Below are 144,179 nucleotides of genomic sequence, written 5' to 3'. Positions count from 1 at the left end.
TGTTGGATGTTTATGTTAAACATGGTCAGAGTTCCAAAACTTGAGATGAACATAAGTAAAAAATGCTCCCTGTAAGTCAAAAGCCAGGGCTTCAACCTGCCCTGAACACTTTGTCTGCATAGTTAACTCTACTTCCTCCTCATGATGAGGTCAGACTTGCCCACAAATGGCTGTCTGTTCTGTAGCCTTGGTTGCTAAGGTTACTGCTAAGGTCTTTTCATGTGTTGTTTATGTTGTCCTCTCTCATATTTTGGAATCACATTCCAGCTCAAACAAGTATGGATGTAATTGAGAAGTTTCCATTTTGAGTAAAGAACGAGAAAAAGAAGTGAAATCCTACTACTACCACAGTATGTGTATAACCTCTTGAGCCACATGAAGTCAGTCATGGCACAGCTAACCAATCAGAACAGAGTGGGCTCATTTGGAGGGGACCTTAAAGAGACAGAAGCTAAAACAGCCTGTTTCAGACAGAGGCTGAAGTGAGGGGCTGCATAAAGGGTCAGTATAAGATAAATTTTAAAAAAAGAATATGTACAAAAAAGAATATGTACAAATGCTTCCAAAAAAGGGTCAGTGTAAGACCTTTTTAAACTGTAAATCATGCAAAGATATTCCAGGAGAGCCCTAGAATATAAATATAGTATGTAGTAATATGTCCCCTTTTAAAAAAAGAAAAAAAAAGAATATCAATTTGTGTGGCAGAACCTTTTTTTCTTTCTTTTTTCCTCTCCCATTAATCATGCCAAGACCGCTCAGATTTATCTGATGACCTATTGGAGGGGCCCGACCCCTAAGTTTGGAACCACAAGAATAAAATACTTAAATGTGTATAAAGTAGGTAAAATTAACTGCTTACACATTGATGTGTAAACATTGATGACAATGATTTTAATGTGAACTGGAAACTAAAAATGATCACAGAGAAATTCCAACTACAACAACTAGTAAAAGGCTCAACTAGGATTGCAAAATGCTCCAGTACAATAAGTACTACAGACCAATAAGTATACTGCCAGTACTCTCAAAGGTTGCTGAGAAAGATGTCATTAAACAACTGACAACATTTCTTAATACAAGCAATTTTGGTCTACATTGTATGCAATTTGGCTTTAGAGCAAATCATTCCACCAAAACTGCTACCCTGCAATTAATAGAGCAAATTAAATCAAGACTTGATAAAGGAGGAGTAGTTGGTGCTGTATTTTTAGATCTGCATAAAGCATTCGGCACAGTCAATCATGATGTTTTAATATCGAAGCTCTCTAACTTTAACTTCTCATCTAGAGCACTGGCATGGATGTTTTAATATTTATCTGATAGGATACAATGTGTTAAAGTTTGTGATGCACTGTCCAGTAACATGAAGTGCACAATAGGTGTTCCACAAAGGTCAGTGTTAGATCCCCTATTATTTAGTCTACATATTAATGATCTCCCTCAACAGTGTCATGATGTAGAAACTACAAATGTATGCAGATGACACCATTGTGTACACACATGCAAAAACAGCTGAGTTGGCTGCTGCTAAGCTAACAATTGCATTGAAAAGGATCACACATTGGCTTGATCAATCATGTCTGAGTATGTTTTTCTCTAAAGCCATGGTACAAACCTCCTAACACTGATATTCTCAACAAAGGTGAAAAGATTGACATAGTCATTGATTTTAAATATCTCCGTGTGACACTGGATCCAAATTTGAACTTTAAGAAACATGTTTAAAAAATGGTTAAAAAAATAATAAAGTACAACTTACTGGACTGGACAGTCCACTTTCTCCGTGAAAGCCACAACTCAGTGGAATGTCCTGCCTGATGATATGAAGAGCTGCAGTTCAATTGGTGCATTCAGAACCGGGTTGAAGAATCTGCTGAAGGCTGCTCAGCTCTGTGGCCACTGAGTCTGGATTTGATCTCATGGTCTAAATAATCTTGCTTTTGGTTCGACATGCTTGCATTATTGATTTCTGGTTGACATTGTGGTTGTATGTGATGTGCTGTTGTGTGTGCCTTTTTATTTTGTGTAGTTTGTCCTTTGTGTTTTTTTGCTTTGTTCTGTTTGTTATTGTGCTGTTACATGTTTTAAATGTAGGGGACTGCAGATGAAAATTTGCTTTAAAGCTAACTCTGGTGTAGTGTATCAAATGTTAACATTTATGTTCAAATCTGTACATTGTCCCAATAAATGCAATACAATACAATGCAGCCGTATAACAATCTAATAATACAATATACAGAATATATCAGTGCACAAGCAATACTTTTAAATAATACTTTAAGTACATGTACTACTTGTTTAGTTTCACTGAAGTTGGATTTTCAATGCAGGACTTTCAAATTTATATATTTTTATTGCCATGGTATATAACAAGTAAAAGACCATGACTCTGACTCCCCCAGTCAGAATTTGTTAAGAGGCTGATATATAATAAATTTGGTGACAAATACAATGTGTTTCATTTTGGCTTTCATTGTGGAGCTTCAGAATTATAGCTACCCAGTGTTTGGCCACTTGCGTACTTTTCGTGTGAAGTAGTAGGAAATATTTGGTTTGCATTAGCAGTAACTAAATACAGCTCTGATACAGGGTTAAGAGACTGAACAGTAAATGGTGAGGCTGACAGAAAATTAAAAACAGTAACGCTGGATTACATGTATGCATTGCTTCATGTCAATCCCTGAAATCTAGGCACGCAATTTCAATCCAGCACAGGAATGGTGGAGTCCGCCACAAACAATAAAAACAACATATTAAGAGACAATTACATACATTGAGTGGATACTACTGAAAATATGATTCTGACTGGATACAAGCAGCACTTTTGTTTGGTTAGAGACTACTGTTGAAGGAATGAAAAAAATATCAACTTTCCTCTAAATGTAAATGGTAGCAGCTAGTTTCCCCCTAGTAGAGACTCTCATGTTATATAATCTAATTAGCATTTGACATCAGACAAAATGACACAAAACTTAAAACTCAAACTCAAAAAATGGTTACTCTACATATAAATCTATAAATATGGTTGTATTTTGTTATTAAAGTTTAAACTCTTTTCTGGCACCATGACCATCTGCTGTCTGTGAATTTGTTTCCCTTTCTCACACATTTTGTTATGTCTAAATTATGTATGGGTACTTCTCTCAGCTGTATGACAACAGCAACTAGTGGCTCTGAGAACTGGCTGTCAGAGACTCTTCGTAAAACTGGGTTGGGGTGTTAAATGCCCACAAGTTCCTCTTCATTTTCTTCAAAGTACCTCCACAGTGTGCATACTTCTCTCTGTCAATGCTAAATCTCCTCTGAGGGTTGTGATGTTTTGACAAGTTGAAATATAATACACAAATGGCCTGTTACAAGTTTTCAAAGATAGTAAATACATGGTCTATAATAAGGTTGAAGGACAGGCTCTCAAGTTTTCAAGTGTGTCTTAAAACAACAGTCAGGTGTCCATATGATCAGTGAAAGAGGTTTTCCTCACTGCAATCATTCCTCCTGTTCATACTGGCTATTAAAAGATCTCCTTTAAATGTGCTTTCAATGTAAGTGATGGGGGCTAAAATCCACAGTGTGTCCACACAGTTATTTAGTGCAAAAATGCATTTAAAAGTTGATGTGAAGCTTATATGAGGCTTCAGCAGTCTGAGTTAGTCATATCAAGTGGATATCTGCCACATTTACAGTCTTTTGAGCATCAAATCCCCTCTTTGTGTTTCCTCGGACTTTGTGTTTCCTTCCCTGTTGAGCTGTGGTGGAAGTATAGTAAGAAAAAGAGGGACTTTGGCACTAAAAAGACTGTAACATTGAAAGATATCTACTTGATTTGACTCATTAAGCTTAATATTAGCCTCAGATAAACTTTTAAATACATTTTTGCACAGGAGGACTGTGGATTTGGGCCCCATCATTTACATTGTAAGTGCATTATGAAGGGTGTAATGGTTTCTGCCTACAGATGACCGATACCCCCTGCTGATGTGGATAAGGCACCATCAGATGGCTGTCCTCTACCTCTGACCTAGGTATCAAACAGGGTTCCCAAAATCTACACGCAAGACCACCCAAGCCTTGCTTAGGGAACTAGATTCAGCCTGGCTTCTATAATCGCCAGCTGTCGTTGAACCACTACCAACAGCCCTATTTAGGAATTCCTAACAGCCTGGGTCACAATGAAGTGTATTGGTGCAAATAGGTGTTGCAGGTTTGAAAGTACTCCAAGACGGCCTTCTAACAGGTCATCTCTGGAGGAAGCCCACTCTGATGGTTAAGGACACTCTCCTGGTTTTATAGGGTAGTTTCGGAGCCCTGGCCCTAACAATGTAGCCAATAAAACCCCAAATAATAAATCTTTCAACCTAATTCTATTCTGAAATCAAACATCTACCACATGTACAGCAGCATGTTGACCTCAGTCATTAAATCTGCCATCCTGTTATTCAATAAACACTACTAATTTATCCTTAACAAATTTCATCATCATTTTTAATCTAAATAAATTTAAAACTAATGTCAGTCTATCCCAAGAGATGAGCACAAGTCAGGAACTTTGGTTGGAATGTATGAAAATACAAACCAGTTTTATTTGGTTTTACAAAATAAGAAGTAATATAAGGTGCAAAAAGTACAATACAAAAACTAAACTACAACTACAATACAAAAAGCTAAAACGACCAAAGAGTCTCAAAGAGATCTCTCTTAAAGCCCTATGGAAAAAAGAGGTCCTGCAAAAAGAAAAGGGACCCTGAGTCTCTCTTGGCTTTTCTTTTTATAACTCTACAACTTCCTCTTATTTGTATTACCACCTATCATCTATCACTACCAAGACATCTATCAGTCACATGCTGATATTACACACACACACTTGACACAAAATAGTGGCCTTTTCTTCATCTGTCGCTTACAACAGACTACATGGAACTTTTCAACTTCTTCTTTTTTACATTTGAGATTAAAATTTAGGGATGTCTTCTGCTAGATGCAGAAACACAGCCTCTCCGTTGCCTCAGGTTATCTGACTTTTGTCTATGTTTTTGATGTTTGTTTGTGTTTGTTTAGTCATTCTTGTCGGTTCAGATCTAGTTTAGTACAAGTTTCACAAATTGTGTAAATTCTCCACAAATGGTGCAACGGTAAAAAAGACCATACAGTTATGAGAAACAATTTGGAAGATGTGTTTAAAACCATAAAAATTGTTTGAAGACAGTAAAAACGCAGTGTGTTAAAAAGCGTTGAAATGCTAAAAAGTCTTTCATTGTAAAGACTTATTGAATGAGTTCATTTCATGAATTCATTCTTTATTGTTAAGGTAAAGCCATAATTTTATTATTAGTGATCCACAAAGTAGACTTCATCTGCTAATCTGAGATTAATTTGCTTCTGTCTCCACCTTCATACCTTGGAGAAACTGCAATATTTTCCACATTTCAGTAAACGCTCCATGGATGTATTAAGGTGAAGACCCGCAGTAGGTGAACAAATCACACAGTATAGTTTGCACCACTTCTCACTCATCACTATGGGTGAGTCGACACCACTGGCAAGTACGCGCAGATATTTACGTCACAATATCAACAAGGTTTTAGCCTGTACATTTCTTAGCAAGTGCTGTGTAAATAAAAAACTCCCTGCTTTGTGCTACTTTGTGCCAAGCCGCATGTCTTTTGTTTATGTCATCTGGAGGGGAAGGGTTGTATAAAAGTGGAATTAAGGACAGTAACAACAAACAGCAACAATTCTTTTCACCTCCATGTACATCTTCCCATAGCTTCCCTCATTGCCTGGAATCCCACAATGCCTTGCAATGCAATTTGCTTGTGTCACATATAAAATGAATGGGGGCGAACTTTGTGTCACTCCCCTGCAGCCCAAAAGCCTATGGGAAAAAGGCTTTTGGGCTGCAGGGGAGTGACACAAAGTTATAGCATATTAGATCCCATATTTTAATAAGACTGTCTGTAAAACAATTAGTAGGACACCTCCAACTGCAAACTGCAGTAATTTCTCTTTGTATCATGAATGTTTAATTCATGAAAGTTTTATATAAAAATTCAGAAAGAGTCCAGAAAAATGATTTTAAAGTCTGTGATGTCATCCCAATGTAAAGCAAAGATATGTAAAGTCTATGGTCCAGTGAGAGAAATATTACTGCACACATTCAGTGGGCCGCACAATGTGGGAGCAAACAGGTAACGTACAAAAACTTTATTGAGAAATAGTTTTTTTTTTCAAATTTTAAGTTTTTTTTTTTTTTTTAGCAAAGGCAAATAACTCCACCAGTCTTTTGTTGGTTGTTCTTGCAAAAACAAATAACTAAACATATAAACAAATAATAACATGAATGGCAAATATTACATATTTACAAGGTCATACCTTAGAAATCCCGGCCAGACTACAAAACCCCAGAGCATGAATGTGCCAGTGTTTTAACCTGTAAAGTATTATTAAAGATCACAGCTGTCTTTTTTTTTAGAGCCACCACAGTGGTGACCAGACCATCTCATTGCAGAGCTGACTCATTGAGCCTAACGTTTGCCAACAATCAGCTCTTTGGGAACTGAACTAAACAACTGTTTTACAGTTTTCCATTTAGTATTCAGTGTAACTCCATATTCCATGTTACTTATTATTACTTAGTGCTTCACAGTATTCAGTTTAACTCAGTCCTCCATGTTACTCTGTGTAACTCAGTATCCAGTGTGTCACTGTATTCAGTATCAAACCAGCATTCAGTGTGACTCAGTGTTTCAGTTTTTAATATTTCACAGTATTCAGTGTATTTCACATTTTTTAGTGTTTCAGTGTTAAACATTTCAGTATTTTCTGGATCCAGAATAACTCTGTTTTACTTAACTTCTTTTTATGCTTTGAAGGAGACAACATGACAGCCTCTTCAGTTTTGTCCAAATTATCTATCTTTAAAGATGACTTTGAGCCAAAGTTACACTGAAATTCGCTTTCAAACAGCACATCTGCTGAACATAGTCACTGCCATATTGCGTCACCTGATCTGAATACTGTGCACTGATTCGCTGAATGGATTTATCGATTTCTGTTCAAGAACAGTAACAACTTTCTCTGCTGTAAAACATGACAGTTGTGTGATGTATTCAGGGTTCAGAATGTGCTATTGTAACATTTACCTCTTGCATGTTACATTAAATACATCATTTGAGCTTTAAATGGTCACTATGTCTAATAGCAAAATCTTGTAATATAGAATATAATTTTGTCAGTAATTTTACCTTTATTGAATAGTTGTAAGGTGTACATATTTGTGTTATTTTCATATTTTTATGCTGTTATCTTATATTTCATATTTAATACTTGGCTACACTGTATCCAAGGTAACGATGCAGCTATAAAGCCCATCACTGTGGGAACAAGTCAGACCGGGCTTGTATCCCCCAGGTGAGTGTGTGACTAATAAATTTAAATTTTCTTTTCCAAGATCTATTTTTACGTAGATTTTTATCCAAATTCTGTGTAATCTCAATGGCTTTTAAAGTGCAAGACTGATTCATAAAATCTGAGCGTATTATAGAATGTGAGGTTCACCCTTGGATGCTTTTGGGGTTGACGTGTTCAAGTAGAAAAGATTATCATCGACCAATTACAGTGTTTGAAAATACATACTGAGTTAGCATGAGTTATAGTTCCACCCAGCACATAACCATTCACACACCAGTCACAGTTTATATAACATTACATTAAATATACATTTCCAAACATGATATCGCAAAAGCACAGTTTTGCATCTAATTTTTTTTAAAGCACAGAATGGCATATTTGATAGATCAGATTGGCTGATTTGTCTAAACTACTGAGTTTCAACCATCCACAACAGGCTCTTACTGCATTTTCTGCAAACAGCACCTCCAACATAACTTATTTTACTTTGTTGTGCCGTGGAAAAAAAATTTGTGTTAGCCCTGTGATTGTCTGGCGACCAAGGTGTTCCCCTCCTTGTGCTCAATGTCAGCTGGGATCAGCTCCAGCCCTCCCATGACCCTTTAAAATAATTAGCAGTATAGCTAATCTACAGCTCTTCATCTAACATCTCACTGTGGCTGTTTATGCCATTGATTAAGCTCTTCTAAAACAGTGATTCAGAACACATTTCCTATATCTTCTTCATAATAAAAGGCTCCTGTTAGTTTGTCAATTGGAAAGCTTTTAATATGACACAGCAATAGCAAGAAATTATGGGTTTTTATCAGCAGTAACTTAACATGGCTCCAATAAGGCTGAGATTGTTGAGGAAGATAAGGTAGATATCTGAAAGTGCAAAAAATCATTTAGAAGCTACAAAAGTACTGAGAGCTGAACAAACAGAGCTTTTAAATATAGCTTTCTCTCGTAACACACCACTTGTGTGTGGGGGGTGGAGATTAGGGGGGTTGTCACAGGTTACTGCGGTTGGCCCTGCCAGCAAGCAGGACGACAGCAATGCGGCTCGCCACTGCTAATCCCTGCTGTGAGGCTGAAGTGGAAACACATTACATCGCAGGTTGGTTTGGCACAGCGTGGCTAAAGGGGACCAACCCAGGCCAATGGAAAGCATTCACACCTATGGGTGATTTACAGTCGCCAATTAACCTAACCTGCATGTTTTTGATTGGTGGGAGGAAGCCAGAGAACCCAGAGGGAACCTACACAGAGGAAAGGGAGAACATGCAAACTCCACATAGAAAGGCTCCATAGACTGTTTATAAAGATAGATAGAGTGAGGTGTGATGTCACCTATTGGTTTGCATTAGAGCCAGTTTGAAATCCAGAGTTGCTGCTTATGGTCGGTACTATTTTTTCTGTTTGAAGCCAGGACCTTCCAAATAAGGAGTCCAGGGTGTTGCCTTTCATGATGTGGAAACATACCCTGCTACCTGGAACCCAAGCTAAGGCTAGCTTACTGGGAAAACTGAGAGGAGTATGTGCATTAATGTTAGCTACTTAAGCTAAATTGTGCTAACAGGGCAGGTGTCATAATCAAGTAACATTAAACTTACTGAAATATTGCAACTCACTGAGTCCTGGAGCCAGGGAGAGCAGCAGGTGAGCGAATTGTCAATCACTGCTTTCAATCAACACCCACATGACAGACATTAAAGCTACTGTAAGTCTTCAAATCTTGTTAATGGAGCAATAATTTCCAAAATGACTGTGAGCACACTTATTAGAGGGCCCAAATTCAGTGAATGAGACAATAATCATTGAAAAAAAAAGGCTGACTTAGTATTTCTAGAGAAAAGTTGAATGGTTTGAATGGCAGTCATTGGAGCATCTAGGGGCCGTCGGTGGTATTGTACTTTAAAGTATTTCCACACTGGCTTCACTCTCATGTCATGGTAGTTGCCGCTTTGTTGGTACCCAGAACCTTCTTGCTATGAGGCGACAGTGCTAACCACTGCACCACCCTCTATTGAGTTTCATTTGAAAAAAAACAAGAAAAAGGGAAGTGTTTTGGGGAAAAAAACAGCAGTGTGAAATGTTTCTGTTCACAGCTTTTAGTTCAGTTTTCTATCATCTATTCTGCCACCAATGCCATGGGGAGTACTCAGAGAAACTGGTTCTATTTGGCCATAGGTGAGATTTTTTGTATATAGATAATGATTTAAAACAAGACAAGTTACTGTATATTTCAGCATGTTTTCACTGATATAATGACCCATGTCATTTAAAAAAAAATCTCCTATAGTATCTCTCCTCTTGACCTCATCTTCACCTGCTGCAGGTCAGTCCATTCTCCTTTTCGAGGCATACAATACTTGTAGTTTTACATTTGCATTCTGTGTAAATTGTCTTTTGTACCTGATGGGTGTCCTGATCAGTTTAGCTGGGCTTTAACATCTTGATTAAACTTTTTGGTCATTGTGGAGGATGCGGTTTGTGGTGCTGTATATATATATATATATATATATATATATATATATATATATATATATATATATATATGTATACACATATACATATACATATATGTGTGTGTGTCATACTGAGGTGTTTCAAATATTTTGTCCAATGCAAAGTAATGTTAATGATAATTTCTGCCTAATGCGTCTTGCAACAATATAGACAAGACACTATCATGAATTAATGACAACCAACAAAACACATGGTCTATTCATGAATTGTTTGTTTTCTGTTCTGTGCCCAGGTGTCACAGTCAGATTATCGGCATCTACTTGGTGCTCTGGAAGAGTTGAAATCTATTACAACAACACCTGGGGAACAGTATGTGATGATTACTGGGACTTAAATAATGCTAAGGTGGTCTGCAAACAGCTGGACTGTGGGGCGGCTCTGAGTGCCCCTAAAGAGGCCATCTTTGGTAGAAGAACTGGCCAAATCTGGCTTGATGATGTGCGTTGTTCAGGAAGTGAGGCGTCTCTAGCTGAGTGTCAGCACAGAGGATTTGGGACACACAACTGTAAACACAGTGAGGACGCTGGTGTTGTCTGTTCAGGTGAGAATAATTTTGGATCACTATCTTTTTAATTTGTAGTAAGTTAAATGAATCTGTGTTGGCACCATTGCCCAAAGTCAAAGAAAACCATGAACAACTCACACATTAAGGCGACAATATATCAACTGCTCGTCAGAACAGCTTGGGAAACCCCAACCCACCTGACTTTTGCTGTGAATCAGGATCTATTGTTAATGTGTGTGGAGAAAGTCAAAGCAGGCCTATAGCTCCATCTTGGACTTGTTGGTCCATCTCTTCACAGTTTTAACCCCAGCCTTTGCAGATTTTAAATTTCTGCCTATGAGTCAGGGGAAAAAGAACGAGACAGTGATTTATGTATGTAATGCCTCACGAACACAGGCCTGAGGTGGGATGTAAACGCCGACCAGAATAAAGGAGGAAAACTCACATGGTTTGCAGTTCATGGAAAGAGTCTCTAGATTTGGACCATTTTACCAACTTTCATTAATGGGAAATGGGAAAGCAGATTGCAACTCCCCCTGTTTTCCTCAATAACTCTGTTACATGGTCCACTTGGAGGAAATGGAAGCCAGGCAGCTGTAATGAACTGTCCTGTTGATGAGCAGCAGCATCCATTTTGTTGGCTAGGGAACAGAGAACGGTGTTCAAAATCCCTGCTGTTTTCACTTAAACAGCACACCGGCGTGCTTTTACCACCTGCAGCTCTCCCTCAGCCCAACGGAGAGCTGCTGCTCCTCTGACCAAAATCTCCATAAAACTTTCTGCATTTATGAAGATTGGAGAAAAACTGTTTGGAGCAAACTGCCAAATGTTCAGCAGTTCCTCCCTGGTAAAAGCAATTTTATGAGGGTTACAAAAGGCAGAACAAATAAACAAAAACAATGAAAGCATGAGAGAACGAACAACCAAGTCAGCCATCCACAGTGCCATCGTGCTAGCACAATTGTAGTACTAAAGTATTATTTGCAATATCAACTGGTGTTCTCTGTAAACTTGCTTATTTTACACTAATGGTACACTGGCAAACACACCCTCTGTCACGGGTGTGGGTACAAGGTAGCTGGAGGAGAACCCAATTGCTGACACCAAGGCAGACATGTAGAATGAAAAGGGGCTTTAAAGATCAAAAATCCCAAAATGCAGGCTTACAGGTCAGTAATAGGAAGGCAAATCAAAACAGGCAAACAAGGTCAAAACAATAGGCGGTGGGAAATCAGGCAGGGAAAATCAGGAACAGGGAAACAGGTAACAGGTAACATAATGGCTGGAAGTCTACAAGAAAATAACTGACAAATTGGCTGGGAATGGATGGCAGAGGACCGGTATATAAGCTTCTAGGGCTGATGAGACAATGAGCAGCAGGTGGAGATAATTGATGAGTGGCAACAGGTTAATAGGTGGGTGTGGGAACCAGGCAGGAAAGTCTGGGGAAATCTGGTGGACAGGTCGAGAATGGAAAAGCCAAGAGAAGAGAGTGTGGGACTGAAAGCTAGGACAGCAGAAATGGCGCGAATATATCAGCATCTCTCTGCCAAAATCTGCAAGCGCAAATGAGATCCCCACATGTGAATGTAGAAGAGCTGCACACGCCACCCAAACAACAGTCCACGTATATTATTTTCGCAAGCAATTTTACAGCAGTAATGCGCAGAATATCTCTGCTTACGTGAGCAATATTGTAGGCTGCAAGGAGAAAAGCATGCTTTGAGTGCACGCAGAATCTGAATGCTCTCCTGCTCACAAAACTTTCACCTGCTTGCTGGATGGAAGAAACAAAAGGCAGAGCGCAGACAAACATGTACATTACTGAATGAGTACAGTTTTGCATTTTGCTGAAGAATTTGAAAATCAACCAAACATTTTTATGTAATAACTCACATGCTGTGAAAATGTCATACAATACAATTAGAATGCTGAAAACAGTTGAAGAGTTCCATGAGGGAAACAACAACAAAACAGAACAGAGGCAGGTATTGTGACACCCTCAGTGTTTATGCACACAAACGTGCACATGCACACACGCAACACAGAGAGACAAAGAAAACTATAATGTAAACTTCCCTTAACGAGGAAACTTTGAGGTCTTGCATTTATGTCACCATCTTAGTGCTTTGTGACATTCTAAAGGGAGGGAGAAATGCACTGGGTTCATAAGCAATCATTTTTTCAACCAGTTGTTAAATGGGGCAACAACCAACCACTGACCACCTATCTCACCTGAGCTCTTAAGAGCTCGAGAGAGACAGTGAAAAGAAAAGGGGATTACATGTATTTGGAGCACATTTGAACAGATAAACAAAGCTGTTCTGGTGCATTACAATTCTTTACCCAGTTCTGCAAACTATAAAGAATTCTTGGCAGCTCTGGGTCACCTTCATCAACAATTAAGCCTCCTTAAGACCTCTAAGGTCCCTATACTGCCTTTACTTGCCTGCAAGCGGTATCTAGGTAGCTTCTGGGCAACTTGTACCAATACAACATCTGTTTCCCTTTCCAACATTTCCTCCCAGGTTGCAGAGGTAAATGAAGACGAAATAAAATCTCAGTTATAGATATGAATACAGTCACTGATGTTACCACATCTCTTGTCCAAATCACTATGAGTTCAGATTCATCCTACACAGTAAGCCCCGTCTGTTTTTTAATATGACTACTGTATCCTGCTGCGTGCTTCATTTAACCATAGCCTGGCTTATTTGACAAACACAAAGGCTAAACATGTTTTGCTGCTGTGATGCACTTGTATGGGGATAAATGATGATATATAGACTATTCATTTATTCTATTTTATTAAAGAGGTGGGCAACATAAAAAGCCCAAATTAAGTGGCTTTTGACTGTGTATTTGATATTCACTAGCTGCTCCATCAGTCATATTTCTGATTCTGCTTCACCAGTACATGTTTATTGAGTCTTGAAATAGAAAGAATTCAAACAATGTAAAAACAATCCAAATCAAAGATACAGTACATTTAACATCTTATTATTTTGTTCTTTCTCCAGAAGGCCTAACAAAGCCCAACATCTCCATGAATCCTGTCGGTGAGGTGACCTGGGGTCAGAACGTTGACATCACTTGTTCTATTTCAACACAAATTCAACATTCTTTACCTGGAAACTTCATATTGACAAAGACTTCAAGCTCATTCAGACAGAACCAAACACCAAGTACCAACCTTGCTGCCTTCAGCATCAATAAAGTGGATTTTGATTATGAGGGATTGTACCAGTGTCAGTTTCAAACAAGTGTTTCAGGTCGAGACTTTAGCTCTCCCATTAGTGACTCCGTCAAGCTCTCTGTTACTGGTAAGTAAATTAAAGGTGGAAATAAAACAGGAAAAAAACAAGAAAGAAAAAAAAAAACCAAGAAACGCACAAAAGTGTAATTACACCACGGTCTTAAGTTTTTTGTGCTAATGCTGTGTTAAATTGTGGGAAAATGTGGTTTATTAAGGAACTGAGGTGTGAATCCATTTGATACTGGTTTCTTAGGTGTTAGATTCCATTCAGAATCAATTCTTGATTCAAAACCGATTCTCGATTGAATGAATATAAAAGGGGGCACTATTTTCACTCTCTTGCTCCAGTATACTGTGTGCTGAACCATTCACTGGTGTCATCAGTCCACTGAAGTACAATATGAAATATAACTGGCGATTAAGATAAATGGTCCGCAGCCTTTTTATTTTAAAAAGTTAACTGTATTAGTTAATGAATTAATTAATTTGAAAGCATCTTACAGTCTCCTGCCTGTATGAGAATGACAAAATGTTCTCCGCTGTGTTGTTATTAACATCATGCCTCTAGTAGTGGAGAGCAGCCTTTCTGATGCACCGTTAGCTCTGGGGAAAGACATTGATGTCCAAGACGTTGAGTGGGCACACGGTTTTTGAGGTGAAACAGACTGAGCACCAAGTTATTTTCTTCACCTCAGAGTTGGTTTAAATTCTTTAATGCTGCAGTGTGTGTTGGTCTGCTAGTCTCATTTGTTACTACTGATCGCTGCTCCGCTCTGCTAACGTGAATCTCTGAGTGATGGCACAGAAAGTTCACAATATACTTCATGTTCGTCTCGCAACAGTAATTATTTAATCATTAAATCAAAAAATGCTTGCAACCGCTGCCTTTTTTGAAGATGACCTACAAGATATATTAAGCATGTGTGCGCTGTAGACTGCCCAGGTGCTGCATTGCCCAGTTGAGTTCCGCCTTGTTCGTTCCGTCAACATCACGTAATTAACTAACATTTAGAAAATTGATTTTTGAAATTTGTGAATGCAGAATAATCCACGTCCACATCATGATGCATCTTAGAATCGAGAAATTTCCACACCTCCAAAACACACTAATAATTATGTAATTCAGTTCAGTTATAATAATAATAATAATAATAATAATAATAATAATAATAACCAGTGTTGGAATGCTCAAATTGGCATTATTGTTCTGAGAAGTTGCGGGAAGGAGTATTGCATTTTTTGCAGGATACAACAAAAATATAGATATAGCTGGGGAGGATCATGCATTTTTTAATAAAGCGAAATATAAGATTCACCCGTCCCAACCCAAATAACTTTCGTACTGTCCATTAGAGCTTGGGCTTCCCAAACAGTGCCAAATGTGAATTAATGTCTTGGGCTGTCGGGTTAAACATTGCAGCTGTTCTGGAAACATAAAACAAATTCCAAACTCTAAAATCTATTTAAATCAGTAACAGAGCTGACAAACTCCATTATCCACGCTTTCAATGCAGAGATAGTTCTGAGATGTTCTTAATTAGTTATTTTAAAGATTATTTTAAAATATTACTTTTGATTTGGTATAGATTGTATAATTAGATTAGATTATAGGCTAATTATAATTTATGTTATGTGGAGTGGACCCAAATGCAGGCTGAGCGAGGCTGAAGATTAACTTTATTTTAGGCTCATGCAGGCAAAAACAAAAGTGGCAGATCAGAGCGAACAGAATACAGAACAAAAGATCCAACAAAACTGAACTGAAAAACAGGACTTAAATAAAAACTAATCTAATGAAACAATTAGGAACAGGTGGTAATATACAAGGGTAGGCTGGGAGCTGATTGGCTGGGGAGGACACAGGGAGCAGGGCAGGGCTATTATATCATATGTTGTATATTTTTTCTCTATATGCTTTAAAAATTAAATACTTTTCTTTAATTTTACAGATGCAACATATTTGTATAAAGATCAGTCTTGTTGTGCATTGCTTTTCAGAACAGTATAGCCTTAGTATGTTTAGAATAAATCATGATCTCATAGTTTCTGGTTTGGAAGTAAGGAATTGTATATTGCCTTTATACTGTTGTATCTTGTACCCTTTTGTACCTAGTGAGACTGCAGCAGCCCAGCATCTCAGTGACATCCAACACAGGGGTGGTCTTGCGTCCAGAAGGCGTAGAGGTCACTAGGGGTTATGACTTTCTCATCACCTGCTCCATTTCCTCCCACTGCCCCACTGGTGTTTTCTTTCTCAATCTCTCTGGCTCCAACATCATTGAAACCAAGCCAGCCATTAACCACTCAGCCACCTTTAACTTCCCTGTAGCTGAGTATGAACACCAGGGACACTACAGTTGTGTCTATGAAGTCACATGGTCCACACGGAAGTACACTTCTACACAGTCTACACTGATTAGTGTCAGCATTAAATGTGAGTACACTGTAGAATTGAAGCTAAGCATTGTTGTATTTTATGAATAACAACTCAATGGTACTGTTCTTAACAACCAGACATCTGATGCTAATTACTAATGTACTGATGTATTGTGAACACAGCTGAGCTGAATGTTATATCAGATCAGTAAAGTTTTAGTTCACCACTGAGATTCTTCAGCCTCCAGATTTGACATTTATCTGAGCATACAGCTCCCACACAGTACTCAGAGAGGAACTCTTGTTACCTGAGTGAAAAAACATCACTGCCGTTATCAGCTGTCAGTTTCACTTCAGAATCAGCTGGCCCTCGTCTAAATGAATGAATGAATTTTGTCACTTTTAAATAACAGTAGGGAATAGAAGGAGTGAAAACTGATTTTTTAAAGTAGGCCTATACTTATTACAAAAAATTCTACCTTTCTGACAAGATGATGTCAGCTCATCATGCATGCCCATAAATGACCATCCATTCTGTAGTCTCGAGGTTGTTCATGTTGTCCACTCACATATTCCTCTTTTGATTCAGGCTTGAACATGTACTGAGAAGTTGACATTTCGAGTAAAGAACAAGAAAAAGATGTGAAACCTTACTACTATTATTTGTTTACATAGCTGGCAGAAGTCTGCCATGCGGCGGCTTCCAGAAGCCGACCAATCAGAACAGAGTGGGCTCATCGGTAGGGGGGGCCTTAAAGAGACAGGAGCCTGTTTCGGACAGAGGCTGGACTGAAGGGCTGCATAAAGGGCCAGTGTAAGATAAATAAGGAGATTTATGAACTGCACATCATGGAAAGATATTCCAGTAAAGTCTCGAAATATAAATATAGTGCTGAAAATGTGGATCTCCCCTTTAAAACTGGTGCTGGAGGTGGAGTATTAATATTCATCACCTGAGTTTTGAAAGTGTTGAGGAGACGCTCAGAGCTGGTGGCATTATAATACACAGACATCATGCACAGCCTGCTGGAATCAGCACAACTTATTCTCTCCAGTGAGAGCAGTGTCCTAGTCATCATATTTAGTGATATGATGATTGTAGTTTGTATATCCATGGTTACAGTGCAAACAGGAAGTGCTAATAGCTCATGCAGCATCATTTTCTATGGTGCAGATGTGCCAAAATTAAAAGGTGTAAAACTAGCAGCTCAGGTGTGGCCCACACCTACGTCACCTGCTCCATTGCACTTCCTGTTTACATCATCTGAAGCATGACGGGTTAACGGATGTTATTATAGATAAACTGTCAAATGTTCTTCCTCCTACAGTGCCGTTGTTGCTGCTGGTGTCCTTAGTAGCTGCTTGGGGTCTGCTGCTGCTCTTGCTGGTCTTGTTGGTGGATTGTCTGACCCGCTGGAGAAGACAACGAGCCAGACAGCCCAGAGCACTCATCATGACTCCAGGTCTGTGCTCACATTGACACAGTGCATTACATAAAAGTGTGGCTGTTTGTTTTTCATATTTTTAAGACACACTTTTCATCTAAGTGCTCGTTTTTCACAGTATGTAAGGAGTTGCTGGATATTTGGAGAAGTGATTTGATACTTTGGTTTGATGCTTGTGTTTCAGTGACTGTCAGGAACCATTGTGAAGATGAGGAAGACAAGGACGAGGGAGTCTGTGAGAATATTGAGCCTGCGGACACCAGGAGGAAGCAGAAAGAGCAAGCAGGAAGAGTAGAGGAAGAGGAGAGTGAGAATAATTATGTAGAAGCTGAGGAGGCTTTTGTTACTGTAGACGGCAACAGACCAGAAGAAAATGATGAAAGTGACTATGTAAATGTTACCCAGCCTTTAGCTGAACAAACTGTGGATATGTTTGGAGAACATCAGAATATTTATCAAAAGACTTAGGTGTCTTCATGTCAGGCTACGTCCTTTCTACACTGTTATCTATTTACATTCTTTGGTCATATCAGCAACTAAGCAAGTACATAGTGTTCAATGAATGAAAACCTTTTAATATAATCTGGAAATATACCAAGACAAAGGAAATAAGTGACAACTAACCAGTCAAACGAATCAGGCAGATTTCTGTGTTTTTAAAATGCTGAATGATGTTGAAGACAAGACAAGGTGCAACATGAGTACAAAGTTTTGTGAGTTTTTGTGTATCCTAAAGGCCTCAAACGTGTTCCTAAGATGAAAATTGACACACAAAATCCAAAATGGCTGACTTCCTGTTTGGCAAAAAAATTAAAAAAAATATGTATCATGTCCAAAAATGATGAGAGCAATGATCGCACTGAATTTCATGAACATCCAAAGAACTTTATCCCAACATGACCCTGCTTTCTGGGGGCACTATTGAGTCCCTGGCTATGCCCTGAGTCCAATCACTACAGAACTTTGCTTATTTCATCAGTTCTGACATGTGTGCCAATTTTCATGAGTTTTCAAGCATCCCAAGCCCCTAAAAATGCAATGACGTAGAGGAATAATAATAATCTTACCAAAAACAATAGGTTCCTCACTCTATCAGTATCAGGGACAGTTGGGCCCTTGCTAAAAGCAGGTGAATAGTGATTCACCTGCTAGCACGTTTCACTAACCACACATTCCTGACGACATCAGACATTAACACTTTTCATTATTAACGCCTGGTCACATGCTTTTACGCAATCATCCATTTATAGCAAATAGTGATCCTGGTGGCGTTCCATACAAAACACAGAAGCACACCTGCACTCAAACAGAAAACAGAAGAATATCATTTTACATGAGATCAGAGAGTTGTGTTAGATCTCAGGTCTTCAGGCTTGTCATTAGGTTTGCTACAGAAAAGCAAAATAACAAAAAGGATCCTCACCAGATGTGAATCTTATACAGTGTGTACAGTTAGAAGACCATCACTTAATGAATTGTACTCTGTAAGCTGGTAGGAAATGTACTGAGGAAGAAAAAATTAAGTGCCAGAGACTATTATTAGAAGTTTGAACTGAATTAATTTATTGCACTCTGAGCCAGTGTTGTAGTGCTCCAGTCTAATTTTCAGGACTCGTGACTCAACTCGGACTTGTGCACTGATGACTCGGACTCGGACTTGTTAATTGATAAAGAAGTAAAAGTTTTTTTTGTTTGTTTGTTGTTGTTAGTTTTTTGTAATAGGCCCTTCTAATTTGGCATAAGATATTAGCTATATTAATTAGAGGCGCACTGATCAAACATCCACTGATCTAAAACAGTCTGTTTTCAGCTGATCAGCCATCGGTGACTGGCAGATCTGTCTGTTTTTTGCCAGTCAAATTTTCTGCACATAGCTGGTATATGATATGGTTTATATCATGCACACAGCTGCAGCTGTGGCAGAGGCAGCTACAGCTACACACACACACAAACACACATAGAGTTTTACAATAGTCAAACCTGTTTTACTTGAATACAGGAGCCTGTTTCTCTGAATCGTCTTGATATTTAAATCTTCTAACTTTTGATATTTTTGCAAGTGATAGAAAACCCTCCAAGATATGTTACTGACTTTAAAAGTTAATTTTCAGTTAGTTCTTCCTCTTGTTGCTTCACTTTGTAGAATGATGTACTGTATGTGCAGAGTTATAAAGCTGTTTTCACCTTTGCCTACTGAAGGAGGAGTAGAGCATGATTTATGACGAGTATGGAGACAATCGTGATCTAATATGCAAATACAAGTGTGATATTGAAACTTGAAGCCTCCAGTGCACATACACACTGACTCTTCAGTGAAGTAGGAGACATCTTGTGTCCATCAGTTAAACTTTTGATATTAAACAATTTCTATATTCATAGATTCTGAACTTTTCAATGAGGCAAAAGGAATAAATGTCGTTTTAAGGCATTTTAAGACATTTTCCAAGAATTTTAAACTAGGTAATTGAACTTTTTGTGAAAAAAACACGAGATACAAGTAATAATTTAAACAAGTATTTTTATTTGCCTTAAAACATGTCTGGAGGGGGATCTTGAAACCTGCAATAACTGATTTCTCTGACCACTTGGGGGCAGCGGAAAAAAACTCTTCCAAACTTACCTCTTCACACCACATCAGTACACATGCTGGTAGGGCAGTTAATGACATGAGTCTCAATTAACCTCACATTAAAAGTCTCAATGTGGTTTGAAACAAGCCATTAAATGGAGGTTTGTTTTAAAACTACATATATATAATGACAAAAATAGCTACAACATAAACAGAAAGTCTATACTGATCTATACATTACTAAAAAGAAAACATCGAACATTGAAAATGTTTTATTGCCCTCATGTATGTTAATGGGGTGGACAAAATATTAGGAACACATTTCAATATAATGCATTCCAGTACACCATCACCACCAACTACAACCTCAATAATAAACATAAAATACAATAATCACCATTCTGACAATGTCAAAGCAGAATTTATGGCAGAGCTGTCATATTGGAAGTCTTTAGATTCTATTGGTGTTCCTAATAAATTGCTCTGTGAGTGTATATGTATACATATATTATTAATCTCTTCATATTAACAATGGAGAAATGAAAATGCATCATGTGAAATGGTTTGCTCCTTGACAAACCCACTGAGAAAGATCAAGACTGTCCTCCCAAACGAAATGACAAGAGTTGCCTAAAAATGACATGTAGTTAAATTTATGTGACAGATGCCATCTAGCGTGGCATGCATGGAGGTATTAACCCAACTGTGGGCTTTACCAAAAGAGACAACTCTTCCTTTACCTTTTCCAACCACGATTGTCACATGTCCAACCGTGAGTTGGGAAAGTTTTTAAAAAAAACCTAACTACGATTGTCCCCTAACCTTAAACCCGTGGTTATTATGGTTGGCATGACAACGAAGGTAACTTTGATTCACATTTCTCTACCCTTAACAATATGATCATTTTAACCCAAAACATTAAAAAAAATCCTCAATAAAAAGTAAAAACTATAACAAGTGGTTTTTGTGCCTAAACCTAATAAGAACTTAACCATAGTATTGTCACATCATAAAACATTATTTTTTAACAATGAGTAGTTACAATTTTTGAACGCACAGACAAATGTTGTCCTGCCGATTACTGCCGATAGGGGTGCCAGATTAGAAAACGCCCATATGTGTAGTCCTGGAGTGCATGGAAAAATGACTTATTTGGTCAACTTGTTAGAATGATCACAATGACAGTTTTTCCATTATACTGGGTTGGTTCACTTTAGCAAACCAAACTAAGCCAAGCCAACCCACGATGAAACACATCTCCACTGCATCCTCACTCAGTGGATAACTTTAGTGAGCTGCACTGCAGACACAGCCACAGTGAGATATTTGAACAGCACATCCCCAGCAGGTAAACAACTTCTTTTACCTGCCATGCTGTGTAATAGAACACTTGCAGCTTGCCAGCTTGACCTGAGTGCTCCCGGCATGGCTTGGCGTGACTACCCCAAAAACAATGAAAAAATGCCCAAACTCTACAGTTTCCCTCAGCGCTATGGAGACTTTTAGCACCTTTTAGCTAATTTTTTTGGTTTCATGGCCTGTAACTTCACTCTCATCAACCATGTCTCCAGACACAGCAGGCAAAAAACTCTTACTATTCTACAACAATTAATCTAAAACAGAGCTAAAAGGAGCGTGAACATTGAACAATTCCCAGGTTGCCAGAATCATGACTCCAAATAATTGCTAGTGTTGCTCTGTGTCTGTTGGATGTGAAAATAGGCAACTCATTACACATTAGCCAAATCAATTTTATAAGATGATAATATCTTAACTGTTATATTTTCAACTTGTTCTGCTGTCAAAAACCACAATTAATGGAGCCAAAGTAAAAAATGTCATCCATCTCACAAATGCATATGAATATACACATCCATTTACACATATGCATACATATGTGGGTGCATAATTAGATTTTCAGATATCATGTCTTCTGAAATGAAAAAATGAAAGAGAGAGAGAGAGAGAGAGAGAGAGAGAGAGAGAGAGAGAGAGAGAGAGAGAGAGAGAGAGAGAGAGAGAGAGAGAGAGCAGCAGTTATTTGCTGGCACAGGGTTACACAGGGCCAGCTGTAGCCATTTTGGTGCCCTAGGTGAGATCAGGATTTGCATTACTAAAATAAAAGCTTGCACCACGGAGATAAGTTCCAACATTACTCTGAGTAACAACTAAATAGTTACACACATGCTCCTAGGGTAGGTGTCAATCATAAAATGTCACAGAACTCACTGATGGTAAAACAGCATCATTTTTTTCATTAATTGCTGCCATTTTACAACACAGTAATCCAGTATAAACCTAATTTATTGATATAATATGTCAATATCAATCTAGTTTATTACAATGTGCAACAATGCCAAGTGCCTCATGCCAGCTTATACATAGCTGGTGCAACCCAGTGCAGAATTCTATGTTTTTATGGATATAGCGTTGGTCAGTGAAATTTCAGAACAATGTCTTACGTTCTAGGAAGGAACAGTTTCCAGGTTCCAGATAACTAGCTACTGGCTTGCCATTCAGTCTCATATCCTTCAATCTGTAACATTATCTGAGTATAGCAGCTATCGTAGTATCATTATCTAGCACTAGCTTTATTGCTACTTAGCTAGCAGGCTACTACAAATGAAACGTCTAACGTTAACATAACACAATATACTTCTATATTGGGCTTTATTTTCCTGCTCCTCTTTTCTCTGTTTTCTTCCTTGCGTACCTGAAGGTTTGGACCTTTTCATTATGAAATAAAATGTGAATATCTGCTTCTTGACATCTCCTCACGGACTTGAGCTGTGATGCACATCAGCAGTGTCCCACTACTCTCTTTCAGTGCTCATAGTTCAGGTGGAGGGCAGATGAAAAATTGTGAGGAACAGAGGAGCAAAATTTCTTCTTTTCTTTATTTGTTCATTTGTTACCTCAGGAAAGAAAATGAGGAAGGGCGTCCACTAATGAAGTTTTATTCATTTATTTATTTATTTGTTTATTTATTTATTTATTTTTCTTTGAGGGTGACCAGTGCCCACCAGACAAGGTGGCACCCAAGGTGAATGCCTATATGGCCTATGGCTTTAGCCAGCCCTGGGGCTACAAACTGGGAGCTACACACAAACTAATAAGAAAGTAAATAATTCTAAAGAAGTAATACTCCTCCAGGTCCACAGTCTTTGAGGAGCTGAATTTTGTGTTAATGATAAGTTTGTAATATCTGAGCAGGAACTAGTGCTGGTTTCAGTCTGACTTTCCCAGCTGTAGGAGAGAAGCAACTGCTGTCTTTGTGGCCTCGAAAAAAATGTCAGTGTTAAAAACATGGGGATGGGCTGTGAAATGCTAGCCCACAATTCCTCTTAATTTGCTTCAGTGCAGCAAATGAAAGTGAAATGTGTCAGTGAGAGAGATCCTATCACTGCTAACACAAGCAGTACACTGTAGTGCTGCCTTTCTGTGTCTGTACCAGCCCTCCTGAGCCCAGATGCTTCTCTGCACTATTCGCATGAACCAGGATGTTGAAACTAACACCTAGACTGGTTTGTGGTGAGTAAAACGTGCTTAAAGGTGAACTGCTGTTACTGGCTGTGTGTGGCTATGTGACCTCTACTTCTATTTTGGCTATTTCATAGCTACAGTATATCAAGGGCACAATTACTAACCTCAGTCTGTTCCACCTCTGATGGTCTTAAACAATAAACTATCAGATTATGCTACTGTGAAGGTTCTTAAATAGTGCTAAATGATTTGTTACAACCTGTAGGAACCAGCTGGAAAGTTTATAATTTCTTAAAATGTTAACTTGTGCGTAAAAGTTGTGTATGTGTATTTAATCATACATATTCAGCCTTTCAGATAGTTTGCTGCTGAGATATTCAGGTTGTAGCTGCAGGTTTCCAACAATACTGATTAAAATATCTGTACATTTGCTGGTTCAGAAAACAGAAAACAGATTTCACAGCACCTGTAGAAAGAGGTAGACAAGAGCAGACTTCTCAGTGTGGTATGAAATGGCCGTGGCCTTGTTAGTAACGCTGGGTTTCTACTGTACATAAGCCAGTTAGCCAGATATGTTAACATTTGCAGTTTATGTTAGAGCAGACAAACAAACTCTTACATTCCTCTTTCAGTTTTTGCCTTTGGAAAGGATGAAAAAAGAAACCTGTGGTGGCTCTGAGAGCTGCAACATAGAAAACATGCAAATAGACAAAACAAAAAGCAAATGAAGAAAACATCTTCACCAATTTGACAACACACATAACATTCTGAAAAAAAAAGAAAAACAAACAAAAAAATGCTGCAAATTGAGAAAACACAGCCAAAAACAGAAAAGTGTTACAAATACAGAAAATTATCTGAATGACAAAAATGCCTAAAATGACTTCTTTTTTTGTAGTTCTCTTTTGATGAACAATCGCTGTGAGTGCTAACTGTGGTAACAAACACATTATTATCGTTACTATATTAAAATAGCTCTGATATGAGACATACACAATAATGCTGTTATTAATGAGATGAACTTGTGCTTACATACATGCATTTTTTACTGTGAATCCCTCATGATATTGCCTCTGAATCCAGCGCTGCCATGGCAGACTCCACCACTACCAATAAAAGCCACTATATAGAGAGAAAATCTCTGAATATATTGAATGACTGTTGCAGAAAAAATGCAGTCCACAAATAGTATCAAAAATGAGGTTTGACTTCATTACAAAAATCTTAAGCATTAAAACTTTAAATAAATATACTGTTTAGTAAAAATGTGGAAGAAAACATACACAAGACATAGGTAATAACTGAGAAGTACAGGGCTTGCTTAAAAGTGAGTTTTGTACACAAATGTGTTGTTTGAGTGCTGCAACTTTTGTTCCTCGCACATTATGGTTTCAGAATATTTAATGTGAGAAGAAGAAAAAAAAGAAGCAAATTACCAGAAAGAGAAAGAGGAAGTGATCCAGGAAGGACGAGCAGTGTGAATGTTTCTGTACAAGGCGGTTTTTAGTTCAGTTTTCTGTCGTCGGCTCTGACTTTGTACAGAGAAACCGTTGCTATTTGAGCCTGATGCATTTTCTAAAATGTCGTTCTAAACAACTGTTTTTCTGTATACAGATTTTAGAGGACCGAGAACTTTTGGAATTCACTTTTGAAGATTCTTGACTTTGTTTTATTAAAATAGGAACCTAAATCAGAAAAAGGGCAATTTTCATCTCAGCACTTTTCAGCTTATATAATGAGCCATGTCGTGTTTTTTCTTTCCGATAGTCTATCTTCTCCTCACCTCAACTTCAACTGCTTCAGGTCAGTACATTCCTCTGTGTGATGCATAAAATCCTTTTTTAAGTGTTTACTTCATTTGTAAAATTTTGTGTGTTACGTCTTTTGTGCCTTAAAGGTGATCAGATCAGATTAGCTGGGTCCACTCGGTGCTCTGGAAGAGTTGAAATCTATCACAACAACACCTGGGGAACAGTCTGTGATGATGACTGGGACTTAAATGATGCTAAGGTGGTTTGCAGGCAGCTGGGCTGTGGGACGTCACTGGAGGCCCTTCAATCAGCCCACTTTGGTCAAGGAACAGGACAAATCTGGCTTGATGATGTGAGCTGTTCAGGCAGTGAATGGTCTCTAACTGAGTGTCAACACAGAGGATTTGGGACACACAACTGTGGACATGGTGAGGACGCTGGTGTCGTCTGTTCAGGTGAGAAAACATTTTAATCACTTACATGATATACTGTATGTTATAATAATATAAAAACAGACTGATTGGCAGTCTGAGGGGCCATGTGACACAATACTGATCACTTTAATCTCAAAGTGTTACATACAAGGAGACACATAGTTGCAAAATGACTCTTTTCTAATTTAGCAGAAAAGACTGACAAGATTTTTATAAAGTCTGTCGTCTGTTCAGGTGAGAAAACTTTTGAATAAAGTATTTAGAATAAATGTAAACATTGATTTATAACAGTTCTGTCATCCAGTCAGTGTGGCTTGTGATGTGTGTCAACACCATTCAGTGGTGAAAAACAGCTGGTAACCACTTTCTGCAGCATGTTTTCAGCATTGAATAGCAGAGTAGCAAGTGTGAAATGTTTCTTAATCCACTGTTAATCAAACTGTGATGTAAGTGTGGATCGAGCATTTGATAACTGTGAAAAGCATTATATCTTACTGGCAGTTGTGACTATAGTAGTTTGTTTCTTCAACAGTCTGTTTGAGTGATACCAAGCAGGAATATTAATGACAACACAAAATGTTTTGCACCAAAATATTTTCAGTCATGTATGTAGTACATACAGCCTGCCTCTGTCCTTTCCCACCAAACCAGACCTCAGGCCTCTTCTTCTCTTCCGCTTTCTTCATACATCAAGGCTGTAGCACAAGATGTGAGTGTGTGTGAAAAGAACATCTGATAGCACAAACAGGACTAGATAAGGAAACTCCCTTGCTGCTTGTCTACTAATCTGTGGCTCTGGTCCCAAATACTGTTCAACTCTGACATGCTTGTGCCATATGAGCCTCCGCACATCTGGGGCTGGCCTACTGGCTGTCTCACGTGTTAAAACAAAACACAGTGATCTTTCTATTTCACTTGATTTGAACTGCACTGGTTTTTAAGTACTTTGTCTTTTTTTGCTTTATCTTTTATACTTTTTAAGTATTTTATCTTTTGTATCTCTTGTATGTGCATTTCCACATTTTAATTGTAAATCTTTTACCTTTACTGTATTTCTCTTACTCTGTAAAGCACTTTGACTTGTCCCAGTGTATGAAACGTACCATACAAATAAAGTTGCCTTGCCTTGCTTTTCATTAGAGCCTCTTTTCAAAGCCCTGCTGGTTCAAGGCTTCTGACATAAAAAAAACAAGTAACAGAAACTCTGACACTGTTTCCCTCCAAGATTCACCAAACTCTGCCACAAGTCTCAGAAAACCTACTTGTGAAATGGATAATATAATATCATGTATTGGAATCGTTTGTGCAGGTTCATATTACTAGTGGTTGGTTTAGTGTTGATGATATATGTTGATAATATCTGCATGTATCACCCTTTTTACTGCTAATAATGTTTGCTGTCATTTAATAGAATCAATAATAATGGTTTTGGTAAAACTGCTCCAAGATACACACACAAGAGATACTTGTTCTATCCATTAATAGTTTGTCTTCTGTGTTCTGTGCCTGATAGGTGATCAGATCAGATTAGCTGGGCCTGGGTCCACTCAGTGCTCTGGAAGAGTTGAAATCTATCACAGCTATACCTGGGGAACAGTCTGTGATGACGACTGGGACATAAATGATGCTAAGGTGGTTTGCAGGCAGCTGGGCTGTGGGACGTCACTGGAGGCCCCTCAATCAGCCCACTTTGGTCAAGGAACAGGAGAAATCTGGCTTGATGATGTGAGCTGTTCAGGCAGTGAAAGGTCTCTAACTGCGTGTCGACACAGAGGATTTGGGACACACAACTGTGGACACAGTGAGGACGCTGGTGTCGTCTGTTCAGGTGAGAAAACATTTTAATCACTTACATGATATACTGCATGTTATAATAATATAAAAACAGACTGATTGGCAGTCTGAGGGGCCATGTGACACAATGTTGATCACCTTAAACTCAAAGTGTTACATACAAGGAGAAACCCAGTTGCAAAATGACTCTTTTCTAATTTAGCAGAAAAGCTACACTGACAAGATTTTTATTCAGAACAGCACAATGTTAAGCTGACGTTTGGGAAACCAAGCAGTTTCCCGAAGTGGACCAATATAGAAAGTGTTTTTCATTGTTACTGTTAAGAGACACTGTTAAAGGAATTCTCCACTGATAGTCTATCTTTGAATTATCACCCAAAGAACATTTTCTCCAGTGCTGCAATTTCATTAAAATAAAGTAATAAACAGTTTGAGACTCAAAGAGGAAAATTTCACAAAAAAGCAAACATTTGATAAAAGTTCAAAGGTACATATTCTGCTTTTTGTGGTTTTCTGTTATTTATATACTGCTGTCGGATGTTTATGTTAAACATGGTCAAAGTTCCAAAACTTGAGGTGAACATAAGTAAAAAATGCTCCCTGCAAGTCAAACACCAGGGCTTCAACCTGCCCTGAACACTTCGTCTGCATAGTTAACTCTACTTCCTCCTCATGATGAGGTCAGACTTGCCCACAAATGGCTGTCTGTTCTGTAGCCTTGGTTGCTAAGGTTACTGCTAGGGTCTTTTCATGTGTTGTTTACGTTGTCCTCTCTCATATTTTGGAATCACATTCCAGCTCAAACAAGTATGGATGTAATTGAGAAGTTTCCATTACTAGTAAAGAGGGAGAAAAAGAAGTGAAATCCAACTACTACTACTGCAGTATGTGTATAACCTCTTGAACCACATGAAGTCAGTCAAGACACAGTTTTGGGGAGCTAACCAATCAGAACAGAGTGGGCTCATTTGGAGGGGATCTTAAAGAGACAGAAGCTAAAACAGCCTGTTTCAGACAGAGGCTGAAGTGAGGGGCTGCATAAAGGGTCAGTATGAGATAAATAAATCATGCAAAGATATTCTAGGAGAGCCCCAGAATATAATTATGGTATGTAGTAATATGTCCCCTTTTAAAAAAAGAAAGAAAAGAATATCAATTTGTGTGGCAGAACTTTGTTTTGTCCTCTTTCCTCTCCCGTTGATCATGTCACGACCCCTCAGATTTATCTGATGACCTATTGGAGGGGCCTGACCCCTAAGTTTGGAACCACAAGAATAAATGACTTAAAGTAGGTCAAATAAACTGCTTCCACATTGATGCAACCGTATTACCATCTAATAATACAATATACAGAATATATTAGTACAGAAGCAATACTTTTTTATAATACTTTAAGTACATGTACTACTTGTTTAGTTTCACTGAAGTTGGATTTTCAATGCAGAACATTTATGTTTTATATGTTTTTATTGTCACTGTATATAAAAAGTAAATGATCACGACTCCCCCAGTCAGAACTTGTTAAGAGGCTGAAATATAATAAAGCCAAAAGAGAAGGGAGTGCCTTATACATATGTATTTTTTTTATTATTTTTATCATTTATCATGAATCCAATTTAAGGATTGGATAAACAAAGCTTGTGACTTGGTGATTATTTGATAGTTGATGTGTGTCAAATTCTGCCCACAATAGTTGCCTCAGATGGTTGTTTCACCACTACATGCTCACTGAGCTCTGAAATAAAAGGAAAAGCAAATGTGAATCAATGATATAACACTGAATGCTGTGACTCACATTGATTACTGTGCTATTTTTTTCAGTGGATGTCCCAAAGCCCAGCATCTCCATGAATCCTACTGGTGAGGTTAACTGGGGTCAGAACGTCGGCATCACTTGTTCAGTCTCAACTCAAGTTTCAGGTGGAACATTTATTCTGAAGAAGACCTCAGGTTCATACAGACAAACTCAAACATCAAGTAGAAACCCTGCAACCTTCAACATCCCTAATGTGAACTTTGATAATGAGGGATCGTACCAGTGTCAGTATGAGAAAAGCATTTCAAGTCAATCATTCAGCTCCTCCCCGAGTGACTCTGTCACACTCTCTGTTACTGGTAAGATCTAAGTCTTGATGTTTTATTCACTTGTGTTTATAATCAATGGAAATTAAGCAACTTCATAAGAGTGCAGAATATAAAGCTCAGCTCAAAGGCAACACATTTAATACTCTTATATTGTGTTGCTTTTTCAGTGAGCTTCCCAAAGCCCAGCATCTCCATGAATCCTGCTGGTGAGGTTAACTGGGGTCAGAACGTTGGCATCACTTGTTTGATCTCTTAAAACTACAAGAGACACTGACAAGCTAAATCTTGTTTTTATCTCAATATATTGAATGCAAAAGGCGTTAGTAAATTGATCTGGAAAAATATTGATAGTCTCACAAGGAGGGACCCAAAATTTTTAGGCAATTTTAAACTCAAAGCACAGGGTTAAAAGCACAAGTTAAAAAGCTCCCCCCATTGAAAGAAATTAAAGTGACATGTCATTAAAAATACAAAAACCTAAAGAACAAGAGGAAACAGCCATGTTTTATTATAAAGTGAGAAGTCAAACTGCAACTGGAATGTTGCTTTAGTTTCAAAATAGAAATCTTAACAAATAACCAGTCAAATGGTTTCCAAGACGGTTCATTGCTATTCTTCATTGCTTTGTTTTCTGAGGTGACCCCAGAGATTTCACTGTTTTCCATTGATAAGTGGCTCCCTTTCTGTTGCACATAACAATATGGAACAATAACGTCCATAAACACCACACACACAAAATCGTCTTTGTCTGCATTCTGGCAACAATTTTGCTTGCTTAGCCTCCTTTAACTTCCCTGAGGCTGAGTATGAACACCAGGGCAACTACAGCTGTGTGTATGAAGTCACTCTGTCTGGGCAGAAGTTCAATTCAACAGAGACAGCACCGATTACTGTCATCATTAAATGTAAGTAGACTGTAAAATTTAAGCTACGCATTGTTATATTTTATGAAAAAGAGCTGAATGATATAACTAGATGTTAATTTAATGAAGCTCTATCCTGGATTAAATCTAATTTCATTAACAGCAGCCAAATGGTCCACCTTGGGGACTGCCTCTCTCAATCCCTCCTGTACAACATTGGGATCCACCAATTTACCATTTTCTTACATAATCTGTTTATGGTCTGTATAGAGCAGTGGTTCTCAAAGTGGGGTCTGGGGACCCCCAGGGGTCCTTAAGAGGGTACCAGGGGGACCCTAGCAAAAAGGGGAATAATTTATTTTCACTATAATTCCATCCATAAGTAACACAATGACAGAATGTCTGGGACTCAGTTAGGAGTAGGTGTGGTTATTAGAAATAGTTCATAATTATTGAAGATAATTATGTACTTATGAATTATTAAAGGTCAATAAAATTATTAATATGAATTACTAATAACAGGGCACCACCCTGAGATCAGGGACAAATAACCAAACAGTGAATATTGTCTCAAGAAGGGGTGTTCATCCAAGAATGTCAACATCTGTGAGATATTAACATTATAGGATGAACAGTGAAGGTCTGAATTTGAGCACTGACCCCGTCACCATGCTGTTATCACAGTATGTATACAAACAATAACAGTAAACAGAGTTTACTGTTAGAGTTTACAACAGAGTTTATTAACATTAGCAATATCAATTATAAGTCAATAACGCTTCAATTAACAAACATCTATCATACAACTACGCTAAAGCAAGCAATCATAAACAACTGTGGTTATAAACAGCAAAACAACAAATATCACTAACAGAGATGTGTGTGTGTGGGCCGGGGGCCGTCCTCGCACTCTCTCAGCAGGTTCATGGCAGCTCGTCTGGTTCGGAAACATGCATCCAAAGCATAGACTGTATATAAAAATGGACGTCATGACAGCTCCCCAAAAGAGAAGCTAAAACATCTTGTTCGCCCCCTGGTGGCTGGCTGCAGTATAGGTCATAAGTCCCACCCTCTCCATGTTAGTGGATGGGACATGAGCCAAACTAAAAAGTACAGGTCAAACAAATTTTCCCCAAAGATGGTTTCTGTCATTTTAAGTAGTTCTTATCATGCTGATGTTTGTCCAAGTGCTCATTTTTCTGATAAGTTTGTTTGTAATTAGTTATTTGATGATATAGAAAGGGGGTCTGATGTCATGATTGACAGCTGTGACAGCCGCTCTCAAACCTCCATCATGCAGCGGAACAACTGAGGGGGTGTGTTCTGCCGTCATCCCGTCGCCCGACTCTACTGGGCAGACTCTGGCTCCAAATGACGTCACACAAGCAAGATGGCAGCTCCTGGAAATGAGATATTTTGGCTTCACTTTTGCATAGCGGTAGGAAGTGGTGACAAGTCGTCCATATTTATATACAGTCTATGACCCAAAGACATATCAAGAAAGTGTAAATTATAAGACACTTGGTGTCTACTCTGCAGGCGCTGGCTGCCACCTCCGGCTTCAGCTTCAGCACCGGCTGTTCGGCTGGGAGGTCCCCGGGGCAGAGGGAGAGCATTTGCCAGGCAGCACTTTACATGAGAGGTTTTTGCTGCCTTCAGCAGAGAACCATTAACAGTGAACTCCACTGAGAAAAACTGAAATAAGTCCACATTTACCTACAAAATAGGTGCCAAATTAAACAGTGACTCCTAACTTTACTTTATTGTTAAATGTTGTCATCCATGTCGCTTGTCATACACCTACAAACAAGGCCCATTTTGAACTGTGTATTTTTATATGGGAGTTCAGCATGAGTGTTGTTAAGTTGTTGAGGCTCAGAGTCTGTTCAGTTGGGGTGTGCTTTCAGTGACTTCAGCAGGCACGCCTCCAGCGTTTATGAGGATCCTCATTGGCTATTCAGGAGGAAGTGTCAAATGCGGGAGAAAAGTATTTGATCCATTTGATCCATAGATGTGAACTTGGGATTCACACATAAAACTGATTTCTGTATGAACTTTTTTCACCTACAAACAGATAGATGTGTAACTGCAAACCGTTTTTGTAGTTGCAAACCTTTTTTGGAAATCTTTATGCACTCACACATTGGAAATTATTTGTGCAAATCTTTTTCATGTGTTCACAGAATGTCATGCACAGCTGTAGATCTCTGTGGATTCAAAAATTAAATCTGTTTGTTCAGATACTTTTTACACATTCAAACATTTGAATTCATTTGATCAAAACATTTTTACACATTCACACATTTGAATGTATTCATACGAAATGTTTTCACATGTTCATATATGGTGATACATGGCTACAATACTTATGACTCTAATTAAAGCCCATACCAGAGTGGGAAAAACATGAATGTATTAAGGAGAACTGGGCCACATTGAAAGATGGCGCCCATTCACTCCTATGAAAGTTGCTCAGTTACGCATGAAGCCAATGTGCACTTGAGTCCTTCTCCAGCCGAGCCAGCTGACTTCCACTTGGCTCCTCTCTCACTTGAACAGGATAAAATGATTTAATCATGTGGCTCTTTTAGACTTTCCAAATGTTATAGGGCCCAGAAGTTTTTCACAGCCTGGCACTGTTCCAGGAGGTTGGGGCAGAAGTATGCTGAGGGCCAGCTTCTGAAAGCTAACCAATCAGAACACATTAGGTTCATCAGGATGGGGGTCTTAAAGAGACAGGAGCTAAACAGCCTGTTTCAGAAAGAGGCTGAACTGAGGGGCTGCCAGAAGAGTCAGCATTTTTTGAATTGTACATCATGCAAAGATATTCCAGTAGAGCCTCAGAATATAAACATAGAACTGAAAATGTGAATGTCCCCTTTCAAAACTCAGGTGATGAGCATTAATACACTGCCTCCAGCACCAGTTTTAAAGTGTTGATGGAGATGCTCAGTCTGAGCTGGTGACATTATAATAAGATTTGTGGTGCATACTTAACTCACCCACTCCATGGCATGACATCAGCCAAAGCATGATGGTATATTAAAGCAAGACTGGGTAACTTCAGCTGAGCAGCAGCAACAGCAGCTACTGGAGCAACAAGTGGTAATTACAGGACACCGGTGCATATTTTATGATCGCAACAGGAGAGACCGAGGGCTGTTGATAGTATTCATATTCATGCTGGAACTACAATGAAGCTGCAGTAGCATCACTAATACTAGTATTACAGTAATGCTAAGTGTATCTGTGGATCAGAATGGTTGTATTAGCCTTGGCTTGACTTTACACACTCTGCCCAGCAGGCCACTACAGAATTATGGTCTGAGCAAGTTAGCTGCTGGGTGCTAATCAAAGTTACACAGTGTTGCCAAGTGAAGGAATTCCTGCAGTTTGAACATTTGTTTTTCACATGTGTACCACGAGTCTATCAGGTAAATTTACATACGGCAGCAACAGACACACATACCGGTGAGGATCACGGAGCAGAGGGGGCTTTTGTGTAACAACAAAGAAATAGTTACCACCATCAAACCTACTACTGTTGTTATTTAGTTGGCTTCAATCCTCAATATTATTTCAACATTATTAGTTCAAAATCACTAGCTATATTAGCCATGCAACATGGTAATGCCGAGTTAAACAGACTAACCTGCTAAATAAACAGTAAAATGAAAGAATCCTGCTTTGTACTGGCCCTCATTCAGGAACCAGTCTGAAGTAAGGGCTGTACACCTTCTCTGGAACTGGAGTTACATCCAGGTAACTACTATTTATGCACTTCCCCCTCAACCAAATTACATAGTGCAAGAACAGGGGGCGCAGAATGGGAATGAAAGAGACGCCATGCATTCTCCCCGTTACAAGTCAGTGTACCATTAAAATGATTTTGAAAATAGTTTAAATAGTTGCATTATGTTGCTTTAAAGGGGACATATTAGGCACATTTCCAAGTCTTTATTTTTGATCTGGGGCGGTACTGGAATATCTTTGCATGATTTACAGTTAAAAAAAACGTATTTAACTTATACAGGCCCTTTATGCAGCCACCCTCCTGAGTAGCCCACTGTGTTCTGATTGGCCAGCTCTTGGAAGCTGCCCTTCAGGAGACTTCCACCGGCTCTGAAGGCTACATCAACAAACCATGCAACAAACTACAGTGGTGGGATTTCAATATTTCTCATTCTTTACTCAAAATGTCAACTTCTCAAATACATCCGTACATGTTTGAGCCGAAATCCGATCTGAAATATGGTCAATGTGAACAACACATGGAAAAACCTGAGCAACAATTGTAGCAAACAAGGCTACAGAACAGAGAGCCATTCTACATACGTTCACCTCAGGTTTTGGAACTTTGACCATGTTTAGCATAGATATCCAACATCATAACAATATATGAATAACAATCACAAAAAGCATAATATGTCCCCTTTAAGGATAAACTGTCAATGTTTTTTCTTCTTATAGTGCCTTTGTTGCCGCTGGTGTCCTTAGCTAGAAGGCTGCTGCTGCTCCTGCTGGTTTTGTCGGGTGTCTGTCTGGTCTGCTGGAGCAGACGACGAGCCCAGAGCTGTCGTCCTGACTCAAGCTCTGTGCTCACACAGACACACAGTACTTTACAAGAAGCTGTGGCTCTAGTGACTGTCAGGACCAGTTGTGAAGATGAGGAAGACAAGGAGGAGAAGCAAGACTATGTGAATACGGACACCAAGAGGAAACAGAAAGAGCAAGCAGGAAGAGTAGAAGAAGAGGAGGGTGAGTATAATTATGTAGAAGCTGCAGAGGTTTTTGTTACTGTAAACGACAATGGACTGGAAGAGAATGATGAAAGTGATGAAAGTGGAACCCAGCTTTTTGCTGAACAAACTGTGGACATTTATGGAGAATGTGAAAATATTTAACAAAACTTTTAGGTGTCCACATGTCAGGGTTATCTATTTAAATTCACCTGTAATCAAATGGTTTTGATTAAATGTAAATTAGGTCATATTAGCAAGTAAATAGTGTTCAGAAAGTGACAACATTTTGATACAATTTGGAAATATATCACTCATTATCGTCAGTGACAACTGACAAGTCAAATGACTCAGGCAGATTTCTGTTTTTAAAATGTTGAATGATGTTGAAAACAAGGCAAGGCAACGCCATTTTATTTATATAGTAATACTAACTACTAGTAATACTATATGCTTTACATTCAAATGCACACAGAAACAAATAACATATGTAGTACATTCAGAAAGTATTCAGACTCCTTCACTTTTTTCAGTCTGTGTTCTTAGGAACCTTCAGTGCGGCAGATTTTTTTGTAGCCTTCCCCAGATCTGTGCCTCGACAGAATCCTGCCTCTGAGCTCTGCAGGCAGTTCCTTCGACCTCATAGCTTGGTTTTTTGCTCTGATATGCATTGTCAGCTGTGAGACCTTATATAGACAGGTGTGTTCCTTTCCAAATCATGCCCAATCAATTGAATTTACCACAGATGGACTCCAATCAAGGTGTAGAAACATCTCAAAGATGATCAAGAGAAATCAAAGGCACCTGAGCTAAATTTCAAGTGTCATATCAAAGGGTCTGAGTATTCATGTCAGTGTGATATCCCAGTTTTTCCTTTTTAATATGTTTGCTAAAAAGTTCACACACACAAAACACAGAAGCACACATGCACACATACAATAACCAATTATAAGCAAGAGAAAACTGAAAGATGTCATGTTACATGAGATATATATTACAGTAATAGTTTTGGAGAGCCAAAACATTAAATATAACAGAGGATTTCTTATGTTAAAGTGATGTTGGCCTGTACATGGAAGGACTCGTTTTGATTAAACTGGAACCTATTGCTTGTTTAAGTAATCCAGCAAACAGAGTTTTACAGTAGTCTAACCTGTTTTACCTAAAGAACTCACTTAATTCAATTTATGACAATTTGTTTTTTAAGATTAGATGCACACTAGTAATGTTACATTTGATACCGAGGCTCCGAAGCAAGGCTTGTATCATTTCCAGAGAATCATGTATCCAATGACAAACAAGGCCTCGGTTTTGGAAGAATCGTGTGACGTTTCGGTTTGAGATTATATAATATGATATAACGACCGTGAAACCTGAACCTTTTGTTTCAGGTGGGGTTGGCTGGTTGCTTTGCGGAAATGCTGTGAGTTTTAGAGTTTCAGTTTGGCTAAATTCAAATATTGAGGTAGAGGTTTTGGTGGAGTTTTTCAATCATGTTTATTATTCATCATGTTGATTATTTTCAGTGTATGTCTTGCAAAAATGGAGCCTGCAAGAAACAGGAAAAATTCTCCTGCTTGGGACCATTTTGAATTAATATCTCCCAGTAAGGTAAAGAGTATATGGCATATAATATAATGTAATATATGCACTGATACATGGGTTTAACTCTGCACGTTTAATATTCCAAACAACAGAAAGCCAGTAGTACATGTGTAATTAGTTATGGGTTACTGAAACATTATTTTTGAGAATCATTATGATTTGTTTTTTCTTCTTCTTCTTATTATTATTATTATTGTTGTTGTTGTTGTTGTTGTTATTTATACTATTTTATTTTGAAGGTGAAGTGCTTGCTGTGTCTCAGAGAGTTCACACACAGCCAATATAGCATATTGAGCTCTTCATGAGACTGCAAAGGTTGATAATACCCTTCCCCTTGTGAGAGTCTTCTCCACAGTAGGGGAGGTAATATCAAAAAAGACAATTCATTGAGCCCAAACACAGCGAAGAAAAACTGTGTTAAATGAGGTTTTGAGTAATTAATCTTTTGGTGACACAATTGGCTGCGAGGCTTCATTGCTTCAGGAAAGCCTAGTTACGCCTTTATTCTCTTACTGAGCCCCTCTGGCAGAAGACCTGAAAGCTGGGAAAGATGGCCTTTTAAGCACAGCCCACAGGAACTGGAGGAGGCCAATAGTGAAATGCAAGGGGGGGACTTAATTTTGGATTCTTCTTAAAAATCCCTCTTTGTTGGCTTTGTTATTATGTTTGTTGAAAATAATTCCTGATCTGTAAATGATTTCTTTATTTTGATAGGTTGTTTATTCTTGGGTATCTTTTGGTTTGTTAGATGTTTAATGTTCTTTGTGTAAATTTCCCCCTGTGTCTGTCTAAGGCTAGCCTGTGTGTGTGTATATATACCCTCTGCTACGTTTTCTAGTTCCTATGTTATATTAACTGCAACTGTTGTCATTTGTTATCAATTTTTCAACTTTATTAAAAGAAGTATTTCCTTTTTACACGTTTGTCCTTGTGCCTTTTTGCTTGGTCCATGACAGGCCACTAGCAACAAACAAAAAAAGAACAAAATTCTTTTTTTTGTGACTTTGTGGTTCCAGTCAAATCTATCCATATAAACCACACCCATTTGTGCCTACATATATTTTCCGCCATTCTGAAGTTAAAAAATAAAATAAATAAAAAATAAATCACCTGTACATCCTAGAGAGCTGAACATTTTCAGCACATCCACTGATGTGTGACAAAAGTTTGCCTCACTGCAACCTATGGTCAATTCAGAAATCTGTCACTCTATATTTTTCAAAATATGCAAAATCAATTAACATTTACACTCACTGGCCACTTCATTAGGTACATCTGTGCAATCTAAAGCAATCAAATATCTCTTCCATAAATTCTACATTTATGAAACGTATATGTTTTCAGTTTTTGTTTACTTTATGTTTATTATTGAGGTCATACTGAGTGGTGGTGGTGGTGTACTGGGGTGCCTTAAATGGTGCTTCTAATATTTTGTCCACTCCATTAACATACATGAGGGGGGCAAAATATTAGGAGGATTTTCTGCATCAAATTTGTCAGTTTTGCACCTATTTACACTATACTCTGACATTATTCTGGTGATGTTAATCACTTGTATATTTCTTTTTGCCAAACTTAATTTTCTTTTCCTTGTACTGTTCATCATTCTCATATTTCTTTATAATGAAGAAAAAACTCTCTGTTTCACCTGTGAGAAATTACTGTTCAGACCCACAAGATTATTAAATTATCTTTTACACCTGCGAGAATTAGTTCTTCAGACCCACAAGATTATCAAATAATCTTTTTCATCTGCGAGAATTCATTATTCAAACTAAGAAGATGGACGCTATAAAGAAAGCATTGACATTTTGTAAGATAGTACATAGTAAAATTCCTCATTAGAAGTTTGATTTACTACTTTGAAAAGTGTGTGGTCAGTCTTAGTGACATATATATCAGTTGTGTCCATGAATTTGGTTGGAGTTGAGTCCAATCTTGTGAGCTAACTTTCAACTTGCCTGTGAAACCAAAACTCCACTGAAACTGAAATCAAATCACTAAGTTATACCAGTAAGCAAATAATTTGCTTTGCTAATTTTCATGATATAAAATGAATGAAAGAGAATGACTTTTCTGCTGATACAGCTTGATTTATAAAACAATGAGAAGAAAAAATAACTGAGACATGGGTGATGTTTTATTGTAGCTGCTAAGATGTTTTACAGCTGTCCCACTTTTGAAATAATATTTATAGAGGAGTTTTAACATTGGAGTTTATGGCACAACCACATGTAATTGACACTGATGTGAATAACGCTAAATAAATAGATCTACCAACATCAGTATACTCCAATTATAAAATTTCCATGTAGCTTATATTTTAGTTTATTTAATAGTGAGTTTTTGCCTTGTCAGTAACTGACTTAACTACAAACTAAAATTCATTTGAATCTCATGACTTTTTATTACAGTACAATTAGCCCATTTTACATCCTAATTAGTGATTTTAACTTCAATCTTCATTTCACTGTTCCATACACTATTACAATGCTTAATTTGATTGAATACAATCATTTTTGCCTGATTGATAGAAATCACACTTTCTTTAATGTTTATATATATATATATATATATATATATATATATATATATATATATATATATATATAAACATATTCTTAATGCTTGAACAATACACATACTCTATCATCTATAACATTGTAAAATACTGTATATTGATAAATGAGCATATTAACCTGCATCTAAATATTTCACTATAATATCCAATTTGTCACAAAATCACAAGACCATTAAGTGATCCTAAGTATTTATGACAAAGAGGCAAGTGGCAAGTACAGAGGCAAGTGAAGTATAGTAAGCATTTACAATATCCAGTGATACAACTTAGAATATGAATGAAAAGGCTAAATTATATTTCCTTATAATGGCACCATGTATAGTATAATTAAAAAGCAAAGGTGCAAGGAATGACCCTTGTGGAATTTTTATTTCAACGTATTAAAACTACCTGAAATAATAGAAGCTTATCCTTCAAACAGGAAGGAAACCAGTAAAGACCACGGCCTGACTCACAATTAAAAACAGTTGTAGACTATTGCTAGTGGTGTAACGGAACTTAGTTGATCCGTGATCCATACGGATCACCCCCACAGTTCAGCACTCATGTGAACCGCGGATTAACTGCAAAATTTAATGTCTCATTGGAGACAAAGTAAACAAACTGCTGTAAATACAAGTCATGGACAGACAGTGTGTTGCTAACAGGAATTTTGAAGAACAACGACCAAACCAGCATCTAACGGGTCTGAAGTGATATCTGCAGGTATGTTTACATGCTGTTTAATGTGCTGCAGCTGAGCAGCTAATTAGCTATCCAGCTGCTAACTGATGTTAGCGGTGCACTTTTCCCCGGTTCAAGTTTGTTTGGTGGCTTGTTCAACAAGGTAAGCTGCAGGACAAGATGTGTTAATGTTTGTAAGTTACCATCAAGCCTGTCTCTGACATCCCCCGTTATATGGAACTTGGCCTATTGTTTCATTCACTACCATGTTTAAAGTAGGAAGGTATCATTCCTTATATTGCATCTGTTGCACCCCTAACTATTGCCCAGTATTGCACAAACTCTTCACATTGCATCAGCACACATGCTTGAAGGGTAATTAATGACACAGGTCTCACATTAACCCCACATTAAATGTCTCAATGTGGTTTGAGACAAGCTATTAGATGGAGGTTCATTTTAAAACGGCACAAAATGGCAGAATTATCTGCAACATAAACAGAAGGTCCAGCAAATCATCTTCAATATGTAGCAAAATGGCTCCAACTGAGTCATAAATCATAATACCATCTTTGGCTGGACGAATAACATAATTGCTGCAGAAATATATTCATTGCAGGAATTTAAGCAAAATACCAGACACTCCCCTTACCCAAATAAATTCACACCAATGAGGCATAACCCAGACTTTCAGGTATAAAATATATCACTACTGTTCAACTCATGGGAAACATTAGGTATCACTCATCTACAGCACACATTTGAGGACAGTTCACTGACATCTAACACTGTGCCAGAGGTATGGTATCATGAGTGGAAAGCCCAAACCCAAATGAACAGGTCCCCTCCAGTAGGGGTAAGGACCATTTTCGAGGGATCTGTCCTGCAACTTTCACGGCTATTTCATGGTTATCTTGTCATTAGTTTTCAAGATATTTTACTCAAATCCAAAACTGCCAACCTCATGGTGGCGCTTGAGGAAATGTTAGAGGATCACCAAAGTCAGTAGGCTTTATACTTTAGGATCCACTAATGTCTATACAAAATTTTATGGAAATTCATCAATAATTGCTGAAATAGTTCAATCTGGACAGATGGGCATGCCACTAGAGCCCTGCCACTGGTAGGGCTAATAATTCTGGCATGTGAGTCAGTTTGATTGGGGTGGCTGGTCACTTTGTTCAGCTAAAGGTCAATAAATACTAAGATGAGTCGGTTTGAGTGAATGGAAGGTCAATGATATTGACCTGTAAGCTGGTTTGATCAGGAAGAAGGTCAATAATACTGACTCGTGAGTTGGTTTGATTATGCAGTATGACATTATGGCAGGTCAGTTTTGCAATACTGCTCTGAGTCACACCAGGTGGGAAGTCTTACCTTGATAACATTTTATATTGTGGTGTGATGACAATTTTATTATTTAATCTTAATCTGAAAAAACATAATAAACATAACTACCATTATGTACCTAGGACATATGTGTTTAATAATGTCCACCAAAAGCAAATGAGACAAGACAAATAACCAACACTCGGACATCGATTTTATTGCTCCTTACTGTACTGTTGCATGCTGGGAAATCTTGAGGAGGATAAACCAGGTACTTTATAATAACATTTATAATAAATGGCCTGAGTCATTATGTTTTTGACATACAACATTCATATTTTAGTTTTGTCAGAATGTGGCTTTTTCTGATGTCATATCCAACTGATCCCTGTGCCATTATGCTGGGTACTTTTCTGGAAAAATAAAAAACTTATATCTGAATACATAACAATGAAAATCATTGGCTGAGTAAAACCATATGTGAGTTTAAAAAAGCAGATTTGCAGACCACCTTGCTATTCATATGAAGAAGCATTAAATGGGTTATGGGAAATGTGATAGGAGATATTTGACTGGAAGATGTGATATAAATATGTAAGACTATCTTTATTTACGGAAACCCACTGTGAGTCATGGAGGTCTTTTTCCCCTACCAGTGCAACGGTGTGACTCATTAACATGTTTTTAATAGTTTTTGGACAACGGAGGTCTGTGGCACAGAGGAATATGATATATCAGGCTTTGAATACACACACAATACTTGTAATAGGATGAGTTCATTGTTGGTTTGGCTCTGCACATGAGATTTGTTAACATTAAGAAAAATATAGAAAATCACCAACCTTATTGTTCAAAGTTGACTAGATACAAGGAGTGCTGTAACCAGCACCTATCCCACTAAGGTCTTGTGGATGTGCACATGACAACTCTGTTTCATTTCACAAAGTTAAAGTGTAATCCTTAAGATATCAGTCCTTGTTAATTTGGTGACATCTGTGGTTACTGGTGGTAATAGTGCATGAGGTTTAATGCTTCAAGTTTAACGCTCTTTGAGCAGCTGCTCAAAATAGCAGAATGATGTATATGTTTACAGTGTAGCCAAATGTTTTAATAAAGAAGTCAGTCAATATTAATGGCAAACGTGATCTGATCTCATGCTGCACACAACGCAAGTAGTTTTCCACACAACAACAGCAGGATACTGTAAAAGTAGCTGTTCCCTTGCTGAGAAGACAGAGGTGTGCAGCCTGCAGTTCCTCATCTAACAGCTCATTGTGGCTGCTTCTTCTTGTTCAATTCCTCCCTTTGAAAAATGACCCAGCGATTAAAAATGCTAAAAATGACACATTTTTGATAAATTATCCCAATCCACAATAACTTGTTGACAAATACAATGTGTTTCATTTTGGCTTTTATTGTGGAGCTTCAGAATTATAGCTACCCAGTGTTTGGCCACTTGCGTACTTTTCGTGTGAAGTAGTAGGAAATATTTGATTTGCATTAGCAGTAACTAAATACAGCTCTGATACAGGGTTAAGAGACTGAACAGTAAATGGTAACAACAGCAAATGTTGCTCTACATATAAATCTATAAATATGGTTGTATTTTGTTATTAAAGTTTAAACTTCCTCTTTTCTAGCACCATAACCATCTGCTGTTGTTTCCCTTTCTCACACATTTTGTTATGTCTAAATTATGTATGGGTACTTCTCTCAGCTGTACGACAACAGCAACTAGTGGCTCTGAGAACTGGCTTACAGAGACTCTTCGTAAAACTTGGTTGGGGTGTTAAATGCCCACAAGTTCCATTTTCTTCAAAGTACCTCCACAGTGTGCATACTTCTCTCTGTCAATGCTAAATCTCCTCTGAGGGTTGTGATGTTTTGACAAGTTGAAATATAATACACAAATGGCCTGTTACAAGTTTTCAAAGATAGTAAATTCATGGTCTATAATAAGGTTGAAGGACAGGCTCTCAAGTTTTCAAGTGTGTCTTAAAACAACAGTCAGGTGTCCATATGATCAGTGAAAGAGGTTTTCCTCACTGCAATCATTCCTCCTGTTCATACTGGCTATTAAAAGATCTCCTTTAAGTGTGTTTTCAATGTAAGTGATGGGGGCTAAAATCCACAGTGTGTCCACACAGTTATTTAGAGCAAAAATGCATTTAAAAGTTGATGTGAAGCTTATATGAGGCTTCAGCAGTCTGAGTTAGTCATATCAAGTGGATATCTGCCACATTTACGGTCTTTTTAGCATCAAATCCCCTCTTTGTGTTTCCTCGGACAGTGTTTCCCTGTTGAGCTGTGGTGGAAGTATAGTAAGAAAAAGAGAGACTTTGGCACTAAAAAGACTGTAACGTTGAAAGATATCTACTTGATTTGACTCATTAAGCTTAATATTAGCCTCAGATAAACTTTTAAATACATTTTTGCACAGGAGGACTGTGGATTTGGGCCCCATCATTTACATTGTAAGTGCATTATGAAGGGTGGAAAAATGGTTTCTGCCTACAGATAACTGATACCCCCTGCTGATGTGGATAAGGCACCGTCAGACGGCTGTCCTTTACCTCTGACCTAGGTATCAAACAGGGTTCCCAAAATCTACACGCAAGACCACCCAAGCCTTGCTTAGGGAACTAGATTCAGCCTGGCTTCTATAATCACCAGCTGTCATTGAACCACTACCAACAGCCCTATTTAGGAATTCCTAACAGCCTGGGTCACAAGGAAGTGTATTGGTGCAAATAGGTGTTGGAGGTTTGAAAGTACTCCAAGACGGCCTTCTAACAGGTCATCTCTGGAGGAGGCCCACTCTGATGGTCAAGGACACTCGCCTGGTTTTATAGGGTAGTTATGGAGCCCTGGCCCTAACAATGTAGCCAATAAAACCCCAAATAATAAATCTTTCAACCTAATTCTACTCTGAAATCATGGTTTTACTAAATAAGAAGTAATATAAGGCGCAAAAAGTACAGTACAAAAACTAAACTACAACTACAATACAAAAAGCTAAAACGACCAAAGAGTCTCAAAGAGATCTCTCTTAAAGCCCTAAGGAAAAAAGAGGTCCTGCAAAAGGAAAAGGGACCCTGAGTCTCTCTTGGCTTTTCTTTTTATAACTCTACAACTTCCTCTTATTTGTATTACCACCTATCATCTATCACCACCAAGACATCTATCAGTCACATGCTGATATTACACACACACACTTGACACAAAATAGTGGCATTTTCTTCATCTGTCGCCTACAACAGACTACGTGGAACTTTTCAACTTCTTCTTTTTTACATTTGAGATTAAAATTTAGGGATGTCTTCTGCTAGATGCAGAAACACAGCCTCTTCTCTGTTGCCTCAGGTTATCTGACGGTTGTCTATGTTTTTGATGTTTTTTTTAGTCATTCTTGTCGGTTCAGATCTAGTTTAGTACAAGTTTCACAAATTGTGTAAATTCTCCACAAATGGTGCAAGATTTCATTGATACGGTAAAAAAGACCATACAGTTATGAGAAACAATTCGTAAGATGTGTTTAAAACCATAAAATTGTTTGAAGACAGTAAAAACGCAGTGTGTTAAAAAGCGTTGAAATGCTAAAAAGTCTTTCATTGTAAAGACTTATTGAATGAGTTCATTTCATAAATTCATTCTTTATTGTTAAGGTAAAGCCATAATTTTATTATTAGTGATCCACAAAGTAGACTTCATCTGCTAATCTGAGATTAATTTGCTTCTGTCTCCACCTTCATACCTTGGAGATTTTCCACATTTCAGTAAACGCTCCATGGATGTATTAAGGTGAAGACCCGCAGTAGGTGAACAAATCACACAGTATAGTTTGCACCACTTCTCACTCATCACTATGGGTGAGTCGACACCACTGGCAAGTACGCGCAGATATTTACGTCACAATATCAACAAGGTTTTAGCCTGTACATTTCTTAGCAAGTGCTGTGTAAATAAAAAAACTCCCTGCTTTGTGCTACTTTGTGCCAAGCCGCATGTCTTTTGTTTATGTCATCTGGAGGGGAAGGGTTGTATAAAAGTGGAATTAAGGACAGTAACAACAAACAGCAACAATTCTTTTCACCTCCATGTACATCTTCCCATAGCTTCCCTCATTGCCTGGAATCCCACAATGCCTTGCAATGCAATTTGCTTGTGTCACATATAAAATGAATGGGGGCGAACTTTGTGTCACTAAGTGACACAAAGTTATAGCATATTAGATCCCATATTTTAATAAGACTGTCTGTAAAACAATTAGTAGGACACCTCCAACTGCAAACTGCAGTAATTTCTCTTTGTATCATGAATGTTTAATTCATGAAAGTTTTATATAAAAATTCAGAAAGAGTCCAGAAAAATGATTTTAAAGTCTGTGACGTCATCCCAATGTAAAGCAAAGATATGTAAAGTCTATGGTCCAGCGAGAGAAATATTACTGCACACATTCAGTGGGCCGCACAATGTGGGAGCAAACAGGTAACGTACAAAAACTTTATTGAGAAAATAGTTTTTTTTTTTTCAAATTTAAAGTTCTTTTTTTTTTTTAGCAAAGGCAAATAACTCCACTGGTCTTTTGTTGGTTGTTCTTGCAAAAACAAATAACTAAACATGTAAACAAATAATAACATGAATGGCAAATATTACATATTTACAAGGTCATACCTTAGAAATCCCGGCCAGACTACAAAACCCCAGAGCATGAATGTGCCAGTGTTTTAACCTGTAAAGTATTATTAAAGATCACAGCTGTCTTTTTTTTTAGAGCCACCACAGTGGTGACCAGACCATCTCATTGCAGAGCTGACTCATTGAGCCTAAAGTTTGCCACAGTTTTTTTGTCTACAATCAGCTCTTTGGGAACTGAACTAAACAACTGTTTTACAGTTTTCCATTTAGTATTCAGTGTAACTCCATATTCCATGTTACTTATTATTACTTAGTGCTTCACAGTATTCAGTTTAACTCAGTCCTCCATGTTACTCTGTATAACTCAGTATCCAGTATGTCACTGTATTCAGTATCAAACCAGCATTCAGTGTGACTCAGTGTTTCAGTTTTTAATATTTCACAGTATTCAGTGTATTTCACATTTTTTAGTATATCAGTGTTAAACATTTCAGTATTTTCTGGATCTAGAATAACTCTGTTTTACTTAACTTCTTTTTATGCTTTGAAGGAGACAACAGGACAGCCTCTTCAGTTTTGTCCAAATTATGTATCTTTAAAGATGACTTTGAGCCAAAGTTACACTGAAATTCGCTTTCAAACAGCACATCTGCTGAACATAGTCACTGCCTTATTGCGTCACCTGATCTGAATACTGTGCACTGATTCGCTGAATGGATTTATCGATTTCTGTTCAAGAACAGTAACAACTTTCTCTGCTGTAAAACATGACAGTTGTGTGATGTATTCAGGGTTCAGAATGTGCTATTGTAACATTTACCTCTTGCATGTTACATTAAATACATCATTTGAGCTTTAAATGGTCACTATGTCTAATAGCAAAATCTTGTAATATAGAATATAATTTTGTCAGTAATTTTACCTTTATTGAATAGTTGTAAGGGGTACATATTTGTGTTATTTTCATATTTTTATGCTGTTATCTTATATTTCATATTTAATACTTGGCTACACTGTATCCAAGGTAACGATGCAGCTATAAAGCCCATCACTGTGGGAACAAGTCAGACCGGGCTTGTATCCCCCAGGTGAGTGTATGACTAACAAATTTAAATTTTCTTTTCCAAGATCTATTTTTACGTAGATTTTTATCCAAATTCTGTGTAATCTCAATGGCTTTTAAAGTGCAGGACTGATTCATAAAATCTGAGCGTATTATGGAATGTAAGGTTCACCCTTCGATGCTTTTGGGGTTGAGGTGTTCAAGTAGAAAAGATTATCATCGACCAATTACAGTGTTTGAAAATACATACTGAGTTAGCATGAGTTATAGTTCCATCCAGCACATAACCATTCACACACCAGTCACAGTTTATATAACATTACATTAAATATACATTTCCATACATGACATCGCAAAAGCACATTTTTGCATCTAATTTTTTTTAAAGCACAGAATGGCACAGTATCGAACATACTGAAGTTGTACAACACTTCTAAAACCCTGCATATTTGATAGATCAGATTGGCTGATTTGTCTGAACTACTGAGTTTCAACCATCCACAACAGGCTCTTACTGCATTTTCTGCAAACAGCACCTCCAACATAACTTATTTTACTTTGTTGTGCCGTGGAAAAAAAATTTGTGTTAGCCCTGTGATTGTCTGGTGACCAAGGTGTTCCCCTCCTTGTGCTCAATGTCACCTGGGATCAGCTCCAGCCCTCCCATGACCCTTTAAAATAATTAGCAGTATAGCTAATCTACAGCTCTTCATCTAACATCTCACTGTGGCTGTTTATGCCATTGATTAAGCTCTTCTAAAACAGTGATTCAGAACACATTTCCTATATCTTCTTCATAATAAAAGGCTCCTGTTAGTTTGTCAATTGGAAAGCTTTTAATATGACACAGCAATAGCGAGACATATGGGTTTTTATCAGCAGTAACTTAACATGGCTCCAATAAGGCTGAAATTGTTGAGGAAGATAAGGTAGATATCTGAAAGTGCAAACATGAATGCAGGAGAGACACTCAACTTCAAACCACAAAAAATCATTTAGAAGCTACAAAAGTACTGAGAGCTGAACAAACAGAGCTTTTAAATATAGCTTTCTCTCGTAACACACCACTTGTGTGTGGGGAGTGGAGATGAGGGGGGTTGTCACAGGTTACTGCGGTTGGCCCTGCCAGCAAGCAGGACGACAGCAATGCGGCTCGCCACTGCTAATCCCTGCTGTGAGGCTGAAGTGGAAACACATTACATCGCAGGTTGGTTTGGCACAGCGTGGCTAAAGCGGACCAACCCAGGCCAATGGAAAGCATTCACACCTATGGGTGAGTTACAGTCGCCAATTAACCTAACCTGCATGTTTTTGATTGGTGGGAGGAAGCCAGAGAACCCAGAGGGAACCTACACAGAGGAAAGGGAGAACATGCAAACTCCACATAGAAAGGCCCCATAGACTGTTTATAAAGATAGATAGAGTGAGGTGTGATGTCACCTATTGGTTTGCATTAGAGCCAGTTTGAAATCCAGAGTTGCTGCTTATGGTCGGTACTATTTTTTCTGTTTGAAACCAGGACCTTCCAAATAAGGAGTCCAGGGTGTTGCCTTTCATGATGTGGAAACATACCCTGCTACCTGGAACCCAAGCTAAGGCTAGCTTACTGGGAAAACTGAGAGGAGTATGTGCACTACCGTTAGCTACTTAAGCTAAATTGTGCTAACAGGGCAGGTGTCATAATCAAGTAACAGTAGTAAACTTACTGAAATATTGCAACTCACTGAGTCCTGGAGCCAGGGAGAGCAGCAGGTGAGCGAATTGTCAATCACTGCTTTCAATCAACACCCACATGACAGACATTAAAGCTACTGTAAGTCTTCAAATCTTGTTAATGGAGCAATAATTTCCAAAATGACTGTGAGCACACTTATTAGAGGGCCCAAATTCAGTGAATGAGACAATAATCATTGAAAATGATGGCTGACTTAGTATTTCTAGAGAAAAGTTGAATGGTTTGAATGGCAGTCATTGGAGCATCTAGGGGCCGTCGGTGGTATTGTACTTTAAAGTATTTCCACACTGGCTTCACTCTCATGTCATGGTAGTTGCCGCTTTGTTGGTACCCAGAACCTTCTTGCTCTGAGGCGACAGTGGTAACCACTGCACCACCCTCTATTGAGTTTCATTTGAAAAAAAACAAGAAAAAGGGAAGTGTTTTGGGGAAAAAAACAGCAGTGTGAAATGTTTCTGTTCACAGCTTTTAGTTCAGTTTTCTATCATCTATTCTGCCACCAATGCCATGGGGAGTACTCAGAGAAACTAGTTCTATTTGGCCATAGGTGAGATTTTTTGTATATAGATACTGATTTAAAACAAGACAAGTTACTGTATATTTCAGCATGTTTTCACTGATATAATGACCCATGTCATTAAAAAAAAAATCTCCTATAGTATCTCTCCTCTTGACCTCATCTTCACCTGCTGCAGGTCAGTCCATTCTCCTTTTCGAGGCATCAATACTGATGGGTGTCCTGATCAGTTTAGCTGGGCTTTAACATCTTGATTAAACTTTTTGGTCATTGTGGACACACACACACACACACACACACACACGACCAATTTGAGTTTTAGACCTGTGTGTTAGTGTATATGTGAGGGTGTCCATCTTTGTGAGGACCAATTATAGTCTGTAGATCTGTGTGTGTGTGTGTGTAGGTAGGTGTGTGTGTGTGTGACAGAGTACATACACATAAATAAACTTGCTCCTAACAATAGGTTCATAAGCCACACACAGGGAGAGAGATAACTCCATGGTTGAGCAAAGGCCATTACAATAGGTATAAAGGCGTGGTCAGTATTATTTGTAACACCACTACAAAATGGCAAAACTACAAATAGTTAAGGAAATTAGTTCATTGCATATGCTGTATAGTTGTGGTAATGTAGGCAATAGCTTATTTTTTTCAGAATGAATGCTCAAGCAGATACAGAGTTTGTATACTTTTAATTTTTAACACTACTTTTATAACTTTTAGGGCCAAAGAATTACATCTTGAACAGTTTTACCAAAATAAACAATATAAAAACAACTATAGGATCTAAGTAAAAAGAAAAAAGAGTCCCACTGTATCAAATGAATGTAAAAAATGGAAGAAACAAAAGGCAGAGCGCAGACAAACATATACATTACTGAATGAGTACAGTTTTGCATTTTGCTGAAGAATTTGAAAATCAACCAAACATTTTTATGTAATAACTCACATGCTGTGAAAATGTCATACAATACAATTAGAATGCTGAAAACAGTTGAAGAGTTCCATGAGGGAAACAACAACAAAACAGAACAGAGGCAGGTATTGTGACACCCTCAGTGTTTATGCACACAAACGTGCACATGCACACACGCAACACAGAGAGACAAAGAGAACTATAATGTAAACTTCCCTTAACGAGGAAACTTTGAGGTCTTGCATTTATGTCACCATCTTAGTGCTTTGTGCCATTCTAAAGGGAGGGAGAAATGCACTGGGTTCATAAGCAATCATTTTTTCAACAAGTTGTTAAATGGGGCAACAACCAACCACTGACCGCTGTTCTGGTGCATTACAATTCTTTACCCAGTTCTGCAAACTATAAAGAATTCTTGGCAGCTCTGGGTCACCTTCATCAACAATTAAGCCTCCTCAAGACCTCTAAGGTCCCTATACTGCCTTTACCTGCCTGCAAGCGGTATCCAGGTAGCTTCTGGGCAACTTGTACCAATACAACATCTGTTTCCCTTTCCAACATTTCCTCCCAGGTTGCAGAGGTAAATGAAGACGAAATAAAATCTCAGTCATAGATATGAATACAGTCACTGATGTTACCACATCTCTTGTCCAAATCACTATGAGTTCAGATTCATCCTACACAGTGAGCCCCGTCTGTTTTTTAATATGACTACTGTATCCTGCTGCGTGCTTCATTTAACCATAGCCTGGCTTATTTGACAAACACAAAGGCCAAACATGTTTTGCTGCTGTGATGCACTTATATGGGGATAAATGATGATATATAGACTATTCATTTATTCTATTTTATTAAAGAGGTGGGCAACATAAAAAGCCCAAAGAGAATTTGATTAAAAACCCAACTGGATTAAGTGGCTTTTGACTGTGTATTTGATATTCACTAGCTGCTCCATCAGTCATATTTCTGATTCTGCTTCACCAGTACATGTTTATTGAGTCTTGAAATAGAAAGAATTCAAACAATGTAAAAACAATCCAAATCAAAGATACAGTACATTTAACATTTTATTATTTTGTTCTTTCTCCAGAAGGCCTAACAAAGCCCAACATCTCCATGAATCCTGTCGGTGAGGTGACCTGGGGTCAGAACGTTGACATCACTTGTTCTATTTCAACACAAATTCAACATTCTTTACCTGGAAACTTCATATTGACAAAGACTTCAAGCTCATTCAGACAGAACCAAACACCAAGTACCAACCTTGCTGCCTTCAGCATCAATAAAGTGGATTTTGATTATGAGGGATTGTACCAGTGTCAGTTTCAAACAAGTGTTTCAGGTCGAGACTTTAGCTCTCCCATTAGTGACTCCGTCAAGCTCTCTGTTACTGGTAAGTAAATTAAAGGTGGAAATAAAACAGGAAAAAAACAAAAAAGAAAAAAAAAAACAAGAAACGCAAAAAAGTGTAATTACACCACGGTCTTAAGTTTTTTGTGCTAATGCTGTGTTAAATTGTGGGAAAATGTGGTTTATTAAGGAACTGAGGTGTGAATCCATTTGATACTGGTTTCTTAGGTGTTAGATTCCATTCAGAATCAATTCTTGATTCAAAACCGATTCTCGATTGAATGAATATAAAAGGGGACACTATTTTCACTCTCTTGCTCCAGTATACTGTGTGCTGAACCATTCACTGGTGTCATCAGTCCACTTATGACTTTCTCATCACCTGCTCCATTTCCTCCCACTGTCCCACTGGTGTTTTCTTTCTCAATCTCTCTGGCTCCAACATCATTGAAACCAAGCCAGCCATCAACCACTCAGCCACCTTTAACTTCCCTGTAGCTGAGTATGAACACCAGGGACACTACAATTGTGTCTATGAAGTCACATGGTCCACACGGAAGTACACTTCTACACAGTCTACACTGATTAGTGTCAGCATTAAATGTGAGTACACTGTAGAATTGAAGCTAAGCATTGTTGTATTTTATGAATAACAGCTCAATGCTACTGTTCTTAACAACCAGACATCTGATGCTAATTACTAATGTACTGATGTATTGTGAACACAGCTGAGCTGAATGTTATATCAGATCAGTAAAGTTTTAGTTCACCACTGAGATTCTTCAGCCTCCAGATTTGACATTTATCTGAGCATACAGCTCCCACACAGTACCCAGAGAGGAACTCTTGTTACCTGAGTGAAAAAACATCACTGCCGTTATCAGCTGTCGGTTTCACTTCAGAATCAGCTGGCCCTCGTCTAAATGAATGAATGAATTTTGTCACTTTTAAATAACAGTAGGGAATAGAAGGAGTGAAAACTGATTTTTTAAAGTAGGCCTATACTTATTACAAAAAATTCTACCTTTCTGACAAGATGATGTCAGGTCATCATACATGCCCATAAATGACCATCATTCTGTAGTCTCGAGGTTGTTCATGTTGTCCACTCACATATTCCTCTTTTGATTCAGGCTTGAACATGTACTGAGAAGTTGACATTTCGAGTAAAGAACAAGAAAAAGATGTGAAACCTTACTACTATTATTTGTTTACATAGCTGGCAGAAGTCTGCCATGCTGCGGCTTCCAGAAGCCGACCAATCAGAACAGAGTGGGCTCATCGGTAGGGGGGGCCTTAAAGAGACAGGAGCCTGTTTCGGACAGAGGCTGGACTGAAGGGCTGCATAAAGGGCCAGTGTAAGATAAATAAGGAGATTTATGAACTGTACATCATGGAAAGATATTCCAGTAAAGTCTCGAAATATAAATATAGTGCTGAAAATGTGGATCTCCCCTTTAAAACTGGTGCTGGAGGTGGAGTATTAATATTCATCACCTGAGTTTTGAAAGTGTTGAGGAGACGCTCAGAGCTGGTGGCATTATAATACACAGACATCATGCACAGCCTGCTGGAATCAGCACAACTTATTCTCTCCAGTGAGAGAAGTCATCATATTTAGTGATATGATGATTGTAGTTTGTATATCCATGGTTACAGTGCAAACAGGAAGTGCTAATAGCTCATGCAGCATAATTTTCTATGATGCAGATTTGCCAAAATTAAAAGGTGTAAAACTAGCAGCTCAGGTGTGGCCCACACCTACGTCACCTGCTCCATTGCACTTCCTGTTTACATTATCTGAAGCATGACGGGATAACGGATGTTATTATAGATAAACTGTCAAATGTTCTTCCTCCTACAGTGCCGTTGTTGCTGCTGGTGTCCTTAGTAGCTGCTTGGGGTCTGCTGCTGCTCTTGCTGGTCTTGTTGGTGAATTGTCTGACCCGCTGGAGAAGACAACGAGCCAGACAGCCCAGAGCACTCGTCATGACTCCAGGTCTGTGCTCACATTGACACAGTTCATTACATAAAAGTGTGGCTGTTTGTTTTTCATATTTTTAAGACACACTTTCATCTAAGTGCTTGTTTTTCACAGTATGTAAGGAGTTGCTGGATATTTGGAGAAGTGATTTGATACTTTGGTTTGATGCTTGTGTTTCAGTGCCTGTCAGGAACCATTGTGAAGATGAGGAAGACAAGGACGAGGGAGTCTGTGAGAATATAGAGCCTGCGGACACCAGGAGGAAGCAGAAAGAGCAAGCAGGAAGAGTAGAGGAAGAGGAGAGTGAGAATAATTATGTAGAAGCTGAGGAGGTTTTTGTTACTGTAAACGGCAACAAACCAGAAGAAAATGATGAAAGTGACTATGTAAATGTTACCCAGCCTTTAGCTGAACAAACTGTGGATATGTTTGGAGAACATCAGAATATTTATCAAAAGACTTAGGTGTCTTCATGTCAGGCTACGTCCTTTCTACACTGTTATCTATTTACATTCTTTGGTCATATCAGCAACTAAGCAAGTACATAGTGTTCAGTGAATGAAAACCTTTTGATATAATCTGGAAATATACCAAGACAAAAGAAATAAGTGACAACTAACCAGTCAAACGAATCAGGCAGATTTCTGTGTTTTTAAAATGCTGAATGATGTTGAAGACAAGACAAGGTGCAACATGAGTACAAAGTTTTGTGAGTTTTTGTGTATCCTAAAGGCCTCAAACGTGTTCCTAAGATGAAAATTGACACACAAAATCCAAAATGGCTGACTTCCTGTTTGGCAAAAAAATTTCAAAAAATATGTATCACGTCCAAAAATGATGAGAGCAATGATCCCACCGAATTTCATGAACATCCAAAGAACTTTATCCCAACATGACCCTGCTTTCTGGGGGCACTATGGAGCCCCTGGCTATGCCCTGAGTCCAATTTCATCAGTTCTGACATGTGTGCCAATTTTCATGAGTTTTCAAGCATCCCAAGCCCCTAAAAATGCCAGCCATTTATAGGAAATAGTGATCCTGGTGGCGTTCCATACAAAACACAGAAGCACACCTGCACTCAAACAGAAAACAGAAGAATGTCATTTTACATGAGATCAGAGAGTTGTGATAGATCTCAGGTCTTCAGGCTTGTCATTAGGTTTGCTACAGGAAAGCAAAATAACAAAAAGCATCCTCACCAGATGTGAATCTTATACAGTGTGTACAGTTAGAAGACCATCACTTAATGAATTGTAGTCTGTTAGCTGGTAGGAAATGTACTGCGGAAGAAAAAATTAAGTGTTAGAGACTATTATTAGAAGTTTGAACTGAATTAATTTATTGCACTCTGAACCAGTGTTGTAGTGCTCCAGTCCAATTCAAGTCCTAATTTTCAGGACTCGTGACTCAACTTGGACTTGTGCACTGATGACTCGGACTCGGACTTGTTAATTGATAAAGAAGTAAAAGTTTTTTTTGTTTGTTTGTTTTTGTTAGTTTTTTGTAATAGGCCCTTCTAATTTGGCATAAGATATTAGCTATATTAATTAGAGGCGCACTGATCAAGTGATAGAAAACCCTCCAAGATATGTTACTGACTTTAAAAGTTAATTTTCAGTTAGTTCTTCCTCTTGTTGCTTCACTTTGTAGAATGATGTACTGTATGTGCAGAGTTATAAAGCTGTTTTCAGCTTTGCCTACTGAAGGAGGAGTAGAGCATGATTTATGACGAGTATGGAGACAATCGTGATCTAATATGCAAATACAAGTGTGATATTGAAACTTGAAGCCTCCAGTGCACATACACACTGACTTTTCAGTGAAGTAGGAGACATCTTGTGTCCATCAGTTAAACTTTTGATATTAAACAATTTCCATATTCATAGATTCTGAACTTTTCAATGAGGGAAAAGGAATGAATGTCGTTTTAAGGCATTTTAAGACATTTTTCAAGAATTTTAAACTAGGTAATTGAACTTTTTGTGAAAAAAAACACGAGATACGAATAATAATTTAAACGAGTATTTTTATTTGCCTTAAAACATGTCTGGAGGGGGATCTTGAAACCTGCAATAACTGATTTCTCTGACCACTTGGGGGCAGCGGAAAAAAACTCTTCCAAACTTACCTCTTCACACCACATCAGTACACATGCTGGTAGGGCAGTTAATGACATGAGTCTCAATTAACCTCACATTAAAAGTCTCAATGTGGTTTGAAACAAGCCATTAAATGGAGGTTTGTTTTAAAACTACATATATATAATGACAAAAATAGCTACAACATAAACAGAAAGTCTATACTGATCTATACATTACTAAAAAGAAAACATCGAACATTGAAAATGTTTTATTGCCCTCATGTATGTTAATGGGGTGGACAAAATATTAGGAACACATTTCAATATAATGCATTCCAGTACACCATCACCACCAACTACAACCTCAATAATAAACATAAAATACAATAATCACCATTCTGACAATGTCAAAGCAGAATTTATGGCAGAGCTGTCATATTGGAATTCTTTAGATTCTATACGTGTTCCTAATAAATTGCTCTGTGAGTGTATATGTATACATATATTATTAATCTCTTCATATTAACAATGGAGAAATGAAAATGCATCATGTGAAATGGTTTGCTCCTTGACAAACCCACTGAGAAAGATCAAGACTGTCCTCCCAAGCGAAATGACAAGAGTTGCCTAAAAATGACATGTAGTTAAATTTATGTGACAGATGCCATCTAGCGTGGCATGCATGGAGGTATTAACCCAACTGTGGGCTTTACCAAAAGAGACAACTCTTCCTTTACCTTTTCCAACCACGATTGTCACATGTCCAACCGTGAGTTGGGAAAGTTTTTAAAAAAAAACCTAACTACGATTGTCCCCTAACCTTAACCCTGTGGTTATTATGGTAGGCATGACAATGAAGGTAACTTTGATTCACATTTCTCTACCCTTAACAATTTGATCATTTTAACCCAAAACATTAAAAAAATTCCTCAATAAAAAGTAAAAAGTATAAAAAGTGGGTTTTGTGCCTAAACCTAATAAGACCTTAACTGTAGTATTGTCACATCATAAAACATTATTTTTTAACAATGAGTTGTAACCATTTTGGAACGCACAGACAAATGTTGTCCTGCCGATTACTGCCGATAGGGGTGCCAGATTAGAAAACGCCCATATGTGTAGTCCTGGAGCGCATGGAAAAATGACTTATTTGGTCAACTTGTTAGAATGATCACAATGACAGTTTTTCCATTATACTGGGTTGGTTCACTTTAGCAAACCAAACTAAGCCAAGCCAACCCACGATGAAACACATCTCCACTGCATCCTCACTTAGTGGATAACTTTAGTGAGCTGCACTGCAGAAACAGCCACAGTGAGATATTTGAACAGCACATCCCCAGCAGGTAAACAACTTCTTTTACCTGCCATACTGTGTAATAGAACACTTGCAGCTTGCCAGCTCGACCTGAGTGCTCCCGGCATGGCTTGGCGTGACTACCCCAAAAACAATGAAAAAATGCCCAAACTCTACAGTTTCCCTCAGCGCTATGGAGACTTTTAGCACCTTTTAGCTAATTTTTTTGGTTTCATGGCCTGTAACTTCACTCTCATCAACCATGTCTCCAGACACAGCAGGCAAGCAGAGCTAAAAGGAGAGTGAACATTGAACAATTCCCAGGTTGCCAGAATCATGACTCCAAATAATTGCTAGTGTTGCTCTGTGTCTGTTGGATGTGAAAATAGGCAACTCATTACACATTAGCCAAATCAATTTTATAAGATGATAATATCTTAACTGTTATATTTTCAACTTGTTCTGCTGTCAAAAACCACAATTAATGGAGCCAAAGTAAAAAATGTCATCCATCTCACAAATGCATATGAATATACACATCCATTTACACATATGCATACATATGTGGGTGCATAATTAGATTTTCAGATATCATGTCTTCTGAAATGAAAAAATGAAAGAGAGATAGAGAGAGAGAGAGAGAGAGAGAGAGAGAGAGAGAGAGAGAGAGAACAGCGGTTATTTGCTGGCAGAGGGTTACACAGGGCCAGCTGTAGCCATTTTGGTGCCCTAGGTGAGATTAGGATTTGCATTACTAAAATAAAAGCTTGCACCACGGAGATAAGTTCCAACATTACTCTGAGTAACAACTAAATAGTTACACACATGCTCCTAGGGTAGGTGTCACTCATAAAATGTCACAGAACTCACTGATGATAAAACAGCAGTTTTTCTGCCTCACAGCATCATTTTTTTTCATTAATTGCTGCCATTTTACAACACAGTAATCCAGTATAAACCTAATTTATTGATATAATATGTCAATATCAATCTAGTTTATTACAATGTGCAACAATGCCAAGTGCCTCATGCCAGCTTATACATAGCTGGTGCAACCCAGTGCAGAATTCTATGTTTTTATGGATATAGCGTTGGTCATTGAAATTTCAGAACAATGTCTTATGTTCTAGGAAGGAACAGTTTCCAGGTTCCAGATAACTAGCTACTGGCTTGCCATTCAGTCTCATATCCTTCAATCTGTAACATTATCTGAGTATAGCAGCTATCGTAGTATCATTATCTAGCACTAGCTTTATTGCTACTTAGCTAGCTAGCTTCTACAAATGAAACGTCTAACGTTAACATAACACAATATACTTCTATATTGGGCTTTATTTTCCTCCTCCTCTTTTCTCTGTTTTCTTCCTTGTGCACCTGAAGGTTTGGACCTTTTCATTATGAAATAAAATGTGAATATCTGCTTCTTGACATCTCCTCATGGACTTGAGCTGTGATGCACATCAGCAGTGTCCCACTACTCTCTTTCAGTGCACATAGTTCAGGTGGAGGGCAGATGAAAAATTGTGAGGAACAGGGGTGCAAAAATTCTTTTCTTTATTTGTTCATTTGTTACCTCAGGAAAGAAAATGAGGAAGGGCGTCCACTAATGAAGTTTTATTCATTTATTTATTTATGTGTTTATTTAATTATTTATTTATTTATTTTTCTTTGAGGGTGACCAGTGCCCACCAGACAAGGTGGCACCCAAGGTGAATGCCTATATGGCCTATGGCTTTAGCCAGCCCTGGGGCTACAAACTGGGAGCTACACACAAACTAATAAGAAAGTAAATAATTCTAAAGAAGTAATACTCCTCCAGGTCCACAGTCTTTGAGGAGCTGAATTTTGTGTTAATGATAAGTTTGTAATATCTGAGCAGGAACTAGTGCTGGTTTCAGTCTGACTTTCCCAGCTGTAGGAGAGAAGCAACTGCTGTCTTTGTGGCCTCGAAAAAAATGTCAGTGTTAAAAACATGGGGATGGGCTGTGAAATGCTAGCCCACAATTCCTCTTAATTTGCTTCAGTGCAGCAAATGAAAGTGAAATGTGTCAGTGAGAGAGATCCTATCACTGCTAACACAAGCAGTACACTGTAGTGCTGCCTTTCTGTGTCTGTACCAGCCCTCCTGAGCCCAGATGCTTCTCTGCACTATTTGCATGAACCAGGATGTTGCTGGTTTGTGGTGAGTAAGACGTGCTTAAAGATGATCTGCTGTTACTGGCTGTGTGTGGCTATGTGACCTCTACTTCTATTTTGGCTATGTCATAGCTACAGTATATCAAGGGCACAATTACTAACCTCAGTCTGTTCCACCTCTGATAGTCTTAAACAATAAACTATCAGATTATGCTACTGTGAAGGTTCTAAAATTGTACTAAATGCTTTGTTACAACCTGTAGGAGCCAGCTGGAAAGTTTACAATTTACTAAAAATGTTAACTTGTAGGTAAAAGTGGTGTATGTGTATTTAATCATACATATTCAGCCTTTCAGATAGTTTGCTGCTGAGATATTCAGGTTGTAGCTGCAGGTTTCCAACATTACTGATTAAAATATCTGTACATTTGCTGGTTCAGAAAACAGAAAACAGATTTCACAGCACCTGTAGAAAGAGGTAGACAAGAGCAGACTTCTAAGTGTGGTATGAAATGGCGGTGGCCTTGTTAGTAACGCTGGGTCACTACTGTACATAAGCCAGTTAGCCAGATATGTTAACATTTGCAGTTTATGTTAGAGCAGACAAACAAACTCTTACATTCCTCTTTCAGTTTTTGCCTTTGGAAAGGATGAAAAAAGAAACCTGTGGTGGCTCTGAGAGCTGCAACATAGAAAACATGCAAATAGACAAAACAAAAAGCAAATGAAGAAAACATCTTCACCAATTTGACAACACACATAACATTCTGAATAAAAAGAGAAACAAACAAAAAAATGCTGCAAATTGAGAAAACACAGCCAAAAACAGAAAAGTGTTACAAATACAGAAAGTTACCTGAATGACAAAAATGCCTAAAATGACTTCTTTTTTTGTAGTTCTCTTTTGATGAACAATTGCTGTCAGTGTTAATTGTGGTAACAAACACATTATTATCATTACTATATTAATATAGCTCTGATATGAGACATACACAATAATGCTGTTATTAATGAGATGCACTTGTGCTTACATACATGCATTGTTTACTGTGAATCCCTCATGATATTGCCTCTGAATCCAGCGCTGCCACGGCAGACTCCACCACTACCAATAAAAGCCACTATATAGAGAGAAAATCTCTTAAATATTTTGAATGGCTGTTGCAGAAAAAATGCAGTCCATAATTAGTATCAAAAATGAGGTTTGACTTCATTACAAAAATCTTAAGTATTAAAAGTTTAAGTAAATATAACATATAGTAAAAATGTGGAAGAAAACATACACAAGACATAGGTAATAACTGAGAAGTACAGGGCTTGCTTAAAAGTGAGTTTTGTACACAAATGTGTTGCTTGAGTGCTGCAACTTTTGCTCCTTGCACATTATGGTTCCAGAATATTTAATGTGAGAAGAAGAAAAAAAAAGAAGCAAATTACCAGAAAGAGAAAGAGGAGGTGATCCAGGAAGGACGAGCAGTGTGAATGTTTCTGTACAAGGCGGTTTTTAGTTCAGTTTTCTGTCGTCGGCTCTGTCTTTGTACAGAGAAACCGTTGCTATTTGACCCTCATGCATTTTCTAAAATATCGTTCTAAACAACTGTTTTTCTGTATACAGATTTTAGAAGAAGGAAGACTTTTGGAATTCACTTTAAAGATTCTTGACTTTGTTTTATTAAAATAGGAACCTAAATCAGAAAAAGGGCAATTTTCATCTCAGCACTTTTCAGCTTATATAATGAGCCATGTCGTGTTTTTTCTTTCCGATAGTCTATCTTCTCCTCACCTCAACTTCAACTGCTTCAGGTCAGTACATTCCTCTGTGTGATGCATAAAATCCTTTTTTAAGAGTTTACTTCGTTTGTAAAATTTTGTGTGTTACGTCTTTTGTGCCTGATAGGTGATCAGATCAGATTAGCTGGGCCTGGATCCACTTGGTGCTCTGGAAGAGTTGAAATCTATCACAACAACACCTGGGGAACAGTCTGTGATGACAACTGGGACTTAAATGATGCTGAGGTGGTTTGCAGACAGTTGACCTGTGGGACAGCTGTAAGTGCCACTAAATATGCTCTTTTTGGTGAAGGAACAGAACAAATCTGGCTTGATGATGTGAGCTGTTCAGGCAGTGAAAGGTCTCTAACTGAGTGTCAACACAGAGGATTTGGGACAAACAACTGTGGACATGGTGAGGACGCTGGTGTCGTCTGTTCAGGTGAGAAAACATTTTAATCACTTACATGATATACTGCATGTTATAATAATATAAAAACAGACTGATTGGCAGTCTGAGGGGCCATGTGACACAATGTTGATCACCTTAAACTCAAAGTGTTACATACAAGGAGGAACCCAGTTGCAAAATGACTCTTTTCTAATTTAGCAGAAAAGCTACACTGACAAGATATTTATAAAGTCTGTCGTCTGTTCAGGTGAGAAAACATTTGAATAAAGTATTTAGAATAAATGTAAACTTTGATTTATAACAGTTCTGTCATCCAGTCAGTGTGGCTTGTGATGTGTGTCAACACCATTCAGTGGTGAAAAACAGCTGGTAACCACTTTCTGCAGCATGTTTTCAGCATTGAATAGCAGAGTAGCAAGTGTGAAATGTTTCTTAATCCACTGTTAATCAAACTGTAAGTGTGGATCGAGCATTTGATAACTGTGAAAAGCATTATATCTTACTGGCAGTTGTGACTATAGTAGTTTGTTTCTTCAACAGTCTGTTTGAGTGATACCAAGCAGGAATATTAATGACAACACAAAATGTTTTGCACCAAAATATTTTCAGTCATGTATGTAGTACATACAGCCTGCCTCTGTCCTTTCCCACCAAACCAGACCTCAGGCCTCTTCACCTCTTCCGCTTTCTTCATGCATCAAGGCTGTAGCACAAGATGTGAGTGTGTGTGAAAAGAACATCTGATAGCACAAACAGGACTAGATAAGGAAACTCCCTTGCTGCTTGTGTACAAATCTGTGGCTCTGGTCCCAAATACTGTTCAACTCTGACATGCTTGTGCCATATGAGCCTCCGCACATCTGGGGCTGGCCTACTGGCTGTCTCAAGAGTTAGAACAAAACACAGTGATCTTTCTATTTCACTTGATTTGAACTGCACTGGTTTTTAAGTACTTTGTCTTTTTTTGCTTTATCTTTTATACTTTTTAAGTATTTTATCTTTTGTATCTCTTGTATGTGCATTTCCACATTTTAATTGTAAATCTTTTACCTTTACTGTATTTCTCTTACTCTGTAAAGCACTTTGACTTGTCCCAGTGTATGAATGTGCTATACAAATAAAGCTGCCTTGCCTTGCTTTTCATTAGAGCCTCTTTTCAAAGCCCTGCTGGTTCAAGGCTTCTGAAATAAAAAAACAAGTAACAGAAACTCTGACACTGTTTCCCTCCAAGATTCACCAAACTCTGCCACAAGTCTCAGAAAACCTACTTGTGAAATGGATAATATAATATCATGTATTGGAATCGTTTGTGCATGTTCATATTACTAGTGGTTGGTTTAGTGTTGATGATATATGTTGATGATATCTGCATGTATCACCCTTTTTACTGCTAATAATGTTTGCTGTCATTTAATAGAATCAATAATAATGGTTTTGGTAAAACTGCTCCAAGATACACACACAAGAGATACTTGTTCTATCCATTAATAGTTTGTCTTCTGTATTCTGTGCCTTATAGGTGATCAGATCAGATTAGCTGGGCCTGGGTCCACTCGGTGCTCTGGAAGAGTTGAAATCTATCACAACAACACCTGGGGAACAGTCTGTGATGACAACTGGGACTTTAATGATGCTGAGGTGGTTTGCAGACAGTTGACCTGTGGGACAGCTGTAAGTGCCACTAAATCTGCTCTTTTTGGTCAAGGAACCGGACAAATCTGGCTTGATGATGTGAGCTGTTCAGGCAGTGAAAGGTCTCTAACTGCATGTCGACACAATGGATTTGGGACACACAACTGTGGACACGGTGAGGACGCTGGTGTCGTCTGTTCAGGTGAGAAAACATTTTAATCACTTACATGATATACTGCATGTTATAATAATATAACAACAGACTGATTGGCAGTCTGAGGGGCCATGTGACACAATGTTGATCACCTTAAACTCAAAGTGTTACATACAAGGAGAAACCCAGTTGCAAAATGACTCTTTTCTAATTTAGCAGAAAAGCTACACTGACAAGATATTTATAAAGTCTGTCGTCTGTTCAGGTGAGAAAACATTTGAATAAAGTATTTAGAATAAATGTAAACCTTGATTTATAACAGTTCTGTCATCCAGTCAGTGTGACTTGTGATGTGTGTCAACACCATTCAGTGGTGAAAAATAGCTGGTAACCACTTTCTGCAGCATGTTTTCAGCATTGAATAGCAGAGTAGCAAGTGTGAAATGTTTCTTAATCCACTGTTAATCAAACTGTGATGTAAGTGTGGATCGAGCATTTGATAACTGTGAAAAGCATTATATCTTACTGGCAGTTGTGACTATAGTAGTTTGTTTCTTCAACAGTCTGTTTGAGTGATACCAAGCAGGAATATTAATGACAACACAAAATGTTTTGCACCAAAATATTTTCAGTCATGTATGTAGTACATACAGCCTGCCTCTGTCCTTTCCCACCAAACCAGACCTCAGGCCTCTTCACCTCTTCCGCTTTCTTCATACATCAAGGCTGTAGCACAAGATGTGAGTGTGTGTGAAAAGAACATCTGATAGCACAAACAGGACTAGATAAGGAAACTCCCTTGCTGCTTGTCTACAAATCTGTGGCTCTGGTCCCAAATACTGTTCATCTCTGACATGCTTGTGCCATATGAGCCTCCGCACATCTGGGGCTGGCCTACTGGCTGTCTCCCGTGTTAAAACAAAACACAGTGATCTTTCTATTTCACTTGATTTGAACTGCACTGGTTTTTAAGTACTTTGTCTTTTTTGCTTTATCTTTTATACTTTTTAAGTATTTTATCTTTTGTATCTCTTGTATGTGCATTTCCACATTTTAATTGTAAATCTTTTACCTTTACTGTATTTCTATTACTCAAGAAAGTGTAAATTATAAGACACTTGGTGTCTACTCTGCAGGCGCTGGCTGCCACCTCCGGCTTCAGCTTCAGCACCGGCTGTTCGGCTGGGAGGTCCCCGGGGCAGAGGGAGAGCATTTGCCAGGCAGCACTTTACATGAGAGGTTTTTGCTGCCTTCAGCAGAGAACCATTAACAGTGAACTCCACTGAGAAAAACTGAAATAAGTCCACATTCACCTACAAAATGGGTGCCAAATTAAACAGTGACTCCTAACGTTACTTTATTGTTAAATGTTGTCATCCATGTCGCCCATTTTGAACTGTGTATTTTTATATGGGAGTTCAGCATGAGTGTTGTTAAGTTGTTGAGGCTCAGAGTCTGTTCAGTTGGAGTGTGCTTTCAGTGACTTCAGCAGGCACGCCTCCAGCGTTTATGAGGATCCTCATTGGCTATTCAGGAGGAAGTGTCAAATGCGGGAGAAAAGTATTTGATCCATTTGATCCATAGATGTGAACTTGGGATTCACACATAAAACTGATTTCTGTATGAACTTTTTTCACCTACAAACAGATAGATGTGTAACTGCAAACCGTTTTTGTAGTTGCAAACCTTTTTTGGAAATCTTTATGCACTCACACATTGGAAATTATTTGTACAAATCTTTTTCATTTGTTCACAGAATGTCATGCACAGCTGTAGATCTCTGTGGATTCAAAAATTAAATCTGTTTGTTCAGATACTTTTTACACATTCAAACATTTGAATTCATTTGATCAAAACATTTTTACACATTCACACATTTGAATGTATTCATACGAAATGTTTTCACATGTTCATATATGGTGATAAATGGCTACAATACTTATGACTCTAATTAAAGCCCATACCAGAGTGGGCATTAAGGAGAAGCCTCAGAAAGAGGCTGAACTGAGGGGCTGCCAGAAGAGTCAGCATAAGATAAATAAGGTTTTTTTGAATTGTACATCATGCAAAGATATTCCAGTAGAGCCTCAGAATATAAACATAGAATTGAGAATGTGAATGTCCCCTTTCAAAACTCAGGTGATGAGCATTAATACACTGCCTCCAGCACTAGTTTTAAAGTGTTTAAAGCTCGGTCTGAGCTGGTGACATTATAATAAGATTTGTGGTGCATACTTAACTCACCCACTCCATGGCACGACATCAGCCAAAGCATGATGGGATATTAAAGCAAGACTGGGTAACTTCAGCTGAGCAGCAGCAACAGCAGCTACTGGAGCAACAAGTGGTAATTACAGGACACCAGTGCATATTTTATGATCGCAACCGGAGAGACCGAGGGCTGTTGACAGATTCATATTCATGCTGGAACTACAATGAAGCTGCAGTAGCATCACTAATACTAGTATTACAGTAATGCTAAGTGTATCTGTGGATCAGAATGGTTGTATTAGCCTTGGCTTGACTTTACACACTCTGCCCAGCAGGCCACTATAGAGTTATGGTCTGAGCAAGTTAGCTGCTGGGTGCTAATCAAAGTTACACAGTGTTGCCAAGTGAAGGAATTCCTGCAGTTTGAACATTTGTTTTTCACATGTGTACCACGAGTCTATCAGGTAAATTTACATACGGCAGCAACAGACACACATACCAGTGAGGATCACGGAGCAGAGGGGGCTTTTGTTTAACAACAAAGCAAAAAATAGTTACCACTATCAAACTTACTACTGTTGTTATTTAGTTGGCTTCAATCCTCAATATTATTTCAACATTATTAGTTCAAAATCACTAGCTATACTAGCCATGCAACATGGTAATGCCGAGTTAAACAGACTAACCTGCTAAATAAACAGTAAAACAAAAGAATCCTGCTTTGTACTGGCCCTCATTCAGGAATCAGTCTGAAGTAAGGGCTGTACACTTACTCTGGAACTGGAGTTACATCCAGGTAACTACTATTTATGCACTTCTTGCGGTTGATCGTACCCCCTCAACCAAGTTACATAGTGCAAGAACAGGGGGCGCAGAATGGGAATGAAAGAGACGCCATGCATTCTCCCCATTACAAGTCAGTGTACCATTAAAATGATTTTGAAAATAGTTTAAATAGTTGCATTATGTTGCTTTAAAGGGGACATATTAGGCACATTTCCAAGTCTTTATTTTTGATCTGGGGTGGTACTGGAATATCTTTGCATGATTTACAGTTAAAAAAAAACGTATTTAACTTATACAGGCCCTTTATGCAGCCACCCTCCCGAGTAGCCCACTGTGTTCTGATTGGCCAGCTCTTGGAAGCTGCCCTTCAGGAGACTTCCACCGGCTCTGAAGGCTACATCAACAAACCATGCAACAAACTACAGTGGTGGGATTTCAATATTTCTCATTCTTTACTCAAAATGTCAACTTCTCAAATACATCCATACATGTTTGAGCCGAAATCTGATCTGAAATATGGTAAATGTGAACAACACATGGAAAAACCTGAGCAACAATTGTAGCAAACAAGGCTACAGAACAGAGGGCCATTCTACATACGTTCACCTCAGGTTTTGGAACTTTGACCATGTTTAGCATAGATATCCAACATCATAACAATATATAAATAACAATCACAAAACGCATAATATGTCCCCTTTAAGGATAAACTGTCAATGTTTTTTCTTCTTATAGTGCCTTTGTTGCTGCTGGTGTCCTTAGCTAGAAGGCTGCTGCTGCCCCTGCTGGTTTTGTCGGGTGGCTGTCTGGTCTGCTGGAGCAGACGACGAGCCCAGAGCTGTCGTCCTGACTCAAGCTCTGTGCTCACACAGACACACAGTACTTTACAAGAAGCTGTGGCTCTAGTGACTGTCAGGACCAGTTGTGAAGATGAGGAAGACAAGGAGGAGAAGCAAGACTATGTGAATACGGACACCAAGAGGAAACAGAAAGAGCAAGCAGGAAGAGTAGAAGAAGAGGAGGGTGAGTATAATTATGTAGAAGCTGCAGAGGTTTTTGTTACTATAAACGACAATGGACTGGAAGAGAATGATGAAAGTGACTAAGTGGAACCCAGCCTTCCCCAGATCTGTGCCTCGACAGAATCCTGCCTCCGAGCTCTGCAGGCAGTTCCTTCGACCTCATGGCTTGGTTTTTTGCTCTGATATGCATTGTCAGCTGTGAGACCTTATATAGACAGGTGTGTTCCTTTCCAAATCATGCCCAATCAATTGAATTTACCACAGATGGACTCCAATCAAGGTGTAGAAACATCTCAAAGATGATCAAGAGAAATCAAAGGCACCTGAGCTAAATTTCAAGTGTCATATCAAAGGGTCTGAGTATTCATGTCAGTGTGATATCCCAGTTTTTCCTTTTTAATATGTTTGCTAAAAAGTTCACACACACAAAACACAGAAGCACACATGCACACATACAATAACCAATTATAAGCAAGAGAAAACTGAAAAATGTCATGTTACATGAGATATATATTACAGTAATAGTTTTGGAGAGCCAAAACATTAAATATAACAGAGGATTTCTTATGTTAAAGTGATGTTGGCCTGTACATGGAAGGACTCGTTTTGATTAAACTGGAACCTATTGCTTGTTTAAGTAATCCAGCAAACAGAGTTTTACAGTAGTCTAACCTGTTTTACCTAAAGGACTCACTTAATACAATTTATGACAATTTGTTTTTTAAGATTAGATGCACACTAGTAATGTTACGTTTGATACCGAGGCTCCGAAGCAAGGCTTGTATCATTTCCAGAGAATCATGTATCCAATGACAAACGAGGCCTCGGTTTTGGAAGAATAATGTGACGTTTCGGTTTGAGATTATATAATATGATATAACGACTGTGAAACCTGAACCTTTTGTTTCAGGTGGGGTTGGCTGGTTGCTTTGCGAAAAATGCTGAGAGTTTTAGAGTTTCAGTTTGGCTAAATTCAAATATTGAGGTAGAGGTTTTGGTGGAGTTTTTCAATCATGTTTATTATTCATCATGTTGATTATTTTCAGTGTATGTCTTGCAAAAATGGAGCCTGCAAGAAACAGGAAAAATTCTCCTGCTTGGGACCATTTTGAATTAATATCTCCCAGTAAGGTAAAGGGTATATGGCATATAATATAATGTAATATATGCACTGACTGGGTTTAACTCTTCACGTTTAATATTCCAAACAACAGAAAGCCAGTAGTATATGTGTAATTAGTTATGGGTTACTGAAACATTATTTTTGAGAATCATTATGATTTGTTTTTCCTTATTATTATTATTATTATTGTTGTTGTTGTTGTTGTTGATGTTGTTGTTATTTATACTATTTTATTTTGAAGGTGAAGTGCTTGCTGTGCCTCAGAGAGTTCACACACAGCCAATACAGCATATTGAGCTCTTCATGAGACTGCAAAGGTTGATAATACCCTTCCCCTTGTGAGAGTCTTCTCCACAGCAGGGGAGGTAATATCAAAAAAGACAATTCATTGAGCCCAAACACAGTGAAGAAAAACTGTGTTAAATGAGGTTTTGAGTAATAAATCTTTTGGTGACACAATTGGCTGCGAGGCTTCATTGCTTCAGGAAAGCCTAGTTACGCCATCACTAGTGCACACATTCTAGTTGACATTCTGTCTCATGGTCCTTTGTTTTCAGTTAATACTTGCCTTTATTCTCTTACTGAGCCCCTCTGGCAGAAGACCTGAAAGCTGGGAAAGATGGCCTTTTAAGCACAGCCCACAGGAACTGGAGGAGGCCAATAGTGAAATGCAAGGGGGGGGGGACTTAATTTTGGATTCTTCTTAAAAATCCGTCTTTGTTGGCTTTGTAATTATGTTTGTTGAAAATAATTCCTGATCTGTAAATGATTTCTTTATTTTGATAGGTTGTTTATTTTTGGGTATCTTTTGGTTTGTTAGATGTTTAATGTTCTTTGTGTAAATTTCCCCCTGTGTCTGTCTAAGGCTAGCCTGTGTGTGTGTATATATACCCTCTTGTCTGCTACGTTTTCTAGTTCCTATGTTATATTAACTGCAACTGTTGTCATTTGTTATCAATTTTTCAACTTTATTAAAAGAAGTATTTCCTTTTTACACCTTTGTCCTTGTGCCTTTTTGCTTGGTCCATGACAGGCCACTAGCAACAAACAAAAAAAGAACAAAATTCTTTTTTTTGTGACTTTGTGGTTCCAGTCAAATCTATCCATATAAACCACACCCATTTGTGCCTACATATATTTTCCGCCATTCTGAAGTTAAAAAATAAAATAAATAAAAAATAAATCACCTGTACATCCTAGAGAGCTGAACATTTTCAGCACATCCACTGATGTGTGACAAAAGTTTGCCTCACTGCAACCTATGGTCAATTCAGAAATCTGTCACTCTATATTTTTTCAAAATATGCAAAATCAATTAACATTTACACTCACTGGCCACTTCATTAGGTACATCTGTGCAATCTAAAGCAATCAAATATCTCTGCCATAAATTCTACATTTATGAAACGAATATGTTTTCAGTTTTTGTTTACTTTATGTTTATTATTGAGGTCATACTGAGTGGTGGTGGTGGTGTACTGGGGTGCATTAAATGGTGCTTCTAATATTTTGTCCACTCCATTAACATACATGAGGGGGGCAAAATATTAGGAGGATTTTCTGCATCAAATTTGTCAGTTTTGCACCTATTTACACTATACTCTGACATTATTCTGGTGATGTTAATCACTTGTATATTTCTTTTTGCCAAACTTAATTTTCTTTTCCTTGTACTGTTCATCATTCTCATATTTCTTTATTATGAAGAAAAAACACTCTGTTTCACCTGTGAGAAATTACTGTTCAGACCCACAAGATTATTAAATTATCTTTTACACCTGCGAGAATTAGTTCTTCAGACCCACAAGATAATCAAATAATCTTTTTCATCTGCGAGAATTCATTATTCAAACTAACAAGATGGACACAAAAAAGAAAGCATTGACATTTTGTAAGATAGTACATAGTAAAATTCCTCATTAGAAGTTTGATTTACTGCTTTGAAAAGTGTGTGGTCAGTCTTAGTGACATATATATCAGTTGTGTCCATGAATTTGGTTGGAGTTGAGTCCAATCTTGTGAGCTAACTTTCAACTTGCCTGTGAAACCAAAACTCCACTGAAACTGAAATCAAATCACTAAGTTATACCAGTAAGCAAATAATTTGCTTTGCTAATTTTCATGATATAAAATGAATGAAAGAGAATGACTTTTCTGCTGATACAGCTTGATTTATAAAACAATGAGAAGAAAAAATAACACATAACACACCCAAGAGACATGGGTGATGTTTTATTGTAGCTGCTAAGATGTTTTACAGCTGTCCCACTTTTGAAATAATATTTATAGAGGAGTTTTAACATTGGAGTTTATGGCACAACCACATGTAATTGACACTGATGTGAATAACGCTAAATAAATAGATCTACCAACATCAGTATACTCCAATTATAAAATTTCCATGTAGCTTATATTTTAGTTTATTTAATAGTGAGTTTTTGCCTTGTCAGTAACTGACTTAACTACAAACTAAAATTCATTTGAATCTCATGACTTTTTTATTACAGTACAATTAGCCCATTTTACATCCTAATTAGTGATTTTAACTTCAATCTTCATTTCACTGTTCCATACACTATTACAATGCTTAATTTGATTGAATACAATCATATTTGCCTGATTGATAGAAATCACACTTTCTTTAATGTTTATATATATATATATATATATATATATATATATATATATATATATATATATATATACTCTTAATGCTTGAACAATACACATACTCTATCATCTATAACATTGTAAAATACTGTATATTGATAAATGAGCATATTAACCTGCATCTAAATATTTCACTATAATATCCAATTTGTCATAAAATCACAAGACCATTAAGTGATCCTAAGTATTTATGACAAAGAGGCAAGTGGCAAGTACAGAGGCAAGTGAAGTATAGTAAGCATTTACAATATCCAGTGATACAACTTAGAATATGAATGAAAAAGCTAAATTATATTTCCTTATAATGGCACCATGTATAGTATAATTAAAAAGCAAAGGTGCAAGGAATGACCTTTGTGGAATTTTTATTTCAACGTATTAAAACTACCTGAAATAATAGAAGCTTATCCTTCAAACAGGAAGGAAACCAGTAAAGACCACGGCCTGACTCACAATTAAAAACAGTTGTAGACTATTGCTAGTGGTGTAACGGAACTTAGTTGATCCGTGATCCATACGGATCACCCCCACAGTTCAGCACTCATGTGAACCGTGGATTAACTGCAAAATTTAATGTCTCATTGGAGACAAAGTAAACAAACTGCTGTAAATACAAGTCATGGACAGACAGTGTGTTGCTAACAGGAATTTTGAAGAACAACGACCAAACCAGCATCTAACGGGTCTGAAGTGATATCTGCAGGTATGTTTACATGCTGTTTAGTATGCTGCAGCTGAGCAGCTAATTAGCTATCCAGCTGCTAACTGATGTTAGCGATGCACTTTTCCCCGGTTCAAGTTTGTTTGGTGGCTTGTTCAACAAGCTAAGCTGCAGGACAAGATGTGTTAATGTTTGTAAGTTATCATCAAGCCTGTCTCTGACATCCCCCGTTATATGGAACTTGGCCTATTGTTTCATTCACTACCATGTTTAAAGTAGGAAGGTATCATTCCTTATATTGCATCTGTTGCACCCCTAACTATTGCCCAGTATTGCACAAACTCTTCACATTGCATCAGCACACATGCTTGAAGGGTAATTAATGACACAGGTCTCACATTAACCCCACATTAAATGTCTCAATGTGGTTTGAGACAAGCTATTAGATGGAGGTTCATTTTAAAACGGAACAAAATGGCAGAATTATCTGCAACATAAACAGAAGGTCCAGCAAATCATCTTCAATATGTAGCAAAATGGCTCCAACTGAGTCATAAATCATAATACCATCTTTGGCTGGACGAATAACATAATTGCTGCAGAAATATATTCATTGCAGGAATTTAAGCAAAATACCAGACACTCCCCTTACCCAAATAAATTCACACCAATGAGGCATAACCCAGACTTTCAGGTATAAAATATATCACTACTGTTCAACTCATGGGAAACATTAGGTATCACTCATCTACAGCACACATTTGAGGACAGTTCACTGACATCTAACACTGTGCCAGAGGTATGGTATCATGAGTGGAAAGCCCAAACCCAAATGAACAGGTCCCCTCCAGTAGGGGTGAGGACCATTTTCGAGGGATCTGTCCTGCAACTTTCACGGCTATTTCATGGTTATCTTGCCATTAGTTTTCAAGATATTTTACTCAAATCCAAAACTGCCAACCTCATGGTGGCGCTTGAGGAAATGTTAGAGGATCACCAAAGTCAGTAGGCTTTATACTTTAGGATCCACTAATGTCTATACAAAATTTTATGGAAATTCATCAATAATTGCTGAAATAGTTCAATCTGGACAGATGGGCATGCCACTAGAGCCCTGCCACTGGTAGGGCTAATAATTCTGGCATGTGAGTCAGTTTGATTGGGGTGGCTGGTCACTTTTGTTCAGCTAAAGGTCAATAAATACTAAGATGAGTCGGTTTGAGTGAATGGAAGGTCAATGATATTGACCTGTAAGCTGGTTTGATCAGGAAGAAGGTCAATAATACTGACTCGTGAGTTGGTTTGATTATGCAGTATGACATTATGGCAGGTCAGTTTTGCAATACTGCTCTGAGTCACACCAGGTGGGAAGTCTTACCTTGATAACATTTTATATTGTGGTGTGATGACAATTTTATTATTTAATCTTAATCTGAAAAAACATAATAAACATAACTACCATTATGTACCTAGGACATATATGTTTAACAATGTCCACCAAAAGCAAATGAGACAAGACAAATAACCAACACTCGGACATCGATTTTATTGCTCCTTACTGTACTGTTGCATGCTGGGAAATCTTGAGGAGGATAAACCAGGTACTTTATAATAACATTTATAATAAATGGCCTGAGTCATTATGTTTTTGGCATACAACATTCATATTTTAGTTTTGTCAGAATGTGGCTTTTTCTGATGTCATATCCAACTGATCCCTGTGCCATTACACTGGGTACTTTTCTGAAAAAATAAAAAACTTATATCTGAATACATAACAATGAAAATCATTGGCTGAGTAAAACCATATGTGAGTTTAAAAAAGCAGATTTGCAGACCACCTTGCTATTCATATGAAGAAGCATTAAATGGGTTATGGGAAATGTGATAGGAGATATTTGACTGGAAGATGTGATATAAATATGTAAGACTATCTTTATTTACGGAAACCCACTGTGAGTCTACCAGTGCAACGGTGTGACTCATTAACATGTTTTTAATAGTTTTTGGACAACGGAGGTCTGTGGCACAGAGGAATATGATATATCAGGCTTTGAATACACACACAATACTTGTAATAGGATGTGTTCATTGTTGGTTTGGCTCTGCACATGAGATTTGTTAACATTAAGAAAAATATAGAAAATCACCAACCTTATTGTTCAAAGTTGACTAGATACAAGGAGTGCTGTAACCAGCACCTATCCCACTAAGGTCTTGTGGATGTGCACATGACAACTCTGTTTCATTTCACAAAGTTAAAGTGTAATCCTTAAGATATCAGTCCTTGTTAATTTGGTGACATCTGTGGTTACTGGTGGTAATAGTGCATGAGGTTTAATGCTTCAAGTTTAACGCTCTTTGAGCAGCTGCTCAAAATAGCAGAATGATGTATATGTTTACAGTGTAGCCAAATGTTTTAATAAAGAAGTCAGTCAATATTAATGGCAAACGTGATCTGATCTCATGCTGCACACAACGCAAGTAGTTTTCCACACAACAACAGCAGGATACTGTAAAAGTAGCTGTTCCCTTGCTGAGAAGACAGAGGTGTGCAGCCTGCAGTTCCTCATCTAACAGCTCATTGTGGCTGCTTCTTCTTGTTCAATTCCTCCCTTTGAAAAATGACCCAGCGATTAAAAATGCTAAAAATGACACATTTTTGATAAATTATCCCAATCCACAATAACTTGTTGACAAATACAATGTGTTTCATTTTGGCTTTTATTGTGGAGCTTCAGAATTATAGCTACCCAGTGTTTGGCCACTTGCGTACTTTTCGTGTGAAGTAGTAGGAAATATTTGATTTGCATTAGCAGTAACTAAATACAGCTCTGATACAGGGTTAAGAGACTGAACAGTAAATGGTAACAACAGCAAATGTTGCTCTACATATAAATCTATAAATATGGTTGTATTTTGTTATTAAAGTTTAAACTTCCTCTTTTCTGGCACCATAACCATCTGCTGTCTGTGAATTTGTTTCCCTTTCTCACACATTTTGTTATGTCTAAATTATGCATGGGTACTTCTCTCAGCTGTACGACAACAGCAACTAGTGGCTCTGAGAACTGGCTGTCAGAGACTCTTCGTAAAACTGGGTTGGGGTGTTAAATGCCCACAAGTTCCTCTTCATTTTCTTCAAAGTACCTCCACAGTGTGCATACTTCTCTCTGTCAATGCTAAATCTCCTCTGAGGGTTGTGATGTTTTGACAAGTTGAAATATAATACACAAATGGCCTGTTACAAGTTTTCAAAGATAGTAAATTCATGGTCTATAATAAGGTTGAAGGACAGGCTCTCAAGTTTTCAAGTGTGTCTTAAAACAACAGTCAGGTGTCCATGTGATCAGTGAAAGAGGTTTTCCTCACTGCAATCATTCCTCCTGTTCATACTGGCTATTAAAAGATCTCCTTTAAGTGTGTTTTCAATGTAAGTGATGGGGGCTAAAATCCACAGTGTGTCCACACAGTTATTTAGAGCAAAAATGCATTTAAAAGTTGATGTGAAGCTTATATGAGGCTTCAGCAGTCTGAGTTAGTCATATCAAGTGGATATCTGCCACATTTACGGTCTTTTTAGCATCAAATCCCCTCTTTGTGTTTCCTCGGACAGTGTTTCCCTGTTGAGCTGTGGTGGAAGTATAGTAAGAAAAAGAGAGACTTTGGCACTAAAAAGACTGTAACGTTGAAAGATATCTACTTGATTTGACTCATTAAGCTTAATATTAGCCTCAGATAAACTTTTAAATACATTTTTGCACAGGAGGACTGTGGATTTGGGCCCCATCATTTACATTGTAAGTGCATTATGAAGGGTGGAAAAATGGTTTCTGCTACAGATAACTGATACCCCCTGCTGATGTGGATAAGGCACCGTCAGACGGCTGTCCTTTACCTCTGACCTAGGTATCAAACAGGGTTCCCAAAATCTACACGCAAGACCACCCAAGCCTTGCTTAGGGAACTAGATTCAGCCTGGCTTCTATAATCACCAGCTGTCATTGAACCACTACCAACAGCCCTATTTAGGAATTCCTAACAGCCTGGGTCACAACGAAGTGTATTGGTGCAAATAGGTGTTGGAGGTTTGAAAGTACTCCAAGACGGCCTTCTAACAGGTCATCTCTGGAGGAAGCCCACTCTGATGGTCAAGGACACTCGCCTGGTTTTATAGGGTAGTTATGGAGCCCTGGCCCTAACAATGTAGCCAATAAAACCCCAAATAATAAATCTTTCAACCTAATTCTACTCTGAAATCATGGTTTTACTAAATAAGAAGTAATATAAGGCGCAAAAAGTACAATACAAAAACTAAACTACAACTACAATACAAAAAGCTAAAACGACCAAAGAGTCTCAAAGAGATCTCTCTTAAAGCCCTAAGGAAAAAAGAGGTCCTGCAAAAAGAAAAGGGACCCTGAGTCTCTCTTGGCTTTTCTTTTTATAACTCTACAACTTCCTCTTATTTGTATTACCACCTATCATCTATCACCACCAAGACATCTATCAGTCACATGCTGATATTACACACACACACTTGACACAAAATAGTGGCCTTTTCTTCATCTGTCGCCTACAACAGACTACGTGGAACTTTTCAACTTCTTCTTTTTTACATTTGAGATTAAAATTTAGGGATGTCTTCTGCTAGATGCAGAAACACAGCCTCTCCGTTGCCTCAGGTTATCTGACGGTTGTCTATGTTTTTGATGTTTTTTTTAGTCATTCTTGTCGGTTCAGATCTAGTTTAGTACAAGTTTCACAAATTGTGTAAATTCTCCACAAATGGTGCAAGATTTCATTGATATGGTAAAAAAGACCATACAGTTATGAGAAACAATTCGTAAGATGTGTTTAAAACCATAAAAATTGTTTGAAGACAGTAAAAACGCAGTGTGTTAAAAAGCGTTGAAATGCTAAAAAGTCTTTCATTGTAAAGACTTATTGAATGAGTTCATTTCATAAATTCATTCTTTATTGTTAAGGTAAAGCCATAATTTTATTATTAGTGACCCACAAAGTAGACTTCATCTGCTAATCTGAGATTAATTTGCTTCTGTCTCCACCTTCATACCTTGGAGAAATTGCAATATTTTCCACATTTCAGTAAACGCTCCATGGATGTATTAAGGTGAAGACCCGCAGTAGGTGAACAAATCACACAGTATAGTTTGCACCACTTCTCACTCATCACTATGGGTGAGTCGACACCACTGGCAAGTACGCGCAGATATTTACGTCACAATATCAACAAGGTTTTAGCCTGTACATTTCTTAGCAAGTGCTGTGTAAATAAAAAACTCCCTGCTTTGTGCTACTTTGTGCCAAGCCGCATGTCTTTTGTTTATGTCATCTGGAGGGAAAGGGTTGTATAAAAGTGGAATTAAGGACAGTAACAACAAACAGCAACAATTCTTTTCACCTCCATGCACATCTTCCCATAGCTTCCCTCATTGCCTGGAATCCCACAATGCCTTGCAATGCAATTTGCTTGTGTCACATATAAAATGAATGGGGGCGAACTTTGTGTCACTAAGTGACACAAAGTTATAGCATATTAGATCCCATATTTTAATAAGACTGTCTGTAAAACAATTAGTAGGACACCTCCAACTGCAAACTGCAGTAATTTCTCTTTGTATCATGAATGTTTAATTCATGAAAGTTTTATATAAAAATTCAGAAAGAGTCCAGAAAAATGATTTTAAAGTCTGTGACGTCATCCCAATGTAAAGCAAAGATATGTAAAGTCTATGGTCCAGCGAGAGAAATATTACTGCACACATTCAGTGGGCCGCACAATGTGGGAGCAAACAGGTAACGTACAAAAACTTTATTGAGAAAATAGTTTTTTTTTTTCAAATTTAAAGTTCTTTTTTTTTTTAGCAAAGGCAAATAACTCCACTGGTCTTTTGTTGGTTGTTCTTGCAAAAACAAATAACTAAACATGTAAACAAATAATAACATGAATGGCAAATATTACATATTTACAAGGTCATACCTTAGAAATCCCGGCCAGACTACAAAACCCCAGAGCATGAATGTGCCAGTGTTTTAACCTGTAAAGTATTATTAAAGATCACAGCTGTCTTTTTTTTTAGAGCTACCACAGTGGTGACCAGACCATCTCATTGCAGAGCTGACTCATTGAGCCTAAAGTTTGCCACAGTTTTTTTGTCTACCATCAGCTCTTTGGGAACTGAACTAAACAACTGTTTTACAGTTTTCCATTTAGTATTCAGTGTAACTCCATATTCCATGTTACTTATTATTACTTAGTGCTTCACAGTATTCAGTTTAACTCAGTCCTCCATGTTACTCTGTGTAACTCAGTATCCAGTATGTCACTGTATTCAGTATCAAACCAGCATTCAGTGTGACTCAGTGTTTCAGTTTTTAATATTTCACAGTATTCAGTGTATTTCACATTTTTTAGTATTTCAGTGTTAAACATTTCAGTATTTTTTGGATCTAGAATAACTCTGTTTTACTTAACTTCTTTTTATGCTTTGAAGGAGACAACATGACAGCCTCTTCAGTTTTGTCCAAATTATGTATCTTTAAAGATGACTTTGAGCCAAAGTTACACTGAAATTTGCTTTCAAACAGCACATCTGCTGAACATAGTCACTGCCATATTGCGTCACCTGATCTGAATACTGTGCACTGATTCGCTGAATGGATTTATCGATTTCTGTTCAAGAACAGTAACAACTTTCTCTGCTGTAAAACATGACAGTTGTGTGATGTATTCAGGGTTCAGAATGTGCTATTGTAACATTTACCTCTTGCATGTTACATTAAATACATCATTTGAGCTTTAAATGGTCACTATGTCTAATAGCAAAATGTTGTAATATAGAATATAATTTTGTCAGTAATTTTACCTTTATTGAATAGTTGTAAGGGGTACATATTTGTGTTATTTTCATATTTTTATGCTGTTATCTTATATTTCATATTTAATACTTGGCTACACTGTATCCAAGGTAACGATGCAGCTATAAAGCCCATCACTGTGGGAACAAGTCAGACCGGGCTTGTATCCCCCAGGTGAGTGTATGACTAACAAATTTAAATTTTCTTTTCCAAGATCTATTTTTACGTAGATTTTTATCCAAATTCTGTGTAATCTCAATGGCTTTTAAAGTGCAGGACTGATTCATAAAATCTGAGCGTATTATAGAATGTGAGGTTCACCCTTGGATGCTTTTGGGGTTGACGTGTTCAAGTAGAAAAGATTATCATCGACCAATTACAGTGTTTGAAAATACATACTGAGTTAGCATGAGTTATAGTTCCATCCAGCACATAACCATTCACACACCAGTCACAGTTTATATAACATTACATTAAATATACATTTCCAAACATGATATCGCAAAAGCACAGTTTTGCATCTAATTTTTTTTAAAGCACAGAATGGCACAGTATCGAACATACTGAAGTTGTACAACACTTCTAAAACCCTGCATATTTGATAGATCAGATTGGCTGATTTGTCTGAACTACTGAGTTTCAACCATCCACAACAGGCTCTTACTGCATTTTCTGCAAACAGCACCTCCAACATAACTTATTTTACTTTGTTGTGCCGTGGAAAAAAAATTTGTGTTAGCCCTGTGATTGTCTGGTGACCAAGGTGTTCCCCTCCTTGTGCTCAATGTCAGCTGGGATCAGATCCAGCCCTCCCGTGACCCTTTAAAATAATTAGCAGTATAGCTAATCTACAGCTCTTCATCTAACATCTCACTGTGGCTGTTTATGCCATTGATTAAGCTCTTCTAAAACAGTGATTCAGAACACATTTCCTATATCTTCTTCATAATAAAAGGCTCCTGTTAGTTTGTCAATTGGAAAGCTTTTAATATGACACAGCAATAGCAAGAAATTATGGGTTTTTATCAGCAGTAACTTAACATGGCTCCAATAAGGCTGAAATTGTTGAGGAAGATAAGGTAGATATCTGAAAGTGCAAACATGAATGCAGGAGAGACACTCAACTTCAAACCACAAAAAATCATTTAGAAGCTACAAAAGTACTGAGAGCTGAACAAACAGAGCTTTTAAATATAGCTTTCTCTCGTAACACACCACTTGTGTGTGGGGAGTGGAGATGAGGGGGGTTGTCACAGGTTACTGCGGTTGGCCCTGCCAGCAAGCAGGACGACAGCAATGCGGCTCGCCACTGCTAATCCCTGCTGTGAGGCTGAAGTGGAAACACATTACATCGCAGGTTGGTTTGGCACAGCGTGGCTAAAGCGGACCAACCCAGGCCAATGGAAAGCATTCACACCTATGGGTGATTTACAGTCACCAATTAACCTAACCTGCATGTTTTTGATTGGTGGGAGGAAGCCAGAGAACCCAGAGGGAACCTACACAGAGGAAAGGGAGAACATGCAAACTCCACATAGAAAGGCCCCATAGACTGTTTATAAAGATAGATAGAGTGAGGTGTGATGTCACCTATTGGTTTGCATTAGAGCCAGTTTGAAATCCAGAGTTGCTGCTTATGGTCGGTACTATTTTTTTCTGTTTGAAGCCAGGACCTTCCAAATAAGGAGTCCAGGGTGTTGCCTTTCATGATGTGGAAACATACCCTGCTACCTGGAACCCAAGCTAAGGCTAGCTTACTGGGAAAACTGAGAGGAGTATGTGCACTAACGTTAGCTACTTAAGCTAAATTGTGCTAACAGGGCAGGTGTCATAATCAAGTAACATTAAACTTACTGAAATATTGCAACTCACTGAGTCCTGGAGCCAGGGAGAGCAGCAGGTGAGCGAATTGTCAATCACTGCTTTCAATCAACACCCACATGACAGACATTAAAGCTACTGTAAGTCTTCAAATCTTGTTAATGGAGCAATAATTTCCAAAATGACTGTGAGCACACTTATTAGAGGGCCCAAATTCAGTGAATGAGACAATAATCATTGAAAAAAAATGGCTGACTTAGTATTTCTAGAGAAAAGTTGAATGGTTTGAATGGCAGTCATTGGAGCATCTAGGGGCCGTCGGTGGTATTGCACTTTAAAGTATTTCCACACTGGCTTCACTCTCATGTCATGGTAGTTGCCGCTTTGTTGGTACCCAGAACGTTCTTGCTATGAGGCGACAGTGCTAACCACTGCACCACCCTCTATTGAGTTTCATTTGAAAAAAAACAAGAAAAAGGGAAGTGTTTTGGGGGAAAAAAACAGCAGTGTGAAATGTTTCTGTTCACAGCTTTTAGTTCAGTTTTCTATCATCTATTCTGCCGCCAATGCCATGGGGAGTACTCAGAGAAACTAGTTCTATTTGGCCATAGGTGAGATTTTTTGTATATAGATAATGATTTAAAACAAGACAAGTTACTGTATATTTCAGCATGTTTTCACTGATATAATGACCCATGTCATTTAAAAAAAAATCTCCTATAGTATCTCTCCTCTTGACCTCATCTTCACCTGCTGCAGGTCAGTCCATTCTCCTTTTCGAGGCATCAATACTGATGGGTGTCCTGATCAGTTTAGCTGGGCTTTAACATCTTGATTAAACTTTTTGGTCATTGTGGACACACACACACACACACACACACACACACACACACACACACACGACCAATTTGAGTTTTAGACCTGTGTGTTAGTGTATATGTGAGGGTGTCCATCTTTGTGAGGACCAATTATAGTCTGTAGATCTGTGTGTGTGTGTGTGTAGGTAGGTGTGTGTGTGTGTGACAGAGTACATACACATAAATAAACTTGCTCCTAACAATAGGTTCATAAGCCACACACAGGGAGAGAGATAACACCATGGTTGAGCAAAGGCCATTACAATAGGTACAAAGGCGTGGTCAGTATTATTTGTAACACCACTACAAAATGGCAAAACTACAAATAGTTAAGAAAATTAGTTCATTGCCTATGCTGTATAGTTGTGGTAATGTAGGCAATAGCTTATTTTTTTCAGAATGAATGCTCAAGCAGATACAGAGTTTGTATACTTTTAATTTTTAACACTACTTTTATAACTTTTAGGGCCAAAGAATTACATCTTGAACAGTTTTACCAAAATAAACAATGTAAAAACAACTATAGGATCTAAGTAAAAAGAAAAAAGAGTCCCACTGTATCAAATGAATGTAAAAAATGGAAGAAACAAAAGGCAGAGCGCAGACAAACATATACATTACTGAATGAGTACAGTTTTGCATTTTGCTGAAGAATTTGAAAATCAACCAAACATTTTTATGTAATAACTCACATGCTGTGAAAATGTCATACAATACAATTAGAATGCTGAAAACAGTTGAAGAGTTCCATGAGGGAAACAACAACAAAACAGAACAGAGGCAGGTATTGTGACACCCTCAGTGTTTATGCACACAAACGTGCACATGCACACACACAACACAGAGAGACAAAGAGAACTATAATGTAAACTTCCCTTAACGAGGAAACTTTGAGGTCTTGCATTTATGTCACCATCTTAGTGCTTTGTGCCATTCTAAAGGGAGGGAGAAATGCACTGGGTTCATAAGCAATCATTTTTTCAACCAGTTGTTAAATGGGGCAACAACCAACCACTGACCACCTATCTCACCTGAGCTCTTAAGAGCTTGAGAGAGACAGTGAAAAGAAAAGGGGATTACATGTATTTGGAGCACATTTGAACAGATAAACAAAGCTGTTCTGGTGCATTACAATTCTTTACCCAGTTCTGCAAACTATAAAGAATTCTTGGCAGCTCTGGGTCACCTTCATCAACAATTAAGCCTCCTCAAGACCTCTAAGGTCCCTATACTGCCTTTACCTGCCTGCAAGCAGTATCCAGGTAGCTTCTGGGCAACTTGTACCAATACAACATCTGTTTCCCTTTCCAACATTTTCTCCCAGGTTGCAGAGGTAAATGAAGACGAAATAAAATCTCAGTCATAGATATGAATACAGTCACTGATGTTACCACATCTCTTGTCCAAATCACTATGAGTTCAGATTCATCCTACACAGTAAGCCCCGTCTGTTTTTTAATATGACTACTGTATCCTGCTGCGTGCTTCATTTAACCATAGCCTGGCTTATTTGACAAACACAAAGGCCAAACATGTTTTGCTGCTGTGATGCACTTGTATGGGGATAAATGATGATATATAGACTATTCATTTATTCTATTTTATTAAAAAGGTGGGCAACATAAAAAGCCCAAAGAGAATTTGATTAAAAACCCAACTGGATTAAGTGGCTTTTGACTGTGTATTTGATATTCACTAGTTGCTCCATCAGTCATATTTCTGATTCTGCTTCACCAGTACATGTTTATTGAGTCTTGAAATAGAAAGAATTCAAACAATGTAAAAACAATCCAAATCAAAGATACAGTACATTTAACATTTTATTATTTTGTTCTTTCTCCAGAAGGCCTAACAAAGCCCAACATCTCCATGAATCCTGTCGGTGAGGTGACCTGGGGTCAGAACGTTGACATCACTTGTTCTATTTCAACACAAATTCAACATTCTTTACCTGGAAACTTCATATTGACAAAGACTTCAAGCTCATTCAGACAGAACCAAACACCAAGTACCAACCTTGCTGCCTTCAGCATCAATAAAGTGGATTTTGATTATGAGGGATTGTACCAGTGTCAGTTTCAAACAAGTGTTTCAGGTCGAGACTTTAGCTCTCCCATTAGTGACTCCGTCAAGCTCTCTGTTACTGGTAAGTAAATTAAAGGTGGAAATAAAACAGGAAAAAAACAGAAAAAAAAAAAAAAACACGGTCTTAAGTTTTTTGTGCTAATGCTGTGTTAAATTGTGGGAAAATGTGGTTTATTAAGGAACTGAGGTGTGAATCCATTTGATACTGGTTTCTTAGGTGTTAGATTCCATTCAGAATCAATTCTTGATTCAAAACCGATTCTCGATTGAATGAATATAAAAGGGGGCACTATTTTCACTCTCTTGCTCCAGTATACTGTGTGCTGAACCATTCACTGGTGTCATCAGTCCACTGAAGTACAATATGAAATATAACTGGCGATTAAGATAAATGGTCCGCAGCCTTTTTATTTTAAAAAGTTAACTGTATTAGTTAATGAATTAATTAATTTGAAGGCATCTTACAGACTCCTGCCTGTATGAGAATGACAAAATGTTCTCCGCTGTGTTGTTATTAACATCATGCCTCTAGTAGTGGAGAGCAGCCTTTCTGATGCACCGTTAGCTCTGGGGAAAGACATTGATGTCCAAGACGTTGAGTGGGCACACGGTTTTTGAGGTGAAACAGACTGAGCACCAAGTTATTTTCTTCACCTCAGAGTTGGTTTAAATTCTTTAATGCTGCAGTGTGTGTTGGTCTGCTAGTCTCATTTGTTACTACTCATCGCTGCTCCGCTCTGCTAACGTGAATCTCTGAGTGATGGCACAGAAAGTTCACAATATACTTCATGTTCGTCTCGCAACAGTAATTATTTAATCATTAAATCAAAAAATGCTTGCAACCGCTGCCTTTTTTGAAGATGACCTACAAGATATATTAAGCATGTGTGCGCTGTAGACTGTCCAGGTGCTGCATTTCCCAGTTGAGTTCCGCCTTGTTCGTTCCGTCAACATCACGTAATTAACTAACATTTAGAAAATTGATTTTTGAAATTTGTGAATGCAGAATAATCCACGTCCACATCATGATGCATCTTAGAATCGAGAAATTTCCACACCTCCAAAACACACTAATAATTATGTAATTCAGTTCAGTTATAATAATAATAATAATAATAATAATAATAATAATAATAATAATAACCAGTGTTGGAATGCTCAAATTGGCATTATTGTTCTGAGAAGTTGCGGGAAGGAGTATTGCATTTTTTGCAGGATACAACAAAAATATAGATATAGCTGGGGAGGATCATGCATTTTTTAATAAAGCGCAATATAAGATTCACCCCTCCCAACCCCAATAACTTTCGTACTGTCCCTTAGAGCTTGGGCGTCCCAAACAGTGCCAAATGTGAATTAATGACTGTTGGGTTAAACATTGCAGCTGTTCTGGAAACATAAAACAAATTCCAAACTCTATTTAAAATCTATTTAAATCAGTAACAGAGCTGACAAACTTCATTATCTGCACTTTCAGTGCAGAGATAGTTCTGAGATGTTCTTAATTAGTTATTTTAAAGATTATTTTAAAATATTACTTTTGATTTGGTATAGATTGTATAATTATATCAGACTATAGGCTAATTATAATTTATGTTATGTGGAGTGGACCCAAATGCAGGCTGAGCGAGGCTGAAGATTAACTTTATTTTAGGCTCATGCAGGCAAAAACAAAAGTGGCAGATCAGAGTGAACAGAATACAGAACAAAGGATTCAACAAAACTGAACTGAAAAACAGGACTTAAATAAAAACTAATCTAATGAAACAATTAGGAACAGGTGGTAAGATACAAGGGTAGGCTGGGAGCTGATTGGCTGGGGAGGACACAGGGAGCAGGGCAGGGCTATTGTATCATATATTGTATATTTTTTCTCTATATGCTTTAAAAATTAAATACTTTTCTTTCATTTCACAGATGCAACATATTTGCATAAAGATCAGTCTTGTTGTGCATTGCTTTTCAGAACAGTATAGCCTTAGTATGTTTAGAATAAATCATGATCTCATAGTGTCTGGTTTGGAAGTAAGGAATTGTATATTGCCTTTATACTGTTGTATCTTGTACCCTTTTGTACCTAGTGAGACTGCAGCAGCCCAGCATCTCAGTGACATCCAACACAGGGCTGGTCTCGCGTCCAGAAGGTGTAGAGGTCACTAGGGGTTATGACTTTCTCATCACCTGCTCCATTTCCTCCCACTGTCCCACTGGTGTTTTCTTTCTCAATCTCTCTGGCTCCAACATCATTGAAACCAAGCCAGCCATCAACCACTCAGCCACCTTTAACTTCCCTGTAGCTGAGTATGAACACCAGGGACACTACAGTTGTGTCTATGAAGTCACATGGTCCACACGGAAGTACACTTCTACACAGTCTACACTGATTAGTGTCAGCATTAAATGTGAGTACACTGTAGAATTTAAGCTAAGCATTGTTGTATTTTATGAATAACAGCTCAGTTCTACTGTTCTTAACAACCAGACATCTGATGCTAATTACTAATGTACTGATGTATTGTGAACACAGCTGAGCTGAATGTTATATCAGATCAGTAAAGTTTTAGTTCACCACTGAGATTCTTCAGCCTCCAGATTTGACATTTATCTGAGCATACAGCTCCCACACAGTACTCAGAGAGGAACTCTTGTTACCTGAGTGAAAACACATCACTGCTGTTATCAGCTGTCGGTTTCACTTCAGAATCAGCTGGCCCTCGTCTAAATGAATGAATGAATTTTGTCACTTTTAAATAACAGTAGGGAATAGAAGGAGTGAAAACTGATTTTTTAAAGTAGGCCTATACTTATTACAAAAAATTCTACCTTTCTGACAAGATGATGTCAGCTCATCATACATGCCCATAAATGACCATCCATTCTGTAGTCTCGAGGTTGTTCATGTTGTCCACTCACATATTCCTCTTTTGATTCAGGCTTGAACATGTACTGAGAAGTTGACATTTCGAGTAAAGAACAAGAAAAAGATGTGAAACCTTACTACTATTATTTGTTTACATAGCTTGCAGAAGTCTGCCATGCGGCGGCTTCCAGAAGCCGACCAATCAGAACAGAGTGGGCTCATCGGTAGGGGGGGCCTTAAAGAGACAGGAGCCTGTTTTGGACAGAGACTGGACTGAAGGGCTGCATAAAGGGCCAGTGTAAGATAAATAAGGAGATTTATGAACTGTACATCATGGAAAGATATTCCAGTAAAGTCTCGAAATATAAATATAGTGCTGAAAATGTGGATCTCCCCTTTAAAACTGGTGCTGGAGGTGGAGTATTAATATTCATCACCTGAGTTTTGAAAGTGTTGAGGAGACGCTCAGAGCTGGTGGCATTATAATACACAGACATCATGCACAGCCTGCTGGAATCAGCACAACTTATTCTCTCCAGTGAGAGAAGTCATCATATTTAGTGATATGATGATTGTAGTTTGTATATCCATGGTTACAGTGCAAACAGGAAGTGCTAATAGCTCATGCAGCATCATTTTCTATGATCAGGATTTGCCAAAATTAAAAGGTGTAAAACTAGCAGCTCAGTTGTGGCCCACACCTACGTCACCTGCTCCATTGCACTTCCTGTTTACATCATCTGAAGCATGACGGGATAACGGATGTTATTATAGATAAACTGTCAAATGTTCTTCCTCCTACAGTGCCGTTGTTGCTGCTGGTGTCCTTAGTAGCTGCTTGGGGTCTGCTGCTGCTCTTGCTGGTCTTGTTGGTGGATTGTCTGACCCGCTGGAGAAGACAACGAGCCAGACAAAATTGACACACAAAATCCAAATTGGCTGACTTCCTGTTTGGCAAAAAAATTTCAAAAAATATGTATCACGTCCAAAAATGATGAGAGCAATGATCCCACCGAATTTCATGAACATCCAAAGAACTTTATCCCAACATGACCCTGCTTTCTGGGGGCACTATTGAGCCCCTGGCTATGCCCTGAGTCCAATTTCATCAGTTCTGACATGTGTGCCAATTTTCATGAGTTTTCAAGCATCCCAAGCCCCTAAAAATGCCAGCCATTTATAGCAAATAGTGATCCTGGTGGCGTTCCATACAAAACACAGAAGCACACCTGCACTCAAACAGAAAACAGAAGAATATCATTTTACATGAGATCAGAGAGTTGTGATAGATCTCAGGTCTTCAGGCTTGTCATTAGGTTTGCTACAGAAAAGCAAAATAACAAAAAGCATCCTCACCAGATGTGAATCTTATACAGTGTGTACAGTTAGAAGACCATCACTTAATGAATTGTACTCTGTTAGCTGGTAGGAAATGTACTGAGGAAGAAAAAATTAAGTGTTAGAGACTATTATTAGAAGTTTGAACTGAATTAATTTATTGCACTCTGAACCAGTGTTGTAGTGCTCGAGTCCAATTCAAGTCCTAATTTTCAGGACTCGTGACTTAACTTGGACTTGTGCACTGATGACTCAGACTCGGACTTGTTAATTGATAAAGAAGTAAAAGTTTTTTTTGTTTGTTTGTTTTTGTTAGTTTTTTGTCATAGGCCCTTCTAATTTGGCATAAGATATTAGCTATATTAATTAGAGGCACACTGATCAAACATCCACTGATCTAAAACAGTCTGTTTTCAGCTGATCAGCCATCGGTGACTGGCAGATCTGTCTGTTTTTTGCCAGTCAAATTTCCTGTACATAGCTGGTATATGATATGGTTCATATCATGCACACAGCTGCAGCTGTGGCAGAGGCAGCTACAGCCCACACTCACTCACACGCGCACACACACACACACACACATATAGAGTTTTACAATAGTCAAACCTGTTTTACTTGAATCGTCTTGATATTTAAATCTTCTAACTTTTGATATTTTTGCAAGTGATAGAAAACCCTCCAAGATATGTTACTGACTTTAAAAGTTAATTTTCAGTTAGTTCTTCCTCTTGTTGCTTCACTTTGTAGAATGATGTACTGTATGTGCAGAGTTATAAAGCTGTTTTCACCTTTGCCTACTGAAGGAGGAGTAGAGCATGATTTATGACGAGTATGGAGACAATCGTGATCTTATATGCAAATACAAGTGTGATATTGAAACTTGAAGCCTCCAGTGCACATACACACTGACTCTTCAGTGAAGTAGGAGACATCTTGTGTCCATCAGTTAAACTTTTGATATTAAACAATTTCTATATTCATAGATTCTGAACTTTTCAATGAGGCAAAAGGAATAAATGTCGTTTTAAGGCATTTTAAGACATTTTCCAAGAATTTTAAACTAGGTAATTGAACTTTTTGTGAAAAAAACACGAGATACGAGTAATAATTTAAACAAGTATTTTTATTTGCCTTAAAACATGTCTGGAGGGGGATCTTGAAACCTGCAATAACTGATTTCTCTGACCACTTGGGGGCAGCGGAAAAAAACTCTTCCAAACTTACCTCTTCACACCACATCAGTACACATGCTGGTAGGGCAGTTAATGACATGAGTCTCAATTAACCTCACATTAAAAGTCTCAATGTGGTTTGAAACAAGCCATTAAATGGAGGTTTGTTTTAAAACTACATATATATAATGACAAAAATAGCTACAACATAAACAGAAAGTCTATACTGATCTATACATTACTAAAAAGAAAACATCGAACATTGAAAATGTTTTATTGCCCTCATGTATGTTAATGGGGTGGACAAAATATTAGGAACACATTTCAATATAATGCATTCCAGTACACCATCACCACCAACTACAACCTCAATAATAAACATAAAATACAATAATCACCATTCTGACAATGTCAAAGCAGAATTTATGGCAGAGCTGTCATATTGGAATTCTTTAGATTCTATAGGTGTTCCTAATAAATTGCTCTGTGAGTGTATATGTATACATATATTATTAATCTCTTCATTTTAACAATGGAGAAATGAAAATGCATCATGTGAAATGGTTTGCTCCTTGACAAACCCACTGAGAAAGATCAAGACTGTCCTCCCAAACGAAATGACAAGAGTTGCCTAAAAATGACATGTAGTTAAATTTATGTGACAGATGCCATCTAGCGTGGCATGCATGGAGGTATTCACCCAACTGTGGGCTTTGCCAAAAGAGACAACTCTTCCTTTACCTTTTCCAACCACGATTGTCACATGTCCAACCGTGAGTCGGGAAAGTTTTTTAAAAAAAACCTAACTACGATTGTCCCCTAACCTTAAACCCGTGGTTATTATGGTTGGCATGACAACGAAGGTAACTTTGATTCACATTTCTCTACCCTTAACAATTTGATCATTTTAACCCAAAACATTAAAAAAATTCCTCAATAAAAAGTAAAAAGTATAAAAAGTGGTTTTTGTGCCTAAACCTAATAAGACCTTAACTGTAGTATTGTCACATCATAAAACATTATTTTTTAACAATGAGTTGTAACCATTTTTGAACGCACAGACAAATGTTGTCCTGCCGATTACTGCCGATAGGGGTGCCAGATTAGAAAACGCCCATATGTGTAGTCCTGGAGTGCATGGAAAAATGACTTATTTGGTCAACTTGTTAGAATGATCACAATGACAGTTTTTCCATTATACTGGGTTGGTTCGCTTTAGCAAACCAAACCAAGCCAAGCCAACCCACGATGAAACACATCTCCACTGCATCCTCACTTAGTGGATAACTTTGGTGAGCTGCACTGCAGAAACAGCCACAGTGAGATATTTGAACAGCACATCCCCAGCAGGTAAACAACTTCTTTTACCTGCCATGCTGTGTAATAGAACACTTGCAGCTTGCCAGCTCGACCTGAGTGCTCCCGGCATGGCTTGGCGTGACTACCCCAAAAACAATGAAAAAATGCCAAAACTCTACAGTTTCCCTCAGCGCTATGGAGACTTTTAGCACCTTTTAGCTAATCTTTTTGGTTTCATGGCCTGTAACTTCACTCTCATCAACCATGTCTCCAGACACAGCAGGCAAAAAACTCTTACTAATCTACAACAATTAATCTAAAACAGAGCTAAAAGGAGAGTGAACATTGAACAATTCCCCGGTTGCCAGAATCATGACTCCAAATAATTGCTAGTGTTGCTCTGTGTCTGCTGGATGTGAAAATAGGAAACTCATTACACATTAGCCAAATCAATTTTATAAGATGATAATATCTTAACTGTTATATTTCCAACTTGTTCTGCTGTCAAAAACCACAATTAATGGAGCCAAAGTAAAAAATGTCATCCATCTCACAAATGCATATGAATATACACATCCATTTACACATATGCATACATATGTGGGTGCATAATTAGATTTTCAGATATCATGTCTTCTGAAATGAAAAAATGAAAGAGAGATAGAGAGAGAGAGAGAGAGAGAGAACAGCGGTTATTTGCTGGCACAGGGTTACACAGGGCCAGCTGTAGCCATTTTGGTGCCCTAGGTGAGATTAGGATTTGCATTACTAAAATAAAAGCTTGCACCATGGAGATAAGTTCCAACATTACTCTGAGTAACAACTAAATAGTTACACACATGCTCCTAGGGTAGGTGTCAATCATAAAATGTCACAGAACTCACTGATAGTAAAACAGCATCATTTTTTTCATTAATTGCTGCCATTTTACAACACAGTAATCCAGTATAAACCTAATTTATTGATATAATATGTCAATATCGGTCTAGCTTATTACAATGTGCAACAATGCCAAGTGCCTCATGCCAGCTTATACATAGCTGGTGCAACCCAGTGCAGAATTCTATGTTTTTATGGATATAGTGTTGGTCAGTGAAATTTCAGAACAATGTCTTACGTTCTAGGAAGGAACAGTTTCCAGGTTCTAGATAACTAGCTACTGGCTTGCCATTCAGTCTCATATCCTTCAATCTGTAACATTATCTGAGTATAGCAGCTATCGTAGTATCATTATCTAGCATTAGCTTTATTGCTACTTAGCTAGCAGGCTACTACAAATGAAACGTCTAACGTTAACATAACACAATATACTTCTATATTGGGCTTTATTTTCCTCCTCCTCTTTTCTCTGTTTTCTTCCTTGCGCACCTGAAGGTTTGGACCTTTTCATTATGAAATAAAATGTGAATATCTGCTTCTTGACATCTCCTCACAGACTTGGGCTGTGATGCACATCAGCAGTGTCCCACTACTCTCTTTCAGTGCTCATAGTTCAGGTGGAGGGCAGATGAAAAATTGTGAGGAACAGAGGAGCAAAATTTCTTCTTTTCTTTATTTGTTCATTTGTTACCTCAGGAAAGAAAATGAGGAAGGGCGTCCACTGGTGAAGTTTTATTCATTTATTTATTTATTTGTTTATTTATTTATTTATTTTTCTTTGAGGGTGACCAGTGCCCACCAGACAAGGTGGCACCCAAGGCGAATGCCTATATGGCCTATGGCTTTAGCCAGCCCTGGGGCTACAAACTGGGAGCTACACACAAACTAATAAGAAAATAAATAATTCTAAAGAAGTAATACTCCTCCAGGTCCACAGTCTTTGAGGAGCTGAATTTTGTGTTAATGATAATTTTGTAATATCTGAGCAGGAACTAGTGCTGGTTTCAGTCTGACTTTCCCAGCTGTAGGAGAGAAGCAACTACTGTCTTTGTGGCCTCAAAAAAAATGTCAGTGTTAAAAACATGGGGATGGGCTGTGAAATGCTAGCCTACAATTCCTCTTAATTTGCTTCAGTGCAGCAAATGAAAGTGAAATGTGTCAGTGAGAGAGATCCTATCACTGCTAACACAAGCAGTACACTGTAGTGCTGCCTTTCTGTGTCTGTACCAGCCCTCCTGAGCCCAGATGCTTCTCTGCACTATTCGCATGAACCAGGATGTTGAAACTAACACCTAGACTGGTTTGTGGTGAGTAAGACGTGCTTAAAGATGATCTGCTGTTACTGGCTGTGTGTGGCTATGGGACCTCTACTCATAGCTACAGTATATCAAGGGCACAATTACTAGCCTCAGTCTGTTCCACCTCTGATGGTCTTAAACAATAAACTATCAGATTATGCTACTGTGAAGGTTCTTAAATTGGGCTAAATGCTTTGTTACAACCTGTAGGAACCAGCTGGAAAGTTTATAATTTCTTAAAATGTTAACTTGTACGTAAAAGTGGTGTATGTGTATTTAATCATACATATTCAGCCTTTCAGATTATTTGCTGCTGAGATATTCAGGTTGTAGCTGCAGGTTTCCAACATTACTGTTTAAAATATCTGTACATTTGCTGGTTCAGCAAACAGAAAACAGATTTCACAGCACCTGTAGAAAGAGGTAGACAAGAGCAGACTTCTAAGTGTGGTATGAAATGGCCGTGGACTTGTTAGTAACGCTGGGTCACTACTGTACATAAGCCAGTTAGCCAGATATGTTAACATTTGCAGTTTATGTTAGAGCAGACAAACAAACTCTTACATTGCTCTTTCAGTTTTTGCCTTTGGAAAGGATGAAAAAAGAAACCTTTGGTGGCTCTGAGAGCTGCAACATAGAAAACATGCAAATAGACAAAACAAAAAGCAAATGAAGAAAACATCTTCACCAATTTGACAACACACATAACATTCTGAAAAAAAGAGAAACAAACAAAAAAATGCTGCAAATTGAGAAAACACAGCAAAAAACAGAAAAGTGTTACAAATACAGAAAGTTACCTGAATGACAAAAATGCCTAAAATGACTTCCTCTTCTGTAGCTCACTTTTGATGAACAATCGCTGTCAGTGTTAATTGTGGTAACAAACACATTATTATCATTACTATATTAATATAGCTCTGATATGAGACATACACAATAATGCTGTTATTAATGAGATGAACTTGTGCTTGCACATGCATTTTTTACTGTGAATCCCTCATGATATTGCCTCTGAATCCAGCGCTGCCATGGCAGACTCCACCACTACCAATAAAAGCCACTATATAGAGAGAAAATCTCTGAATTTAAATATACTGAATGGCTGTTGCAGAAAAAATGCAGTCCATAATTAGTATCAAAAATGAGGCTTGACTTCATTACAAAAATCTTAAGCATTAAAAGTTTAAGTAAATATACTGTATAGTAAAAATGTGGAAGAAAAAATACACAAGACATAGGTAATAACTCAGAAGTATAGGGCTTGCTTAAAAGTGAGTTTTGTACACAAATGTGTTGCTTGAGTGTTGCAACTTTTGTTCCTCGCACATTATGGTTTCAGAATATTTAATGTGAGAAAGAAAAAAAAAGAAACAAATCACCAGAAGGAGAAAGAGAAGGTGATCCAGGAAGGACAAGCAGTGTGAATGTTTCTGTACAAGGCGGTTTTTAGTTCAGTTTTCTGTCGTCGGCTCTGACTTTGTACAGAGAAACCGTTGCTATTTGAGCCTGATGCATTTTCTAAAATATTGTTCTAAAAACAACAAACTGTTTTTCTGTATACAGATTTTAGAGGACCGAGAACTTTTGGAATTCACTTTAAAGATTCTTGACTTTGTTTCATCATAATAGGAACCTAAATCAGAAAAAGGGCAATTTTCATCTCAGCACTTTTCAGCTTATATAAAGAGCCATGTCGTGTTTTTTCTTTCCTATAGTCTATCTTCTCCTCACCTCAATTTCAACTGCTTCAGGTCAGTACATTCCTCTGTGTGATGCATAAAATCCTTTTTTAAGTGTTTACTTCATTTGTAAAATTTTGTGTGTTACGTCTTGTGCCTTATAGGTGATCAGATCAGATTAGCTGGGTCCACTCGGTGCTCTGGAAGAGTTGAAATCTATCACAACAACACCTGGGGAACAGTCTGTGATGACAGCTGGGGCACAAATGATGCTGAGGTGGTCTGCAGACAGTTGACCTGTGGGACAGCTGTAAGTGCCCCTCAATCTGCTCTTTTTGGTCAAGGAACAGGACAAATCTGGCTTGATGATGTGGGCTGTTCAGGCAGTGAAAGGTCTCTAACTGAGTGTCGACACAATGGATTTGGGACACACAACTGTGGACACAGTGAGGACGCTGGTGTCGTCTGTTCAGGTGAGAAAACATTTTAATCACTTACATGATATACTGTATGTTATAATAATATAAAAACAGACTGATTGGCAGTCTGAGGGGCCATGTGACACAATGTTGATCACCTTAAACTCAAAGTGTTACATACAAGGAGGAACCCAGTTGCAAAATGACTCTTTTCGAATTTAACAGAAAAGCTACACTGACAAGATATTTATAAAGTCTGTCGTCTGTTCAGGTGAGAAAACATTTGAATAAAGTATTTAGAATAAATGTAAACCTTGATTTATAACAGTTCTGTCATCCAGTCGGTGTGACTTGTGATGTGTGTCAACACCATTTAGTGGTGAAAAACAGCTGGTAACCACTTTCTGCAGCATGTTTTCAGCATTGAATAGCAGAGTAGCAAGTGTGAAATGTTTCTTAATCCACTGTTAATCAAACTGTGATGTAAGTGTGGATCGAGCATTTGATAACTGTGAAAAGCATTATATCTTACTGGCAGTTGTAACTATAGTAGTTTGTTTCTTCAACAGTCTGTTTGAGTGATACCAAGCAGGAATATTAATGACAACACAAAATGTTTTGCACCAAAATATTTTCAGTCATGTATGTAGTACATACAGCCTGCCTCTGTCCTTTCCCACCAAACTAGACCTCAGGCCTCTTCTTCTCTTCCGCTTTCTTCATGCATCAAGGCCACACATCAAGGCACAAGATGTGAGTGTGTGTGAAAAGAGCATCTGATAGCACAAACAGGACTAGATAAGGAAACTCCCTTGCTGCTTGTCTACTAATCTGTGGCTCTGGTCCCAAATACTGTTCATCTCTGACATGCTTGTGCCATATGAGCCTCCGCACATCTGGGGCTGGCCTACTGGCTGTCTCCCGTGTTAAAACAAAACACAGTGATCTTTCTATTTCACTTGATTTGAACTGCACTGGTTTTTAAGTACTTTGTCTTTTTTTGCTTTATCTTTTATACTTTTTAAGTATTTTATCTTTTGTATCTCTTGTATGTGCATTTCCACATTTTAATTGTAAATCTTTTACCTTTACTGTATTTCTATTACTCTGTAAAGCACTTTGACTTGTCCCAGTGTATGAATGTGCTATACAAATAAAGCTGCCTTGCCTTGCTTTTCATTAGAGCCTCTTTTCAAAGCCCTGCTGGTTCAAGACTTCTGACATAAATAAAACAAGTAACAGTGACTCTGACACTGTTTCCCTCCAAGATTCACCAAACTCTGCCACAAGTCTCAGAAAACCTACTTGTGAAATGGATAATATAATATCATGTATTGGAATCGTTTGTGCAGGTTCATATTACTAGTGGTTGGTTTAGTGTTGATGATATATGTTGATGATATATCTGCATGTATCACCCTTTTTACTGCTAATAATGTTTTCTGTCATTTAATAGAATCAATAATAATGGTTTTGGTAAAACTGCTCCAAGATACACACACAAGAGATACTTGTTCTATCCATTAATAGTTTGTCTTCTGTGTTCTGTGCCTAGGTGTTCAGATCAGATTAGCTGGGCCTGGGTCCACTCGGTGCTCTGGAAGAGTTGAAATCTATCACAACAACACCTGGGGAACAGTCTGTGATGACAACTGGAACATAAATGATGCTAAGGTGGTTTGCAGGCAGCTGGGCTGTGGGACGTCACTGGAGGCCCCTCAATCAGCCCACTTTGGTCAAGGAACAGGACAAATCTGGCTTGATGATGTGAGCTGTTCAGGCAGTGAAAGGTCTGTAACTGAGTGTCAACACAGTGGATTTGGGACAAACAACTGTGGACATGGTGAGGACGCTGGTGTCGTCTGTTCAGGTGAGAAAACATTTTAATCACTTATATGATATACTGTATGTTATAATAATATAAAAACAGACTGATTGGCAGTCTGAGGGGCCATGTGACACAATGTGGATCACCTTAAACTCAAAGTGTTACATACAAGGAGAAACCCAGTTGCAAAATGACTCTTTTCTAATTTAGCAGAAAAGCTACACTGACAAGATATTTATAAAGTCTGTCGTCTGTTCAGGTGAGAAAACATTTGAATAAAGTATTTAGAATAAATGTAAACCTTGATTTATAACAGTTCTGTCATCCAGTCAGTGTGGCTTGTGATGTGTGTCAACACCATTTAGTGGTGAAAAACAGCTGGTAACCACTTTCTGCAGCATGTTTTCAGCATTGAATAGCAGAGTAGCAAGTGTGAAATGTTTCTTAATCCACTGTTAATCAAACTGTGATGTAAGTGTGGATCGAGCATTTGATAACTGTGAAAAGCATTATATCTTACTGGCAGTTGTAACTATAGTAGTTTGTTTCTTCAACAGTCTGTTTGAGTGATACCAAGCAGGAATATTAATGACAACACAAAATGTTTTGCACCAAAATATTTTCAGTCATGTATGTAGTACATACAGCCTGCCTCTGTCCTTTCCCACCAAACCAGACCTCAGGCCTCTTCTTCTCTTCCGCTTTCTTCATGCATCAAGGCCACACATCAAGGCACAAGATGTGAGTGTGTGTGAAAAGAGCATCTGATAGCACAAACAGGACTAGATAAGGAAACTCCCTTGCTGCTTGTCTACAAATTTGTGGCTCTGGTCACAAATACTGTTCAACTCTGACATGCTTGTGCCATATGAGCCTCCGCACATCTGGGGCTGGCCTACTGGCTGTCTCCCGTGTTAAAACAAAACACAGTGATCTTTCTATTTCACTTGATTTGAACTGCACTGGTTTTTAAGTACTTTGTCTTTTTTTGCTTTATCTTTTATACTTTTTAAGTATTTTATCTTTTGTATCTCTTGTATGTGCATTTCCACATTTTAATTGTAAATCTTTTACCTTTACTGTATTTCTATTACTCTGTAAAGCACTTTGACTTGTCCCAGTGTATGAATGTGCTATACAAATAAAGTTGCCTTGCCTTGCTTTTCATTAGAGCCTCTTTTCAAAGCCCTGCTGGTTCAAGGCTTCTGACATAAATAAAACAAGTAACAGTGACTCCGAAAGTGTTTCCCTCCAAGATTCACCAAACTCTGCCACAAGTCTCAGAAAACCTACTTGTGAAATGGATAATATAATATCATGTATTGGAATCGTTTGTGCAGGTTCATATTACTAGTGGTTGGTTTAGTGTTGATGATATATCTGCATGTATCACCCTTTTTACTGCTAATAATGTTTTCTGTCATTTAATAGAATCAATAATAATGGTTTTGGTAAAACTGCTCCAACATACACACACAAGAGATACTTGTTCTATCCATTAATAGTTTGTCTTCTGTGTTCTGTGCCTAGGTGATCAGATCAGATTAGCTGGGTCCACTCGGTGCTCTGGAAGAGTTGAAATCTATCACAACAACACCTGGGGAACAGTCTGTGATGACAACTGGAACATAAATGATGCTAAGGTGGTTTGCAGGCAGCTGGGCTGTGGGACGTCACTGGAGGCCCTTCAATCAGCCCACTTTGGTCAAGGAACAGGACAAATCTGGCTTGATGATGTGAGCTGTTCAGGCAGTGAAAGGTCTCTAACTGCGTGTCGACACAATGGATTTGGGACAAACAACTGTGGACATGGTGAGGACGCTGGTGTCGTCTGTTCAGGTGAGAAAACATTTTAATCACTTATATGATATACTGTATGTTATAATAATATAAAAACAGACTGATCGGCAGTCTGAGGGGCCATGTGACACAATGTTGACCACCTTAAACTCAAAGTGTTACATACAAGGAGAAACCCAGTTGCAAAATGACTCTTTTCTAATTTAGCAGAAAAGCTACACTGATAAGATATTTATAAAGTCTGTCGTCTGTTCAGGTGAGAAAACATTTGAATAAAGTATTTAGAATAAATGTAAACCTTGATTTATAACAGTTCTGTCATCCAGTCAGTGTGGCTTGTGATGTGTGTCAACACCATTTAGTGGTGAAAAACAGCTGGTAACCACTTTCTGCAGCATGTTTTCAGCATTGAATAGCAGCAAGTGCAAGTGTGAAATGTTTCTTAATCCACTGTTAATCAAACTGTAAGTGTGGATCGAGCATTTGATAACTGTGAAAAGCATTATATCTTACTGGCAGCTGTGACTATAGTAGTTTGTTTCTTCAACAGTCTGTTTGAGTGATACCAAGCAGGAATATTAATGACAACACAAAATGTTTTGCACCAAAATATTTTCAGTCATGTATGTAGTACATACAGCCTGCCTCTGTCCTTTCCCACCAAACTAGACCTCAGGCCTCTTCTTCTCTTCCGCTTTCTTCATGCATCAAGGCTGTAGCACAAGATGTGAGTGTGTGTGAAAAGAGCATCTGATAGCACAAACAGGACTAGATAAGGAAACTCCTTTGCTGCTTGTCTACAAATCTGTGGCTCTGGTCCCAAATACTGTTCAACTCTGACATGCTTGTGCCATATGAGCCTCCGCACATCTGGGGCTGGCCTACTGGCTGTCTCAAGAGTTAGAACAAAACACAGTGATCTTTCTATTTCACTTGATTTGAACTGCACTGGTTTTTAAGTACTTTGTCTTTTTTTGCTTTATCTTTTATACTTTTTAAGTATTTTATCTTTTGTATCTCTTGTATGTGCATTTCCACATTTTAATTGTAAATCTTTTACCTTTACTGTATTTCTATTACTCTGTAAAGCACTTTGACTTGTCCCAGTGTATGAATGTGCTATACAAATAAAGCTGCCTTGCCTTGCTTTTCATTAGAGCCTCTTCTCAAAGCCCTGCTGGTTCAAGACTTCTGACATAAAAAACAAGTAACAGAAACTCTGACACTGTTTCCCTCCAAGATTCACCAAACTCTGCCACAAGTCTCAGAAAACCTACTTGTGAAATGGATAATATAATATCATGTATTGGAATCGTTTGTGCAGGTTCATATTACTAGTGGTTGGTTTAGTGTTGATGATATATCTGCATGTATCACCCTTTTTACTGCTAATAATGTTTGCTGTTATTTAATAGAATCAATAATTATGGTTTTGGTAAAACTGCTTCAAGATACACACACAAGAGATACTTGTTCTATCCATTAATAGTTTGTCTTCTGTGTTCTGTGCCTAGGTGATCAGATCAGATTAGCTGGGTCTACTCGGTGCTCTGGAAGAGTTGAAATCTATCACAACAACACCTGGGGAACAGTCTGTGATGACAACTGGGACATAAATGATGCTGAGGTGGTCTGCAGACAGTTGACTTGTGGGACAGCTGTAAATGCCACTAAATCTGCTCTTTTTGGTCAAGGAACCGGACAAATCTGGCTTGATGATGTGAGCTGTTCAGGCAGTGAAAGGTCTCTAACTGAGTGTCAACACAGAGGATTTGGGACAAACAACTGTGGACATGGTGAGGACGCTGGTGTCGTCTGTTCAGGTGAGAAAACATTTTAATCACTTACATGATATACTGCATGTTATAATAATATAAAAACAGACTGATTGGCAGTCTGAGGGGCCATGTGACACAATGTTGATCACCTTAAACTCAAAGTGTTACATACAAGGAGAAACCCAGTTGCAAAATGACTCTTTTCTAATTTAGCAGAAAAGCTACACTGACAAGATATTTATAAAGTCTGTCGTCTGTTCAGGTGAGAAAACATTTGAATAAAGTATTTAGAATAAATGTAAACCTTGATTTATAACAGTTCTGTCATCCAGTCAGTGTGACTTGTGATGTGTGTCAACACCATTTAGTGGTGAAAAATAGCTGGTAACCACTTTCTGCAGCATGTTTTCAGCATTGAATAGCAGAGTAGCAAGTGTGAAATGTTTCTTAATCCACTGTTAATCAAACTGTGATGTAAGTGTGGATCGAGCATTTGATAACTGTGAAAAGCATTATATCTTACTGGCAGTTGTAACTATAGTAGTTTGTTTCTTCAACAGTCTGTTTGAGTGATACCAAGCAGGAATATTAATGACAACACAAAATGTTTTGCACCAAAATATTTTCAGTCATGTATGTAGTACATACAGCCTGCCTCTCTCTCTTATCACCAAACTAGACCTCAGGCCTCTTCTTCTCTTCTGCTTTCTTCATGCATCAAGGCTGTAGCACAAGATGTGAGTGTGTGTGAAAAGAACATCTGATAGCACAAACAGGACTAGATAAGGAAACTCCCTTGCTGCTTGTCTACAAATTTGTGGCTCTGGTCACAAATACTGTTCAACTCTGACATGCTTGTGCCATATGAGCCTCCGCACATCTGGGGCTGGCCTACTGGCTGTCTCACGTGTTAGAACAAAACACAGTGATCTTTCTATTTCACTTGATTTGAACTGCACTGGTTTTTAAGTACTTTGTCTTTTTTTGCTTTATCTTTTATACTTTTTAAGTATTTTATCTTTTGTATCTCTTGTATGTGCATTTCCACATTTTGATTGTAAATCTTTTACCTTTACTGTATTTTTATTACTCTGTAAAGCACTTTGACTTGTCCCAGTGTATGAATGTGCTATACAAATAAAGTTGCCTTGCCTTGCTTTTCATTAGAGCCTCTTTTCAAAGCCCTGCTGGTTCAAGGCTTCTGAAATAAAAAACAAGTAACAGAAACTCTGACACTGTTTCCCTCCAAGATTCACCAAACTCTGCCACAAGTCTCAGAAAACCTACTTGTGAAATGGATAATATAATATCATGTATTGGAATCATTTGTGCAGATTCATATTACTAGTGGTTGGTTTAGTGTTGATGATATATCTGCATGTATCACCCTTTTTACTGCTAATAATGTTTGCTGTTATTTAATAGAATCAATAATAATGGTTTTGGTAAAACTGCTCCAACATACACACACAAGAGATACTTGTTCTATCCATTAATAGTTTGTCTTCTGTGTTCTGTGCCTAGGTGATCAGATCAGATTAGCTGGGTCCACTCGGTGCTCTGGAAGAGTTGAAATCTATCACAACAACACCTGGGGAACAGTCTGTGATGACAGCTGGGGCACAAATGATGCTGAGGTGGTCTGCAGACAGTTGATCTGTGGGACAGCTGTAAGTGCCACTAAATCTGCTCTTTTTGGTCAAGGAACCGGACAAATCTGGCTTGATGATGTGAGCTGTTCAGGCAGTGAAAGGTCTCTAACTGAGTGTCAACACAGAGGATTTGGGACAAACAACTGTGGACATGGTGAGGACGCTGGTGTCGTCTGTTCAGGTGAGAAAACGTTTTAATCACTTATATGATATACTGTATGTTATAATAATATAAAAACAGACTGATTGGCAGTCTGAGGGGCCATGTGACACAATACTGATCACTTTAATCTCAAAGTGTTACATACAAGGAGACACATAGTTGTAAAATGACTCTTTTCTAATTTAGCAGAAAAGCTACACTGACAAGATTTTTATAAAGTGTGCACAATGTTAAGCTGATGTTTGGGAAAACCAAGCAGTTCCCCAAAGTGGACCAAAATAGAAAGTGTTTTTCATTGTTACTGTTAAGAAACACTGTCAAAGGAATTCTCCACTGACAGTCTATCTTTGAATTATCACCCAAAGAACATTTTCTCCAGTGCTGCAATTTCATTAAAATAAAGTAATAAACAGTTTGAGACTCAAAGAGGAAAATTTCATAAAAAAGTAAACATTTGATAAAAGTTCAAAGGTACATATTCTGCTTTTTGTGGTTTTCTGTTATTTATGTACTGCTGTCGGATGTTTATGTTAAACATGGTCAGAGTTCCAAAACTTGAGGTGAATATAAGTAAAAAATGCTCCCTGCAAGTTAAAAGCCAGGGCTTCAACCTGCCCTGAACACTTCGTCTGCATAGTTAACTCTACTTCCTCCTCATGATGAGGTCAGATTTGCCCACAAATGGCTGTCTGTTCTGTAGCCTTGGTTGCTGAGGTTACTGCTAAGGTCTTTTGTTGTGTTGTGTTGTGTTGTTTACGTTGTCCTCTCTCATATTTTGGAATCACCTTCCAGCTCAAACATGTATGGATGTAATTGAGAAGTTTCCATTACTAGTAAAGAAGGAGAAAAAGAAGTGAAATCCAACTGCTACTACTGCAGTATGTGCATAACCTCTTGAACCACATGAAGTCAGTCAAGACACAGTTTTGGGGAGCTAACCAATCAGAACAGAGTGGGCTCATTTGGAGGGGACCTTAAAAAGACAGAAGCTAAAACAGCCTGTTTCAGACAGAGGCTGAAGTGAGGGGCTGCATAAAGGGTCAGTATGAGATAAATAAATCATGCAAAGATATTCCAGGAGAGCCCCAGAATATAATTATGGTATGTAGTAATATGTCCCCTTTTAAAAAAAGAAAGAAAAGAATATCAATTTGTGTGGCAGAACTTTGTTTTGTCTTCTTTCCTCTCCCGGTGATCATGCCTCGACCCCTCAGATTTATCTGATGACCTATTGGAGGGGCCTGACCCCTAAGTTTGGAACCACAAGAATAAATGACTTAAAGTAGGTCAAATGAACTGCTTCCACATTGATGCAACCGTATTACAATCTAATAATACAATATACAGAATATATTAGTACAGAAGCAATACTTTTTTATAATACTTTAAGTACATGTACTACTTGTTTAGTTTCACTGAAGTTGGATTTTCAATGCAGAACATTTATGTTTTATATGTTTTTATTGTCACTGTATATAAAAAGTAAATGACCACGACTCCCCCAGTCAGAACTTGTTAAGAGGCTGAAATATAATAAAGCCAAAAGAGAAGGGAGTGCCTTATACATATGTATTTTTTTATTATTTTTATCATTTATCATGAATCCAATTTAAGGATTGGTTAAACAAAGCTTGTGACTTGGTGATTATTTGATAGTTGATGTGTGTCAAATTCTGCCCACAATAGTTGCCTCATGCTAGTTGTGGTTGTTTCACCACTACATGCTCACTGAGCTCTGAAATAAAAGGAAAAACAAATGTGAATCAATGATATAACACTGAATGCTGTGACTCACATTGATCACTGTGCTATTTTTTTCAGTGGATCTCCCAAAGCCAAACATCTCCATGAATCCTACTGGTGAGGTTAACTGGGGTCAGAACGTCGGCATCACTTGTTCAGTCTCAAGTCAAGTTTCAGGTGGAACATTTATTCTGAAGAAGACCTCAGGTTCATACAGAAAGACTCAAACATCAAGTAGCAACTCTGCTACCTTCAACATCCCTAATGTGAACTTTGATAATGAAGGATCGTACCAGTGTCAGTATGAGAAAAGCATTTCAAGTCAATCATTCAGCTCCTCCCCAAGTGACTCTGTCACACTCTCTGGTAAGATCTAAGTCTTGATGTTTTATTCACTTGTGTGTATAATCAATGTAAATCAAGCAACTTAATAAGAGTGCAGAATATAAAGCTCAGCTCAAAGGCAACACATTTAATACTCCAATATTGTGTTGCTTTTTCAGTGAGCTTCCCAAAGCCCAGCATCTCCATGAATCCTGCTGGTGAGGTTAACTGGGGTCAGAACGTCAGCATCACTTGTTTGATCTCTTAAAACTACAAGAGACACTGACGAGCTAAATCTTGTTTTTATCTCAATATATTGAATGAGGCAAAAGGCGTTGATAGTCTCACAAGGAGGGACCCAAATTTTTTAGGCAATTTTAAACTCAAAGCACAGGGTTAAAAGCACAAGTTAAAAAGCTCCCCCCATTGAAAGAAATTAAAGTGACATGTCATTAAAAATACAAAAACCTAAAGAAGAGGAAACAGCCATGTTTTATTATATGGTGAGAAGTCAAACTGCAACTGGAATGTTGCTTTAGTTTCAAAATAGAAATCTTAACAAATAACCAGTCAAATGGTTTCCAAGAAGGTCTACTGCTATTCTTCATTGCTTTGTTTTCTGAGGTGACCCCAGAGATTTCACTGTTTTCCATTGATAAGTGGCTCCCTTTCTGTTGCACATTGCAATATGGAACAATAATGTCCATAAACACCACACACACAAAATCGTCTTTGTCTGCATTCTGGCAACAATTTTGCTTGTTTTTTTTTTTTTTTACTGTTTTGAGTTCAACGAGAAGACTGATCTCATTTTCAGCTCTCTGTACAAAGACTTGGAAGCAGTCAAGCTCTATGAAAAGCAATAAAAAGGAAAATTCTTATTCTTTATTTGGATCCCCATTAGCTGCCACTAAGGTAGCAGCTGTATTCCTATAACACATATAACAAGTCTCAATGAAAACATGTTCAAGACAAGTAAAAGTCAAGTAAAAGACTAAACATCATAACACATCAAACTGCATTTCATTGTGGTTGTTCAGGTCGGTTAAATAATGTTAGGGTTATTGTTGATGTGTTTAACGTGTTAAAATGTGTCCAACATGTTTTCCAAAGCAAATCAGTTTGTTGATGGATAATAATCAACAACTAAAAATACTATAATTATTCTAGTGTCACACCCCAGTTCCAAGTCAAAATCATAATATCATTACTTTGTTTTTTCCTTCATTTTTCTTTCATATTTTAGAAAAATGCATTGAGATTAGTCTTGTGAAATGTTGTTTAGAATAATATAGCTTGAATATACAGAATTCAGAATAAATCTCATCGTTGCAGATTTAAAAATGTATATTTTTTAAATCCTGTCTACCCTTTTCTACCCAGTGAGACCGCAGCAGCCCAGCATCTCCCTGACATCTCCTAACAGAAAGCTGGTCTGGGGTCCTGAGGGTGCAGAGGTCACCAGGGGCTCAAGCTTTGTCTTCACCTGCTCCATTAACTCCATCTATCGTGAAGGCCATTTCTCTCTCATCTTCTCTGGCTCCAACGTTAATTACACAAAGCCAGCAGTCAACCTCTCAGCCTCCTTTAACTTCCCTGAGGCTGAGTATGAACATCAGGGCAACTACAGCTGTGTGTATGAAGTCACTCTGTCTGGGCAGAAGTTCAGTTCAACAGAGACAGCACCGATTACTGTCGCCATTAAATGTAAGTAGACTGTTTATTTTATGAAAAAGAGCTGAATGATATAACTAGATGTTAATTTAATGAAGCTCTATCCTGGATTAAATCTAATTTCATTAACAGCAGCCAAATGGTCCACCTTGGGGACTGCCTCTCTCAATCCCTCCTGTACAACACTGGGATCCACCAATTTACCATATTCTTACATAATCCGTTTATGGTCTGTATAGAGCAGTGGTTCTCAAAGTGGGGTCTGGGGACCCCCAGGGGTCCTTAAGAGGGTTCCAGGGGGACCCTAGCAAAAAGGGGAATCATTTATTTTCACTATAATTCCATCCATAAGTAACACAATGACAAAATGTCTGGTGCTCAGTTAGGAGTAGGTGTGGTTATTAGAAATAGTTCATAATTATTGAAGATAATTATGTAATTATGAATTATTAAAGGTCAATAAAATTATTAATATGAATTACTAATAACAGGGCACCACCCTGAGATCAGGGACAAATAACCAAACAGTGAATATCGTCTCAAGAAGGGGTGTTCATCCAAGAATGTCAACATCTGTGAGATATTAACATTATAGGATGAACAGTGAAGGTCTGAATTTGAGCACTGACCCCGTCACCATGCTGTTATCAGTATGTATACAAACTCTAACAGTAAACAGAGTTTACTGTTAGAGTTTACAACAGAGTTTATTATCATTAGCAATATCAATTATAAGTCAATAACGCTTCAATTAACAAACATCTATCATACAACTACGCTAAAGCAAGCAATCATAAACAACTGTGGTTATAAACAGCAAAACAACAAATATCACTAACAGAGATGTGTGTGTGTGGGCCGGGGGCCATCTTCGCACTCTCTCAGCAGGTTCATGGCAGCTCGTCTGGTTCGGAAACATGCATCCAAAGCATAGACTGTATATAAAAATGGACGTCATGACAGCTCCCCAAAAGAGAAGCTAAAACATCTCGTTCGCCCCCTGGTGGCTGGCTGCAGTATAGGTCATAAGTCCCGCCCTCTCCATGTTAGTGGATGGGACATGAGCCAAACTAAAAAGTACAGGTCAAACAAATTTTCCCCAAAGATGGTTTCTGTCATTTCAGGTAGTTCTTATCATGCTGATGTTTGTCCAAGTGCTCATTTTTCTGATAAGTTTGTTTGTAATTAGTTATTTGATGATATAGAAAGGGGGTCTGATGTCATGATTGACAGCTGTGACAGCTGCTCTCAAACCTCCATCATGCAGCGGAACAACTGAGGGGGTGTGTTCTGCAGGCCATCATCCCGTCGCCTGACTCTACTGGGCAGACTCTGGCTCCAAATGACATCACACAAGCAAGATGGCAGCTCCTGGAAATGAGATATTTTGGCTTCACTTTTGCATAGCGGTAGGAAGTGGTGACAAATCGTCCATATTTATATACAGTCTATGACCCAAAGACATATCAAGAAAGTGTAAATTATAAGACACTTGGTGTCTACTCTGCAGGCGCTGGCTGCCACCTCCGGCTTCAGCTTCAGCACTGGCTGTTCGGCTGGGAGGTCCCCGGGGCAGAGGGAGAGCATTTGCCAGGCAGCACTTTACATGAGAGGTTTTTGCTGCCTTCAGCAGAGAACCATTAACAGTGAACTCCACTGAGAAAAACTGAAATAAGTCCACATTTACCTACAAAATGGGTGCCAAATTAAACAGTGACTCCTAACTTTACTTTATTGTTAAATGTTGTCATCTATGTCGCTTGTCATACACCTACAAACAAGGCCCATTTTGAACTGTGTATTTTTATATGGGAGTTCAGCATGAGTGTTTTTGAGTTGTTGAGGCTCAGAGTCTGTTCAGTTGGGGTGTGCTTTCAGTGCCTTCAGCAGGCACGCCTCCAGCGTTTATGAGGATCCTCATTGGCTATTCAGGAGGAAGTGTCAAATGCGGGAGAAAAGTATTTGATCCATTTGATCCATAGATGTGAACTTGGGATTCACACATAAAACTGATTTCTGTATGAACTTTTTTCACCTACAAACAGATAGATGTGTAACTGCAAACCGTTTTTGTAGTTGCAAACCTTTTTTGGAAATCTTTATGCACTCACACATTGGAAATTATTTGTGCAGATCTTTTTCATTTGTTCACAGAATGTCATGCACAGCTGTAGATCTCTGTGGATTCAAAAATTAAATCTGTTTGTTCAGATACTTTTTACACATTCAAACATTTGAATTCATTTGATCAAAACATTTTTACACATTCACACATTTGAATGTATTCATACGAAATATTTTCACATGTTCATATATGGTGATGCGTGGCTACAATACTTATGACTCTAATTAAAGCCCATACCAGAGTGGGAAAAACATGAATGTATTAAGGAGAACTGGGCCACATTGAAAGATGGCGCCCATTCACTCCTATGAAAGTTGCTCAGTTACGCATGAAGCCAATGTGCACTTGAGTCCTTCTCCAGCCGAGCCAGCTGACTTCCACTTGGCTCCTCTCTCACTTGAACAGGATAAAATGATTTAATCATGTGGCTCTTTTAGACTTTCCAAATGTTATAGGGCCCAGAAGTTTTTCACAGCCTGGCACTGTTCCAGGAGGTTGGGGCAGAAGTATGCTGAGGGACAGCTTCTGAGAGCTAACCAATCAGAACACATTAGGTTCATCAGGATGGGGGTCTTAAAGAGACAGGAGCTAAACAGCCTGTTTCAGAAAGAGGCTGAACTGAGGGGCTGCCAGAAGAGTCAGCATAAGATAAATAAGGTTTTTTTGAATTGTACATCATGCAAAGATATTCCAGTAGAGCCTCAGAATATAAACATAGAATTGAAAATGTGAATGTCCCCTTTCAAAACTCAGGTGATGAGCATTAATACACTGCCTCCAGCACCAGTTTTAAAGTGTTGATGGAGACGCTCAGTCTGAGCTGGTGACATTATAATAAGATTTGTGGTGCATATTTAACTCACCCACTCCATGGCATGACATCAGCCAAAGCATGATGGGATATTAAAGCAAGACTGGGTAACTTCAGCTGAGCAGCAGCAACAGCGGCTCCTAGGGTAACAAGTGGTAATTACAGGACACCAGTGCATATTTTATGATCGCAACAGGAGAGACAGAGGGCTGTTGACAGATTCATATTCATGCTGGAACTACAATGAAGCTGCAGTAGCATCACTAATACTAGTATTACAGTAATGCTAAGTGTATCTGTGGATCAGAATGGTTGTATTAGCCTTGGCTTGACTTTACACACTCTGCCCAGCAGGCCACTACAGAATTATGGTCTGAGCAAGTTAGCTGCTGGGTGCTAATCAAAGTTACAAAGTATTGCCAAGTGAAGGAATTCCTGCAGTTTGAACATTTGTTTTTCACACCACGAGTCTATCAGGTAAATTTACATACGGCAGCAACAGACACACATACCAGTGAGGATCACAGAGCAGAGGGGGCTTTTGTGTAACAACAAAGCAAAAAATAGTTACCACCATCAAACCTACTACTGTTGTTATTTAGTTGGCTTCAATCCTCAATATTATTTCAACATTATTAGTTCAAAATCACTAGCTATTAGCCATGCAACATGGCAATGCCGAGTTAAACAGACTAACCTGCTAAATAAACAGTAAAACAAAAGAATCCTGCTTTGTACTGGCCCTCATTCAGGAATCAGTCTGAAGTAAGGGCTGTACACTTACTCTGGAACTGGAGTTACATCCAGGTAACTACTATTTTTGCACTTCTTGCGGTTGATTGTACCCCCTCAACCAAGTTACACAGTGCAAGAACAGGGGCGCAGAATGGGAATGAAAGAGACGCCATGCAATCTCCCCGTTACATGTCAGTGTACCATTAAAATGATTTTGAAAATAGTTTAAATAGTTGCATTATGTTGCTTTAAAGGGGACATATTAGGCACATTTCCAAGTCTTTATTTTTGATCTGGGGCGGTACTGGAATATCTTTGCATGATTTACAGTTAAAAAAAAACGTATTTAACTTATACAGGCCCTTTATGCAGCCACCCTCCCGAGTAGCCCACTGTGTTCTGATTGGCCAGCTCTTGGAAGCTGCCCTTCAGGAGACTTCCACCGGCTCTGAAGGCTACATCAACAAACCATGCAACAAACTACAGTGGTGGGATTTCAATATTTCTCATTCTTTACTCAAAATGTCAACTTCTCAAATACATCCATACATGTTTGAGCCGAAATCCGATCTGAAATATGGTAAATGTGAACAACACATGGAAAAACCTGAGCAACAATCGTAGCAAACAAGGCTACAGAACAGAGGGCCATTCTACATACGTTCACCTCAGGTTTTGGAACTTTGACCATGTTTAGCATAGATATCCAACATCATAACAATATATAAATAACAATCACAAAACGCATAATATGTCCCCTTTAAGGATAAACTGTCAATGTTTTTTCTTCTTATAGTGCCTTTGTTGCTGCTGGTGTCCTTAGCTAAAAGTCTGCTGCTGCTCCTGCTGGTTTTGTCGGGTGTCTGTCTGGTCTGCTGGAGCAGACGACGAGCCCAGAGCTGTCGTCCTGACTCAAGCTCTGTGCTCACACAGACACACAGTACTTTACAAGAAGCTGTGGCTCTAGTGACTGTCAGGACCAGTTGTGAAGATGAGGAAGACAAGGAGGAGAAGCAAGACTATGTGAATACGGACACCAAGAGGAAACAGAAAGAGCAAGCAGGAAGAGTAGAAGAAGAGGAGGGTGAGTATAATTATGTAGAAGCTGCAGAGGTTTTTGTTACTGTAAACGACAATGGACTGGAAGAGAATGATGAAAGTGACTAAGTGGAACCCAGCCTTCCCCAGATCTGTGCCTCGACAGAACCCTGCCTCTGAGCTCTGCAGGCAGTTCCTTCGACCTCATGGCTTGGTTTTTTGCTCTGATATGCATTGTCAGCTGTGAGACCTTATATAGACAGGTGTGTTCCTTTCCAAATCATGCCCAATCAAGTGAATTTACCACAGATGGACTCCAATCAAGGTGTAGAAACATCTCAAAGATGATCAAGAGAAATCAAAGGCACCTGAGCTAAATTTCAAGTGTCATAGCAAAGGGTCTGAGTATTCATGTCAGTGTGATATCCCAGTTTTTCCTTTTTAATATGTTTGCTAAAAAGTTCACACACACAAAACACAGACGCACACATGCACACATACAATAACCAATTATAAGCAAGAGAAAACTGAAAAATGTCATGTTACATGAGATATATATTACAGTACTAGCTCTGGAGAGCCAAAACATTAAATATAACAGAGGATTTCTTATGTTAAAGTGATGTTGGCCTGTACATGGAAGGACTCGTTTTGATTAAACTGGAACCTATTGCTTGTTTAAGTAATCCAGCAAACAGAGTTTTACAGTAGTCTAACCTGTTTTACCTAAAGAACCCACTTAATTCAATTTATGACAATTTGTTTTTTAAGATTAGATGCACACTAGTAATGTTACATTTGATACCGAGGCTCCGAAGCAAGGCTTGTATCATTTCCAGAGAATCATGTATCCAATGACAAACAAGGCCTCGGTTTTGGAAGAATCGTGTGACGTTTCGGTTTGAGATTATATAATATGATATAACGACCGTGAAACCTGAACCTTTTGTTTCAGGTGGGGTTGGCTGGTTGCTTTGCGGAAAATGCTGAGAGTTTTAGAGTTTCAGTTTGGCTAAATTCAAATATTGAGGTAGAGGTTTTGGTGGAGTTTTTCAATCATGTTTATTATTCATCATGTTGATTATTTTCAGTGTATGTCTTGCAAAAATGGAGCCTGCAAGAAACAGGAAAAATTCTCCTGCTTGGGACCATTTTGAATTAATATCTCCCAGTAAGGTAAAGGGTATATGGCATATAATATAATGTAATATATGCACTGGCACATGGGTTTAACTCTGCACGTTTAATATTCCAAACAACAGAAAGCCAGTAGTACATGTGTAATTAGTTATGGGTTACTGAAACATTATTTTTGAGAATCATTATGATTTGTTTTTTCTTATTAATTATTATTATTATTATTATTGTTGTTGTTGTTGTTGTTGTTATTTATACTATTTTATTTTGAAGGTGAAGTGCTTGCTGTGCCTCAGAGAGTTCACACACAGCCAATACAGCATATTGAGCTCTTCATGAGACTGCAAAGGTTGATAATACCCTTCCCCTTGTGAGAGTCTTCTCCACAGCAGGGGAGGTAATATCAAAAAAGACAATTCATTGAGCCCAAACACAGTGAAGAAAAACTGTGTTAAATGAGGTTTTGAGTAATTAATCTTTTGGTGACACAATTGGCTGCGAGGCTTCATTGCTTCAGGAAAGCCTAGTTACGCCATCACTAGTGCACACATTCTAGTTGACATTCTGTCTCATGGTCCTTTGTTTTCAGTTAATACTTGCCTTTATTCTCTTACTGAGCCCCTCTGGCAGAAGACCTGAAAGCTGGGAAAGATGGCCTTTTAAGCACAGCCCACAGGAACTGGAGGAGGCCAATAGTGAAATGCAAGGGGGGGGACTTAATTTTGGATTCTTCTTAAAAATCCGTCTTTGTTGGCTTTGTAATTATGTTTGTTGAAAATAATTGCTGATCTGTAAATTATTTCTTTATTTTGATAGGTTGTTTATTTTTGGGTATCTTTTGGTTTGTTAGATGTTTAATGTTCTTTGTGTAAATTTCCCCCTGTGTCTGTCTAAGGCTAGCCTGTGTGTGTGTATATATACCCTCTTGTCTGCTACGTTTTCTAGTTCCTATGTTATATTAACTGCAACTGTTGTCATTTGTTATCAATTTTTCAACTTTATTAAAAGAAGTATTTCCTTTTTACACCTTTGTCCTTGTGCCTTTTTGCTTGGTCCATGACAGGCCACTAGCAACAAACAAAAAAAGAACAAAATTCTTTTTTTTGTGACTTTGTGGTTCCAGTCAAATCTATCCATATAAACCACACCCATTTGTGCCTACATATATTTTCCGCCATTCTGAAGTTAAAAAATAAAATAAATAAAAAATAAATCACCTGTACATCCTAGAGAGCTGAACATTTTCAGCACATCCACTGATGTGTGACAAAAGTTTGCCTCACTGCAACCTATGGTCAATTCAGAAATCTGTCACTCTATATTTTTCAAAATATGCAAAATCAATTAACATTTACACTCACTGGCCACTTCATTAGGTACATCTGTGCAATCTAAAGCAATCAAATATCTCTGCCATAAATTCTACATTTATGAAACTTATATGTTTTCCGTTTTTGTTTACTTTATGTTTATTATTGAGGTCATACTGAGTGGTGGTGGTGGTGTACTGGGGTGCCTTAAATGGTGCTTCTAATATTTTGTCCACTCCATTAACATACATGAGGGGGGCAAAATATTATGAGGATTTTCTGCATCAAATTTGTCAGTTTTGCACCTATTTACACTATACTCTGACATTATTCTGGTGTTGTTAATCACTTGTATATTTCTTTTTGCCAAACTTAATTTTCTTTTCCTTGTACTGTTCATCATTCTCATATTTCTTTATAATGAAGAAAAAACTCTCTGTTTCACCTGTGAGAAATTACTGTTCAGACCCACAAGATTATTAAATTATCTTTTACACCTGCGAGAATTAGTTCTTCAGACCCACAAGATAATCAAATAATATTTTTCATCTGCGAGAATTCATTATTCAAACTAAGAAGATGGACGCTAAAAAGAAAGCGTTGACAATTTGTAAGATAGTACATAGTAAAATTCCTCATTAGAAGTTTGATTTACTACTTTGAAAAGTGTGTGGTCAGTCTTAGTGACATATATATCAGTTGTGTCCATGAATTTGGTTGGAGTTGAGTCCAATCTTGTGAGCTAACTTTCAACTTGCCTGTGAAACCAAAACTCCACTGAAACTGAAATCAAATCACTAAGTTATACCAGTAAGCAAATAATTTGCTTTGCTAATTTTCATGATATAAAATGAATGAAAGAGAATGACTTTTCTGCTGATACAGCTTGATTTATAAAACAATGAGAAGAAAAAATAACTGAGACATGGGTGATGTTTTATTGTAGCTGCTAAGATGTTTTACAGCTGTCCCACTTTTGAAATAATATTTATAGAGGAGTTTTAACATTGGAGTTTATGGCACAACCACATGTAATTGACACTGATGTGAATAACGCTAAATAAATAGATCTACCAACATCAGTATACTCCAATTATAAAATTTCCATGTAGCTTATATTTTAGTTTATTTAATAGTGAGTTTTTGCCTTGTCAGTAACTGACTTAACTACAAACTAAAATTCATTTGAATCTCATGACTTTTTTATTACAGTACAATTAGCCCATTTTACATCCTAATTAGTGATTTTAACTTCAATCTTCATTTCACTGTTCCATACACTATTATAATGCTTAATTTGATTGAATACAATCATATTTGCCTGGTTGATAGAAATCACACTTTCTTTAATGTTTATATATATATATATATATATATATATATATATATATATATATATATATATATATATATATATATTCTTAATGCTTGAACAATACACATACTCTATCATCTATAACATTGTAAAATACTGTATATTGATAAATGAGCATATTAACCTGCATCTAAATATTTCACTATAATATCCAATTTGTCATAAAATCACAAGACCATTAAGTGATCCTAAGTATTTATGACAAAGAGGCAAGTGGCAAGTACAGAGGCAAGTATAGTAAGCATTTACAATATCCAGTGATACAACTTAGAATATGAATGAAAAGGCTAAATTATATTTCCTTATAATGGCACCATGTATAGTATAATTAAAAAGCAAAGGTGCAAGGAATGACCTTTGTGGAATTTTTATTTCAACGTATTAAAACTACCTGAAATAATAGAAGCTTATCCTTCAAACAGGAAGGAAACCAGTAAAGACCACGGCCTGACTCACAATTAAAAACAGTTGTAGACTATTGCTAGTGGTGTAACGGAACTTAGTTGATCCGTGATCCATACGGATCACCCCCACAGTTCAGCACTCATGTGAACCGCGGATTAACTGTGAGTCAGTTGATTGGGGTGGCTGGTCACTTTGTTCAGCTAAAGGTCAATAAATACTAAGATGAGTCGGTTTGAGTGAATGGAAGGTCAATGATATTGACCTGTAAGCTGGTTTGATCAGGAAGAAGGTCAATAATACTGACTCGTGAGTTGGTTTGATTATGCAGTATGACATTATGGCAGGTCAGTTTTGCAATACTGCTCTGAGTCACACCAGGTGGGAAGTCTTACCTTGATAACATTTTATATTGTGGTGTGATGACAATTTTATTATTTAATCTTAATCTGAAAAAACATAATAAACATAACTACCATTATGTACCTAGGACATATATGTTTAACAATGTCCACCAAAAGCAAATGAGACAAGACAAATAACCAACACTCGGACATCGATTTTATTGCTCCTTACTGTACTGTTGCATGCTGGGAAATCTTGAGGAGGATAAACCAGGTACTTTATAATAACATTTATAATAAATGGCCTGAGTCATTATGTTTTTGACATACAACATTCATATTTTAGTTTTGTCAGAATGTGGCTTTTTCTGATGTCATATCCAACTGATCCCTGTGCCATTATGCTGGGTACTTTTCTGAAAAAATAAAAAACTTATATCTGAATACATAACAATGAAAATCATTGGCTGAGTAAAACCATATGTGAGTTTAAAAAAGCAGATTTGCAGACCACCTTGCTATTCATATGAAGAAGCATTAAATGGGTTATGGGAAATGTGATAGGAGATATTTGACTGGAAGATGTGATATAAATATGTAAGACTATCTTTATTTACGGAAACCCACTGTGAGTCATGGAGGTCTTTTTCCCCTACCAGTGCAACGGTGTGACTCATTAACATGTTTTTAATAGTTTTTGGACAACGGAGGTCTGTGGCACAGAGGAATATGATATATCAGGCTTTGAATACACACACAATACTTGTAATAGGATGAGTTCATTGTTGGTTTGGCTCTGCACATGAGATTTGTTAACATTAAGAAAAATATAGAAAATCACCAACCTTATTGTTCAAAGTTGACTAGATACAAGGAGTGCTGTAACCAGCACCTATCCCACTAAGGTCTTGTGGATGTGCACATGACAACTCTGTTTCATTTCACAAAGTTAAAGTGTAATCCTTAAGATATCAGTCCTTGTTAATTTGGTGACATCTGTGGTTACTGGTGGTAACAGTGCATGAGGTTTAATGCTTCAAGTTTAACGCTCTTTGAGCAGCTGCTCAAAATAGCAGAATGATGTATCTGTTTACAGTGTAGCCAAATGTTTTAATAAAGAAGTCAGTCAATATTAATGGCAAACGTGATCTGATCTCATGCTGCACACAACGCAAGTAGTTTTCCACACAACAACAGCAGGATACTGTAAAAGTAGCTGTTCCCTTGCTGAGAAGACAGAGGTGTGCAGCCTGCAGTTCCTCATCTAACAGCTCATTGTGGCTGCTTCTTCTTGTTCAATTCCTCCCTTTGAAAAATGACCCAGCGATTAAAAATGCTAAAAATGACACATTTTTGATAAATTATCCCAATCCACAATAACTTGTTGACAAATACAATGTGTTTCATTTTGGCTTTTATTGTGGAGCTTCAGAATTATAGCTACCCAGTGTTTGGCCACTTGCGTACTTTTTGTGTGAAGTAGTAGGAAATATTTGATTTGCATTAGCAGTAACTAAATACAGCTCTGATACAGGGTTAAGAGACTGAACAGTAAATGGTAACAACAGCAAATGTTGCTCTACATATAAATCTATAAATATGGTTGTATTTTGTTATTAAAGTTTAAACTTCCTCTTTTCTGGCACCATAACCATCTGCTGTCTGTGAATTTGTTTCCCTTTCTCACACATTTTGTTATGTCTAAATTATGTATGGGTACTTCTCTCAGCTGTATGACAACAGCAACTAGTGGCTCTGAGAACTGGCTTACAGAGACTCTTCGTAAAACTTGGTTGGGGTGTTAAATGCCCACAAGTTCCATTTTCTTCAAAGTACCTCCACAGTGTGCATACTTCTCTCTGTCAATGCTAAATCTCCTCTGAGGGTTGTGATGTTTTGACAAGTTGAAATATAATACACAAATGGCCTGTTACAAGTTTTCAAAGATAGTAAATTCATGGTCTATAATAAGGTTGAAGGACAGGCTCTCAAGTTTTCAAGTGTGTCTTAAAACAACAGTCAGGTGTCCATATGATCAGTGAAAGAGGTTTTCCTCACTGCAATCATTCCTCCTGTTCATACTGGCTATTAAAAGATCTCCTTTAAGTGTGTTTTCAATGTAAGTGATGGGGGCTAAAATCCACAGTGTGTCCACACAGTTATTTAGAGCAAAAATGCATTTAAAAGTTGATGTGAAGCTTATATGAGGCTTCAGCAGTCTGAGTTAGTCATATCAAGTGGATATCTGCCACATTTACGGTCTTTTTAGCATCAAATCCCCTCTTTGTGTTTCCTCGGACAGTGTTTCCCTGTTGAGCTGTGGTGGAAGTATAGTAAGAAAAAGAGAGACTTTGGCACTAAAAAGACTGTAACGTTGAAAGATATCTACTTGATTTGACTCATTAAGCTTAATATTAGCCTCAGATAAACTTTTAAATACATTTTTGCACAGGAGGACTGTGGATTTGGGCCCCATCATTTACATTGTAAGTGCATTATGAAGGGTGGAAAAATGGTTTCTGCCTACAGATAACTGATACCCCCTGCTGATGTGGATAAGGCACCGTCAGACGGCTGTCCTTTACCTCTGACCTAGGTATCAAACAGGGTTCCCAAAATCTACACGCAAGACCACCCAAGCCTTGCTTAGGGAACTAGATTCAGCCTGGCTTCTATAATCACCAGCTGTCATTGAACCACTACCAACAGCCCTATTTAGGAATTCCTAACAGCCTGGGTCACAACGAAGTGTATTGGTGCAAATAGGTGTTGGAGGTTTGAAAGTACTCCAAGACGGCCTTCTAACAGGTCATCTCTGGAGGAGGCCCACTCTGATGGTCAAGGACACTCGCCTGGTTTTATAGGGTAGTTATGGAGCCCTGGCCCTAACAATGTAGCCAATAAAACCCCAAATAATAAACCTAATTCTACTCTGAAATCATGGTTTTACTAAATAAGAAGTAATATAAGGCGCAAAAAGTACAGTACAAAAACTAAACTACAACTACAATACAAAAAGCTAAAAGACTAAAGAGTCTCAAAGAGATCTCTCTTAAAGCCCTATGGAAAAAAGAGGTCCTGCAAAAAGAAAAGGGACCCTGAGTCTCTCTTGGCTTTTCTTTTTATAACTCTACAACTTCCTCTTATTTGTATTACCACCTATCATCTATCACCACCAAGACATCTATCAGTCACATGCTGATATTACACACACACACTTGACACAAAATAGTGGCATTTTCTTCATCTGTCGCCTACAACAGACTACGTGGAACTTTTCAACTTCTTCTTTTTTACATATGAGATTAAAATTTAGGGATGTCTTCTGCTAGATGCAGAAACACAGCCTCTCCGTTGCCTCAGGTTATCTGACGGTTGTCTATGTTTTTGATGTTTTTTTTAGTCATTCTTGTCGGTTCAGATCTAGTTTAGTACAAGTTTCACAAATTGTGTAAATTCTCCACAAATGGTGCAAGACATTTAACTATGTTTAATTTGCCACCAATTAAAATTAAATAAATTAGTCAGAAGTAGGTTTAATTTTAATTCTCTCAGCCACATACAGTGGAGCTTTCAACAAGGGATCTTCTTATACTTAGTATGAACAGGAGGAATGATTATGGCGAGAAAAACCTGTTTCAGTGGTCATTTGGGCTCCTGACTGTTGTTTTAAGACAGACTTGAAAAATTGTGAACCCGTCCTTTAAAATTCCATGATACGGTTAAAGAGACCATACAGTTATGAGAAACAATTCGGAAGATGTGTTTAAAACCATAAAATTGTTTAAAGACAGTAAAAACGCAGTGTGTTAAAAAGTGTTGAAATGCTAAAAGTCTTTCATTGTAAAGACTTATTGAATGAGTTCATTTCATAAATTCATTCTTTATTGTTAAGGTAAAGCCATAATTTTATTATTAGTGATCCACAAAGTAGACTTCATCTGCTAATCTGAGATTAATTTGCTTCTGTCTCCACCTTCATACCTTGGAGAAATTGCAATATTTTCCACATTTCAGTAAACGCTCCATGGATGTATTAAGGTGAAGACCCGCAGTAGGTGAACAAATCACACAGTATAGTTTGCACCACTTCTCACTCATCACTATGGGCGAGTTGACACCACTGGCAAGTACGCGCAGATATTTACATCACAATATCAACAAGGTTTTAGCCTGTACATTTCTTAGCAAGTGCTGTGTAAATAAAAAACTCCCTGCTTTGTGCTACTTTGTGCCAAGCCGCATGTCTTTTGTTTATGTCATCTGGAGGGGAAGGGTTGTATAAAAGTGGAATTAAGGACAGTAACAACAAACAGCAACAATTCTTTTCACCTCCATGTACATCTTCCCATAGCTTCCCTCATTGCCTGGAATCCCACAATGCCTTGCAATGCAATTTGCTTGTGTCACATATAAAATGAATGGGGGCTAACTTTGTGTCACTAAGTGACACAAAGTTATAGCATATTAGATCCCATATTTTAATAAGACTGTCTGTAAAACAATTAGTAGGACACCTCCAACTGCAAACTGCAGTAATTTCTCTTTGTATCATGAATGTTTAATTCATGAAAATTTTATATAAAAATTCAGAAAGAGTCCAGAAAAATGATTTTAAAGTCTGTGACGTCATCCCAATGTAAAGCAAAGATATGTAAAGTCTATGGTCCAGTGAGAGAAATATTACTGCACACATTCAGTGGGCCGCACAATGTGGAAGCAAACAGGTAACGTACAAAAACTTTGAGAAAATAGTTTTTTTTTTTCAAATTTACAGTTCTTTTTTTTTTTAGCAAAGGCAAATAACTCCACCGGTCTTTTGTTGGTTGTTCTTGCAAAAACAAATAACTAAACATATAAACAAATAATAACATGAATGGCAAATATTACATATTTACAAGGTCATACCTTAGAAATCCCGGCCAGACTACAAAACCCCAGAGCATGAATGTGCCAGTGTTTTAACCTGTAAAGTATTATTAAAGATCACAGCTGTCTTTTTTTTTTAGAGCTACCACAGTGGTGACCAGACCATCTCATTGCAGAGCTGACTCATTGAGCCTAAAGTTTGCCACAGTTTTTTTGTCTACAATCAGTTCTTTGGGAACTGAACTAAACAACTGTTTTACAGTTTTCCATTTAGTATTCAGTGTAACTCCATATTCCATGTTACTTATTATTACTTAGTGCTTCACAGTATTCAGTTTAACTGAGTCCTCCATGTTACTCTGTGTTACTCAGTATCCAGTATGTCACTGTATTCAGTATCAAACCAGCATTCAGTGTGACTCAGTGTTTCAGTTTTTAATATTTCACAGTATTCAGTGTATTTCACATTTTTTAGTATTTCAGTGTTAAACATTTCAGTATTTTCTGGATCCAGAATAACTCTGTTTTACTTAACTTCTTTTTATGCTTTGAAGGAGACAACATGACAGCCTCTTCAGTTTTGTCCAAATGATCTATCTTTAAAGATGACTTTGAGCCAAAGTTACACTGAAATTCGCTTTCAAACAGCACATCTGCTGAACATAGTCACTGCCATATTGCGTCACCTGATCTGAATACTGTGCACTGATTCGCTGAATGGATTTATCGATTTCTGTTCAAGAACAGTAACAACTTTCTCTGCTGTAAAACATGACAGTTGTGTGATGTATTCAGGGTTCAGAATGTGCTATTGTAACATTTACCTCTTGCATGTTACATAAAATACATCATTTGAGCTTTAAATGGTCACTATGTCTAATAGCAAAATCTTGTAATATAGAATATAATTTTGTCAGTAATTTTACCTTTATTGAATAGTTGTAAGGTGTGCATATTTGTGTTATTTTCATATTTTTATGCTGTTATCTTATATTTCATATTTAATACTTGGCTACACTGTATCCAAGGTAACGATGCAACTATAAAGCCCATCACTGTGGGAACAAGTCAGACCGGGCTTGTATCCCCCAGGTGAGTGTATGACTAATAAATTTAAATTTTCTTTTCCAAGATCTATTTTTACGTAGATTTTTATCCAAATTCTGTGTAATCTCAATGGCTTTTAAAGTGCAAGACTGATTCATAAAATCTGAGCGTATTATGGAATGTAAGGTTCACCCTTGGATGCTTTTGGGGTTGAGGTGTTCAAGTAGAAAAGATTATCATCGACCAATTACAGTGTTTGAAAATACATACTGAGTTAGCATGAGTTATAGTTCCATCCAGCACATAACCATTCACACACCAGTCACAGTTTATATAACATTGTGTTAGCCCTGTGATTGTCTGGCGACCAAGGTGTTCCCCTCCTTGTGCTCAATGTCAGCTGGGATCAGCTCCAGCCCTCCCATGACCCTTTAAAATAATTAGCAGTATAGCTAATCTACAGCTCTTCATCTAACATCTCACTGTGGCTGTTTATGCCATTGATTAAGCTCTTCTAAAACAGTGATTCAGAACACATTTCCTATATCTTCTTCATAATAAAAGGCTCCTGTTAGTTTGTCAATTGGAAAGCTTTTAATATGACACAGCAATAGCAAGAAATTATGGGTTTTTATCAGCAGTAACTTAACATGGCTCCAATAAGGCTGAAATTGTTGAGGAAAATAAGGTAGATATCTGAAAGTGCAAACATGAATGCAGGAGAGACACTCAACTTCAAACCACAAAAAATCATTTAGAAGCTACAAAAGTACTGAGAGCTGAACAAACAGAGCTTTTAAATATAGCTTTCTCTCGTAACACACCACTTGTGTGTGGGGAGTGGAGATGATGGGGGTTGTCACAGGTTACTGCGGTTGGCCCTGCCAGCAAGCAGGACGACATCAATGCGGCTCGCCACTGCTAATCCCTGCTGTGAGGCTGAAGTGGAAACACATTACATCGCAGGTTGGTTTGGCACAGCGTGGCTAAAGCGGACCAACCCAGGCCAATGGAAAGCATTCACACCTATGGGTGATTTACAGTCGCCAATTAACCTAACCTGCATGTTTTTGATTGGTGGGAGGAAGCCAGAGAACCCAGAGGGAACCTACACAGAGGAAAGGGAGAACATGCAAACTCCACATAGAAAGGCCCCATAGACTGTTTATAAAGATAGATAGAGTGAGGTGTGATGTCACCTATTGGTTTGCATTAGAGCCAGTTTGAAATCCAGAGTTGCTGCTTATGGTCGGTACTATTTTTTCTGTTTGAAGCCAGGACCTTCCAAATAAGGAGTCCAGGGTGTTGCCTTTCATGATGTGGAAACATACCCTGCTACCTGGAACCCAAGCTAAGGCTAGCTTACTGGGAAAACTGAGAGGAGTATGTGCATTAACGTTAGCTACTTAAGCTAAATTGTGCTAACAGGGCAGGTGTCATAATCAAGTAGCATTAAACTTACTGAAATATTGCAACTCACTGAGTCCTGGAGCCAGGGAGAGCAGCAGGTGAGCGAATTGTCAATCACTGCTTTCAATCAACACCCACATGACAGACATTAAAGCTACTGTAAGTCTTCAAATCTTGTTAATGGAGCAATAATTTCCAAAATGACTGTGAGCACACTTATTAGAGGGCCCAAATTCAGTGAATGAGACAATAATCATTGAAAAAAAATGGCTGACTTAGTATTTCTAGAGAAAAGTCGAATGGTTTGAATGGCAGTCATTGGAGCATCTAGGGGCTGTCGGTGGTATTGTACTTTAAAGTATTTCCACACTGGCTTCACTCTCATGTCATGTTAGTTGCCGCTTTGTTGGTACCCAGAACCTTCTTGCTATGAGACGACAGTGCTAACCACTGCACCACCCTCTATTGAGTTTCATTTGAAAAAAAAACAAGAAAAAGGGAAGTGTTTTGGGGAAAAAAAAACAGCAGTGTGAAATGTTTCTGTTCACAGCTTTTAGTTCAGTTTTCTATCATCTATTCTGCCACCAATGCCATGGGGAGTACTCAGAGAAACTGGTTCTATTTGGCCATAGGTGAGATTTTTTGTATATAGATAATGATTTAAAACAAGACAAGTTACTGTATATTTCAGCATGTTTTCACTGATATAATGACCCATGTCATTTAAAAAAAAATCTCCTATAGTATCTCTCCTCTTGACCTCATCTTCACCTGCTGCAGGTCAGTCCATTCTCCTTTTCGAGGCATCAATACTGATGGGTGTCCTGATCAGTTTAGCTGGGCTTTAACATCTTGATTAAACTTTTTGGTCATTGTGGACACACACACACACACACACACACACACACACACACACACACACACACACACACACACACACACACGACCAATTTGAGTTTTAGACCTGTGTGTTAGTGTATATGTGAGGGTGTCCATCTTTGTGAGGACCAATTATAGTCTGTAGATCTGTGTGTGTGTGTGTGTGTGACAGAGTACATACACATAAATAAACTTGCTCCTAACAATAGGTTCATAAGCCACACACAGGGAGAGAGATAACACCATGGTTGAGCAAAGGCCATTACAATAGGTACAAAGGCGTGGTCAGTATTATTTGTAACACCACTACAAAATGGCAAAACTACAAATAGTTAAGAAAATTTGTTCATTGCCTATGCTGTATAGTTGTGGTAATGTAGGCAATAGCTTATTTTTTTCAGAATGAATGCTCAAGCAGATACAGAGTTTGTATACTTTTAATTTTTAACACTACTTTTATAACTTTTAGGGCCAAAGAATTACATCTTGAACAGTTTTACCAAAATAAACAATATAAAAACAACTATAGGATCTAAGTAAAAAGAAAAAAGGAGTCCCGCTTTATCAAATGAATGTAAAAAATGGAAGAAACAAAAGGCAGAGCGCAGACAAACATATACATTACTGAATGAGTACAGTTTTGCATTTTGCTGAAGAATTTGAAAATCAACCAAACATTTTTATGTAATAACTCACATGCTGTGAAAATGACATACAATACAATTAGAATGCTGAAAACAGTTGAAGAGTTCCATGAGGGAAACAACAACAAAACAGAACAGAGGCAGGTATTGTGACACCCTCAGTGTTTATGCACACAAACGTGCACATGCACACACACAACACAGAGAGACAAAGAGAACTATAATGTAAACTTCCCTTAACGAGGAAACTTTGAGGTCTTGCATTTATGTCACCATCTTAGTGCTTTGTGCCATTCTAAAGGGAGGGAGAAATGCACTGGATTCATAAGCAATCATTTTTTCAACCAGTTGTTAAATGGGGCAACAACCAACCACTGACCGCTGTTCTGGTGCATTACAATTCTTTACCCAGTTCTGCAAACTATAAAGAATTCTTGGCAGCTCTGGGTCACCTTCATCAACAATTAAGCCTCCTCAAGACCTCTAAGGTCCCTATACTGCCTTTACCTGCCTGCAAGCAGTATCCAGGTAGCTTCTGGGCAACTTGTACCAATACAACATCTGTTTCCCTTTCCAACATTTCCTCCCAGGTTGCAGAGGTAAATGAAGACGAAATAAAATCTCAGTTATAGATATGAATACAGCCACTGATGTTACCACATCTCTTGTCCAAATCACTATGAGTTCAGATTCATCCTACACAGTAAGCCCCGTCTGTTTTTTAATATGACTACTGTATCCTGCTGCGTGCTTCATTTAACCATAGCCTGGCTTATTTGACAAACACAAAGGCTAAACATGTTTTGCTGCTGTGATGCACTTATATGGGGATAAATGATGATATATAGACTATTCATTTATTCTATTTTATTAAAGAGGTGGGCAACATAAAAAGCCCAAAGAGAATTTGATTAAAAACCCAACTGGATTAAGTGGCTTTTGACTGTGTATTTGATATTCACTAGCTGCTCCATCAGTCATATTTCTGATTCTGCTTCACCAGTACATGTTTATTGAGTCTTGAAATAGAAAGAATTCAAACAATGTAAAAACAATCCAAATCAAAGATACAGTACATTTAACATTTTATTATTTTGTTCTTTCTCCAGAAGGCCTAACAAAGCCCAACATCTCCATGAATCCTGTCGGTGAGGTGACCTGGGGTCAGAACGTTGACATCACTTGTTCTATTTCAACACAAATTCAACATTCTTTACCTGGAAACTTCATATTGACAAAGACTTCAAGCTCATTCAGACAGAACCAAACACCAAGTACCAACCTTGCTGCCTTCAGCATCAATTAAGTGGATTTTGATTATGAGGGATTGTACCAGTGTCAGTTTCAAACAAGTGTTTCAGGTCGAGACTTTAGCTCTCCCATTAGTGACTCCGTCAAGCTCTCTGTTACTGGTAAGTAAATTAAAGGTGGAAATAAAACAGGAAAAAAACAGAAAAGAAAAAAAAAAACAAGAAACGCACAAAAGTGTAATTACACCAGGGTCTTAAGTTTTTTGTGCTAATGCTGTGTTAAATTGTGGGAAAATGTGGTTTATTAAGGAACTGAGGTGTGAATCCATTTGATACTGGTTTCTTAGGTGTTAGATTCCATTCAGAATCAATTCTTGATTCAAAACCGATTCTTGATTGAATGCACTCTCTTGCTCCAGTATACTGTGTGCTAAATCATTCACTGGTGTCATCAGTCCACTGAAATACAATATGAAATATAACTGGCGATTAAGATAAATGGTCCGCAGCCTTTTTATTTTAAAAAGTTAACTGTATTAGTTAATGAATTAATTAATTTGAAAGCATCTTACAGTCTCCTGCCTGTATGAGAATGACAAAATGTTCTCCGCTGTGTTGTTATTAACATCATGCCTCTAGTAGTGGAGAGCAGCCTTTCTGATGCACCGTTAGCTCTGGGGAAAGACATTGATGTCCAAGACGTTGAGTGGGCACACGGTTTTTGAGGTGAAACAGACTGAGCACCAAGTTATTTTCTTCACCTCAGAGTTGGTTTAAATTCTTTAATGCTGCAGTGTGTGTTGGTCTGCTAGTCTCATTTGTTACTACTGATCGCTGCTCCGCTCTGCTAACGTGAATCTCTGAGTGATGGCACAGAAAGTTCACAATATACTTCACGTTTGTCTCGCAACAGTAATTATTTAATCATTAAATCAAAAAATGCTTGCAACCGCTGCCTTTTTTGAAGATGACCTACAAGATATATTAAGCATGTGTGCGCTGTAGACTGTCCAGGTGCTGCATTGCCCAGTTGAGTTCCGCCTTGTTCGTTCCGTCAACATCACGTAATTAACTAACATTTAGAAAATTGATTTTTGAAATTTGTGAATGCAGAATAATCCACGTCCACATCATGATGCATCTTAGAATCGAGAAATTTCCACACCTCCAAAACACACTAATAATTATGTAATTCAATTCAGTTATTATAATAATAATAATAATAATAATAATAACCAGTGTTGGAATGCTCAAATTGGCATTATTGTTCTGAGAAGTTGCGGGAAGGAGTATTGCATTTTTTGCAGGATACAACAAAAATATAGATATAGCTGGGGAGGATCCTGCATTTTTTAATAAAGCGCAATATAAGATTCACCCGTCCCAACCCCAATAACTTTCGTACTGTCCCTTAGAGCTTGGGCTTCCCAAACAGTGCCAAATGTGAATTAATGGCTGTTGGGTTAAACATTGCAGCTGTTCTGGAAACATAAAACAAATTCCAAACTCTATTTAAAATCTATTTAAATCAGTAACAGAGCTGACAAACTTCATTATCTGCACTTTCAGTGCAGAGATAGTTCTGAGATGTTCTTAATTAGTTATTTTAAAGATTATTTTAAAATATTACTTTTGATTTGGTATAGATTGTATAATTAGATTAGATTATAGGCTAATTATAATTTATGTTATGTGGAGTGGACCCAAATGCAGGCTGAGCGAGGCTGAAGATTAACTTTATTTTAGGCTCATGCAGGCAAAAACAAAAGTGGCAGATCAGAGTGAACAGAATACAGAACAAAGGATTCAACAAAACTGAACTGAAAAACAGGACTTAAATAAAAACTAATCTAATGAAACAATTAGGAACAGGTGGTAAGATACAAGGGTAGGCTGGGAGCTGATTAGCTGGGGAGGACACAGGGAGCAGGGCAGGGCTATTGTATCATATATTGTATATTTTTTCTCTATATGCTTTAAAAATTAAATACTTTTCTTTCATTTCACAGATGCAACATATTTGCATAAAGATCAGTCTTGTTGTGCATTGCTTTTCAGAACAGTATAGCCTTAGTATGTTTAGAATAAATCATGATCTCATAGTGTCTGGTTTGGAAGTAAGGAATTGTATATTGCCTTTATACTGTTGTATCTTGTACCCTTTTGTACCTAGTGAGACTGCAGCAGCCCAGCATCTCAGTGACATCCAACACAGGGCTGGTCTCGCGTCCAGAAGGTGTAGAGGTCACTAGGGGTTATGACTTTCTCATCACCTGCTCCATTTCCTCCCACTGTCCCACTGGTGTTTTCTTTCTCAATCTCTCTGGCTCCAACATCATTGAAACCAAGCCAGCCATCAACCACTCAGCCACCTTTAACTTCCCTGTAGCTGAGTATGAACACCAGGGACACTACAGTTGTGTCTATGAAGTCACATGGTCCACACGGAAGTACACTTCTACACAGTCTACACTGATTAGTGTCAGCATTAAATGTGAGTACACTGTAGAATTTAAGCTAAGCATTGTTGTATTTTATGAATAACAGCTCAGTTCTACTGTTCTTAACAACCAGACATCTGATGCTAATTACTAATGTACTGATGTATTGTGAACACAGCTGAGCTGAATGTTATATCAGATCAGTAAAGTTTTAGTTCACCACTGAGATTCTTCAGCCTCCAGATTTGACATTTATCTGAGCATACAGCTCCCACACAGTACTCAGAGAGGAACTCTTGTTACCTGAGTGAAAACACATCACTGCTGTTATCAGCTGTCGGTTTCACTTCAGAATCAGCTGGCCCTCGTCTAAATGAATGAATGAATTTTGTCACTTTTAAATAACAGTAGGGAATAGAAGGAGTGAAAACTGATTTTTTAAAGTAGGCCTATACTTATTACAAAAAATTCTACCTTTCTGACAAGATGATGTCAGCTCATCATACATGCCCATAAATGACCATCCATTCTGTAGTCTCGAGGTTGTTCATGTTGTCCACTCACATATTCCTCTTTTGATTCAGGCTTGAACATGTACTGAGAAGTTGACATTTCGAGTAAAGAACAAGAAAAAGATGTGAAACCTTACTACTATTATTTGTTTACATAGCTTGCAGAAGTCTGCCATGCGGCGGCTTCCAGAAGCCGACCAATCAGAACAGAGTGGGCTCATCGGTAGGGGGGGCCTTAAAGAGACAGGAGCCTGTTTTGGACAGAGACTGGACTGAAGGGCTGCATAAAGGGCCAGTGTAAGATAAATAAGGAGATTTATGAACTGTACATCATGGAAAGATATTCCAGTAAAGTCTCGAAATATAAATATAGTGCTGAAAATGTGGATCTCCCCTTTAAAACTGGTGCTGGAGGTGGAGTATTAATATTCATCACCTGAGCTTTGAAAGTGTTGAGGAGACGCTCAGAGCTGGTGGCATTATAATACACAGACATCATGCACAGCCTGCTGGAATCAGCACAACTTATTCTCTCCAGTGAGAGAAGTCATCATATTTAGTGATATGATGATTGTAGTTTGTATATCCATGGTTACAGTGCAAACAGGAAGTGCTAATAGCTCATGCAGCATCATTTTCTATGATCAGGATTTGCCAAAATTAAAAGGTGTAAAACTAGCAGCTCAGTTGTGGCCCACACCTACGTCACCTGCTCCATTGCACTTCCTGTTTACATCATCTGAAGCATGACGGGATAACGGATGTTATTATAGATAAACTGTCAAATGTTCTTCCTCCTACAGTGCCGTTGTTGCTGCTGGTGTCCTTAGTAGCTGCTTGGGGTCTGCTGCTGCTCTTGCTGGTCTTGTTGGTGGATTGTCTGACCCGCTGGAGAAGACAACGAGCCAGACAAAATTGACACACAAAATCCAAATTGGCTGACTTCCTGTTTGGCAAAAAAATTTCAAAAAATATGTATCACGTCCAAAAATGATGAGAGCAATGATCCCACCGAATTTCATGAACATCCAAAGAACTTTATCCCAACATGACCCTGCTTTCTGGGGGCACTATTGAGCCCCTGGCTATGCCCTGAGTCCAATCACTACAGAACTTTGCTAATTTCATCAGTTCTGACATGTGTGCCAATTTTCATGAGTTTTCAAGCATCCCAAGCCCCTAAAAATGCCAGCCATTTATAGCAAATAGTGATCCTGGTGGCGTTCCATACAAAACACAGAAGCACACCTGCACTCAAACAGAAAACAGAAGAATATCATTTTACATGAGATCAGAGAGTTGTGATAGATCTCAGGTCTTCAGGCTTGTCATTAGGTTTGCTACAGAAAAGCAAAATAACAAAAAGCATCCTCACCAGATGTGAATCTTATACAGTGTGTACAGTTAGAAGACCATCACTTAATGAATTGTACTCTGTTAGCTGGTAGGAAATGTACTGAGGAAGAAAAGTGTTAGAGACTATTATTAGAAGTTTGAACTGAATTAATTTATTGCACTCTGAACCAGTGTTGTAGTGCTCGAGTCCAATTCAAGTCCTAATTTTCAGGACTCGTGACTTAACTTGGACTTGTGCACTGATGACTCAGACTCGGACTTGTTAATTGATAAAGAAGTAAAAGTTTTTTTTGTTTGTTTGTTTTTGTTAGTTTTTTGTCATAGGCCCTTCTAATTTGGCATAAGATATTAGCTATATTAATTAGAGGCACACTGATCAAACATCCACTGATCTAAAACAGTCTGTTTTCAGCTGATCAGCCATCGGTGACTGGCAGATCTGTCTGTTTTTTGCCAGTCAAATTTCCTGTACATAGCTGGTATATGATATGGTTCATATCATGCACACAGCTGCAGCTGTGGCAGAGGCAGCTACAGCCCACACTCACTCACACGCGCACACACACACACACACACATATAGAGTTTTACAATAGTCAAACCTGTTTTACTTGAATCGTCTTGATATTTAAATCTTCTAACTTTTGATATTTTTGCAAGTGATAGAAAACCCTCCAAGATATGTTACTGACTTTAAAAGTTAATTTTCAGTTAGTTCTTCCTCTTGTTGCTTCACTTTGTAGAATGATGTACTGTATGTGCAGAGTTATAAAGCTGTTTTCACCTTTGCCTACTGAAGGAGGAGTAGAGCATGATTTATGACGAGTATGGAGACAATCGTGATCTTATATGCAAATACAAGTGTGATATTGAAACTTGAAGCCTCCAGTGCACATACACACTGACTCTTCAGTGAAGTAGGAGACATCTTGTGTCCATCAGTTAAACTTTTGATATTAAACAATTTCTATATTCATAGATTCTGAACTTTTCAATGAGGCAAAAGGAATAAATGTCGTTTTAAGGCATTTTAAGACATTTTCCAAGAATTTTAAACTAGGTAATTGAACTTTTTGTGAAAAAAACACGAGATACGAGTAATAATTTAAACAAGTATTTTTATTTGCCTTAAAACATGTCTGGAGGGGGATCTTGAAACCTGCAATAACTGATTTCTCTGACCACTTGGGGGCAGCGGAAAAAAACTCTTCCAAACTTACCTCTTCACACCACATCAGTACACATGCTGGTAGGGCAGTTAATGACATGAGTCTCAATTAACCTCACATTAAAAGTCTCAATGTGGTTTGAAACAAGCCATTAAATGGAGGTTTGTTTTAAAACTACATATATATAATGACAAAAATAGCTACAACATAAACAGAAAGTCTATACTGATCTATACATTACTAAAAAGAAAACATCGAACATTGAAAATGTTTTATTGCCCTCATGTATGTTAATGGGGTGGACAAAATATTAGGAACACATTTCAATATAATGCATTCCAGTACACCATCACCACCAACTACAACCTCAATAATAAACATAAAATACAATAATCACCATTCTGACAATGTCAAAGCAGAATTTATGGCAGAGCTGTCATATTGGAATTCTTTAGATTCTATTGGTGTTCCTAATAAATTGCTCTGTGAGTGTATATGTATACATATATTATTAATCTCTTCATTTTAACAATGGAGAAATGAAAATGCATCGTGTGAAATGGTTTGCTCCTTGACAAACCCACTGAGAAAGATCAAGGCTGTCCTCCCAAACGAAATGACAAGAGTTGCCTAAAAATGACATGTAGTTAAATTTATGTGACAGATGCCATCTAGCGTGGCATGCATGGAGGTATTCACCCAACTGTGGGCTTTACCAAAAGAGACCACTCTTCCTTTACCTTTTCCAACCACGATTGTCACATGTCCAACCGTGAGTCGGGAAAGTTTTTTAAAAAAAACCTAACTACGATTGTCCCCTAACCTTAACCTCATGGTTATTATGGTAGGCATGACAACGAAGGTAACTTTGATTCACATTTCTCTACCCTTAACAATTTGATCATTTTAACCCAAAACATTAAAAAAATTCCTCAATAAAAAGTAAAAAGTATAAAAAGTGGTTTTTGTGCCTAAACCTAATAAGACCTTAACTGTAGTATTGTCACATCACAAAACATTATTTTTTAACAATGAGTTGTAACCATTTTGGAACGCACAGACAAATGTTGTCCTGCCGATTACTGCCGATAGGGGTGCCAGATTAGAAAACGCCCATATGTGTAGTCCTGGAGTGCGTGGAAAAATGACTTATTTGGTCAACTTGTTAGAGTGATCACAATGACAGTTTTTCCATTATACTGGGTTGGTTCACTTTAGCAAACCAAACCAAGCCAAGCCAACCCACGATGAAACACATCTCCACTGCATCCTCACTTAGTGGATAACTTTGGTGAGCTGCACTGCAGAAACAGCCACAGTGAGATATTTGAACAGCACATCCCCAGCAGGTAAACAACTTCTTTTACCTGCCATGCTGTGTAATGGAACACTTGCAGCTTGCCAGCTCGACCTGAGTGCTCCCGGCATGGCTTGGCGTGACTACCCCAAAAACATGAAAAAAAAAGCCAAAACCCAAAAAAATGCCAAAACTCTACAGTTTCCCTCAGCGCTATGGAGACTTTTAGCACCTTTTAGCTAATCTTTTTGGTTTCATGGCCTGTAACTTCACTCTCATCAACCATGTCTCCAGACACAGCAGGCAAAAAACTCTTACTAATCTACAACAATTAATCTAAAACAGAGCTAAAAGGAGCGTGAACATTGAACAATTCCCAGGTTGCCAGAATCATGACTCCAAATAATTGCTAGTGTTGCTCTGTGTCTGCTGGATGTGAAAATAGGCAACTCATTACACATTAGCCAAATCAATTTTATAAGATGATAATATCTTAACTGTTATATTTCCAACTTGTTCTGCTGTCAAAAACCACAATTAACGGAGCCAAAGTAAAAAATGTCATCCATCTCACAAATGCATATGAATATACACATCCATTTACACATATGCATACATATGTGGGTGCATAATTAGATTTTCAGATATCATGTCTTCTGAAATGAAAAAATGAAAGAGAGATAGAGAGAGAGAGAGAGAGAGAGAGAGAGAGAGAGAGAGAGAGAGAGAGAGAGAACAGCGGTTATTTGCTGGCACAGGGTTACACAGGGCCAGCTGTAGCCATTTTGGTGCCCTAGGTGAGGTTAGGATTTGCATTACTAAAATAAAAGCTTGCACCACGGAGATAAGTTCCAACATTACTCTGAGTAACAACTAAATAGCATTATTTTTTTCATTAATTGCTGCCATTTTACAACACAGTAATCCAGTATAAACCTAATTTATTGATATAATATGTCAATATCAATCTAGCTTATTACAATGTGCAACAATGCCAAGTGCCTCATGCCAGCTTATATATAGCTGGTGCAACCCAGTGCAGAATTCTATGTTTTTATGGATATAGCGTTGGTCAGTGAAATTTCAGAACAATGTCTTACGTTCTAGGAAGGAACAGTTTCCAGGTTCTAGATAACTAGCTACTGGCTTGCCATTCAGTCTCATATCCTTCAATCTGTAACATTATCTGAGTATAGCAGCTATCGTAGTATCATTACCTAGCACTAGCTTTATTGCTACTTAGCTAGCAGGCTACTACAATGGAAACGTCTAACGTTAACATAACACAATATACTTCTATATTGGGCTTTATTTTCCTCCTCCTCTTTTCTCTGTTTTCTTCCTTGCGCACCTGAAAGTTTGGACCTTTTCATTATGAAATAAAATGTGAATATCTGCTTCTTGACATCTCCTCATGGACTTGAGCTGTGATGCACATCAGCAGTGTCCCACTACTCTCTTTCAGTGCGCATAGTTCAGGTGGAGGGCAGATGAAAAATTGTGAGGAACAGAGGAGCAAAATTTCTTCTTTTCTTTATTTGTTCATTTGTTACCTCAGGAAAGAAAATGAGGAAGGGCGTCCACTGGTGAAGTTTTATTCATTTATTTATTTATTTGTTTATTTAATTATTTATTTATTTATTTTTCTTTGAGGGTGACCAGTGCCCACCAGACAAGGTGGCACCCAAGGCGAATGCCTATAGGGCCTTTGGCTTTAGCCAGCCCTGGGGCTACAAACTGGGAGCTACACACAAACTAATAAGAAAATAAATAATTCTAAAGAAGTAATACTCCTCCAGGTCCACAGTCTTTGAGGAGCTGAATTTTGTGTTAATGATGAGTTTGTAATATCTGAGCAGGAACTAGTGCTGGTTTCAGTCTGACTTTCCCAGCTGTAGGAGAGAAGCAACTGCTGTCTTTGTGGCCTCAAAAAAAATGTCAGTGTTAAAAACATGGGGATGGGCTGTGAAATGCTAGCCCACAATTCCTCTTAATTTGCTTCAGTGCAGCAAATGAAAGTGAAATGTGTCAATGAGAGAGATCCTGTCACTGCTAACACAAGCAGTACACTGTAGTGCTGCCTTTCTGTGTCTGTACCAGCCCTCCTGAGCCCAGATGCTTCTCTGCACTATTTGCAAGAACCAGGATGTTGCTGGTTTGTGGTGAGTAAGACGTGCTTAAAGATGAACTGCTGTTACTGGCTGTGTGTGGCTATGTGACCTCTACTTCTATTTTGGCTATGTCATAGCTACAGTATATCAAGGGCACAATTACTAACCTCAGTCTGTTCCACCTCTGATGGTCTTAAACAATAAACTATCAGATTATGCTACTGTGAAGGTTCTTAAATTGTACTAAATTCTTTGTTACAACCTGTAGGAGCCAGCTGGAAAGTTTACAATTTACTAAAAATGTTAACTTGTATGTAAAAGTGGTGTATGTGTATTTAATCATACATATTCAGCCTTTCAGATAGTTTGCTGCTGAGATATTCAGGTTGTAGCTGCAGGTTTCCAACATTACTGATTAAAATATCTGTACATTTGCTGGTTCAGCAAACAGAAAACAGATTTCACAGCACCTGTAGAAAGAGGTAGACAAGAGCAGACTTCTAAGTGTGGTATGAAATGGCCGTGGACTTGTTAGTAACGCTGGGTCACTACAGCACATAAGCCAGTTAGCCAGATATGCTAACATTTGCAGTTTATGTTAGAGCAGACAAACAAACTCTTACATTGCTCTTTCAGTTTTTGCCTTTGGAAAGGATGAGGTGACAAACACATTGTTTCCTGTGGCTGCTTCACAATAAAAGCCACCCTGTGTTTTGACAGTTGAACACTTTTAATGTGAAGCAGCAGCAGTAGGAAATCTTTACATTGCATTAGCAGTAACTTAATATAGCTCTGATATGGTGAGAAATATAAAATGAGGCTGTTATTAATGAGATAAACTTGTGCTTACATACATGCATTGTTTACTGTGAATCCCTCATGATATTTCCTCTGAATCCAGCGCTGCCATGGCAGACTCCACCACTACCAATAAAAGCCACTATATAGAGAGAAAATCTCTGAATTTAAATATATTGAATGGCTGTTGCAGAAAAAATGCAGTCCACAAATAGTATCAAAAATGAGGTTTGACTTCATTACAAAAATCTTACGCATTAAAACTTTAAGTAAATATACTGTATAGTAAAAATGTGGATGACATAATACACAAGACATAGGTAATAACTCAGAAGTACAGGGCTTGCTTAAAAGTGAGTTTTGTACACAAATGTGCTGCAACTTTTGTTCCTCGCACATTATGGTTCCAGAATATTTAATGTGAGAAGAAGAAAAAAAAAAAAGAAACAAATTACCAGAAAGAGAAAGAGGAAGTGATCCAGGAAGGACAAGCAGTGTGAATGTTTCTGTACAAGGCGGTTTTTAGTTCAGTTTTCTGTCGTCGGTACGACAGAGAACAGAGAAACCGTTGCTATTTGAGCCTGATGCATTTTCTAAAATGTCGTTCTAAACAACTGTTTTTCTGTATACAGATTTTAGAAGAAGGAGGACTTTTGGAATTCACTTTTAAGATTCTTGACTTTGTTTTATTAAAATAGGAACCTAAATCAGAAAAAGGGCATTTTCATCTCAGCACTTTTCAGCTTATATAATGAGCCATGTTGTGTTTTTTCTTTCCGATAGTCTATCTTCTCCTCACCTCAACTTCAACTGCTTCAGGTCAGTACATTCCTCTGTGTGATGCATAAAATCCTTTTTTAAGTGTTTACTTCATTTGTAAAATTTTGTGTGTTACGTCTTTTGTGCCTGATAGGTCAGATCAGATTAGCTGGGCCTGGATCCACTCGGTGCTCTGGAAGAGTTGAAATCTATCACAACAACGCCTGGGGAACAGTCTGTGATGACGACTGGGACTTAAATGATGCTAAGGTGGTTTGCAGGCAGCTGGGCTGTGGGACGTCACTGGAGGCCCCTCAATCAGCCCACTTTGGTCAAGGAACAGGACAAATCTGGCTTGATGATGTGAGCTGCTCAGGCAGTGAAAGGTCTGTAACTGCGTGTCGACACAGAGGATTTGGGACAAACAACTGTGGACACGGTGAGGATGCTGGTGTCGTCTGTTCAGGTGAGAAAACTTTGGAATAAAGTATTTATAATAAATGTAAACCTTGATTTATAACAGTTCTGTCATCCAGTCAGTGTGGCTTGTGATGTGTGTCAACACCATTCAGTGGTGAAAAACAGCTGGTAACCACTTTCTGCAGCATGTTTTCAGCATTGAATAGCAGAGTAGCAAGAGTGAAATGTTTCTTAATCCACTGTTAATCAAACTGTGATGTAAGTGTGGATCGAGCATTTGATAACTGTGAAAAGCATTATATCTTACTGGCAGTTGTGACGATAGTAGTTTGTTTCTTCAACAGTCTGTTTGAGTGATACCAAGCAGGAATATTAATGACAACACAAAATGTTTTCCACCAAACATGTAGTACATACAGCCTGCCTCTGTCCTTTCCCACCAAACCAGACCTCAGGCCTCTTCTTCTCTTCTGCTTTCTTCATGCATCAAGGCTGTAGCACAAGATGTGAGTGTGTGTGAAAAGAACATCTGATAGCACAAACAGGACTATATAAGGAAACTCCCTTGCTACTTCTCTACAAATCTGTGGCTCTGGTCCCAAATACTGTTCATCTCTGACATGCTTGTGCCATATGAGCCTCCGCACATCTGGGGCTGGCCTACTGGCTGTCTCAAGAGTTAGAATAAAACAGGGTGATCTTTCTATTTCACTTGATTTGAACTGCACTGGTTTTTAAGTACTTTGTCTTTTTTACTTTATCTTTTATACTTTTTAAGTATTTTTTCTTGAGTGTCTCTTGTCTGTACTTTTCCACGTTTTAATTTTAAATCTTTTACCTTTACTGTATTTCTATTACTCTGTAAAGCACTTTGACTTGTCCCAGTGTATGAATGTGCTATACAAATAAAGCTGCCTTGCCTTGCTTTCCATTAGAGCCTCTTTTCAAAGCCCTGCTGGTTCAAGGCTTCTGACATAAAAACCAAGTAACAGTGACGCCGACATTGTTTCCCTCCAAGATTCACCAAACTCTGCCACAAGTCTCAGAAAACCTACTTGTGAAATGAATAATATAATGTCATATATTGGAATAGTTAGTGTTGATGATATGTGCATGTATCACCTTTTTTTACTGCTAATAATGTTTGCTGTCACTTAATAGAATCAATATTAATGGTTTTGGTAAAACTGATCTCAAGATACACACACAAGAGATACTTGTTCTATCCAGCATTAATTTGTCTTCTGTGTTCTGTGCCTAGGTGTTCAGATCAGATTAGCTGGGTCTACTTTGTGCTCTGGAAGAGTTGAAATCTATCACAACAACGCCTGGGGAACAGTCTGTGATGACGACTGGGACTTAAATGATGCTAAGGTGGTCTGCAGACAGTTGACCTGTGGGACAGCTGTAAGTGCCCTTAAATCTACTCTTTTTGGTGAAGGAACAGGACAAATCTGGCTTGATGATGTGCACTGTTCAGGCAGTGAAAGGTCTCTAACTGCGTGTCGACACAGAGGATTTGGGACACACGACTGTGGACACCATGAGGACGCTGGTGTCGTCTGTTCAGGTGAGAAAACATTTTAATCACTTACATGATATACTGTATGTTATAATGATATAACAACAGACTGATTGGCAGTCTGAGGGGCCATGTGACACAATACTGATCACTTTAACCTCAAAGTGTTACATACAAGGAGACACATAGTTGTAAAATGACTCTTTTCTAATTTAGCAGAAAACCTACACTGACAAGATTTTTATAAAGTCTGCACAATGTTAAGCTGATGTTTGGGAAACCAAGCAGTTCCCCAAAGTGGACCAATATAGAAAGTGTTTTTCATTGTTACTGTTAAGAAACACTGTCAAAGGAATTCTCCACTGACAGTCTATCTTTGAATTATCACCCAAAGAACATTTTCTCCAGTGCTGCAATTTCATTAAAATAAAGTAATAAACAGTTTGAGACTCAAAGAGGAAAATTTCATAAAAAAGTAAACATTTGATAAAAGTTCAAAGGTACATATTCTGCTTTTTGTGGTTTTCTGTTATTTATGTACTGCTGTCGGATGTTTATGTTAAACATGGTCAGAGTTCCAAAACTTGAGGTGAATATAAGTAAAAAATGCTCCCTGCAAGTCAAAAGCCAGGGCTTCAACCTGCCCTGAACACTTTGTCTGCATAGTTAATTCTACTTCCTCCTCATGATGAGGTCAGACTTGCCCACAAATGGCTGTCTGTTCTGTAGCCTTGGTTGCTAAGGTTACTGCTAAGGTCTTTTCATGTGTTGTTTATGTTGTCCTCTCTCATATTTTGGAATCACATTCCAGCTCAAACATGTATGGATGTAATTGAGAAGTTTCCATTTTGAGTAAAGAACGAGAAAAAGAAGTGAAATCCTGCTGCTACTACTGCAGTATGTGTATAACCTCTTGAACCACATGAAGTCAGTCAAGACACAGTTTTGGGGAGCTAACCAATCAGAACAGAGTGGGCTCATTGAGAGGGGATCTTAAAGAGACAGAAGCTAAAACAGCCTGTTTCAGACAGAGGCTGAAGTGAGGGGCTGCATAAAGGGTCAGTATGAGATAAATAAATCATGCAAAGATATTCCAGGAGAGCCCCAGAATATAATTATGGTATGTAGTAATATGTCCCCTTTTAAAAAAAGAAAGAAAAGAATATCAATTTGTGTGGCAGAACTTTGTTTTTTCTTCTTTCCTCTCCCGTTAATCATGCCTCGACCCCTCAGATTTATATGATGACCTATTGGAGGGGCCTGACCTCTAGGTTTGGAACCATAAGAATAAATGACTTAAATGTGTATAAAGTAGATCAAATTAACTGCTTACTTTAAGTACATGTACTACTTGTTTAGTTTCACTGAAGTTGGATTTTCAATGCAGAACATTTACATTTTATATCTTTTTATTGTCACTGTATATAACAAGTAAATGATCACGACTCCCCCAGTCAGATCTTGTTAAGAGGCTGAAATATAATCAAGCCAAAAGAGAAGGGAGTGCCTTATACATATATATATATTTTTTTAAATTATTTTTTCATCATTTATCATGAATAAAAATTTAAGGATTGGATAAACAAAGCTTGTGACTTGGTGATTTGATAATTGATGTGTGTCAAATTCTGCCCACAATAGTTGCCTCATGCTAGTTGTGGTTGTTTCACCACTACATGCTCACTGAGCTCTGAAATAAAGGAAAAACAAATGTGAATCAAGGATATAACACTGAATGCTGTGACTCACACTGATTACTGTGCTATTTTTTCAGTGGATGTCCCAAAGCCCAGCATCTCCATGAATCCTACTGGTGAGGTTAACTGGGGTCAGAATGTCGGCATCACTTGTTCAGTCTCAACTCAAGTTTCAGGTGTAACATTCCTTCTGAAGAAGACCTCAGGTTCATACAGAAAGACTCAAACATCAAGTAGCAACTCTGCTACCTTCAACATCCCTAATGTGAACTTTGATAATGAGGGATCGTACCAGTGTCAGTATGAGAAACGCATTTCAAGTCAATCATTCAGCTCCTCCCCGAGTGACTCTGTCACACTCTCTGTTACTGGTAAGATCTTAGTCCTGCACTTGATGTTTTATTCACTTGTGTGTATAATCAATGGAAATTAAGCAACTTAATAAGAGTGCAGAATATAAAGCTCAGCTCAAAGGCAACACATTTAATACTCTAATATTGTGTTGCTTTTTCAGTGAGCTTCCCAAAGCCCAGCATCTCCATGAATCCTGCTGGTGAGGTTAACTGGGGTCAGAACGTCGGCATCACTTGTTCAATCTCAACTCAGGTTTTAGGTGGAACATTCCTTCTGAAGAAGACCTCAGGTTCATACAGACAGACTCAAACATCAAGGAGAAACCCTGCAACCTTCAACATCCTTGATGTGAACTTTGATGATGAGGGATCGTACCAGTGTCAGTATCAAATAAGTGGTTCAAGACAAAACTTCAACTCCCCTCTAAGTGACTCTGTAAGACTCTCTGTCACTGGTAAGAAAAGCAAATTAATCAATACATTAAATCATAAAACAAAACAAAAATCACACAACAGTAGTGCAGCAACACCATCAAATCTGTCTGAAAACATCACAAGATAAAAGGCGTTAGCTTCATAACAAAACAAATTGTGATGCAACTATATTTGCTGTCATGATTAAAAATTGTGTTTCAAAAAGTTATTATTAAAAGAACTCAAAAATACTATATAACCAGCACTAGAAGTAATTAGTATTAGTAAGAGTGAAGACAATCTTAAAATCTCCCTTCAAAATATTTTATGTAGCTGCTGAAAAACTAAAGTGATATGTCATTGAGAATATAAAAAGCTAAAGAACAAGAGGAAACGGACATGTTTTAGTATAAGGTGAGAAGTCAAACTGCAACTGGAATGTCGCTTAAGTTTCAAAATAGAAATCTTAACAAATAACCAGTCAAGTGGTTTCCAAGGAGGTTCATTGCTATTCTTCATTGCTTTGTTTTCTGAGGTGACCCCAGAGATTTCACTGTTTTCCATTGATAAGTGGCTCCCTTTCTGTTGCACATTGCAATATGGAACAATAATGTCCATAAACACCACACACACAAAATTGCATTGTCTTTGTCTGCATTCTGGCAACAATTACATTTGCTTTTTTACTGTTTAGAGTTTAATGAGAAGACAGATACCATTTTCAGCTCTCTGTACAAATACTTGGAAGCAGTCAAGCTCTATGAAAAGCGATAAAAAGGAAAATTCTTATTCTTTATTTGGATCCTCAGTAGCTGCCACTAAGGTAGCAGCTATATTCCTATTACACATAATTATTTAAAAAACTAAACATTACAACAGATCAGGTTGCTTAATTATTATTAGAAGAAGGCATGTTAGTAAATGGAACAGCATGAAAAATATAAAAGCCCTCTGAATATGTTCAAAAGTATGTTTTTTTTTAATTAATTCTGTCAATTTTTTCTCCTTTCATTATTTTATTAGAATAATAGTATTGTAAAATTTTTAATTGGCATTTAAATGATAATTTTAAGATGTTTTGCCAATGTTTATTAATACATAAGCAAACTAATTTTATGTAACATTTATGTTTTTCAAAGCAAATCAGTGTATCGAATAATAATAATAATCATCAACTAAAAAGTCTATGATTATTCCAGTGCTACACCCCAAGTGAAAATCATAGAATCATCACTTATCCTCGGTTCTTTGTTTTTACCTTCATTTTTCTTTCATTTTTAGAAAAATGCATTGATATTAGTCTTGTGAAATGTTTTTTTTTAGAATAATTTAGCTCGAATATCCAGAATTCAGAATAAATCTCATCTTTGCTGATTTAAAAATGTATATTTTTTAAATGTATATTTTTAAAAAATGTATATTTTTTAAATCCTGTGTACCATTTTTTCTACCCAGTGAGACTGCAGCAGCCCAATATCTCCCTGACATCTCCTAATGGAGAGCTGGTCTGGGGTCCTGAGGGTGCAGAGGTCACCAGGAGTTCCAGCTTTGTCTTTACCTGCTCCATTAACTCCATCTATCGTGAAGGCCATTTCTCTCTCATCTTCTCTGGCTCCAACATTAATTACACAAAGCCAGCAGTCAACCTCTCAGCCTCCTTTAACTTCCCTGAGTCTGAGTATGAACACCAGGGCAACTACAGCTGTGTTTATGAAGTCAGTCTGTCTGGGCAGAAGTTCAGTTCAACAGAGACAGCACCAATTACTGTCATCATTAAATGTAAGTAGACTGTAGAATTTAAGCTATGCATTGATATATTTTATGAACAATAGCTGAATGATACATTTGCCAATGTACCAGAGTCACATAACCTATTTATATTGTTAACTTAAACACAACTAAATATGACCCACTGGTGCTAATTACTCTCCTCACCCTTTCACTATGCACACTGGAAGATAAAGTTTGTGGGTTCACATACATACTGTAATTATCAACCACCGAAGTTTTGGTTCAGGCATGATCTCCTTCTATTTATCCTCCCACCACACAGAGACACATAGAGACACACACACGCACAGAAACAGGAACACACAAAACAGAGCGTGGGCGAGCATAAAAACGAAACTAAACAAGAAACAGAAACTGAACTTATGTGGTCTGTATTCTATTGTGTTTACTTACTAAATTAAAAAAAAATACAAATAGACCTTTCAGCAAACAACTGGCTTTATACTGATTTCATGAACTGCTGCGTGCGTAAAGATGGTGGTGACAGTTATTGTTGTTAGGTGAATGGTTGAGTAGTGATGAGAAAAAACGCAGACTGTGCCATGTTCACTGAACCTAGGATAGAGGGTGTTATGTGCTGTACAGATTGTAAAGCCCTTTGAGGGCTGACTTTAATTTACTTGACTGTAATGTTACATAATTGTTTTTCATTGTTTTTTGCCCCCAAACCCCAAAATATTATTTCCTTGTGACCTGGTTGCAAATGTTTGATGGTCTGGCACTGGTCCATGGCCGGGGGACTGGGAGTGTTAACATCATACATAGTTTCAATGAAGAGATAAAACAGGATGAGGCACAATATATTCGATACTGTCAGACAGAGTGAAGTAAGATATTTTTCTAACCTTAAAAAGCTATTTAAATGGAAATTTAAAAAAAGGGAAAAACTGGATGTTAAGTTAATGAAGCACTTTCCTGGATTAAATATTATTTCATTAACAGCGGCCAAATGGTCCCTCCTGTACAACACTGGGATCCACCAATTTACCTTATTCTTACACAATCCGTATACAGTCTGTATAGAGCAGTGGTTCTCAAAGTGGGGTCTGGGGACCCCCAGGGGTCCTTAAGAGGGTTCCAGGGAGTCCCAAGCAAAAAAGGGAATAATTTATTTTCACTGTAATTCCATCTATAAGTAACACAATGACAGAATTAACTATTTTGGTCAAGGGTTTTATAGACTTTCTGTAATAAAACATCTAAAAGCAAAAATCCTATCACATTGGGGACCCTTGGACAAAAAATATCAAATGGAGGTCCATGGTCTATTCTGTGTCAGTTTAGGGGTGCTTGACAGGAAAAAAGTTTGAGAACCACTGGTATAGAGGACCTGCCTGTAGACTGTTCTGGAACTAAAGTGCAAGTGTATGCAGAGGATGCAGTTTTGTATAGTCATGAAAGACGAAAAAAAGAGCAAATAAATACCATATAAAATATCTCTAAATGGTTGAGTGCTTCCTCATTGCACCCAAACACTACATTACATTAAAATTTTCTAAATGTCGACCTATGTATTGTTGTTAAGGTGTGTTCACACACAATGAAACTCAGTTCTACAAAAAAAAAAAAAAACCCAACAAAAAAAATTCATATACAACTGTGTGAATGACCCAATGTGTTAATCCTGAAGAGGGTTAATGCCTGGGACTCCCCCCAGTCAGTCAGAACTGAAAAAGTCTTTAGGATGAGAGATGATTGGTTTTCAAGAATGTAAAGCAAGTCCAGTTGCATTTGGATGACTGAGAATGTTGACAGACAACTGCAGGTGAGCCAAACAGTAGTAAAGTACTCTCATAAAAAAGTGTAGAAGTTCTGTCAGTGAAACAATCTTGCAGCAGTTACTTGTGGAGTAAATTATACTTGTAGAGTATCAGGTATGTTTTGAAGAACGAACATAACCTTGACTATGTTTTTTCCTCCGATAGTACCATTGTTGCTGTTGATGTCTTCAGTAGCCGCTGGGAGTCTGCTGCTGCTCCTGCTGGTCTTGTTGGTGGTCTGTCTGGTCCGCAGGAGAAGACGACAAGCCAAACAGCCCATAGCCCTCGCTCTGACTCCAGGTCTGTGCTCACCAGGATACACAATTCCTCAGTTTTCACTACACACTTTCATCCAAAGAATTTTGTGCTTTTAACAAACTGATTTCACATTCATGACACATTTTTGTTTTCCGATGCTCGGGTTTCCAGTGGCTACCAGTGTTGAGAACCATTACGGCGATGATGAGGATGAGGAGGAGGAGGAAGACTATGAGAACGTTGAGCCAGTGAGCACCAGGATGAAACTCAAAGAGCAAGCATGCGGAGTGGAGGAAGAGGAGAGTGATGATTATGAGCAGCCAGAGAGTGATGAAGGTCATGATTATGAAGACGTGGACAGGGATGTGAATAACATAAATGCCGAGGAGTTCTGTCACAGTGTAGAGGACGAAGGTTGTGATTATGAAGACGTGGACAGTGATGTGAATTACATAAATGTCGAGGACTTCTGTCATGGTGTAGAGGACAACGAAGAGGAAGAAGATGATGAAGAAGAAGAAACCAGTGATGATGAAGATGACTATGTAAATGTAGGCTAAGCTAGTCATTTAGCTAGACACTGAGATTGGACTTTATAGTGAAGCAGGAGATATCTTATGCGCAGCAGTTAAACTGTTTGAAATGAAAATCTATTTGTATATTCATTGATTGTGGATTTTTCAATGAGAATGAAGGAGTGGATGTAATTTTAAGGATTTTTTTAACATGGTAACTGAACAATTTTTCTGAACAAAACAGGATTATTATTTCAAGCTTATTCGTGTTTTTATATTTCTTAAAACATCTCCGAAGAGGATCTTTAATCTTATGTCGAATTGCTTAGTGTTATTGACATATATATATACATATAAACATACTGTAATTATTGTGTCAAATTACATTTTGTATGATCAGGCATAATGTTATCAGAGTTTCGGGTTGAGGTGTGGAGAAGTGGATCAGTAATGAAAAAGTGTCTTTGTTTTTGTTATTGTTTTTCTTTTGCTAGGGAATATCTTTGTTGTTGTTGTATTAAA

At 37.9% G+C, this 144,179-nt stretch overlaps 5 protein-coding genes and 3 long non-coding RNA genes across 9 annotated transcripts in view; all 8 read left to right on the top strand.

Moving 5' to 3' along the window:
* The first annotated feature begins 10,087 nt into the window (after nt 1-10,087).
* On the top strand, nt 10,088-18,100 carry LOC122967207 (deleted in malignant brain tumors 1 protein-like). The gene is made up of 5 exons (XM_044331737.1): nt 10,088-10,459; nt 13,444-13,746; nt 15,793-16,113; nt 17,384-17,518; nt 17,685-18,100. Exons 1-5 carry the CDS (start codon nt 10,090-10,092, stop codon nt 17,966-17,968), a joined length of 1,413 nt encoding a protein of 470 aa, XP_044187672.1. The 5' UTR covers nt 10,088-10,089; the 3' UTR covers nt 17,969-18,100.
* A 6,942-nt stretch (nt 18,101-25,042) lies between these two features.
* LOC122966812 (deleted in malignant brain tumors 1 protein-like) lies at nt 25,043-32,152 on the top strand. The gene is made up of 6 exons (XM_044331144.1): nt 25,043-25,355; nt 25,450-25,758; nt 27,251-27,565; nt 29,353-29,646; nt 29,784-29,837; nt 32,019-32,152. The coding sequence occupies exons 1-6, from the start codon at nt 25,295-25,297 to the stop codon at nt 32,150-32,152; spliced, it is 1,167 nt and encodes a 388-aa protein (XP_044187079.1). The 5' UTR covers nt 25,043-25,294.
* Nucleotides 32,153-52,146: 19,994 nt separating this feature from the next.
* LOC122967215 lies at nt 52,147-53,951 on the top strand. Its single transcript, XR_006398557.1, has 3 exons — nt 52,147-52,221; nt 53,483-53,617; nt 53,783-53,951. It is a non-coding gene; the product is annotated as an uncharacterized LOC122967215 (long non-coding RNA).
* Nucleotides 53,952-60,611: 6,660 nt separating this feature from the next.
* Nucleotides 60,612-109,947, top strand: LOC122966811 (deleted in malignant brain tumors 1 protein-like). The gene is made up of 11 exons (XM_044331143.1): nt 60,612-60,917; nt 61,012-61,326; nt 62,816-63,130; nt 93,893-94,201; nt 97,506-97,814; nt 99,290-99,598; nt 101,078-101,386; nt 103,190-103,477; nt 103,615-103,668; nt 104,819-105,142; nt 109,577-109,947. The coding sequence occupies exons 1-11, from the start codon at nt 60,857-60,859 to the stop codon at nt 109,945-109,947; spliced, it is 2,964 nt and encodes a 987-aa protein (XP_044187078.1). The 5' UTR covers nt 60,612-60,856.
* Nucleotides 83,687-86,952, top strand: LOC122967216. The gene is made up of 3 exons (XR_006398558.1): nt 83,687-83,819; nt 85,282-85,602; nt 86,865-86,952. It is a non-coding gene; the product is annotated as an uncharacterized LOC122967216 (long non-coding RNA).
* A 14,611-nt stretch (nt 109,948-124,558) lies between the features above and the next one.
* On the top strand, nt 124,559-128,329 carry LOC122967214. Of its 2 annotated transcripts, none has more exons than XR_006398556.1 (3): nt 124,559-124,647; nt 126,659-126,979; nt 128,242-128,329. It is a non-coding gene; the product is annotated as an uncharacterized LOC122967214 (long non-coding RNA). The 2 variants fall into 2 exon arrangements; XR_006398555.1 differs by lacking the exon at nt 124,559-124,647 and adding an exon at nt 125,071-125,211.
* A 5,076-nt stretch (nt 128,330-133,405) lies between these two features.
* On the top strand, nt 133,406-141,120 carry LOC122966810 (leukocyte immunoglobulin-like receptor subfamily B member 2). The gene is made up of 5 exons (XM_044331142.1): nt 133,406-133,421; nt 135,082-135,393; nt 138,644-138,937; nt 139,081-139,374; nt 140,789-141,120. The coding sequence occupies exons 1-5, from the start codon at nt 133,406-133,408 to the stop codon at nt 141,118-141,120; spliced, it is 1,248 nt and encodes a 415-aa protein (XP_044187077.1).
* Nucleotides 141,121-143,061: 1,941 nt separating this feature from the next.
* LOC122967210 (nucleoplasmin-like protein ANO39) overlaps nt 143,062-144,179 on the top strand; it is a 1,221-nt gene continuing 103 nt past the window's right edge. Inside the window, exons 1-2 of the mRNA XM_044331740.1 lie at nt 143,062-143,184; nt 143,314-144,179. The exon at nt 143,314-144,179 is cut by the window's right edge and continues 103 nt beyond it. Coding sequence (XP_044187675.1) covers nt 143,067-143,184; nt 143,314-143,702 — 507 coding nt within the window. The 5' untranslated portion in view covers nt 143,062-143,066 and the 3' untranslated portion in view covers nt 143,703-144,179. The remainder of the gene's footprint in view (nt 143,185-143,313) is intronic.

The sequence above is a fragment of the Thunnus albacares genome, chromosome 17 (assembly GCF_914725855.1).
Source record: "Thunnus albacares chromosome 17, fThuAlb1.1, whole genome shotgun sequence".
In the NCBI taxonomy this organism is placed as follows: domain Eukaryota; kingdom Metazoa; phylum Chordata; class Actinopteri; order Scombriformes; family Scombridae; genus Thunnus; species Thunnus albacares.
The sequence above is the reverse complement of the archived record's forward strand: the minus strand, read 5'-3'. Positions and strand labels throughout refer to the sequence as shown.

Bases quoted from the DNA above. Each gene is read 5' to 3' on its own strand.
- LOC122967207 (XM_044331737.1), top strand. From the start codon at position 10,090: ATGACAACCAACAAAACACATGGTCTATTCATGAATTGTTTGTTTTCT. The intron at 10,460-13,443 runs GTGAGAATAATT...TTCTTTCTCCAG, and splicing joins CGCTGGTGTTGTCTGTTCAG to AAGGCCTAACAAAGCCCAAC. The intron at 16,114-17,383 runs GTGAGTACACTG...TTCCTCCTACAG, and splicing joins GATTAGTGTCAGCATTAAAT to TGCCGTTGTTGCTGCTGGTG.
- LOC122966812 (XM_044331144.1), top strand. From the start codon at position 25,295: ATGTCGTGTTTTTTCTTTCCGATAGTCTATCTTCTCCTCACCTCAACT. The intron at 25,759-27,250 runs GTGAGAAAACAT...TGTGCCTGATAG, and splicing joins CGCTGGTGTCGTCTGTTCAG to GTGATCAGATCAGATTAGCT. The intron at 27,566-29,352 runs GTGAGAAAACAT...TATTTTTTTCAG, and splicing joins CGCTGGTGTCGTCTGTTCAG to TGGATGTCCCAAAGCCCAGC.
- LOC122966811 (XM_044331143.1), top strand. From the start codon at position 60,857: ATGTCGTGTTTTTTCTTTCCGATAGTCTATCTTCTCCTCACCTCAACT. The intron at 94,202-97,505 runs GTGAGAAAACAT...TTCTGTGCCTAG, and splicing joins CGCTGGTGTCGTCTGTTCAG to GTGATCAGATCAGATTAGCT. The intron at 99,599-101,077 runs GTGAGAAAACAT...TTCTGTGCCTAG, and splicing joins CGCTGGTGTCGTCTGTTCAG to GTGATCAGATCAGATTAGCT.
- LOC122966810 (XM_044331142.1), top strand. The intron at 138,938-139,080 runs GTAAGATCTTAG...TTGCTTTTTCAG, and splicing joins TGTCACACTCTCTGTTACTG to TGAGCTTCCCAAAGCCCAGC. The intron at 139,375-140,788 runs GTAAGAAAAGCA...TTTTCTACCCAG, and splicing joins TGTAAGACTCTCTGTCACTG to TGAGACTGCAGCAGCCCAAT.